The sequence below is a fragment of the Dasypus novemcinctus genome, chromosome 8 (assembly GCF_030445035.2).
Source record: "Dasypus novemcinctus isolate mDasNov1 chromosome 8, mDasNov1.1.hap2, whole genome shotgun sequence".
Lineage (NCBI taxonomy): Eukaryota > Metazoa > Chordata > Mammalia > Cingulata > Dasypodidae > Dasypus > Dasypus novemcinctus.
Window position 1 is genome coordinate 62,233,074 of NC_080680.1, and position 111,752 is coordinate 62,344,825.

At 38.6% G+C, this 111,752-nt stretch overlaps 2 protein-coding genes, 1 long non-coding RNA gene and 1 other non-coding gene across 6 annotated transcripts; 1 reads left to right on the top strand and 3 right to left on the bottom strand.

Annotated features, from left to right (window-relative positions):
* Window positions 1–1,436: 1,436 nt before the first annotated feature.
* HAUS6 (HAUS augmin like complex subunit 6) lies at window positions 1,437–43,314 on the bottom strand. Its single transcript, XM_004465464.5, has 17 exons — window positions 42,906–43,314; window positions 39,590–39,685; window positions 37,008–37,086; window positions 32,987–33,119; window positions 32,437–32,584; window positions 29,923–29,988; window positions 29,172–29,220; window positions 26,246–26,416; window positions 24,665–24,858; window positions 23,450–23,576; window positions 22,892–22,994; window positions 12,521–12,602; window positions 8,479–8,545; window positions 7,990–8,175; window positions 5,727–5,862; window positions 3,567–4,571; window positions 1,437–2,292 (listed from the first exon to the last, which is right to left on the bottom strand). The coding sequence occupies exons 1-17, from the start codon at window positions 43,031–43,033 to the stop codon at window positions 2,231–2,233; spliced, it is 2,832 nt and encodes a 943-aa protein (XP_004465521.2). The 5' UTR covers window positions 43,034–43,314; the 3' UTR covers window positions 1,437–2,230.
* On the bottom strand, window positions 8,615–8,745 carry LOC111765837 (small Cajal body-specific RNA 8). The gene has a single exon (XR_002798063.1). It is a non-coding gene; the product is annotated as a small Cajal body-specific RNA 8 (non-coding RNA).
* Window positions 43,287–48,551, top strand: LOC131279451 (uncharacterized). Its single transcript, XR_009186801.1, has 2 exons — window positions 43,287–43,613; window positions 44,544–48,551. It is a non-coding gene; the product is annotated as an uncharacterized lncRNA (long non-coding RNA).
* A 215-nt stretch (window positions 48,552–48,766) lies between these two features.
* On the bottom strand, window positions 48,767–65,202 carry PLIN2 (perilipin 2). Of its 3 annotated transcripts, none has more exons than XM_058301910.2 (9): window positions 65,102–65,202; window positions 63,994–64,048; window positions 63,707–63,902; window positions 61,063–61,145; window positions 58,829–59,114; window positions 57,901–58,082; window positions 56,601–56,735; window positions 56,199–56,489; window positions 48,767–49,156 (listed from the first exon to the last, which is right to left on the bottom strand). In XM_058301910.2, the coding sequence occupies exons 2-9, from the start codon at window positions 64,021–64,023 to the stop codon at window positions 49,022–49,024; spliced, it is 1,338 nt and encodes a 445-aa protein (XP_058157893.1). In that variant the 5' UTR covers window positions 64,024–64,048; window positions 65,102–65,202; the 3' UTR covers window positions 48,767–49,021. The 3 variants fall into 3 exon arrangements, with proteins under 3 accessions (XP_058157893.1, XP_058157895.1, XP_058157894.1); XM_058301912.1 differs by having other exon boundaries at window positions 65,106–65,167; XM_058301911.2 differs by lacking the exon at window positions 65,102–65,202 and adding an exon at window positions 64,500–64,977.
* Between the last annotated feature and the right edge of the window lie 46,550 nt (window positions 65,203–111,752).

The following is a 111,752-nucleotide window of genomic DNA, read 5'->3' on the forward strand; positions in this document are numbered from 1 at the left end:
CCACAGTGGTGTAAGGGAAGAAAGTTAAAGATTGGAGACATTTTTATTTATAGAACTGGCATATGAAAGACAAGGAGAAAATGTCAAAAATTCTCAGCCAATCACAGGTATAACTCAATGTGTTTTTTGTAAATTAAATAATATCCAAGGATATTGTAACCTTTTGTTTCTCTCAGTGAAGGTCACCCACACTATTTGGTGAACTCTACATTCATTAAAGTAGCTTCTTAAAGATACCCCAGGGCTAAAGGTGAATCTCTATCTCCTAGCAGTGATTATCAAAGCTTTATATGGTGCCTAAAAACCACCAGGGAAACCTACTTAAAATGCAGATTCCTAATCCCCAGTTTAGACCTACAGAATCTACATTTTTATGATGAATCTCAGATGATTCTAATAAGGATGACCCTTGAGTGCATCACAGATGAGTCATTTAAACTCCATGAGCTTCAGTTTCCTTATCTGTGAAATAGTTATAAAAATCACTATCTTTCAGAGCTGTAAGGATTAAATAAAATAATACGGTTTAGTGTCCTCCAAAGCCCCTGGCATTTTGTAGATGCTATTATGATAGCCCTACCTCCTCCCTAATTTTGGGACATACAGATAATAGGTTTTCTTAAAGCAAACTAGGGGATGTTTTCCTAGCAGACCTGCTGAGTTCCTACATTGGTTGTATTAATAAAAAACCTAGGACCTCGAATACTAACTTTTTTCTTATTTTTTTCACTGCAAGAATAGTTAACATGTGCTGTCTTCTGTCTTTTCTCACAAAAAGACTGACCTTCAAAGTGGAATAAATAGAACAAAGAAAAGTAGAAGGAAAGAAAATTAGTCCAAGAGGGGTAGAGATGAACTATTATTAAGCATCCACTTGTAGAACTCTCCCCTTCAATTTTTCTCCTTTCCTTGTCAATTTCTTGGGGGGCTAGTGGAGAAGCTTTTGATGATTAAAAGCTGGGGCTCTACAGAGGGTACTAGAGGTGTTAGCACCCTTCCAGTACCTGTTCCAGCTCTTCTAGCTCACAGAGGGTAATGACATGCATTCTAGCTGTGCTAGAGACAAGCCCTTTCCTGAGTAAGAGGGCCTGTTAGAGTGAGACAGGAGAATGTATAAGAGGCTTTGCCTTTGATTCCCAAATAGTACAGGTCAGAGGGTCATTAGAAGTTCTACTGCAGCCATATCCTAAGTCCAGCCCTTTTACTTCTAGGAGGTCTTGTGTTATATATTAAAGAAGGAAAATCACCACTGACTTAGCTGTGTGAGCCTGGACAAGTTATTTAACTCCACTGGGTTCAGTTTTCTCAAATTATTTTGGGAGCTATTCTGTAGGCAATAGGGAACTTTGATAGTCTTTGAGCAGGAAAGTAAAAAGTAAAACTAGTCTCCTTCTCCAAAACAGCAGCCCCCCCAAAAAAAATAAAAACAAACCACAGACTAATGAATTCTTTAATTTACATTTTTTCTGTTAAAATATAAAACTAGAATTCAATGAAATTATCAAAGTCTAAATTAGACCAAATATAAGTCTGATATACAACCCACCAAATGGATTTAGTTTGACAATGCTCCTTACGGGTCTAGCCATCTTCTTCCGTCTTTTTCCTTTTTTCTAAATTCATTCTGCACCAGTCTTCACTTACATGCAGTTTATTCCATCTAACAGCATTTTTCAGGATCATTCTACTTTAATAATCATTAAGCCTGTTTGAAACTTTCTCAATCTTAGCTCTGTCACCTTGATGACACATCCCAAGACACTAATTGTCTCATATTTTTTTGTTAGTACCAGAATGTTCCATAAAGAAACAATAAAAGATGTAGATAGCTCTAAAAGGAAATATCAGTATACCCAATGGCTATTATATTAACTAATTAATGAAAGGGCATCAACAACTACTCATCCTTATGTTAATGAACTGAGATAACATAAGTTAAACTTTTTACTATTGTCATTTAGTTAATGCTTTCAATATTATTCAAGAAAGCAAAATGTGTTCCCACAACTCCACTCTGCTTTCCAAATATTTCCTACAAATAGAGAAAATTCAAACATACTTTCCTTACCTAAAAACATTAGAGGAGGCTAAAAGGCATTTAAAATTTTTTAGATCTTGAAAAAGAAAGTGTTAACATTTCCAACATTATATATAACAATTATAAATCAGTTTTTATTCTGTGACATAGCTTCAATTTAAGTGCATCATAGTTAAATTCACTGTTACTGCTTCATCTTTTCAAGTCACGCAGAGATTCTTTTGGATCAAGGCTCTTGTTCAAGATTTCTTCTTCTGCAAAATGAATTTTTAAAAAAAGATAAGCAAATATTACAAAGAAATTAAACATGGCATTCTAAGTAGTAGCAAACTTAGTCTTTTAGGAAAAAATATCACTTATGCAAATACTTAAGATTATTCTCATTGAAGTACCTTTTCTCTAGAGATCATCTCTCTTAGAATACTTTTCAATACACCAGTGTTAAATTACCATGGACAAATCAGAGTGATATACAGTATATAAATATCACCAGATCCATATCCATCCTAACATGTTTTAAGAATTTAAGTGCCCTCTTAGTGCAGTAGGCACTACATCAGCCTCATAATTTGAAGAACAATTTAATTCTTTACGATGAAAATTTTCTAACATATACAAAAGAGTATGATTAACCCAATTATCCATCACCCAGCTTCAATATTTATTAATTACTGAATTAATAATTGTTACTTGTTGCTACCCCTCACCCCCACTAATTATTTCAAAGCAAATCACAGATTTTATCTTTATAAAAGTGATATTTAAAATAGTATTTCTCAACTTTTTAAAAACACTTTTCTACAAGTCATTATTTTGACAAGGTTTACTTTCAGTAGTTTATATTACAAAAGCAATAGTTTTCACGTTTTTGGTTTTGTTTCCACCACTGTCCCATCCCAATTGTAAACTACATACACATTTCTAAAGATTATGAAAGTACATATAAAATGATGAGTTCACTCCTCTCATATGAGATGAAAGAATAAGGAACATAGTTTGCCACATTAAGAAACAAGGATCATACAGAATTCACTTTGTACTATTTTTATGAAAATTGAGGGAAAACTTCAAGAGGTAATTATGGGGAAGCGGACTTGGCCCAGTGGTTAGGGCGTCCATCTACCACATGGGAGGTCCACGGTTCAAACTGCGGGCCTCCTTGACCCGTGTGGAGCTGGCCCACGCGCAGTGCTGATGCGCGCAAGGAGTGCCCTGCCACGCAGGGGTGTCCCCCACGTAGGGGAGCCCCACACACAAGGAGTGCGCCCCATAAGGAGAGCCACCCAGCGCAAAAGAAAGTGCAGCCTGCCCAGGAATGGCGCCACACACATGGAGAGCTGACACAACAAGATGACGCAACAAAAAGAGACACAGATTTCCGTACCGTTGACAACAGAAGCGGACAAAGAAGACACAGCAAATAGACACAGAGAACAGACAACCGGAGTGGGGGCGGGGTAAGGGGAGAGAAATAAATAAATCCTTAAAAAAAAAGAGGTAATTATGCACAGTTCTAATCAAATCTTACCTTTTAAATTAGGTAGATATTCTCCAAGACTACATGGTATTGAGGTCTTCAATCTTTGCTCCACTGGAGAAAATTTAATTAGTGGTGAAAGAGACTGTTTCCTTTCACCAAGGGACATGCGTAAAGATGGTTTTGTATAGTCAATGTGCAAATTATGACTCTCCAAAAAGCTAAACATGTCATCTGTTTTCATGTTACTGGAAGTAAGGCTCAATTCTGGTTTATGTCCTTCAAATGTTTCAATGTAAGAGAAAGAAGATTCTTCCCTTTCCTTGGAAAGAGATTTTTTCAGAGCCTCATATCTACTGCAAACAGCCTGCAAACTGAAGACTGAATCTGGAGTAGTCTGTCCTTCTTCCACATCTCCACTACACACAGGACTATGTGGTTCCAGTTCAAAATTGGCCTCTGTGTTATTGGAGCTATTAAGACTTAGGTGACCAACTTCTTCTGGAAGTGTTTCATGTAATATACCAAAATCAGTATCCTGAAAACTCTTAGAACTAATTCCACTAGATATATGAAAAGAGTTCCATAACACAGTTTTATGCAAAGAAGGTTCTTTATACGAAGCTTGCAAGTAGTCCAATATTTTAACATGCTCCTCTTCACTGCCATCCATCACATTGATCCTACTGTCTAGGGCAGGGGAGAAGGTCTCTATTTTGGTCTGTAAAGCTGTACATTTCAAATCTTGCTTACAAACTATTTTCTTATTTAACAAATCTGACTGATTCTGTGTTGGTGGTTCATCTACATGACTGGTCACCACAGATTTCTGATGCACACACTTGAGATCATCCGAAACAAATTTCTCTTTGGGCAAATGAGCTGATACAGGAGTTGTTGAAAGAAAACTGGCCATGCTAAATTCTGCTTGATTATGTAACTTAGGTAAAGATTCTGGCAAAACTTCTCTATGTTCAGTGTCCATTTGAATCAGTTCTGTACTTCTGTCATCTTCCATTTCAATAGCTTTTCTCCATGAGCTTCTAATTTCACTTACTAATAAAGGGAAAACACATACACAATTTACTAATATTCCCAATTATAGAACATGTAGTTAAGAACTTTATTTCTAGAGCTGAAAGTAAAACTACTATGTGTTCAATAAATTTATCAGCTGGATAATAAGGCTCCACAATATAATAAACCCCAACAACATCATAAAGCTTTATCTCCAACTGATCAAACAAATCACACATATAACAAAAGCTGTTCTTGAAATGTACATATATTTTCACATAGCGCATACAAATTACATGTATTAAAAGACATTGGCTACTCCACCGAGGACAGGGTTCAGCAAACTTTTTCTGTAAAGGGCCATTAGATAATATTATTTCAATATTTGCAGACTATCCATTCTGTTTCAACTATTCAACTCTGCCATTGTAGCATGAAAGCAGCCTTACACAATATGTCAATAAATGGGCAAGGTTATGTTCCCCAAAAAATTTATTTACAAAAACATGCAGGATTTGGTCCACAGGCTGAATTGAACCAATTTAACTTTGAATGCCACTTCCAGCAGCAAAATGGAAATTATACTTAATCACTCAATCAGGATCTGCCTATATTAGGACACTAATGAGAACTTTGCCTGCACAAATTATAGATTATAGGGGGAGAAAGTATTGGGCTAGGCTGGTAGGGGTGGAAAAGTTCTATGCACACACAGTTTTTGGCTGATATTGCTGGTTGTTGGCTGGGAGAAATAGCGTATATACTCCATAAATGTTAATCACAGGTCAGACCTGTTGGGAGGGGATATTTTTAAGTGATCAAATACTAAGTGTACTGAAGCCACAAAATAATACAGTTTTGGGGGTCCAGGCTATAGAATTGCCTTATAAGGTAAGAGTACTCAACATTTAAAATACTTCAATTAAAGTCCCTTACATCAGAACAAATAAAGCCACTGCCAAATTAAGTGAAAGATAAAGAGGTTTTTTCCTTTATTTTTCCCCTAAATATTTTAATTTTAAATAATTTCAAACCGCAGAATAGTTCCAAAAATAATACAAAACCCACAGAGAGAACTTCAACATGATAAGAAAAAGTTTTAAAATTGGTTTCTAAAAAATTTATCAGACCACGGTTCTAACAGTGGTAATGCCTAAGAAAGAAAATAAGGGATAGAGAGTATTATTAACTTACTCAAGTTTTCTGGAGTTCGGGGAATTTGGTTCCTTGCTAAGAATGGGTTAGAAACAAGAGAGTCAATCAATTCCTCTAATTTTACTTCTTTTCCTTCAGAAAGCTGAGGTGATTCAGATAAAACTGCCTTGGCAACCTATAACAAAATAAAAAAGTAAAACTAAAATTATCAAGCCAGCTGGTAGAATGAAACAAAAGCCTTGATAAGAATAAGCACTTCAGAACCAGCCCTTCCCACAGCAGATAGCACAAAAATAAGCTCAGCAATCTAGACTCTCCCTGATACTCAACGGACTAAGTACAACCCTGATTTTAAGAACAATACTCTATAAGGTAAAATGGAACACAAAACCATTTCCTCCTTTTTATATTTAATGGGGTTACCCATTATAAAGGAGAGAACAGATTAAGAATCTATAAGTAGGGAAGCGGATTTGGCTCAACTGATAGAGCATCCACCTACCATACAGGAGGTCCAGAGTTCAAACCAAGGGCCTCCTGACCCGTGTGGTGGGCTGGCCCATGTGCAGTGCTGAAGCGCGCAAGGAGTGCAGTGCCACTCAGGGGCGTCCCCCATGTAGGGGAGCCCCACGCAAGGAGTACACCCCTCAAGGAGAGCTGCCCCGCACGAAAAAAGCACAGCCTGCCCAGGAGTGGCACTGCACACACGGAGAGCTGATGCAACAAGATGACGAAATAAAAAGAGATACAGATTCCCAGTGCCGCTGGGAAGAATGCAAACAGACAGAAGAAAGCGCAGCGAATGGACATAGAGAGCAGACAATTGGGGGTGGGGGAAGAGAAATAAATAAATAAATAAAGCTTTTGGGGGAAAAAAAAAATCTAAAAGTAAACCTCTTATATTTTTTAATGTAACATTTTGTGGGATTTATGTATCTTTTTAAAAAAGATAATAAAAAGTATTTAATGGGAAAAAAAAGAAATATGGATATTTCTAATTCTAATTCTAACCTTGTAACTTTTGAGATAAATCTGACATTTTAAAAATTTGTGTTTAAAAAAAATAATAATAATATATAAGTAGGAAGATTTAGGGGTAGCTCTAACTACAAAATGACCTTAGCTGCTATCTGCCATATCTTTGAACTCGACAGCTCTGTATCCATGAAAACGACTACTTTTTAAAGAAAGCAGACTATTTTTAATAATCCATTTGTAAAATAACACCACTATTAACAAACAGAATTCATTCTGACAATATACTTCTTTGCAAGAAAGCTCATTATCAGATATAAACAAGGCATTCTAAAATACAGAAAAGTTTTTGTGTGATCTATGTATCTTTAAAAAAAAGATAAGAAAAAAAATAGAGAATAGAACATGTGCAATATGAAAATACCACTCTATGTTATATAAATGGAAATGTCATATAACTGGAAGACAAAACCATGCAAGTTTAAATCTCTGGCCCCTGAGATCACTAAAAAAAATAAACTTTCTGAAACCATAATCGATTAGCTCCCACATTACCCTCCCCCAAGAAAACAAGGGGTTACCTGGAATTCAAACACTGAATAACCCTTGTCACAAATAACATGAAAAGAAAATTAACTTCGCTTTTTTTTTCAGAGCTTTATGAGATTAGAGGACTATGCTTTTCTATCCCATCCCATTCCCCTGCTAATCTAAATTCTTTTAACAAAGAAATGTCTTTCCTTCCAAAATTAGAAGGAAAAAACGACCAACTGGCCATCTCTACTCTAGTGTAGAACTGGTGAACCAATAAAGAGAAACAACAAAACTATAGAGATTTAAAATTTTTAGAGACCATAGAAGTGGTCCAACCTCAACATGTTATGAAGAATAGAAAAGATTGACTGACATCCAGTTCTCTTATTTGGTCAATGTTTACTTAGTTTGACATAGACTGGGATAAAAGGAGAGAACTCCAATACCTGAATTAATACGCACTATAATAGAGTATAATCACTGAGTACATTTATCCAACAAGTTTTGTAAGGATTTAATTCCAAAAAGATTGTACAAGTATTATTTTTATATTTTGGGATATTTATAGAAAGGGAAATGGGTTCTAAATCATGGATACAATCTAAACTAAATAAGTTTATATTAAATCTATTTCTACTTTTTGGAAAGACCAATTTTATCATACCATGATTATTTTTATTATCCATTCTCACAAATTACCCCAATCAGTAATTAACTATATTTCATTTATGATCCCAACACCATTGAGAAAATAATGGATTTAATCTATTCCTTATACAGTCTTTGTCCTAACCTCTTCTACTAGATGATCTTGCTCTTTTTGGAATGGATCACTTTTTTTGACTGACAGAGACCCCTCAAATGTACTATTCTCTGTATTCTTTGCAATATCTGATAATGAAGAGTCTTCAACATCAAATTCTGGTGTTTTCTTAGAAACTGCTTCATTTTTCAATTTTGGAGTTTTCATCTTCAAGTCCTGAAGAAGACAAGACATATTATGCTAAAGCATTAATATTATGGCTGATTTTGAAGCTTCATTAGAGGTTCATGGATTATTATGAACATATAAAAGGTTGTTAACCTTATTGTGAAATTTTATGTTCACTGGCACAATTATCTATTTCTACTTAAAAACAATGAAGAATGTGTAAACAGAAATGTGTACATAATAGGCAAATACTGGGTAATGTGAAAACAAATTAAATTTAATTAAACTATATCCACAAAAAAATATGTAATATTTTATAATTTAATAGAGTCAGACTGTTTTAAAATGTACCTTTTCAAGAAGCGTAACATTGTTTCTATCTAATAATGAAGCTGACTGCAACAGGAAGAAAGCAGGGCTATAAGGGAAAAAAGATAACAAACCCAAGTTAAAGTAGGAAAGAATTCTATTCATTATATTTTAAAGAAACTGTCTGCCCCGTATCTGTCCGTTACGATTTCACTCAATTCGTCCCGGTCATCAAAAGGCAGTTTATTATAGGGAGATACGGTGACAATTAGAGCAGTATTCCAGCCCAATCTGTGTATCAGTCTCCCAAATTATGATCATTGCACTTACCCACTATATTTAAAAAAATTTTAAGTCAATTTGTAAAAAGTATTAAATAACTTGATGAACAGTCAAAATCTTGATTTTGTTGTGGGTTGTTCAGTATTCCCCAAAAGGTATGTTCAACAAACATATCCACAAACTGATGAACAGATAAATAAATTCTGGTGTATCCACAATGGAATATTATGCAGCAGTAAGAAGAAATAAAGTCATGAGGCATATGACAACATGGATCAACCTGGAGAACATTATATTGAGTAAAGCAAGGGAGACACAAAAGGACAAATACTGTGTGACTGAGCTATTGTTAACAAAATATATTAACTCATGGACTTAATAATTAGAATATAGGTTACCAGAAAAATAGAAGGAGGGCAGAGAATGGAAAGCTGAGGGTTAATCTGTGTAGAAGTAGTAAAACGGTCATTCGTAAATCTTTGGAAATGAATAGAAATGGTGAAAGCACATCATGCTGCTTGTGAGTAGCAGAGCTATTGTGTGACTGAAAAGGAAAAGTCTAAGGTCATGTATATTACTAGAAGGAAAGCTAAAAACTGTAACATGGGACTGTATTATAAAGTCCTCATTTGAGAAAACTCAAATATGGGTGATATTGCATATATGACTGTTTTTATAACATATAAATACAGAATTGCAGCTATGTATGGCAAGGTAAGCAGAGAGATTGAAGGTGAGGTTTTTTTTTGTTTATTATTATTATTGGAATAATCAAAGTATTCAAAGAATGATTGAAGTGATGAATACACAAATGTAATTACACTGAATACCAATGATTATACACTTTGGATGGATTTATGTTTTATTAACATGTATCAATAAAAGGGATTTGTTAAAAAAAAAAAAAGATATATTCAAATCCTAACCCTCAGTACCTATGAATGTGATCTTATTTTAAAATAAGAGTTTTTACAGATTTAATTAGTTAAGAAGAGGTCCTAATGATTTAGAGCAGGCCCTAATACAGTACGACATGACCTCTTAAAAAATAAAAATTTGGACACAAAGACAGACACAGAGGGAAGACAAACATGTGAAGATACAGGCAGTGATTGGACCTATGCTACCACAAGCCAAGGAACACAAAGGATTGCCAGTAGCTGCCAGAAGCTAGAAAAGGCAAAGGATCCTCAGACTTAGTTAGACTTAGTCTCCAAAACTAAGTCACATGGCCAATGCACAACATACTAATTGAAATTTGCATGTCAACAGTGTTACTAAGTCAAGATAAGTGCCTAGAAGTGACTGAAATATGCACTGCACTAAGTTTCTGAAACAAGGTCATGCAGCTGTATTTGACGTGCAATAAAGAATACGTAGAGGTTACAGGTCAAGGATAACTAATACATTACCACCACTGGAAATGCCAGAGAACCTTCCCAAAAACCACTGCAAAGAAGGATAGCGTCCACAGTGTACTGCAAAGTCATCACCTATCACTGAATTCTAGATATAATACGGTATAGCCTCCATTAGCTAAAATTCATGAAATTTATGAAGAAGACTCCATAAATATTTTGGTACCTATGAATGACAACTGCATGTGAAAGCTAAAAATACTCTAAAAACATATTTTTCATGTCTTTTAATTGAGGAACTGCATTCAGCATATCCCCATATGAATTATCTAATGAACTACATTGTTACTTATGTACGATAATGTCACTGCAAACAAAACAGTGTAACAACTGAACTTTGTGCAAAAAAAGGTATTACGTTCTTTAAGTGAAGCTATATTACATATTACTGATGAAACATTTTATTTATTATAACACCTTTTACAGGGAAGCGGATGTGGCTCAAGCAATTGGGCTCCCATTTACCATATAGGAGGTCCAGGGTTCAATATCCAGGGTCTCCTGGTGAGGGCAAGCTGGCCGCATGGCACGCTAGCCCACGCAGAGTGCCACCCCACACAGGAGTGCCACCCCATACAGAAGTGCCAGCCAACGTGGAGAGCTGATGTAGAAGGTGACGCAGCAAGGGAAGACACACAGGAGAGACAAAGGCAGACTTAGGAGACCAGGGAACTGAGGTGGTACAGGGGAATAACTGCCTCTCCCCCACTCCGGAAGGTCCCAGGATCAGTTCCCGGAGCCACCTAATAAGAATACAAGGAGATACAGAGAAACACACAGCGAGTGGACACAGAGAATAGACAATGGAGGGAGAGGGGAAAAAAAGAAAAAAAAAGACGCTTTACAGTGAAGAATTCTATTAACTTTCTAAGAATATATAGATCTTACTATCTATTACATGTTAGAAAGACGTTAATGGGGAAAAGTGTGGGAGAGGGAGGGGATGTGGTATATGGGAATCCCCCTATATTTTCAATGTATCATTTATGGTTATGAAACCTTCTTTAAAATTAAAAAAATATTTATTTAAGTATATGAGGGAAACAGATATGGCTCAAGCAACTGAGCTCCCACCTACCACATGGGAGGTCCCAGGTTCGGGCTCAGTGCCTCCTGGAGAAGATGAGCAAAAGAGCGAGCTGGCACAATGGGCAAGCATGGCAAGCTGAAGCAACAAGATGATGCAACAAGAAGACACAAGGAGAAAAGACAATGAGACACAACAAAGCAGGGAAATGAGGTAGCTTAAGCAATTGAGCACCTCTCTCCCACATGAGGTCCCAAGTTCAGTTCCTGGTACCTGCTAAAGAGAAGATGAGCAGACACAGAGAGCAGACAGTGAATGGACACAGAGAACAAAGAGCAAGTGCAAAACAACAAGGGGTGGGGAATAAATAAATAAAAATCTATTAAAAGAAAAGTATAAAGAAAGAATATTTCAATTCACTTAAAATTTAAACTTTTCTTTAACTAAGTATTTTATTTCCACATCTGTCCCCCATCTACTTGGGGAAGTCATGACTGAAATACACCTATTTAGGCCTAATGGCAATCAGAAAAAAATAATAATAAGGGAATCTATTCAATACATCTGCTGAATTGTTACTTAACAATGTTTAATCTCAATTTAAAAAGAAAAAAAAAAACCTTTTCCCCCAGTGGACTACATATGTTTAGAGATTTTTTTTTGGCATCAGTTTTAAATGTTAAAATGGGATAATAGAAAAAACAGTTAATAAACATAATTTTAAAAATTCTGGAAAGATGTTACAATAAATGAAGTATGTTCAGGTTTTTCACCTGTTAAATTCTGAGGTTAGGTTAAATCAGTAATCTAACTGTTATAAAAGCATGGAACTCTTCTTATCACATGGAATGAAAAAAAATGAGTATGTGGTACAGATAAAGAGCAAACTTCAGGTTAAAGTAGGAAGGGGCTGGAACTGCCACAGGCTCAGTCAAACTTATTCACAGCACTAGAGGGTGCTGCAGAATACAGTCTGCAAACTAGATGATCCCCAAGGTCCCTGAACTTTTGGATTTAATCAATAGTCAGAGAGTGGTTTCAAAAAAAGTTCACAAACACAAAAAGTAAATACTCCCAAACTTGCATTAGATACTTTCTATATATGCCTCTTCCTTCAAAAACTGCATAATCCCCCATGAAACCCAATATTTATATAAAAACAGAAAATATCTTTCTGCCCATACATCAGGAATGTTGACTCTTTTCTGAAAATGGAGGTCCATACTGGACAACACTATCTGGTTAAGAGGAGAAAATTATGGAATATCCCATAGTAAAGAAGTTTAGAAAATCTTAAGATGGGACTGAAATTAATAAAGAAAAAAAAAAACAAATATGAAAATGAAATTCGTTTTACCTGTTGGCTAAATCATCTACAGTTCCCGATTTATCATTCTCTCTTCTGTAATCATTTTCTTGGTTATGCTGCTTAGGTGTATCTAAAGGAGTAGAAACATTAATTCCTTATGTTTGTACATTCTAACATTGAAGCAGTTTCTTGAAAGTCTAGAAAAACTTCTAAACAGAATAATGATAAAAACTAGACTATGAAGGCTAATAGGCAAAGACAATTATTCAACTGCTAAGCATAAAGTGAAGGACAGGACATTAGTAGAGAATACCTAGTAGTAGGTTTTCATTGATTGACAGATCAAGTTTGAAAAAAAAAAAAAGACAGTCCATAATCCTCCAGCATTATATACCCATGTTTCATGTTTAAGTATACAGATCATTCAATTACCACATAAGCTAGCAACAAGGCCAAAAGGTTACAGGACTTAGTATATTTCAGCCTAGCATCAGTGATTATTAGTTTCACCTCCATAATTACTCATCAACATATCACTGAATCACTATGTGCCAGCCACTATACTAACGATGGGATAGAAATAAAAGTCAGAATCCCTGCCTTCAACAAGTCAGTCAGGGGATAGATAACTGATCAGTGACGAATTATGTTCACTATCGTAGTACTATAACAGAAAGAAGTATGCACAGAGTACAAAGAAGCAGAAGTGAGGCACCTAGCCCAGAAAGGGCAATTAGAAGGCATGAAGGCACTAAGAGAATAAGATATGGGTGAACTATAAGAGAGATCTAAGAAAAATATCCAACACGTAGCTCAGAGACACAAAGAGATGTTAATATGAATGAGAAGTTAAGCAATATGGAAGACTGAATTAGAGGTCTCAGTAGCAGGAGTTCCAGAATAGAAGAATGAAGAGAATGAGAAAGTGTCAATATTAGAAGATACATTAGTGAACCACTTTAGAGAACTGAAGAAAGACATGACCCTTCAGAATAAATAAGCACATACAAATCCTAAACAGGTTAAATAAAAACAAATCTATATTTAACACATCTCAATGGACCTACATAATAGGGGGAAAAATCTTAAAAGCAACCAGAAATCAAAAATTAATTACCTACATAGAATGACAATTAGACTGCCAACAAATGTCTCAGAAACAATACAAAGCAGAAAACAATAAAAGCATTATCTTCAAAATCCTAAGGAAAAAAAACTGTCAATCTAGAATTCTATACCCAGCTATACTGTCATTTAAGAGTGAGTGAAAATAAAGACATTTTCAGAGACAGACAAAGTTTTTACTAAGAGTCATCACTAGAAGAACTACAGGATATACTTGAGGGTATAGTTCTCATAAGGAAAGAAAAGAACAGAAGAAACAAGATTAACCAAAAGAAATCAGTACTGGGAAGATGGAGGACTAGAAAGACAAAGGACTCTTTCTCCTCTAGAAAAAACAGCTGGAAGACAGGCTGAAATAGCCTGGAAAAAGATCTTCTGGGGTTTAGGACACCAGGCAAAGGCTGGACACCACCCAGAGGAGAAAGTGGCAAAGGAGGGAATCATGACAAAAATATGAGTTGAAACCAGCAGCTACTGCTGCTAGCACCCACCCCCACACTAATGACACTTTAGAATTCTCTGGCCTCTGGACTTGCGGCTACAAAAAGGGAGAAACAGGGAACCACCACCCCAGGAAAGGGGTGAATAGAGGGACACAGCCTAAGGCTGACTCAGCTTTTGATTCACAAATTTGGTCTGCTGTGTCCCAAGAGCCCTTCCAGGCTGGGTGGGGCCACGCCATTGTTTGTCTTGGGAGCAGGCAAGGGGCTAAAGCTATACAATCCTCCCAATCTCCTCTACTAACCGGGACTAACTATTGAGGACTCAGGGAGTGGAAATATTTCCTACTCTGGAAAAGGGAGAGGACTGCCAGAGAATACTGGAGAACTGTCTCTGAGAAAGTTTGAATTACAAGGCTCATAGTCCCCAGGCAGAGACTCTATCACATTGATCCAGTCTGGGTTGCAACAAATACACTACAACTAGGTACTGTCCTGATAGCTGCCAAAGACGCCATCTGCTGTCAAAACAAAGAGTGCACATGAGAAAATTTAAAACAAGTAAGAGGCTTTTTCCAGCCTTTATAGCTTACCTCTCCAAGGTCCTAGGAAGTGGATATCATTACTAGGTCCAGAACCAATTTTGAGCAACTAGCAGGGACAATCCTAAAAATCCAGGTCAAGCCAAGAATCAAAGCCTCCCACCACTAAATCCCTAAAAGAGGTAGAAATTGAGCATCTGAGTAAACTACATCCTAATCAGATGCCTAAACATCAGCAAAAAAAATTACGAGTCATACTGAGAAAATGGAAGGCGTGGCACAAGAAAAGGAATATATCAAAGGCCCAGAAGGGACGCAGGATTTGAGAGAACTGATTAGCGAGATAAGCACAAATTTCGAAAATCAAATTAATGAGTTGAAAGACAATATGACTAAAGAGATAAATGACATCAAGAAGACACTGAGTGAGCACAGAGAAAAATATGAAATCCTGAACATAAAAGTAAGACATCTTATGGAATGAAAGACACAATAGGTGAGATCAAAAAAACATTAGAGGCATACAACAGCAGTCTTGAAATGATATAAGAAAGAATAAGTGATACAGAAGACAGAAGAGCTGAAATTGAAGAAAGGAAAAGCAGAGAAAAAAAGGGAAAAACTTGAGCAGGGGCTCAGAGAGTTGAGTGACAACACGAAACGCAACAACTTACATGTCATGGGAGTTCTACAAGGAGAAGAGAAAGGGAAAGAAGGAGTATTTGAAGTAATAATAGCTGAAAATTTCCCAACTCTTATGAAAGAAATGAATTTACATGTCCAAGAAGCACACCATACCCCAAGCAGAATAAATCCAAATAGATCTACTCCAAGACACATACTACTTATAATGTCAAATGTCAAAGATAAAGAGAAAATTCTCAGAGCAGCAAGGAAAAAATGAACAATCACATACAAGCGACACTCAGTGAGACTTAGTGCAGATTTCTCTACAGTAACCATGGAGGCAAGAAGAGAGTGGTATGATATGGTTAGGATACTGAGAGAACAACTGCTAGCCAAGAATTCTTTCCCCAGCAAAATTATCCTTCAACTATGTAGGTGAGTATAAAATATTCACAAACAAACGGACACTAAGAGTTTGCAAAAAAGAATCCATCTTTACAGGAAACATAAATGGAAGCCTTAGAACCTGAAATAAAAAGACAGGAGAGAGAGGCCTGGAGGAGAGTATGGAAGAAAGAATAGAGAAAGGATAACCAAAAGAGTAAAAAGACAAAAATATGACATATGAAAACCAAAGAAGAAAATGGTGGAAGTAAATAATGCATTTACAGTAATATCACTGAATGTGAATGGATTAAACTCCCCAATCAAAACATACTGGCTGACAGAATGGATAAAAAAATATGAGCCATCATATGCTGCTTACAAGAAACTCACTTAGACCAGGGATACAAACCAGCTGAGAGTGAAAGGTTGGTAAAAGATAATCCAAAAGTAAACAGTAACCAAAAAAGAGCAGGGGAGGCTATACTAGTATCAGACAAAACAGACTATAAATGCAAAAAAGTTATGATATAGACGCCATTACATAGCAATAAAAGGGACAATCCACCAGGAAGATATAATAGTCATAAACATCTTTGCACCTAACACAAAACACATAAGACAAACTGGCAAAGTGAAGGGACAAATAGACATCTCTCTACAATAATCATTGGGAGACTTCAAAACACCACTCACATCATTAGATAGAACAACTAGACAGAAGATCAACAAGGAAGCAGAGAACTTGAACAATATAATAAACAAGCTAGACCTAACAGACATATACAGAACAATGCATCCAAACTTTGTGGTCTATACATTCTTCTCAAGTGCCCATGGATCTTTCTCCAAGATAGACCACACATTAGGGCACAACGGAGCTCTCAATAAATATAAAAAGATTGAAATTATACAAAGCACCTTCTCAGATCATAATGGAATGAAACTGGAAATCAGTAATAGACAGGAAAAAAGTAAATTCACAAATGTGTGGCGGCTGACCAACACACTCCTAAATAATCGGTGGGTCAAAGAAGAAATTGCAAGTGAAATCAATAAATACATTGAGACAAATGAAAACAAGAACACAACTTATTAAAACTTATGGGATATAGCAAAGGCAGTCTTGAGAGGAAAACTTACAGTCCTAAATGTCTACTTAAAAAAGAAGAATGAAGCGGCTGTGGCTCAAGCAACTGAGCTCTCGTTTACCATACTGAGGACCCAGGTTCGAACTCTGGGAACTCCTAGTAAAAAAAAAAAAGGAAAAAAGTTGTCGCAACCCTACACGGCATGGAGAAGTACAGGCGTGTAGCCTAGAGAGGCACAGGCCCCCGTGAAATGTAGAGAGGCACATCAAAAAAGATGATGATGCAACCAGAGAGAAGGAAAAAAAAAAAGTTAAACTCAAAGATTTAACTGAACAACTAGAGAAACTGAAAAAGGAACAGCAAACCAATCCAAAAGCAAGCAGAAGGAAAGAAATAATAAAGATTAGGGCAGAAATAAATGAAATTGAGAACAACAACAACAACAAAAAAAGAGAGAATAAACAAAACCAAAAGCTGGTTCTTTGAGAAGATCAAAATTGACAAACCCCTAGCTAGACTAACAAAGAAAAAAAGAGAGAAGATGCAAATAAATACAATCAGAAATGAAAGGGGGGAAGTTATGACTGACCTCACAGAAATAAAAAACATAATAAGAGGATACTATGAGAAACTGTATGCCAACAAACTATACAACTTAGATAAACTGGACAAATTCCTAAAAATGCACAAACAACCTACACTGACACTACAAGAAATACAAGAACTTAACAAACCAATCACATTTTAAGAGAGTGAATCCATAATCAAAAATCTCCTAGCAAAGAAAAGTCCAGTACAAGATGGCTCCAAAGGTGAATTCTACCAAACATTTCAAAAAGAATTAACACCAATCCTGTTTAAAATCTTCCGAAAATTGAAGAGGAGGGAAAATTACCCAACACATTTTATGAAGCCAACATCACTCTAATACCAAAGCCAGATAAAGATACCACAAGAAAAGAAAATTACAGACCAATCACTTTAATGAGCATAGATGCAAAAATTCTCAACAAAATACTAGTAAATCGAATCCAACAGCATGACAAAAGACTATACTTCATGACCAAGTGGGATTTATTCCTAATATACAGGGCTGACTCAACACAAGAAAATCAATCAACGTAATACACCACATTAAGAAACTAAAGGGAAAAAAAACACATGATCATCTCAATCGATGCAGAAAAGGCATTCGACAAAATCCAGCATCCTTTCTTGATAAAAACACTTCAAAAGATAGGAATGGGGGGAAATTTTCTCAATATGATAAAAGGCATAAATGAAAAACCCACAGCCAAAATCATAATCAGCAGGGAAAGGCTGAAGCTTACTCTCTAAGATCCAGAACAAGTCACTGTCACCATGGTTATTCAATATTGTACTAGAAGTTCTAGCTAGGGCAATTAGACAAGAAAAAAAATTAAACGAATCCAAATATGAAAACAGAAGTAAAACTCTATTTGCAAATGACGTGATCCTGTATTTAGAAAATTCTGAAGTCCCCAGGACAAAGCTACTTGAGCTCATAAATCAGTTCAGCAAAGTGGCAAGATACAAAATCAACGGGCAAAACCCAGTAATGTTTTTGTACACTAGTACCGAATAATTTGAGGAGGAAATCAGGAGAAAAATTCTATTTACAATAGCAACAAAATGACTCAAATACCTAGGAGTTAATTTAACCAAAGAAGTATGGAACCTATATGCAGAAAAATATAAAACAATGCTGAAAGAGATCAAAAAAATCCAAAACAAATGGAAAGACAGTCCATGTTCATGGACTGGAAAACAAATTTCATGAAGATATCACTCTTACCCAAACTGATTTATAGATTCAATGCATTACCAATCAAAATTCCAACAGCCTGCTTTACAGAAATAGAAAAGGCAATTACCAAATTCATTTGGAAGGGAAAGTGTACCGGAAAAGCCAAAAGCATTCTGCAAAATAAGAGCTACATGGGAGGTAGCCTTATCTTGAAACATATTACAAAGCTACAGTGATCAAAACACATGGTACTGGCATAAAAATAGATGCATTAACAAGTGGGATAGAATTGAGAATCAAGAAATAAACCCTCACCTATAAGGTCAACTGCTTTTTGACAAACCTACCAATCCATGTTAATGGGACAAAACAGGTTCTTCAATGAATGGTGCTGGGACAATTGGATATCTATAACCAAAAGAATGAAAGAGTACCCCTATCTCACTCCCTAGACAAGAATCAACTCAAAATGGATCAAAGGCCTAAACATGAAAGCCAGGACCATAAAACTACTAGAAGAAAATGTAGGGAAATGTCTTTAAGATCTTGTAGTAGGTGGTGGTTTCTTGGACATTACACATAAATCATCCACCGAAAGAAAAAATAGGTAAATGGGACCTCCTCAAAATTAAACACTTTTGTACCTAACAGGACTTTGTGAAGGTGAAAAGGCAGCGAACTCAATGGGAGAAAATATTCAGAAATCACACATCAGATTAATATCCAGGATATGTAAAGAAATGTTACACCTCAACAATAAAAAGACAACCCAATTTAAAAATGAGCAAAAGACCTGAATAGACACTTGTCCAAAGAAATACAAATGGCAAAAAAAAAACACATGAAAAATGCTCAACATCACCAATGATTAGGGAAATGCAAATCAAAGTGAGATATAATTTCACACCTATCAGAACAGCCACTATAAAAAAGCCAGTGAACTACAAGTGTTGGAGAGGATGGAGAGTTAGGAACACTTATACACTGCTGGTGGCATGCAGTCCTGTGGAGGACTGTTTGACAATTCCTTAAGAAGCTGAATATAGACTTTCCACATGACCCTGCAATACCACTACTGAGTATACACCCAGAACTGAGAGCGGTGACACAAACAGACATTTGCACACCAATGTTCAGAGCAGGATTATTCATGATGGCCAAAGTTGGAAACAATCCAGGTGTCCATCAACAGATGAATGGATAAATAAACTGTGATGTATATACATGAAGGAACATTATGCAGCTGCAAGAAGAAATGAAGTCATGAAGCATATGACATGAATGAACCTAGAGGACATTATGTTGAGCAAAGCAAGCCAGACACAAAAGGACAAACACTGTATGATGCGTTACTATGAACCAAATACATTGTGTAACATATGTATGATTCAAAAAAAAGAAAATCTGTACGTATCCAGAACATTTAACTGGGAAATGTATGTTTTTATTCAACTGTTTTCTTTTTCTTTAATTGTTTATATTTTCCATATTAAATGTACAAAATAAAGTTAGAATATTAAAAAAAAGAAATCAGAAAACACATTGGTAAATCTAAGTATACAATGATTGTTAAAAACAAATTCCATCTGTTTCACTAAACAAAAAAAGATAGGGAAGTGGACTTGGCCCAATGGATAGGGCGTCCGCCTACCACATGGGAGGTCCATGGTTCAAACCCCTGCCCTCCTTAACCCATGTGGAGCTGGCCCATGCACAGTGCTGATGCACGCAAGGAGTGCCATGCCACGCAGGGGTGTCCCCCGCGTGGGGAAGCCCCACGCGCAAGGAGACCTCCCTGTAAGGAGAACTGCCTAGCATGAAACAAAGTGCAGCCTGCCCAAGAATGGCACCACACACTCAAAGAGCTGACAAACAAGATGACACAACAAAAAGAAACAGATTTCCAGGACTGCTGATAAGGATAGAAGCAGTCACAGAAGAACACACAGAGAATGGACACTGAGAGCAGACAACCAGGGGTGGAGAGGGGGTGGGAGAAAAATAAATAAAAAATAAATCTTAAAAATAAAAAAAAAGATAGGGGAATTATTCTAGAATAAAGGTCACTAAAAGGACAAAACAACCAAATGCAATATGTGAACCCTCCTTGGATACTGGTTTAAGTAATAAATATTACAAAGGACATTCTTGAGGATAACTAGAGAAATTTATATGCAAACTTTAAAAACAAGCAGAATAATACTATGTAGTGTTTATAGATTCAGACATAATTTTTATAAACATACATTAGAACAAACAAAATTCAGGACAGTGGTTGCTTCTGCAAAATCAGCAAGAGTGGTTAGTAATGTTTTATTACCGTAAAAAACCTAAAGCGAATATTGCAAAGCTTTGACAAAAAAAAAAAAAAAAAATTCAGTAAACCGGTATTTATATTTTTCTCTGTGCTTTTCTGTATGTTGAAAAATATATATTTTTTAATATTTTAAAAGTAAATTAAGTAAGATACCATGTGCAAGTTGTCAGAGGGAAAAAAAGTTGTTCTTCCACAAAGGCAGAAATGATGAGCTCCACCCCACCCCCAGCTCAGTCCAAGGTTCTACCTCAGAAGAAAAAGGAATCCCTGACAAACTATGCCCTGCCTGTATGATAAGATTACACTAAAGAACCTATGGTGGATAGAACTGTATACCCCAGTTTGGACACCTTCTTGGCCTTAGTTTGCATTCTCGTGTGTATGGACCACTGCAAAATAAGATCTCTTCAAGATGCTACTTAGGTTAATTTGTGGCCCGAATGAATCAGGTTGGGCTTTAATCTGGAAGACTGGAATCCTTTAAAAGCAGAATGAAAGTCAATTGGAGAGAAAAAGCCACTGGTAAATCAATAAGACGGATGTCAACAGAACCCAGATGAAAAAGGAGAAGACATCTCCACATGCATTGCCATGTGATGCAAAAGCCAAGGAACCCCAAAGACTGCCTGTCGGCCAGCAGATACCAACCCTGGGAGGAAGCAAGCCTTCTAGTTTCTAAAACTGTAGGGCAATAAATTCCTGTTGTTAAGCCAACACATTGTATGGTATTTGTTTTAGCAGCCGGGAAACTAAAACAGAATCTATCAAACATTTCTAAAATTTGGCATTCCCACTGGACTTCCTAAACAGACACAAATATGCTCACACTTTCAATGAAGATTTCACCAGACTAGGCAGCATTCTCTGGGCCTATTCTTTGGCTAGTGCCTATTCTAAGCCTTATCTCTGGCCTGTGATCTTTTCAAACCACTGACATCTCTGAATATACCCAATTCCCAAATCAATCACCTCTCCCAGCTGCATTCAGCCTTTCCTTTCTAAGTCCTGTGCTAAATGCTTCCATGATTTTGGCCTGCATGACCTAAACTGTGGCCTACACCTATTACCTGCTCCAGCTAAGCTATAGAATTCTTTCAGTTTTTATTCACTCATTCCTCCAACTATCTAATATTTACGAATCCAATAATAGTTTCTCATACATGAGTACTAGACAATTGGGGAAAATGAATATAAAATGGATACTAGATATTAGGGAGATAGCAAATTTTTAGATGTGATGATGGTATAGCAGTTGAGGAAACTGAACATGAATTGAACATTAAATAATATTACAAAATTGTTTATTTTTTACTTGTGATAACATGGTATTTATGAAGAATGCCCTTATTTTAGGGGAATACAAGCAGAAGTGTCACATCTAGAAAATTACCTGGTTTAGCAAACATATATACATATACATAAAGAGTAAATATGGAAAAAATGTTAGTCATTTAAGCCAGTGATGAGTATTCAGGTAATTACTGTACTATTCTTTTATTTTTTAAGATTTATTTATTTATTTCTCTGCTCTCCCCCATTGTTTTTGCTTGCTGTCTGCTCTCTGTTCATTGTGTGCTATCTGTGTGTGCTCATCTTCTTTTTAGGAGGAACCGGGAACCAAACACAGGACCTCCCATGTGTTAGGTGGGGATCCAACTGCTTGAGCCACATTTGCGTCCCTATACTATTCTTTCATGTTGAAAAACTGGGAACTAATACATGCTACAACATGGATGAACCCTAAAAACACTGTGCCAAGTGAAAAAAGCCAGATACAAAAGGTTGCATATATCCAGAATAGGCAAATCCATAGAGACAGAAAGCAGATTAGTGGTTTCCAAGGGCTGAAGAAAAGGAGTAATGGGGAATGGGGAATGACTGCTAACATGGTTTCTTATTGGGGTGATAAAATGTTTTGGAACTAGATAGCAGTGATGGTTACCCAGTTGTAAATTTACTAACTGCCACTGAATTGCTCACTTTGCAATGGCTGAATTGGTGATTTTAAGTTATGTGTGTTTTACTACAAAAAAATGGGGAGAAAAAACAAGAATGTAAAGGAATTATTATAGTAAGAAATACTGAGGGGAAGGAGTTTTAAAAGAGAAAAAAATAAATAACCAACCTGGAAGTGAAGCAGGATACTGAAAAAGAATACTCCTTGCATAGACCTCTTCTGATGCGGGGTCAAATGAAAGGGGAGACATAGGTGGTAAAAGATCCACAGCCTTAAAATACAGAATATGCAATTTTGAAGGATATGCATTTTAATCACTACCACAATAACACTAAGTTAATCTACAAGTGGATGATTTACCTACCTAATAAATCAGCAAGTGTATAAATTAGCATACAACTATTTTTTAAATAAGGAACCAGAGGACTACTCTGTCCTCTAACAATACCTCAAACGTAATAGTACCATACATCAAGAGGAGTGTCTCATTTTCTCGTTAAAATAATCCTCTGAATCTAAAAATATTAACTGTAAATCGCAGCTGCAAAGACAGTCTAATACGTATTTAGAAATATTACAAAAACCAAAGCATTTGAACCATTGTCCTCAGATGCAAGGAGGACAAACATACATACACATAGTACTTCTAGGTCCTTTATGACATGATAAATCAAGAGATTGCCTCACAATAAACTACTCTTCAAAAGTAAAGTCAACATTACTTACTGGAGTCCAACCTTTAATTAGACTAAAAGGAGACAGACCAAGATATTCTTTCCACTTCTTATTCCATTCTCCTTGTTTTTTAACAACAGAATGTCTTACAGTTATAAGATCTTCTTTTATTTTATTCCTGTGACAGCATAAAAAAAAATTTTTATTAAAAATATGAATACACAAAAAAGTACTGAACAATGTTTAAGAAAACAATAAGGGAAGCGGACTTGGACCAGTGGTTAGGATGTCCGTCTACCACATGGGAGGTCCACAGTTCAAACCCTGGGCCTCCTTGACCCATGTGGAGCTGGTCCACAAGCAGTGCTGACGTGTGCAAGGGGTGCCGTGCCACGCAGGGGTGTCCCCCGCGTAGGGAGCCCCACGCGCAAGGAATGCACCCCATAAGGAAAGCCGCCCAGCGCAAAAGAAAGTGCAGCCTGCACAGGAATTGTTCCGCCCACATGGAGAGCTGACACAACAAGATGATGCAACAAAAAGAAATACAGATGCTGGTGTCACTGACAGCAACAGAAGCAGACAAAGAAAAATATGCAGCAAGTAGACACAGAGAACAGACAACTAGGGCTGGAGGGATTGGGGGGAGTGGAGAGAAATAAATAAATAAAATCTTAAAAAAAAAAGATAGTTGTAGAGAAGGGAAAATAAATATAAATGAAAGTTAAAATACAGCACATATAAATGAATAAACTCTCATAAATGAATATTCAGAACCTGAGGTACCTTTTTTCCTTTTAAGACCTGAAAGCAATCATACATTTCTTACGCCATTTATCTTTATAAGACAATTGTTTTTTCTGGTTCTAGACTTCAGTCAGAATTCTATTCCCACCCTCTGTCCATTCCTGATGGCATCCCATCCCAGTCTTTCTGCTCAGATTAAAAAAATAAATAAAACACTTCTGAGGCTGTTTTATTAGTTGACCCCACAAAAGAAAAACTAGAGAAAGATTAAAATTATTTGATAAAATATTATCACTAAGGGCAAATAATTTATTCCAAAGAAAAAACTTCATTAATTTTCCTTTCTATTTATGTCTCTCCTGGGTTGATTAGAAAATAAGGTTTTTGAGTACTAGTAAAATTTTCATACTTGTCTGCCAAAGCCAAAGGGTTTTAACTATATAATAAGAGTGTTGCTGAGAAATTACCAAAATCACCTTAACTCCTCCCACAATAAAACAACAGAAGATATTTCTAGTGTACCTCATATGCTTCAGATCTGATAATCTTTCTCTCTGAAATTTGGTCTCTTTTTCAAGGTAGTGAAGGTCTATTGTTAGTCTTGCTTGGTCAGCCTGACAACGTTCATATTTCATTATTTTCAAGACTTCATTTAGTAACTGAATAACTGTTAAGAGGTTCAATTTTCCAGCCTCATAAACATTTCCTATATGCAACTAAGGATTCAGAGAAAAAAAAAGTGATGAAATACAGGTTCTTAACATAAAAGACTGCTACATAATATAGTTATGTGTTTTTACTATTACATAGAAAGTTAAACTTAAATGAAGAGTGGAAAAAAAAAAAAATCAAATGTCCTCCCCCAAAACAACTACAATAAGCAATTTTGGTACAATGAAAACAAACATTATAGAAGAATTAATATGCCAGGCCATATTTTTATATTATGCCAAAAGTTGAAAATTAGAATAAAAGAAATATAAATAGATTGAAAGCAGGAAGATATTGAGGAGAAAGAGGTTTGGGAAAGATTATAAACTGTTATTTTAACAAAGGCTACATTCAAACTTGGACCTTTTTTTTTTTTGCCTGCACAGTGTCATTATTTCAAAAACATGTGAATTAGTTGCCAACATTTTAAAAAAACTCATACATTTCACATAAAAATTACTCCTTAATTCTCCAAAGACCTCATCCCTTCCTATGTTCTCTCTATTGTTAAACCATAGTGTAATTCATTTATATATTACCTGTTGACCCCTGTAGGAATCCAAATTTGCAGACCCTGATTTTTAGGTACTCTGAATTTGATGTGTCTGTCATGCTACCTATTAAACTGAAAACTTTTCAGGGTCCAGAACAGTATTTATCTTTATATTCCTTATACTATAATCAATACCTGGCATATAGCCAATGTTTAACAAATTGTGAATTTATTAAGGGAAAAAAAGTACACTATCCAGCTCGAAATGTCCAATAATCAAATGGAAATACTTAGATGGAGTTTGGGTTGAAAGTGAGAGAAAAGAAATACCAATTTGGGAATATTATGGTATGGGAGGCCACTGAAGCCATGGAAATGGGCAAAAAATATAGGCGAATTTGTAATAAGGAAAAAAGGGCATCAAAGAAACCACTGAGAACACTTGCATCTAAAAGTTAAAGGAACCAGTGGGAAAAACTGAAAAAAAACACAGGAGAGCAGAGAATCTGAGGTCACAAAAGCTAAAGAAAAGACTTAAAAAGAAATAACTTACAGCATCAAAATAAAGAGAAACCAAGAGGATGAAGCCTCTAAAAAAAAGGCATTTGGCAATTAGGAAATCATTGGTGCTCTCTGAGAATTTATAAAGAACTATTATAGGATCATCTTCCTACTAAGTACTTTTCACATTATATGACATAGCCATTTACAGGGTATAATTGTTGGAAACAAATATATATATACCTTTAATAGTACCCCTCTTTGTGGTTTTACTAGATGTACTTAAAACAATTAATTCTGAAAGCAGTAGAAAAACATTACAATAAAAATAATATATAATATATAAAATAATTACATGAAGAGTTTTCTCAGAAGCTTTCTTAACATCAAATGCTTACCTGACACATTTGTTTTTCAATTCTGTCAAGTAAGAGTCTTGGAATATTAATGGCAACATTAGTTCCATCTAAAGTATATTGATTAACAAGACTAAGGACTGAACTAACAATGTCTATCTCTTTTTCCAAGAACATAAGTGTTTCATTCACTGAAGTCCACAATGACCGAACCTTGGAAAACAGAGACAAACAGAAAATATTAAAGTCTATACATAACTTGTAAGTACACTAAAGAAATGTATGCTCACTCTTAAGAACATAAGAAATATTCCTGGAATGATTTCTGGTAAGAAAATTAAACAACTATATTTTTATATTCTAAAGCATTGATACTATTTCCAAAGGGACTTTTAAAAATGAAGGATTTCTTAGGAGAATCTAGCTCATTATGATATTCAAAACAAATCTAAGGGGAAGCAGATGTGGCTCCGGAAGTTGGGCACCCACCTACCACATGGGAGGTTCTGGGTTCAGTTCTAGTGGCCTTCTAAAGATGAGCTGACACAACAAGATGATGCAACTCAGAGACACAATAAGGAAAAACAATGAGAGACACAACAAGCAGGGAGCAGCGGTGGCTCAAGCAATTAGGCACCTCCCTCCCACATAGGAAGTCCCAGATTCGGTTCCCTGGTGTTTCCTAAAAAGAGAAGGACACAAGGAATACACACAGAGAGGAGACAGCAAGTGCAAACAACGGGGTGGGGATGGGGGATAACGTAATAAGATAAATTTTTTTTTAAAAACCAGCAACTAAGGAATCTTATCCAACCAAGATGCAATTAGCATTCCTGTATTTTGACATGCCATCAATCCAATGGAGATTTTTCAGGGGGATGAAGAAAACATATACACCAATATTAAGAGTCATTCAAGGTTTTAAAAAAGTTAAAATGCAAAAAGGAATGCTTCTTAAAAACCAAAAAAATTTAGGCATATACTAACATGTTCACTAAAACTCATTTGCAAGACTGTTCATAGCACTTCTATTTCTAATAGTCAAAAATAGCAAACAACCCAAAGGCTCATCTGAATAAAAAGGGTAAATTGTGCTATGTTCCTACAATAGTGCACTATAAAGCACTGAAAATGAACATTACAACTACACACAATAGCATGGATAAGTATCACAAACATAATGTTGAGTGAAAGCATCTGGACACAAAAGAGTATATTCTATATACTTCAATTTATATAAAGTTCAAAAACAGGCGAAACTAGTCTTTGGTATAAGAAGTATGAAAGTGTTTACTCTTGGGGGGAAAAGAGCTTTGAATGGAAGGGAGCTCAAGGGGGTTTCTGAAGTGCTGGTAATATTCTGTTTCTTAAACTGGATGCTATTTTACATAGATATGTTCACTGTGAAAAATCATCACTCTATAAACTTATGACCTGTCAACTTTTTCTCTATATTGTGCTTCAACAGAACTTACAAAAGTGGAAGGGGAAAAGGGAAATGCAATAATTATATCCAAGTTAGGTTCTGTGGCTTTCAGTGGTACTCATAAGCAACTAAATTTCTCTAATTTAAGTGTTGCCTGGTAAGATGAAGTTGTCCCCAGAGAAAAGACTCCTCAGCTAGAAGTCTGAAGGTCTCACAGGATAGCACTTCCTTGGCAAACTTACAATGATCCAGGAGCAATGATTCTCAGATTTTTCAAGTCTAGAAATTTGATCTGGTCAACTCCTCAAAGCTGACTACTCTCAAGGAAAGTGAACATTAACCAAACTCAGAAGACTGATGAAGGTTTAATACCAACCTATTAAATTTAGTTAAGAGATATAAATTGAAAGCTCCATGAAAGAACTGACTGCCTGTTTTCTTCACTGCTGTAAGCCCAAATTTCTAAAAGAATGCCTAGCATGTGGCAAATGATAGTAAATATTAACTGAATGAGTGAATGAATGAATACTTCCTGAGGAGAGTGCCCACCTTTTCAAGGTTAAGTCATCTGTGAATCCTAAGTTAATACTCAAAGCAGTTTGGTGATCACAGAATTAGAACAAAGAGCTTCAAAGAGATTTCATCCAGGCCAAAGGAAGGCCTCCCAAAAACTCCTATCCCATATGAATCCCCACCACTGGAGGCCTCAGGCCATTTATATCCCTCAGATTCCTCTGTACTGCCAAGTCAGCCTCAGGAAATGACTCATTTTTCTTCCAGGCTTTACTCTCACTCTTCATTTACTACATATTATCTAGATACATCAATATTACTGATTAAGTTACAGTCAAGGTAAACTTTTCTTTGGTTTGAAGGACTACCATATTTAAAATACTTAAGAAACATTTAATTTTATAAATTTATTGTTTCCAGGGAAACGAATGTGGCTCAAGCAGGTGGGCTCCTGTCTACCATATGGAGGGTCCAGGATTCGATGCTCAGGGCCTCCTGGTGAAAACAAGCTGGCCCACACAGAGTCCCAGCCCATGTGGGAGTGCTGCCCCGCACAGGAGTGCCACCCCATGCAGGAGGGCTGGGTGACATGGAGAGCTGGCACAGCAAGATGACACAACAAGAGACAGAAGAGAGACAATGAGAGCACGTAGCAGAACAGGGAGCTGAGGTGGTGCAAAAAAAAGACTGCCTCTCTCCCACTCCAGAAGGCCCCAGGATTGGTTCCCAGAGCAGCCCAATGAGAATACAAGCAGACATAGAACACACAACAAATGCACAAAGAGAGCAGACAACAGGGGGCGGGCAGGGAGAAATAAATAAATAAATCTTTAAAGAAAAAAAAAGCTGTTTCCACTATGTAGGGTATAAATACAGGTAGAGTTTAATTAAAAAAAAAAAGGCAACTTTCCTACAAAAGAAACAGCAAATGAGAAATGGCAAAAAGAGAAAACATAGGAGTCCAAATGATTGAGCAAACACTGCAGATCACAAAAGGGACTCAATATCTCCCTTCAAAAATACTCTTACCTTTTGAATTTTTTCTTGTATGTTACTTTGGTCATCACAGGGTTCCATTCTAGTCAAAAATTAAATAACCTAATTAGCCATAAGAAAATCACATGATAATTTAACACCCAAAGAGCTCTTTGATCTCCAAGCCTACCCATGACAATCATTCCAATTAAAATCAGAAATTCTACCTTATAGCAAAAATAATGTATTAAAAAGAGAAATGTACTGTCAGAACTATGTTCTAGTCATATCATTATCTAGCTAAAATTTACATATTATTTTAATTAATGTTTCTAGGATTCTCAGTTTCCTCACCTATAAATTTTTTTTTTTTTTAAAGATTTATTTTTTTATTTATTTAATTCCCCTCCCCTCTCCCGGTTGTCTGTTTTCTGTGTCTTTGTGCTGCGTCTTGTTTCTTTGTCCGCTTCTGTTGTCATCAGCGGCACGGGAAGTGTGGGCGGCGCCATTCCTGGGCAGGCTGCACTTTCTTTCGCGCTGGGCGGCTCTCCTTACGGGTGCACTCCTTGCGCGTGGGGCTCCCATACGCGGGGGACACCCGTGTGGCACGGCACTCCTTGCGCGCATCAGCACTGCGCATGGGCCAGCTCCACACGGGTCAAGGAGGCCCGGGGTTTGAACCGCGGGCCTCCCATGTGGTAGACGGACGCCCTAACCACTGGGCCAAAGTCCGTTTTCCCTCACCTATAAATTTTAAGAACTGAACTAATACCTAAGGCAAGGTTCAGCTCTAAAAGTCACTTACTGTTTTATTTGGTTTTGCAGTCCTGCACATTCTAGTCTCAAATCTCGTACTTGCTTAACTGTCAATCTGAAAGATAACAATTAAAATGACAATTATAATTCCATTACGACTTAGTATGGCCCACTTTGATCTTTCCCCCTTTTCACAAAGCCTCTGGAAACTACTCAACCAAATACACCCAGCAGCCAACTATTAGACCCTCGCCTCCCTCCTAAACACACTGCTGTTAACAGAGCTGTGATCTAAAATACAGGCTGCTAATGAGATGGATCAAGTCTTCTAGGCTAGTATTTTTTTTTACTTCTTTAAATAAAAACGTTAGAGGTCAGTAATAATATCCTACTACTCTCTTATCCTTGTCTCAGATACCTAGGGGACAAATTTAAATGTTATCTAAGGCCACATTTCAGTTTTAAGGCCATTTCAAAGGCATCTGCCACAGAGTAGACACACACACACACAAAGCTTGTTGAAACAGAACAAAATGGTTAAATAAATTATAGAATATCTACTTGATAGAGTATCTATTTAATGGAATAGCTAATCAATAATTACTAAACAGACATTAAAAGTATTATACTGGGAGATGTGGCTCAAGCAATTGAGCACCTGCTTCCCACATGGGAGGTCCCAGGTTTGGTCCCCAGTACCTCCTAATAACAAACAAATAAGCAAAAAAAGCTGCTATTTCTGGTGGGGATTTTTTTCATTATTTCAATAATAATATTATTATTGAAATATTGGGGAAGAAAAACAAGGAAACATAAAAATCAACTCAGGGGAGCCAACGTGGCTCAATGGTTGAGTGTCGGCTTCCCACATATGAGGTCCCAAGTTCAATTCCCAGGCCCAACACCTAAAAAAAAAAAAAAAAAATACTATGTAGGGGCTGATAGCTAGAGGTTATGTGCTTTCTTTTTTAGATGATGAAAATGTTCTAAAACTGGTGATAGCTGCACATACTAAAAACCACTGAATTATACATTTTAAATGGGTAAATTGTATGGTATATGAACTGTATCTCAATAAAACTGTAAAAAAACCCCAAAAAAGTAATATACTATGGTAATATGGAAAAATGGACAGAATGAAATATCAAAAGAAAAAAGAATAATTACAGCTAAAAATATATTTATAATTATAAAAAGAAAAAGGACATATATTTTAACTAAAGCAATATTTTCCTTTTCTCTAAATTTTCATTTCAGTATTCCTAAAGTTTTTGTTTTTTTAGGTACCGTGGATTGAACACTGGACCGCGTACGTGGGAAGCCAGCACTCAATCACTGAGCCACAACAGCTTCCTGAGTTGGTTTTATCATGTTTTGCTTGTTGTTTATTTTTGTTTTTTTCAGGAGGCACAGGGAACCAAACCTGGGACCTCCCATGTGGGAGTCGGGTGTTCAACTGTTTGAGCCACATCTGCTCCCTAAAGTTTTAAAAGATATTATTCAGAAGTTATCTGGCTTTAGATCATGGATAAACAAAATGTGGTATATATATAAAATTGAATTTTATTCAGCCCTAAAAAGGAATGAATTCCTGATGAACTGTGAAGACAACATGCTGAGTTGAATTAAGTCAAACATAAAGTGACAAATATTATGATTCCACTTTGATCAAAGAGTTAGAATATGAAAGTTCATAAAGACAGAAAGTAGACTACAAGTTACAGGATGGGGATGGGATGGAGAATGGGGAGTTAATGCACAGTGGGTACAGGGTTTCTGTTTGGGGTGATGGGAAAGTTGTGGTTATAGATGGTGTTGAGGGTAGCACAATACTGTGAATGTGATTAATGTCAATGAGTTAAAATTGTATGTTTGTGAGTGGCTGAAATGACAAAGGTTATGTTGTATGTTTCTATAATTTTCAAAAGAGACAGAGTCTAAGAAACATTAACAACTAAATGTAATACATGATCCTAGACTGGATCTAAAAATGGAGAGAAAATGCCCAAAAGGACAATACTGGAACACATGCAAAAACTGGACTATGGACTGTAAGCTGCATATCAATGTTAAATTTCCTGAACTTGACAACTGTACTTAAGGTGGATAGGTAATTGAATTTCTTCGTTCTTAGGAAAGTATTTGGAAATATTGAGTGTTCAAGGGGTATTATTATGTATACAACCTACTCTCAAATGTTCAGAAAATATGTATATAGATGAACAGATGGAAAAGAAAGAAGGAAGGAAGGGAGGAAGGAAAGAAATGGCAAATGTGACAAAATGTTAAAAGTTGATGAGTCTAGCTAGATACTGGTTGGGGGATGTGCTGGAGATCTCTATATGGTTTTTCTATTATTTTCTGCAACTACCTTGAAAAAATAATTTGAAATTATTTCAAAATACAAATTTATTTTTAAAAAAGTAGTAGTAGTAGAAGTTATCTGGCTATAAAATGGAAAAATAATAGCCAATGGAGGCATGAATTATTTCCACTGAAGGTACACTAATGACATTTGTTTGAAGAGTAAGGAATTTTAATTGTCTATTAAAGTATTACTTACTGTGCATTTTCCTGATATTTTTTGATAACATAATCTTCTCTTTGCAAAATCTGTAAAAATCTGTTACGTGCCACATGGCATCTGGCAATACATTTATGCAAATCATGTGGCTTTACATTAGTTGTCTCTGTAAAACGTGTAGAAGAATCTACATGGAACACAAATAAGATTTGGAAAAAAAAAACTCAGACTTAAAATCTAATATCAAAAATGTTGAAATTTTGTTAATTTTAAGAAATTAAATAAACAACTTTATATAACCGACATCTCCCAAAAGCTGATAAGCTAACACACACAGATACAACTAATGTTAACAAAAGCAAAGGAAACTTTTTTTAAGTAGACAGCTTAAAAAAAGGAAATTGTTTTTACAAATTAAAAACTTTTGAATCTATTTGCCCTAAATAAGCAATGCATTCATAATTTGATGGAACCATGAACAAATAAACTGTTATATATGACCAATTATTCTTAACAAGATCTTTTTAACAACAAATTGTAAATAAAAATTTAAGAAGCAAAACAAAAAAGAATACCTACTATAACTTACTTTTAGAATTGGCCTTAATATATTTTATTGCAACATATTTTGCAAAATGATACATCAGATGAACAAACTTAGGACCACCAGGAGAAAGAAATAGTGAACCAACAACTTGAGGAAAGCTACTTCCACATTCAGCCTAGGAAAACAAGAAATAATTAAGACCTTTCGATACTATCCCTTACATTTACATCACACTGTTTTGAAGCAATTAAACAAATGTATATAAGGCTTAAACTGATTTAAAAAATTTAATAATGTTAAAATGATATACTGGATGAAAATTCTAAGACAACAGAAACTGTAGGTGCCCACCCTGATGCTCTTAGTCCTCACCATCCCTTGAACAGCAACCCAATAGCTTTCAACCATAAGCACTTGTCACTATGCCTGAAGGCCTTCTCTGGCCACTGGATTCCACTGGAATCCCTATCACAAGGCAGACATAAAGTGCCAAGGGGTTAGCAGCCCATGAACCAATGGCTGATGGGGTGGTAGGTAAATACCCTAGATCCCTCATCCCTAGGGTGAAATAATTAACTCTAAGGAGCGTTTTACTATTTCCCAGAGTTCTCCAGCAGGATTTTTTTTAAAGATTTATTTATTTATCCATCCCCTGCCCCGCCTCAGTTGTCTGTTCTCTGTGTCTATTTGCTGTATCTTCTTTGTCCACTTCTGTTGTCAGCAGCACAGGAATCTGTGTTTCTTTTTGTTGCGTCATCTTGTGGTGTCAGCTCTCCGTGTGTGCGGCACCATTCCAGGGCAGGCTGCACTTCCTTTCACGCTGGGCGGCTCTCCTTACGGGGCACACTCCTTGAGCATGGGGCTCCCCTATGCGGGGGACACCCCTGTGTGGCAGGGCACTCCTTGCGCGCATCAGCACTGCATGTGGGCCAGCTCCACATGGGTCAAGGAGGCCCGGGGTTTGAACCTCGGACCTCCCATGTGGTAGACAGATGCCCTAACCACTGGACCAAGTCCACTTCCTCCAGCAGGATTAATCCTCAGTTGCTCAGGACAGTATCTTGCTCAAAAACACAATGTATATTAGCTTCCTTCCTGTCTCATTTCCTCACTTCTCCACCAGTTTCCCAGGATCATCTCCCAAATAAACTAAAACTCACATCCTTGTCTCAGGGTCTGCACCAGGGAGAACCTAACCCAAGATAATCACCTATCCATGTTCTCTTTTCCTTCCAGAGCAGAAGACAAATCTAGCAAGATTACTGTATTACTTAGACCCCTCTAAGTTGATGGCGCTCTTAAAGGCAGGAGCATGCAGCAAAACTGCTATGATAAATCCCCTCTTCCTCAATTTTATAGAAATTATTAAGCCTGACCTCTATTTAAATTCTATTTTCCTCATACATAAACTGAGAATAACACTCTGTAATATAAAATTCTAGCCAAAAGTTGGAAACAACCCAGGTGTCCATCAACAGATGAATGGATAAACCAACTGTGGTTTATTCACACAATGGAATATTATGCAGCTGTAAGAAGAAATGAAGTCATGAAGCATATAACATGGATGAACATGGAGGTCATTATGTTGAACAAAGCAAGCCAGACACAAAAGGACAAACACTGTATGACTGCATTACTATGAACTAAATATATTGTGTAACGTATTACATGATTCCATTTATATGAAATGTAAAAATAAATCAATTTATAAATATGAAAAGTATATAATTATAAATATTTTAACATATAAAAAGATTTAACTCATTGCTTGGCACACAATATACAATCAATGTCAGTTGCCTTCTGTAGCAGTTTGATATGGTTATGAATTCCAATAGATAATGGATTATGTTTGTAATCTGGTTTATTACTGGGCATAACTGAGTTATGATTAGGGCTTTGATTGGGCCAACTCATTAGGGAATCGAGTCCCCAGCCCTTGGTGGGTGGGGACTCACAGATAAAAGGCATGGCAAAGGACAGAGTTGGAGCTTTTGATGCAAGGGTTTTTGATGTTGGAATTTGATGCTGAAGCCTTAAGATGGAGCCAAGAGAAGAACACAGAGAAAGAGAGACGGCTCCTTAGACAGGGCAAAAACCCCAGGGAGAGAGACAGAGCTGTTTGCCTGATAAGTCTATAGCTGACCTTGCGGAGAGAGGCAAAGCCAAGAAAGCCTCACAGTCTACAGCTGACCTTGTGGAGAAAACAGAGGACCTGAGCCCAGAGAGAAGCAAGACCCTGAAAGGGAAGAACCCAGGAAGCCTGAACCCTCGCAGATGGCAGCCCTCTTGCTCCAACATGTGAAAACAGACTTTGGTGACAGAAGTAACTTATACTTTATGACCTGGTATCTATAAGCTCCTACCTCTACTAAAAACCCTTTATAAAAACCACATAATTTCTGATATTTTGCATCCCCTTTGGCTGACTAATATACCTTCCTTCTGGAGATGAGTAAAAATCAAGAGCAAGAATCTGAGGCAAATGTCTAGACATAGGGCAGCAACTTGCGACCATGAGGGAACACAGCCTGAGGACAAGACCGATAAACTGAAGCTGGCAGAGAGGAAAGATGAAAAGAATCGGGATCCTCAGTGGCATGGTTATGCCCAGAGTTAACTAATCCTTTAGCCATCTTACCCTTGCATGTCTTATTGCGTACAATAATAAAGGTCTTTATTAAATAAAGAATCTGAGTCAATCATTTTTCTTATTTTTTTAGACACAGCTATGATGAAAAGACCCAGCATAGAAAATCACTGCAGCTTTAAGGACCTAGGATAACTTACATGCTCACCTGGGTCTAATTCATCTTGAGTCTAGATGTGCCCAGCATCTAGCACAATGCCCAAGCATTTTGTTTAACGTTGTTTATTCATTTCAATAACCTAGTAAAAATCAAAACTTTGCCTAGTGAAATTGTAATTCAATCTATTTTTAAACCTACCTTCAAGAAGTGTTCATGTGGTTCTATAGCATATATATATGGTACGGTATATCAAAAAAATTATTAAGAATTATACTCTTTCAAAATACTTATCAATTTCATGGAAATAAAGAAAAAAGTGGCAAGTTCAGGACCACTCAGTAAGTAAGCACAGAGTCCCAACGTATACTCTAGAGGAGCAATGATTAAAAAAGAATACTTAATGAAGAGTGCAAAGGCTTCTAAAAGTATATAAGTAATGGGAAACGGACTTTGGCCCAGTGGTTAGGGCGTCCGTCTACCATATGGGAGGTCCGCGGTTCAAACCCCGGGCCTCCTTGACCCGTGTGGAGCTGACCATGTGCAGTGCTGATGCGCGCAAGGAGTGCCGTGCCACGCAAGGGTGTCCCCGGCGTGGGGAAGCCCCACGCGCAAGGAGTGCGCCCGTGAGGAAAGTCGCCCAGCGTGAAAAGAAAGAGCAGCCTGCCCAGGAATGGCGCCGCCCACACTTCCCGTGCTGCTGACGACAACGGAAGCGGACAAAGAAACAAGACGCAGCAAATAGACACCAAGAACAGACAACCAGGGGAGGGGGGGAAATTAAATAAATAAATAAATCTTAAAAAAAAAAAAAAAAAAAAAGTATATAAGTAATAAAGTGGCTCATCCTAAAGCTCTACAACACAGGAGTCACAATTCAGTTTAACACTCCCAGGTATTCCATAACTTTAGCATAAAAGGACTGATCAGGATCATTCCATTTTGAAGCACAAGTTTGAACTTTTGAATTTTCCTAAACTCTAGGAGGACCTGGTCAAAAAAAATAATAATAAAGCCACAATTATTGATATTATTTGGGGAAAGCAAGCTAAAATAGTCTATGGTCAAAAAAGTTTTCTTTAAACAAACACTGTAATATAGACTCCCAGGATCTCCAAAACCTAATTGCAGTGCACCTCATCAGCAAAGCTTGTTTCTTAGATATGTAAATACCAACAAAAGCTATCCAAAAGTACTATTCCAATTACTATTACCTTGCCTATGCCATTAGCATTAAAAAGACTTCATCTCTAAATAATTAATGCAGTCTTTAGCTTCTTAAAGTTTGCATCTTTCAAAAAGAAAATACTTACAGAAATCTTTTTTAACCATTCATAGCAATGTTTTCGGAATTCAGTATCACTTTTTTGGTCAAATGGAGGCCAACAAAATCTTAAAAACAAAAATAAAAGCATCAGAATTATGAAAGAAATAAGCAAAATTAAAAACTTTATCTCCTAAACTAGCAGCATTAATTCTAAATGGATCAAGGCTAACATTCTTAAATTTCAACTAAAAGGAAACACCAATCTCTGAGAAACTGTTTTTTTTTCTTTATAAATATCTACAGGGTTGAGTTCAATTTAGTGCAAATAGTCAGTGATTATAAATATTAAATGAAGAAATGAATAGCTATAAAAATTACTGAAATAAAAAGGAAAACATTTGCAATGGATCCAAAGAACTAATGTGTAAAGATGGTATAAATAAATGAATATACTAAACCTAAAGAAAAAAAATTTTGCAGAAGAAAAACATAAATGGTTATATGTGAAGAGCAATGGGAAAGGAACAGCATGAGATGATTCCTAGAGATAACCTACACCACAGTCAGTGGGTGCTACTGTTTTGTGGCTAAACAACAAGATATAAAAACATGAAAAAAGGGAAGTAGATGTGGCTCAAGTGATAGGGCCTCCATCTATCATAAGGGATGACTGGGTTCGATCCCTGGGGCCTCCTGGTAAAAAAGAGAAAGCATGCCTGCGCAGCGAGCAGTGCCCTCATGGTGAGCCGAGTGCCCACGTGGTGAGCCAAGTGCTCACATGGGTGCCTGTGTGGCGAGTTGAGTGCCCAAGCATAAGCAGAGTGCCCACGCAAATGCCCGCATGGCTAAGTACCCACTCAGTGGTGAGCAAGTGCCTGCACAAGTGAGTCAAAGCAAGATGACACAATAAAAAAGAGAGACAAAGGGGAGAGTCAAGGTGAAGTGCAGCAGAGACCAGAAACTAAGGTGGCGCAATTGACAGGGAACCTCTTTCCACATCAGAGGTCCCTAGGACCAAATGCCAGTGAATCCTTAAGGAGAGAGACGTGAAGAGAAGACAAAAAGAGAAAGAACTACAGAAGATCATACAGTGAATAGACAGACAGCAAAAACAGCAGGGTGGGGGGAGGGAGCAGAGGAAGAGGAGGAAGGGAGGGAAAAGGGAAAGGGAGAGCATTTAAAAAATATATGAAAAGGGAAACTGCCGTGGCTCAATCAGCTGGGCTCCCATCTACCACTCCCATCTACCACATGGAAATCCCTGGGTTCATGTCCCAGGGCCTCCTTGCGAAGGTAAAGCTGGCCCATGCACTGCAAAGAGCTAACGGCCCGTGTGCCACGGAGAGCTGGCACAGCAAGATGATGCAACAAAAGGGAGAAAAGCAGATACAGAAAAAATGCACAGCAAATGGACACAGAAGAGAGACAGCAAAAAGAAAAGGAACAAGCTGCAAGGGGGGTAATAAACAAATCTTTAAAAAATATTTACATATGAAAAAAGAAATTTTGCTTCAGTTTTAGTCAAACTACTAGATATTATAATTTACCTATTACTTTTCCCTGATAATCAGAGTTTTGTCTAAATTTTTATTCTGAGACACAATCAAAGGTTCCATGCCTTTTAAAAATTATATAAAATACACTATATATGGATAGAATAAATTAAATATACCTTGGAAAAAGACTGAATGGCTAGAATATCAACAGTGATACTCCAATTGGTGGGTTTAGGAATGATTTTTACTTTTTTATATTTTTCTGTATTGTCTGAACTGCTTAAAATGAGCAATATTTTTTTCATAATCAGGAAAAAAAGCCAGAAAATCTACTTTAATATGGGTAAAGGACACCCTACACCTGGTTGATAGGAATTTCCAAAAAATGTTTCAAATATACCTCTTCTCCTAGGCACTCATAACTTTAAATGAAGGTAAAATATTTAGAATAAATGATAAAAAATGAAAATAATACCCTGAAGGATGGATTTGTTTGTTGCTTTTCCTATAAGAGGCTGATGACACAATATGAATATCAAAACAAACTTGAACACTTTTATAAAGAAGCCTAAATCACAAGCAAAATAACTTTCAACTAAGGTTAGTGGGTGTTCATATTTTTGTTTAGTTCTCAAACTATTTAATACTCAATAGTACATAACAAGTTAAGCTTAAGAGGAATGATTTTTGCCTACAGCAATTGATACCATATATATTACTGACAAAAATCATAAGGATTTATAGAGGATTGCAAAATGAAAAAACACAAAACAAAAAACTAGACTTACAAAAACAGAAGTAAGACATAGAGTACTTAGCAAAAAAAGTAGGTTAACATTTAGTGTACCAGTTATTTTGCCTAATAATTAAGACCAGGAAGAAAGCTAGAAATTAATTTGTAAAACAAAACCTTGCATATCTATGAAACACACAACGGTTTTTAAGATAAATGACAAAGAAAAATCAGATTTATAAAGGTTAAGCACCAAGTTTATCACACTCAAACCTAAGTTTTGTGATATCTACTCAAAAGAGTAATCAAAGGCAAAATTTGAAATTCTAGCTTATATCAAGCTAGAATTTAGATTTGAGAAGGACTACTTTAAAAAAAGAAAATGAAGTAACTTCTCACTTGAAAACTTCTTTGGTGAGAGACTGGTCCAGCGTTTGAAACAAAAAATAAGAGACTATTTGAAAAGCATCACGGTTCAGCTTATCAAACATGTTCCTAGTAGTTTAAAAGAAAAGGGAAGCAGAGAAAAAGAAAAGGAAAATGGTTAATAAAACCAAGCATCACCAGCAAACACTGTGCAAGACTTTGACACCAATTAATATTTTACATTCTCTTCAGATCAAGACAAATTTTTTATTCATGTATATCTTAGAATCAATTAAGAAAAACACACTTTAATTTTCTCATTCCTAGAGAATACAGATTAAATGGAAGAAAAATGAAAGAACTTGATTTGTTACAAAGAAAACATTCTACAGAAACAGAAGGAAAGCCTAATTAGGTGGAGAAAAAACCGTGGCCTATGATATGATGAAAATTATACCAATCAATATTTATTGAATAAAAACAATAAAAATAGCTAGCATTTATTGAGAGTTTACTATTTGTCAGTTATTATTTTAAGTTCTTACAGGTAGTACCTCATCTAATCTTTACAACAATCAAATGAGGTTAAGTGCTGTGTTAAATGCTGTAACGAAATTTATTTTAATCCTACACTAGAAAATAATTCTATGATCCTCATTTTATAGATGAGGAATCTGCAATTTAAAGAGGTTTGATAATTTGCCCAAAATCACATAACCAGAAAGTAGAAAAACAGTGACTTGAAAAAGATCATCTAACCCTAGTCCAGGGTATTTATCACTAAATTTTATTCCCAGATCATCCTTATATAATTCTAGAAAGTCCCTTGGAGTTTTTAATGTCCCAATTTCTATAACTAATCGAGATATAAAGCCCAAAACAATGTGAAAAACAAAACCTAAACTCTGTAAAAATAAATTAATTTTTAAAAAACTACACAGCTGTAAGGAACCAAAAGTTAATATAAAAGGGAATCAAATTTGATTCCAAGGAATCAGAATTAAATCAAGAAACAGTTTTTGTGACTTAGCATTATTGCTGTCTTGCTTTTATGTTCCCATGCTTGTCAAAATGTCAAATAACTCTGTTGTTTTTAGAATGTGTCTGTTCCTCAAATAAAAATGAAGTTCCAAACATTCTACCTCACCTCAAATCTGTTCTTTTCTCTTTGGCTTTTATTATAATTTGTAGAAAGATATTTACTGAAGGTTTCTTCAACCACTAGACTGAAATTCTCTAAGGGAAAAAGTTACATCTATTCTGTTCACCACTGTCCAGGTCCAATACTACTGTCTTTACTATTTGTTGGATGAACGAACTAATGAAATTACCTCTTCTTTCCATTCCCACTGCCACCTTAGTTCAGGCCTAGGTAACTGCAAAGCCCTTTGGAGCAGTTTGATATAACTGATGGATTCCAAAAAGAAATACTGGATTATGCTTGTAAATCTGTACCTTGGCATGACTGAGTTATAATTAGGGCATTGCATCCCCACTCCTTGGGGGGTGGGGACTCACAGATAAAAGGCATCACGAAGAACAGAGTTGGGGATTTCAGATGTTTGAGTTTAGGCTGAAGACCCAAGAAGTCAGCACTCAGGAAAGAGAAGCCAGCACCAGGAAGGAAGGAACCTTGAACCCAGAAAAAAGCAAGCCCCAAGAACGTAGGAACCCAGGAAGCCTGAACCCTCACACATGTCATCAGCCATCTTGCTCTAAATAGACTTTGTTGAGGGAAGTAATTTATGCTTTATGGCCTGGTACCTGTAAGCTCCTACCCCAAATAAATACCCTTTATAAAAACCAACCAATTTCTAGTATTTTGCATCAGCACCCTTTGGCTGACTAATACACCCTACTTCTCCCTCTAGTTCATTCCCTGTAATGCAACCAGAATGATTTTTTCCAAAATGCAAATCTTTTGGGTAAATACCTTGAAGTGGAGTTGCTGAGTCAAACGTTAAGTTTATGCTTAACTTTATAAGAAAAGTAGTTACCTGACTACATGCATTCATCTAAACTCATAGAACTATTCATCCAAAAAATTTAATTTTATCAATATAAATAAGAGTGAATAAAAAATAAAAATAAATTTTTAACAAAGTATATCTGATGCTACTTCCATGCTTAAAACACTTTAAAGAGGACATCTGTTTCAACATTGTAGATCCCTCACAATAGTCCACTGAAAAGTCTCTAAAGACAAAGAAGGATAAAATCTATGGCGGGTTGAAAAACTGTCATAGCTGACCCAGAACTTGACAAATTTTAACAAATTCTCAAAGGCAGAAAGCAGACTACAATTGTTTTGGCAGACTAACAGAGCAAAGAAAATTAAGATTCCCAAAACCCTGGAGAGGAGGAGGCAGTGGCAATGGGAGCCTTCCTTAGTGGAGCCTTGGAGAAGCTTCAAGCTTGAAAGCTGACAGCTCAGAGACAATGAGATTGTGCTGTGGAGTTTCAAATCATGTGAGATAAACAGAGTATTAATACATAATTAACCTTGTAAATGCCACCCACCGGTTGTTAAGTTTTAGACTTCTAGACAAAGCACTTCTGTATGTAAACTGTAATAACTTCTAAACAAATGTTACAAAACAAAACGTACAGTTCTAAACCTTGATATTAAAAAAGTTATAATACAGCTGCAAAATGTCAAGACAGGGAAGGCAGAGGAAAGGTTACAAATAACTATCTTCATTGTTAAATTACATAGTGGGGAATCAAGAGATACTTTTGAGATTGATCGAAAGAGAGATCTAAGAATATAATTAAAACACAATCACAAGAACCAAAAATAACATAGTTTACAAAAATAAAAAAGAATGAGAATAGGAGATGGCTCGGGTATCTCAATTTCCTCTTGGTCTATAATGGGTAAGATAACAGGTACTGTCTAAAATTAATAAATTATAACAGAAATACAAACAAAGCATCTAGATTCGTTAACTGTAATCTTAAGTTTGATTCAAAAAGTAAAAATGTTAAACTAAGGAAAAATCATCTTCAAAGGTTCCCTTGAGTCCTAAATGCGTTTGCACATATTGTTCCCTTGTCCTTCCACTACCAACTCGCCACCCATCGCTCTACTTCATAGACTACCCACACCTCTGCCACCAAGGCAGGGTTATCTACTCCTCCGCCGCAAACTCTTCTTTACAAAGCACTCTCGCTCTGTTCTGTAATCGGTACTTATGTGTGTGCCCCCAGGCTAGAAGCTCCCAGAAGCAGCGCCTAGCACACAGTAACCGCTCAACTACTTCTGATTAACCAACCAAAATTTCGCGCAAGGATCAACCCAGAGTCCGCCGGCACAGGTTCCCCCGCCCCGCGGCCCCGGGCTCCTTACACTCCAAGGTGCGTGTGCGACACGATTTTTCCGCAGGCAACGGTCGCCGGGCCTGGCTCAAAGCCAAGGGCCTGCAAATACATCCAGAGATGCTCCTTTTCGAAAGCGGGAACCCCGGCCGAGCTCATCCTCGCAGTCGGCAGTGACGGGAACGGAAGAAAGGACAGGCCCAGGCGACTCTTAAGGGCCCCCAGCTTCTTCCCTAGGGGCAGGGTGAGGCCGCGGCGGCCCCTGCATTGCCGTTGCCTCCTCCCCTCCCGCCCAGAGCCATCCTGCCTCAAATTAAGTGTCGGAAAAGTGGGGCCTACAATGCAGCGCGCCCACAGCTGCCTAAGGGAAGCCGCCAAAACCAAGACTCCCGCGCTTCCGGCAAAGCATTGTGCGCCCGCGCCACGGACTTCCCGGGGAGGAGGGACTTCTCCGCGGACTATATCTCCCGCCATGCAATGCGCCTTTCTCTCTATCCCTTGTCTTTCTCGCTGGTCGAAAACTACAAGACCCGCAGCGCTTTTCCCGGCCAGCGAGCTTCGGGGCATGTGCGTAACCGTGAGCCTATCTTTCCAGTGTCCTTCAATAAATAAAGTATAGTATATAAGTAAAATGCAGTTATTATCCGCCACAAAGAAGGAATGAAGTTCTGTTATATGCTTGAAACATGGATGAACATTGAAGACGTCATGTTGACAGAAATAAGCCAGACACAAAAAGGTAAATATTGTATGATTCCATTTACATGAAATACCAAAAATATGCAAGTTCATAGAAACAGCAACTAGATTAGAGGTTATCAGGAGCTAAGGGAGAGGGAATGAGGCGTTATTTCATGATGAATACAAAGTTTCTGTTTAGGGTGATGAAAAAGTTTTGGTAATGGATGGTGGTGATAGTAGCACAACATTGTAACTAATACCCCTGATTTGTACATCTAAAAATGGTTAAAAAGGAAAATTTGGGGCCAGCGGGTGGAGCTTAGTGGTGGAGCTTCTGCTTCCCATGTAGGAGGTCTCGAGTTTAATCCCCAGTACCTCCTAAAAAAAAAAAAAAAAAGAATTTTAATTGCGTTATACATATGTTACAACAGTAAAATTTTTAAAAACCTGAAAATTTTAAAAGTTAAATTCAATGTGCGATACCAGATTGGATCATGGAACAGGAAAAAAAAAAGCGGTTAGTGGGAAAACTGGTAAAATCCAAATATAGATTGTAGTTTGGGTTTGGGAAAAAAGAAAAGATGAGGTAGAAAATGAGTGGAAGGGGAAGGGGTGGTTACTTTAAATAGGACTGTCTGGGAAAGTATTGACAAGGTGACTTTTGAGTTGAGACCTCAGTGAAGAGGAGCCTGCTCTGAGAGGAAGCTCTGTTGGAAAAATGTTGCAGAAAATGATGAGAACAAGCTCAATTGAAGGAACAGGGAAAAGGCCATAAGGCTGGAGAATGTTGAACAAAGATGAACATAGTCTGTGCTAAGTATAAAAATATAAAATATATTTTATATATTTATTTATACTGATATATATATCAGTATAAAAGTATAAAATATATGCAAATTTTAAATTACTTATTAGATGACTAGATAAAGGTAGGACTTTGAGATGTCCATTTAATTTCTATTTCTACACTTTCTTACCATAATTAAAGGTATTGCAGCATGAAAAATACCTTGAAAGAACTTTATACAAAAATCAGGACTCCCTCAATGCTACACTATGCCAGGTGCTGCAGGACAAGAGAGACCCATCGGGAACCCCACCTGGAAGGGGAGGAAAGAACACACTTATGGATCCTGAGGAAATGATAAGGAGGAACAAGTCCAGAGTCTTCATGCACAGGAAATGGATGTCTAGTCTTATGAACCACTAGGGGGGCATGATTTCACTTGTTTACTGGATACTTCCTGAGGGAAGGAACTTCATTAGCCTCCTTGATGGTGTAACTCCAAAGCCCTGCCCTTTGAAAAATCCACCTCCCTATCCCCATCAAGAATACATAGTATCCTTTAAGATTAACTATGCTAGTCCAAAAAAGTACATAGTCTGCAACCCAATGTTTTCACTCCTACATTAGCAAATTACAAATAGTGACCCCAAATGTTACTTGGAATAAAGCTAAGTGGCAATTAATAGTTGGGTTTTTTTAATCCAAATTTTTAAATTTGTAATGGCTGATCATCAGTAAATTGTTAGTACGTGCTCTGTAACTCTTTATAATCTCAATTTCAACCACCGCACCCACCAACCTAAATTTCTAGCTCAATATCTCTAAATCTCCTTATTCCAACAGTCCTTGCACCAACAAAATTTCCAATCCTTTTGTCTTTCATTGTCTCTTGCTCCCTTCCTATCTTTTTTTTTAAAGATTTATATTTTGTTTATTTCTCTCCCCCCTCCCGCTCCCCCCCCCCAGTTGTCTGCTCTCTGTGTCCATTCACTGTGTTCTTCTGTGACCGCTTCTTTTTTTTTTTTTTTTTTTTAAAGATTTATTTATTTATTTATTTAATTCCTTCCCCCCCCCCCCCACCGGTTGTCTGTTCTTGGTGTCTGTTTGCTGCGTCTTGTTTCTTTGTCCGCTTCTGTTGTCGTCAGCGGCACGGGAAGTGTGGGCGGCGCCATTCCTGGGCAGGCTGCTCTTTCTTTTCACGCTGGGCGGCTTTCCTCACGGGCGCACTCCTTGCGCGTGGGGCTCCCCCTTATCAGCGGCACCGGGAATCTGTGTTTCTTTTTGTTGCGTCATCTTCTTGTGTCAGCTCTCCATGTGTATAGTGCCATTCATGGCCAGGCTGCACTTTCTTTGATGCTGGGCATCTCTCCTTACAAGGCGCACTCCTTGCGCATGGGGCTCCCCTACGCAGGGGACACCCCTGCGTGGCAGGGCACTCCTTGGTCACATCAGCAATGCACGTGGGCCAGCTCCACACGGGTCGAGGAGGCCCAGGGTTTGAACCGCGGACCTCCCATGTGGTAGGCAGACGCCCTATCCATTGAGCCAAGTCTGCTTCCCTCTTTTTTTTTTTCAGGTACTGGGGGCCAGGGAATGAACCTATGAACTGGTATTTGAGAAGCAGGTGCTCAACCACTAAGCCACATTGGCTTCTGAGTTGGTTTTTTCTGTTTGTTTTGCTTGTTGTTGAATCCATTTCTCTGCCTACTCTATACCTGCACTTTAGCAGATTAGCACAACTATGATGCCTTTTCTTGAAATTCATGACCACTCAAGTGAGATCTAGAGCCTGCCCCTTCCACCCTACTATTTTTCTAAAAGCTCACTCTCTCTACGATTATTCTTTTCTTCTCCCCCTTAGACCTCCAATATCTCCTTTCTCTTCCTCAGGCTCAGATCATGTCTTTGTTTCGCAATTAGATGCTTACAGAAAAGAGCTTCCATAGAAAGTTTACCAACTACCTATAACTTTGCTCATATATTTTTTCATGTCTCTTATTAATTTGGATTAACCACAGTATGTTTCCTAAGACCAGTCCTTCCACTGAAACCACTTTCCTTTTCTCCTATTCAAGGAATTTGCTTTGGTGTTTGCCCTCTACTCTCTTCTGCATCAGCAATTACTCTCTTCTGAATTATTTCCATCATCATACATATTGTGATTGCTACCATTAAAAAAAATAAAAAGTCCTTTGACCCCAATGCCCCTCCAGCTACCTCACATTTCACTTTTCAGCAAAACTTCTCCAAAATTTTTCTACACTCACTTTACCACTGATAGTTTAAAGGGCATTTGTTGTATCACTTTGTGTTCTTTGATTGTGTGCAGCAAAACTGACTCTGATGAACCCAAGCAAAAAAGGTGGTTTGTTGTGTGTAAGATTTTTTGTTTGTTTGCTTGCTTGCTTGTTTGTTTTTGGTGGATATTAAATAGCCACAGAAACGATGAGAAGGTCAGCGAATAAGGTTCAGGAAAGGACAGGCCCATGTGTCACGCCACTCAAGATTTATATCCCACGTGGTTTGAATTACTTTTTTAAATAGCTTAATGAATTGTTATAAAGTACACATCTTTTTAATCACTACATGGGACTAGAAATAAAACTTGGCCAGCTAGCTCAGATGCCCCTCCTTCCCCTAAAAGTAACCACTAGTCTCACTTTTTTTTCTAAGATTTATTTTTTATTTCTCTCCCCTTCCTCCTCCCCTCCTCCCCCCACCCCGTTGTCAGCTCTCTCTGTCCATTCGCTGTGTGTTGTTCTGTGTCCACTTGCATTCTTGTCAGCGGCACCGGGAATCTGTGCCTCTTTTTGTTGCATCATCTTGCTGTATCAACTGTCGGTGTGTGCAGTGCCACCCCTGGGCAGGCTGCACTTTTTTTTGCACAGGGCAGCTCTCCTTGTGGGGGTGCACTCCTTGCGTGTGGGGCCACCTTACACGGGGGACAACCCTGCGTGGCATGGCACTCCTTGCGCACATCAGCACAGCACATTGGCCAGGAGGCCCTGGGTTTAAACCCTGGACCTCCCATACAGTAGGAGGACACCCTGTCAGTTGAGCCAAATCCGCTTCCCTAGTCTCACTTTATAGTAATCACTTTTTTGCCTTTACTTATAGTTTGATCACCTGAGTGCCTCCCCAGATTCTGTAGTTTAGTCTTGCCTTTTTTTAAAATTTGTATTGCCTTTTTTAAGTCCTGCCCTGTTGTTATTTACATGCTATAATTTAATATGCAGGCTCTCCTCCATCCCACGTTTTTCCCCATTATGATTTATCTATTGAAGAACTAGGGTTACTTGACGTGAATGGTTCCTGCATAGTCTGGGTTTTACTGATTGCACTCTCATGGTGCAGTTTACAATGTTCCACTCTTCAAAGTGGCACCTGGATTAAGAGAACTGTTCAGATTCAGCCACGATTCCTTTGGCAAGACTAGAAATGGTGATATGAGTATGCAATGTGTCTACTTCTGCTGTTGGAAGGCACTGATGCCCAATATCAAGATTCATTAATTCATTGGGGATTGATATTCTAGTTCTTTTATCTCTTTTTCATTTATTAGTTGAAATATTTTTATTGAGTTTTCCCTTATTTACTATTTCTTACCCAGAAGTTTTCTATATGTAATTCAATATATATATCATTATGAACTCATATTTGATATGGTTCAATCAATTGCAATTATTATCCTTGCTGAAGCTCAGAATTTGTCCCATCTTTGACCAGTGAGAGCTTCTTCAAACTGGCTTTCTTGCTATCTGGATATCAAGAAATTCAAGGCACATTTTGTCCATTTCTTTCCTGAGACCTGAAACAAGCCATTTCTCCTAGATGCCCTGGTCTCTCTTAGTGGGAAATGGCACTTCAAGACCACAATCTGGGTTATTGTTTCTATGATTTATTTATTTAGCTAATACTTATGCAATGTTCCTTTGAGCTAGGTCCTGCTCTAAACAGTTTACAAATCTTAGTTGATAATCTTCATAATCTATTATTATCCCCATTTTATAGATGAGGAAACTGAGGCATAGGGAAATTAACTAACTTGCTCAAAGCCACACAGTTAGTAAGTGGCAGTAAATTGAACCTATTAGATTTGTGGTGATGAATGCACAAAATTGTGATTATGCTAAAAATCATTGATTATACACTTTGGATAGATTGTATGGTATGTGAATATATCTCAATAAAACTGCTTTTTAAAAAAAATGAATGAACCTAGAGTCTGAGTCCTTACCCACCATGCTATGCTTCTTCCTGGTAGACCTAATTGGGTAAGAAAAGACAAAAATTTTGAATGGCAGATCTACTGAGACCCTCCAAAAAACACAAGGGAGCTGTTAACCAAAAGAAACAGGAATGAATCCTGGGAGGTCACAAAACAACACATGCCCATTATTTCAGTAAGGAAAAAAAGACACTGATTCAAGGTTATACAGCCCAATCTTTATTATAGGTATTTCAGTGATTAAACTTTGAAGAAAGGAATAAAATGATGTATGATATAGAACTAGGATCTCTTATAAAAGTTTAGATCAGAGTTTCATTACAGTGAAGTCTGAATGGCCAAAAGATAGATTAACAAACACTCCCCAAAGCCACAAAATAAACACATTTGCAAACATGAAGTTTAATGTGATACAAACTGCATCTTCATACAAAGGGAGTATTTTTTTTTTTTATTCAGCATTTTGCTCTGACGGGACAGGGCCATTAGAATGTGAATGATCTGGTCCATCCTCTTCTTCCAAAGCTATAATATCTGGAATTTCATCAGTCTCAGAAGTCAAGTCTATGGTAGTGAAATCAAGAATCTGTAAAAGAAGAATCTTCAATATTAAAACAAACACTAATGGGATAAGCCATTGGGTCTACTTGAACTCATGGAAACATCAATTACATCATGTGGGTGAACCTTGCTTTATACATAGCTGTGCTTTCTATAAAGATTTTTGTAGTCTTATTCCCACACTCATGTTATAAAAGTACCACAAGAATTTCTTTTTAAATGATGCCTGTTAGCCATATGGGATCAAGTATTAGAGGTGGAGTGGCCATCACCATCCCAGAATCCTCAGGATTGGGGGATAAAGTGTGGACTAGAGTGGACCTACTGGTATTCTATTATAGACTTATTGTGATTCTGGCAACGGAAGAAATTGTATGGTTGATATGGAGACAGTGGCCACTGGAGGTGCTGAAGGCAAGGAGAGGTAAAAAATATGGGGGCATTTTCAGGACTTGGAATTGTCCTGAATGACATTGCAATGACAGATACAAGCCATAACCTACAGAATTGAGTGGGAGAGAGTGTAAACTACAATGTAAACTATAATCCATGCTTAGGGGCAATGCTTCAAATGGGTTCATCAATTGCAATGAATGTACCTCACTAATGAAAGTTGTTAATGTTGGGAAGGGTGGGAGGTAAGGGGAGTGGGGCATATGGGAATCCCTTATATTTCTGTGTATAACATTTTGTGTAATCTATTTTTTTAATTAAAAATATATTTTAAAAAATATAAAAATACAAGGTACCTGGTAGTAGAACCTATTAAATGAAGGCTTTTTTGGAATACAAGAAATAAAAAACATTTCTGGTTATTAATCTACTATCTCTTGCTCTTTTAAAAACAATACTCCATTTATCCATAAGCCTGACTTTCAATAGTATAAAAACTTTGAGAAATGTCCAGGAAGCAAAATGTCTTGACAGCTGAAATAGCTACCACAAAGCCCAAGCTTTCACTGCATGAAGAATTTTAGGATTAAAAAGTTCGATTGATTCTTACTTTACATAAAATTTTTATAAGCTAAGTGATATTTCTTAGCCAATAGCAGATTAAAAGGAAAAAAAGAAAAAAATACTTAAGTATAATATATTACCAAGGGCTGGAATCTAGACTGTAGAGAAAAAAGTAGCCAATTGCCTAATAGAGGCAAAAAACAAACAAACAAGAAAAGCAAAAAAGCAGACAAGAATAGAATCTTGCCTTGTTCATTCAGCCTCTTATCTGGCTGTTCTGTAGCCCTTATTGGATGATTTCCTTAAAACCCAGGCCCTCAGAGGACTGTGTGGTCTGAGGTAAAAACTTCTAGATTCTTAGCTCTTCATGAACATTCACTCTGTAAACATCATAGCCAACCTGACTTCCACACAAAAGCCAACAATGCTCATACAAATTGGTTCAGGGCACCAGGCAGACAAGCTAACTATTGCTATTTTTGCCTTTTTATGTTAAAAGATGTGCCCAGCTGCCTCTCTCCGAACTATTTCTACCCAATGTATACTTCAACATTTAATATCACCCTGTTTGTTTTTAACAAATGTAAAATAGAACAAGAGGCTACAATACAGAAAGATATAGGCAGAGAGACTTTACAGACCCAAACAAGGACGCAACAGATTTCTGAATGGGAAAACTGTCAGGTTTGACATCAGTAAGACAATGGGTTGAATCCCCACCCTGCCACTAATCCCTTTACAACATCAGCTTCCTCATCTCTCAAGTAAGGACAATATCTAATTAATCAGTTATAGGTAAGGAATAATGGCTGTATGAACCTAGCTTGTAAAAAGGTGCTCAACAAACAGTAGCTTTTATTCTCTTTAATTCCTTAAATACCACCCCCCCCCACACACACACACACATGCACACAAAACCTCCTAAGTCACCTATAGACCAGGTAGCTGTGGGCATAAAGTATAGTTCTTTGCAAGAAGTTGGAGGTCCTACAAGGCTTTGGAAAGAAAAAGTGTCCGCCCCCCCCCCCCCCGCCCAATGCTAGTCCCTAAAATGGTTTAAAAGAAGCATATGAATAATTCACCTTCCTTACATTCAGAATGAGCTCATTTCTTTCATTCCTGGCAATCACGAAAGCCTACTTGGAGGCTATGAAGAACATAGGGGACAGTGGGGCAACTAAGCGGTAGTCTATCAGGTCACCGTGGTGACTTTAAAATCTGGTAGTCTTGCCTGACGATCATCATGAAGTTTTTAAAAAGGGCATAAGATTCATTCCACAGATTTCTAAAATAAATCCCTTTTTTATCGACATGAACAAATATAGTTACGGACCATTGAAGCAGGAATGTAAGGAATTTCTTACTTAATGCCCATCAAGGATGGAGGCCTAACTAAAAATCAGATGCTTATTATGGAACTAATTAGGTAACCATAGTCCCTCTTTGCAAGTTCAGGAAACCAGCAATGCATTCTTTTCAAGAAAACAAAATGACCATGCTAGGACTCCCAGGACACTGCATACATTTTTCACAGGTTGTGCACCACACAACAAAGGGGGGCACCTTTCATAGCATAGACTTCATAAAACCACATATTTATTATGACAATTTTCTAGAGGGTGCCTTTTTCTAATTTGCATTGAGGTAAGCTAGTGGTGGCTCAGAGCAAAGGATGGGTGGGGCTACCGATCACAAAATAAGAACGACAAGTGTGGGGGTTTAACTTACTGGTATAGAGAAGTGTTATATGCCAGACTGATAAAAATTATGTGAGAGCAGGAAAATTTATTTATTTTGAAACAGAGTATAAAGTATTGAAGAAATAATGAAGTGAAAAGAGAAAAACTAAAATTTTGGTTTGTTTGCATAAAAATAATTCTAATGTATAGGGATATAGAAGGATCATGCATAAAGGTAATGGTTAGCTTTAAAAAGTGCCAAATATATAAGACTAACCCTGTTGGGGATTTGATTTTAACCCAAACCTCTCACCATCCATAGTGAGTTGCTTATGCAGCCTGATTGTGTGCTTGCAAATAAGAGCATCCTGGTTCTCTGATTTACTCTCTCTTGACCCTTTACTGGAACAATCTGGTACAGATGAGTGGGCCGGATGCCCATTTCCCTGCCTCATCGATGAGGTAGGAGCACCCTGTTTTACACCAATACTTTGTCCTTGGCTACTAAGACTAGGCTCCCTGTGAGAGTCAACATCCTTCATTATATTCTCTCATATCCCACTACTTCCTTTCTGCAGGCCCAGTTTAGCAAGTTAAACACTGGGAAAGATCCCAGGCAACTTTGCCGTTTCCCCAAATATTTTCCTTTCACACAGCTTTCCTATCTTTTCTGTCTTCCTGACAATATTTACAACTAAAGTAGGATATATTGTGTTAATCAGCAGTCTCACCTGCCTGCCTCTTGCCACCGTTTGAGGGAACGATCTTCCCAATCCAGCCTTCTCTTCCTTAGCACTCTGCCCTGGCAGGATGGTGGGCTGCTCACTCCTCACCAGCCCTGAGCACATGGCTGGGCCTATCCCCTGAGGGGCCTGTTGACACCATTTCTTCCAGGGGTCAGCAACTTCTCAAATTTAGGGGGGCAGGGCAGGGGTGGTAATAAAGGGACAGTGGCATCAGAATCTCAAAAGCAGGCAGGGGGAGCAGGAGAGGTACCATAAAGACACCCATCTTTGGCCTAGGCTAACCTCAAGCCCTGCAAAGATTCTTATCCTACTCCCTCCCTCTGAACACTTCAGTGCTATCACCTTTCCAGTTACATCTTGCAGTGGAAGCAGGCTGCTACAGGTTAGTCTGGGAACTTAAATATTCAACAGCAGAATTATTCGGCACTTTTCCTTATCAAATGGCCATTATAGAGATATTACAGGATATCATGTATTATAGGATATTTACTGGCAAGATGGACACCTAGAATATAAAGGTGTTGCCCTTTGAGATACAAGCACTATATAGCCTGGCTTAAGGGGCAGGGTTATGCAGACCCTCACCCCTGCAGGCCACAGCACGAGGTCACTACTGGAGCTGGGGCAGAACTGAGGCCCCAGGGCTGGGCCCAGGTCCACGAGAGCCCAGGGAGGGTGAGGCTGGTAAGAGGCCCTCCTTTCTGTTGCCTCCCTTCCTCCCCTCACATACCTATTCTCCTAGTCATCATTTATCCTCAATTTGTTAGATTTGTGCCCAATTATATATCCTGCTTCTCCCTCTACCCCACACAACCTTCCCTCCCATAAGCTAAATTATACTCTAAAATGGGCAGATAAACCAAATTTTAGTTTTTTCCTTTTTTGTGTCCTTAATTCTTCAATATCTATAATACCTTACCATAGTGGATATATGTTCCTAATCATGACCTAGTACTACACATTCACATTTGAACTGGCAATTAAAAATACTATATATCACTGTCCCACAGTGCTTCTAATAGCCCACTCCCCCTTTTAGCCCTTGAAGGGCACAGGCTGAATTCTACAGGACCACCACGGGTCCATACTGCCCTTTGTGCAAATTATAAAAAGGTACCCCATACTCAAAACTTCACTTTCATCTGAGGAATAATTAATTTATAGATGAGAAAACTAAAGCTCAATGTTTAAAGGCTACTACACTGTTACTTTGATTTTTCACCCAGAACTAACTACAAGGTCCATATTATTAGTACATGCAATGCAAAAGCATCCTTGAACACTCGGAAACACTGCCCCATGCTTCAGTCGACCAAATGCTTGACAATTTGCCATGGTTAGACCCAAATACTGGTCTCCTTGGGAGAAAGTCTGTTAAACTAAAACTGCCAATTTCTGTACCAATAAAGCTACAAGGCACAAGGACCCACAAATTTTGAGACATGTTGAATGCTGAATGAAATACATTTAGGCATAGTCAAACTTGAGACGTACAGACATGTGCACAGCTCATGGCAAAAAGCACAGTGATGGCAGTGCTCTTCTACAACTAAGCATAATCTACACTCTATCCTGTCCCCGTTCATGAAGACCTTTTCACAAACCATTTAGCTGGCACTAAAACTCTTAGAATGCGGAAACACAGAGTAATGTCTAGTATAAGCAAGCATGGGCATAGTAATAGCATATGATTTTTTCCAGCCAACTAGAAAAAAACACAAAGTATCAGTCTTAAGAGTTTGAGGCAAAGAGGGGCAGGAACATGTCAGATCTAGACTGAGAAGGAAACTTTTTTTTTTTTAGATTTATTTTTTCATTTATTTATTTCTCTCCCCCCCCCCCCACCCCAGTTGTCTGTTCTCTGTGTCTTTTGCTGCGTCGTCTTCTTTTTAATAAAAGAGGCAAAGGCAGGAGCCGATGTGGCTCAGTTGTTGAGCACTGGCTTCCCATTTATAAAGTCCCAGGTTCAATCACTGGCCCTGGTACCTCAGAAAAGAAAAAAAAAGAGGCAGAGACTCTTAAAAAAAAATACAGCCAGTCAGTGAGGGCAGGCAAGTGTGTGGTTTTACTATGCCAGTTAATGGGGTCAGGCAGGCAAGTGAGTGGTTTTACTCTGTTCCTCTTCACAGGAACAGGAAGCTGCAAAACACAGAGCAGTCTTCAAGTCTGTTTGTGATTCCCCTCCCTCCAACTCAACTCACCTGTTTACTGATTCCTGGAATTACCTTGAAGGGAAAACTTTTAGTTCTATAACTTGATAAAAGATTTGATAGAATCATTTGCACCAAAGGTGCATATAAAGTTATATATTATTTCCTTGTTTTCATGGGAGGAAAGAGGTGAGCCAGGGTGGAAAGAGAAGACAACTGTGACATAGACTTCAGATCAGTCCTGCTTACCTACTGGCAGGGAAAGGTAGGTACATGCAGCTGTATTTTACAAGTTCAAAGTTTTTTTTTAAAATAATTTTACATTCTGCAGCTTTGTTACAAGGAGATGGACCAGATTTCCTAAATAACTGACCAATACTGAGGGGACTAGAAGTCTGGACACATTAGGCAGGAGATAGGGACCCTTGTTTGCAGGTGCCCAAAGTCCTTAATTATTCTCACATGGTCTTCTAAAGGTGCCTCACCAAGTCAGAGAACACAGTAAAGTCCAAATGAGACTGGACACTGACTGATCTCCCTCCAGAGCTCAGACTTCACTTTCCCCTGGTGAGAAATGCCTACAGCCCTCATGTGAGCCTGATGTAAACAGTCACTCATGGGCTCCCTTTCACCTTTGATTCCTTTTCAGCAAGGCAGTAGATCTCTCCACTGGCTTAAAAACTCTCAGGGCTCCAAAAGATTGGCAAATGATGGAAATAATGTCACCTAGTAAAATTCTAATTGCACATTAGCTTTTAACTTGTTTAAAATTTGTTATCAAACATTCTATTTTTAACATTAGTCCTATTATTACCCTGCTAAAGTCACCCACTGACCAGTTAGAATTCATGTAAATATATTAATAACCCTGTCATTCAAGTCAAGCAGCTCTGAGAAAGCAACAAACAAAGCACATGGAACAAACAGCATAGAGCTGGTCCCTTCTGCAGTGAATTTTATTCAATTCAAAGGCAGTACTCTTTTAATGAGGAAAAAAAACTAAAATCAAGTAGTACGAGCATGCAACGAGACAAACCAGAGGTGAGGCCTGCTCAGACAAAACCAGAGTAGATACCAGTTCATGCTATAGCCCACATGAAGGTGTTTTTATTTAATACAAGCATACAGTAACAGTGGCAATACAATGGCCACAGGAGACTATAAGTGCTCTTGAACTTTTAGTGAGTGCTGGTAAGGTTCTGACAAGTCTATCATTCTTTTCTTATCAGCCCAGAAAACAAAAGGACTTATCTGCTAATGCCAAAAACTGTAAAGCACTTTATCCAGCTGGAAATGACTACAGTTGAGGATCCTTTTTCTAGTTACCTGCTTTCCCAATTCAGATTTGTCTAGCAGGCCATATTCAGCATAACAGGAGGCCATCATCTGGCTGGCTGCACCAAGCACTGGTGACAGGCACAAATTTAATGTGTTTTGTCCTTGGGTTATTGGGCCTCCTGGCTGGTCATATCCTTCCCTGCACCTTGGTCCTGAGCATTCAGGGACTCAGCCAGCTGAGGATAAAAGGGACCTACCAGCCAGTTGAGGGGTGTGTTGTTAACAAGATAATCCATCACATCATCTAAAGACTCCTTCATTTTCTGCAGCTGCCCCTTGCTAGAAGTGAGGAGGCCATTGGACACTTCCTTAAAGGAGGCAACATTGTGGAACACTGATGAGATGTCACCTGCCATGACTGCCAAGTGGTTGGCCTGATCTTGGATGTTCTGAGGTAATCCTTGGAGGTTAGACAGTAGGGTGTGGCAGGTGGTCTGGAGCTGCTGAGTCAGATTGCGGGCAATAGTAAGAGTACGTGACTCGATGTGCTAAAAATAAGACAAGGTAAAAAATTAGCAGTAGATCCAGCAGTGCTATATATAAATTAGTTCAACTGCAGTGATGGATTTTGTCCCAGTTTTGTTTTGTTTTGTTTTTACCTCAGCGCAATGGGATTCGTCTATATCATCATGGCCAATGCTTCTCTTCCACTCCACCCATGAGAGATAGAACTTGTCCTGGGCGTTCTGAATTTTCTGATTGGCATTATGTACATTCTTCCTGGCAAATTCAATCTAGAATACAATGAAATAAGGCAAAGGAAAAAAACTAGTTAGACACATGTTAGCCTATGCTCAGATCTATGATGATAATCAGACCACATAAAAACTGAGAATTTCCCTAAGAGTTTAAGGAGAGCTATCTCTGCTATTCTTGTTATTTATTACCTATATGGCTAAGTCAACCACATAACAGTAGCCCTTTCCTTTTAAATCATTGTCCCCAATTTACCTCCATTTTAGCACAGGTAAGGCAAGTGAAGTTTAACTTGTTTATTTACTATGTACAAGCTAGAAGTACTAAAGAGTAAGGAATTAGAGTTCAACCTTCCTCTTCCCTATTGCCTGTTGCCTATTTCCTCTTCCAAGAAGGAACCTTTTTCTTATGGCAGTACAGGACATACTGCTCTGTAACTTGGCAATCTTTGGTTACTAAACAATAGCAACACACAGTAGTCTATTGTGATGTATCTATTTAATTAGTCCCCTATAAACATGCATTGTTTATAGTCTTTTGCAACTCTAAGAAAATATGCATATCTGTAGGATAAATTTCTGAAAGCAAAATTGCTCAAAGTATAAGTACATGTATAACTCTCCTAGAATCTGCTAAACAGTCTCTTGAATCAGTTCCCCAAATCCTCCAAAAGTGCAAATGTGCCTCTTTCTCTATACCATCACCCACAGCATCAAACTTTGCAGTGACACAGAACAAGAGAGGTAGCTGTCCTTATCTTACTTTGGAGTAAGATTAGCACAGTTTCATCTGTTTGAGCTATTTGTACTTCCTTTTCTGTGAGTTGCCTGTATATCTTTTGCCCATTTTTCTATACATGGTACATGAGGTAAGATTCTAAAATTCCTGGATTTCATGATTACATTTACTCCCATTTCTTTTTTCTTTTTTTTTTTTTTGAGATACCAGGGCTGGGGATTGAACTGGACCTCTTATGTGGGAAGCCGGTGCTCAACCACTGAGCCACATCAGCTCCCCGAATTGTTTTGTCCACTTATTTGCTTGTTTTTTTGTTTGTTTTTAAGGAGGCACCGGAGACCAAACCCAGGTCCTCCTATGTGGGAAGCAGGCGCTCAACTGCTTGAGCCATATCCACTCCCTTACTCCCATTTCTTGAGATGAATGAACTCATTTCAGATTACTTTAAAATGAAACTTTACTCACCAGGTTAACAGTAGACTGCAGCTGAGAAAGAGTCTCCTGGCTTTTTTGCTTAGCTTCTTTAACCCTACCGAGAGCCTGCTGGTAGGCTCGTGAGCGAAACTTGGTAGATAGAGATCCCAGTCTAACATAATAACTTGGCTTCTGAACAACATCAAATCCTTCAACTTTTTTTGCTTCTTTTTCTGAAGAGAAAGGCGGGACCAAAAAAGGTAAGGGATCACAGTTACAAGTGACAAGGCCTGGACCCTAACTAATCTTTCAGCACTAACTTAGATCTTGACTTGTCTGTTCTACCTACCCATTTAGCAATTAAGCATCACTTTCCCAAGACTGCTCATGTCTCCTACTGCGGTTGACCACCCTGCACATCACTCACTATACATACATTTTGACCTACACATGATTTTCTCACTAGAGTGAGCTTCTTGGGCAACATAGTAACTGTACATAGTAGGCACTAAATGTTTAGTGATTCAGTAAAGCAATCCCTTAAAGACAATCCATTTATAGAAGATAGTTTTTATAGGCTAGCTTCTCCTAAAGTTTCTAAATTTATGATGTTCAATTCAATGTAAAATTTAAGATTGCTTTAAGAAGGCAAATCTACAGAGACAGAAAGTAGATTAGGGGTTGGCTGGTGGCAAAATGGAGATTAACTGCAAATGGGCATGAGGGATCTTTTGGAAAGATGGAAATATTCTAAAACTGGATTGTGGTATGGTTGCAAAACTTGGTAAATTTAGGCTGAAACAGATTCATTCATGGTATATAAAATACATCTCTATGAAGCTGTTTGTAAAATGATTGTTTCAAGATATAAAATATTTCAAGATTTAAAAAGATAATAAAAATAAATAAATAAATAAATAAATAAGTGAACTCCATAGGAGTAAGAAAAAAAAATATTTCAAAGGAAAAATCCAATTACCTAGCTCTTCCTCAGTCAGAGGGAGATACTGGTCTACCAGCAGCTCTGATTTGGTGAGTGCATTTTCTACTCCACTGCTCACCAGCTGCATCATCCGACTTTCCAAGACTGTGTTAATGCTGCCATTGACCACAGATTTGGTCTTCTCCACACTGCCAGTCACTGCTCCTTTGGTTTTGTCCACAACCCCAGTGATTGTGCTGGCCACAGAATCCTTGGCCCCAGTCACAGTAGTTGTCACAGCATCTCTCGCCCCAGTCATAGCACCTTTGGCATTGGCAACAACCTACAAATAGAGAAGCAGATCACTTGGCTGGTGAGAAACATGGGCATAAACACATATTTAGGGTCTTAATTAAGGCAGCATAGTTGAAGAGTTAAGGATACTCTTGAGAAGAAAGGCATCTTCCATGTTGACACGCTTATATTGAGAGCAGCTTATGTATGCCTGTGCATAAGGACATAGGTACCATGCACTCCAGCCCTTTGCACACAAACCTCAGAGGGCCTACATGTAAGTAGAGATGTTAGTTCTCCATTCTACTGAACGCTCATATAATCAACGTCAACATTTCCTTGTGAGCATATAGTTAAAAGAAAACAAGATCATAGAAGAAAGGTGGTAATGTAGCATCTGTTGGTGAGATTACACAGCTTTTTCATACTCATTCCAAAGCCACACAAATCCAGTGAGAAAACCAAGATCAAGCTAAGCTTGACCCTCCAGATATTGGCATGCAGTCTGGCTGTGGGGGTGGGAAGAGGAGTGGGGGAAGGGTCACAGGGAATACTAGCAAAAATCTTTCTCTAAATTACTTGTTAATACTCAAGGGAGGGTCTTTTCCAGACTAACATTGATATGTTATATACTTTAAAAAAAAAAATCTAGGCCATATCTATACCAAAGGATCACCAGGATAGATGGGCCTATCAATTTTTTTTTCACTTTGAAAACAATTTATTGAAATACATCATTCATACATGAATAGACATAAACAATTAGAATATAGCAAAAGCTGTGAACTTACAAAACAAAGATGCATAACATTCTACAAGGCTCCCATTCATCACCCCACCACAAACACTTTGCGGCCTATCACTTTTGTCAATATTGGCTAGCTGTCCCATACTGGATGGTAGTCCATATCAACACTGCACCAAGCCAAATGAGAAAAGGCTCTAGTATACCACCTCTGCATTTATCCAACACTGCATGGGTATCAGTTATTTGAGAGAGCAATTTCGTTTGCAGAGGTAAAGCCACAAATCAACAAAGATCAGGCTAAAAGTATTCTAGCCCAACGTGGCTAGTTGTTCTCTCCATCTTGGATACAACCGGACAACAGTTCAGGAAACAAGGAAGCAGCCATTATGCTTTCAAAAATACACCCAGTCAGGACTTGGAATTGTCCTAAATGACAATGCAATGACAGATACTGGTCATTGTATATCCTGCCATAACCTACAGAATTGAGTTGGAGAGACAGTAAACTACAATGTAACTATAATCCATGCTTAGTGGCAACACTCGAAAATGTGTTCATCAATTGCAATGAACTACCACACTAATGAAAGAAGTTGTTAATGTAGGGAAAAGAGGGAGATGTAGGGAGGGGGGCATATGGGAATCCCTTATATATATTTTTTTTCCTCTTCCCTTCCCCCCTCCCCCCAGTTGTCTACTTTCTGTGTCCATCTGTGTGTTCTTCTGTGTCTGCTTGTATTCTTGTCAGTGGCACCCAGAATCTGTGTCTCTTTTTGTTGCGTCATCTTGCTGCATCAGCTCTCCGTGTGTACAGCATCATTCCTGGGCAGGCTGCACTTTTTTCATGCTGGGCAGCTCTCCTTACAGGGTGCACTCCTTGCCTGTGGGGCTCCCCTACACAGAGGACACCCCTGCGTGGCATGGCACTCTTTGCACGCATCAGCACCACATGTGAGCCAGCTCATCACACGGGTCAGGAGGCCCTGGGTTTAGTAAACCTTGGACCTCCCATGTGGTAGGTGGACGCCCTAACCGTTGGGCCAAATCCACTTCCCCCTTATATTTTTTTATGTAACATTTTATGTAATCTAAGTATCTTTTAAAAATAAAGAAAACATATGTTTTAAAATATATACCCAAGTTGAGGGGATGAATAGTTGCCCATTTATGGCAAATACAGCCTGTGCTAAACAAGCAGAACATGAAAACATGAGCGTTCACAAGGCTGAGCACTTTGTCCCAAGCTCACCTGGTTTGTTGGCTGATTCAAAATAGGCAGCTTCTCTTCAATTCTGTCTAGCCCCTTACAGGCGTAGGTATTTGCAACTGCAACTACAATAGTCACAGATGGGGAAAATGTTAATATAACCATATAGGTATAAAATGAACACACACAACTAGACCCTAGCCCTTTAGCCCTAAAAAAAAAAAAACACACACACACACAAAAAAAAAACCAACAACAATATTGATCTTAGTTTACCATAAAATGTGTTTCCTGGTTTTTATAGTTCACACAGGAAGAGGAAGCTATGTGGCAACTTTCTTCTGCCAGGAGGATGAGGAGAGACAGGGAAGCAGGAAGCAGTGGCAGTGACAGGGCAGGCAGGAAGCTGAGGAACTTCTTCCTCATTAACTGGCCCCCAAGGTTAAAGCCAAGAGAAGCCAGGATTCACCTGAGCCCACATTCAGGGAAAGAGGCATCAGAAAACACCCTCAAAATTAACATGTCTATGCTAGCTTAATCTCTACATTTGATTCAGTATCCTGCAGTATATTTGGGGGTCAAGGAATTCCCCAGACATCACCAGGAAAGAATATGCTAACAGCACCCTTTTTCTCCCTAACAAGTCCCTTATTTTAGTTCAAGCATTCCCATATGACCAAGCCAAGTACTAGTCCTCTGTGCACCAAACTCATTTGGAAGGTAGCAGAGTTGAAATAACTGGTCTCTAGAGGTCCCTTATAAACCTAGAAGTCTATGACATAAGCATTTGGGGGAAATGCTTTAAATCTTTATTCAAAAGTAGTTCATGATGTGAAGACACCGGAACACTCACATGCTGCTGGTGGGAAAAAAGAATGGGACTGGGAGAGAGTGCAAACTACAACATAAACTATAGTCCATGCTGTGGCAGATCTCTAAAATGTGTTCATCAAATGCAATGAACGCACCACACTAATGAAAGAAGTTGTTGATGTGGGAGGAGTGAGGGGTTTGGGGAGTGGGGTATATGGGAACCTCTTATATTTTTTAATGTAACATTTTATGTTATTTATCTTTTAAAAAAAAGGAAGATCTGCTTTTAAAAGTTTCACAGTTCCTCAAAAGCTTAAACATAAAAGTTATATGATAAACTACAATGTAAACTATAATCCATGCGGTGCAGCAGGGCTCCAAAATGTATTCACCAGGGAAGCGGATTTGGCCCAAAGGATAGGGCATCCACCTACCATATGGGAGGTCAAAGGTTCAAACCCAGGGCCTCCTGACCCGTGTGATGAGCTGGCCCACCCGCAGCACGCAAGGAGTGCTGTGCCATGCAGGGGTGTCCCCCATGTAGGGGAGCCCCACATACAAGGAGTGCACCCCATAAGAAGAGCCACCCAGTGCGAAAAAAGTGCAGCCTGCCCAGGAATGGCGCTGCACACACGGAGAGCTGATGCAGCAAGATTACACAACTAAAAGAGACACAGATTCCGGGTGCCACTGACAAGAATACAAGCAGACACAGAAGAACACACAGCAATGGACACAGAGGGAAGACAACTGGCGGGGAGGGCGGGGAAGGGAGAGAAGTAAGTAAAAAACAAAATAAAACAAAATAAAATGTATTCACCAAATGCAATCAATGTGCCACAACGATGAAAGAGGTTGTTGATGTAGGAGGAGTGGAGTGGAGTGGGGTGTAAGCTATTTGGAAACCACTTATATTTTTTAATGTAACATTTTTTGTGATCTATGTATCTTTAAAAAAAAAAAAAAAGACAATTAAAAAAAAAAAAGTAAAGAGCTATATGGTCCAGCAGTTCCACTCCTAGGTATTCAAGAGAAATGGAAATTTGTTTACCCAAAAACTTGTACACAAATGTTTATATAGTAGCATTATTCATAGGAACCAAAAAGTAGAAACAACCCAAAAGGCTATCAACTAATAAATGAATAAATAGGATGTGGTCTACCCATACAAAGGAATATTACTCAACAATAAAAAGAATGAAGTATTAATATGATGCTCAACGTGGAAAACCTTGAAAACACTATGAACCTTGAAAACATTATGCTAAGTGAAAGAGGCCAGTCACACACAAAAAAACACGTATTGTATGATTCTGATTATATGATATGTCCAGAATGGGCAGATCTATAGAGACAGAAGGTAGATTAGTGATTGCCAGCAGCTAGGGAAGATGGAGTTTGGAGGGAAATGAGGAGTGACTGCTAAGAGGAATGAGGTTTCTCTTTGGGGTGATGAATATGTCCTAAAATTGATTGCGGTAATGGTTGCACAGCATTATGACTATACTGAAAACCACTTTAAATGACTGTCCACTTTAAATGGGTAAATGGTGTGATACATGAATCATACCAGGGAGGTCAATTATTTCAGTTTGCCTACTCTGCATACTTGCATTATGATCTAAGTTGCCACAACAGAAGCAACTCTAGGGAGTTTTTTTTTTAAGTATCATGAACATCTGCCATGGCTATGAGGCAGGCCTTCTATGACAAGGAGCCTTACCGAGCAGTCTGTAGGTAAAGGCAGCATGTGCCTTGGGAAAGGCTTAGCCTCCCCTGGGGTTGCTGCCCTGTGTGCAGGTCATTAGGCTGGCATTCACAGTATTCAAGTCAACTCCAGGCTCACCCCTAACCAGTCGGGAAATCAACTTACTTTGTGGTTCTAGCTTCTGGATGATGGGCAGAGCACTCGTCACGGCCACAGAGGTGATGGTCCTCACACCCTTCTCTGCAATATCACACACTGACTTCAAGTAGGGATACTGATCCTTTGTATTGATGTAAACCGAGGAGACGAGGTCATATGTGGAGCTCACCAAGGGTAGATTGACGACCCTGGTCACCACACTCTGCAGCCAAAGGGGGTGAGGGATGAGTATCAATGTATCAAAACACGTGGGGAAGGAAAGGAGTCAAGAAACAGCTATTTAAAACTCATACCGGTTGTGCACCAACTGCAACAGATCCCATTTTTCTTCCTGGAGAATGAAGGAATCTGCAGAAGAGAAATTATTTCAGCTCACTGAATAAGACCCTCCCAGATTCATTTTCCAACCCAAGCAAAGCCTAATTTCAAGTAAAGCAGAAGTAAAAATGAGATCCATGTTGTCTTCCGCATTTCTTCTTCTGACAACTCCGAGTTCTTCCCTGGGCAATACCTTCTGAAGCGAGTTACTACACTTTATAATTAAACTTTCAACAAAAAAGAGGCTCAGCCTGGAAAGGCAAAGTTGTTGATATATTTGCACTGTTTCTCTGCCAGAGTACTAGAAATGCCCTCTGAAGGGCAATATCAGTTCATAAAAAATGCCAACCAAGTTAAAGTTCATGTTAGACTAAAGAGAAATTTCAGGTAGAAGACATATTGGTTAGTCAGCATTCCTTTGCGATTGCAAGGTCACCACTATCAAGCTGGAGTGCTGTGGAGGGGATTTATTTTTACCTACCTTGTGAAAGTTCTGCAACTAGTTTAGGGGAGACTAAGCACGAAAAAACATCTCAGGTTGCTCTTAACTGTAAATTTACTATCGCCAAATACCCACACCGACAAAAAAACTGCTTCACTAAGCAGTAAGAATCCGTACAGGCGATTCCGTTCACCAGCCCACCACCAAGGGTCCCAGGTCTACGAGAAAATAGGTGCGTTTGCTCCTCAGAATGAGAACGCATTTTTTTGTCAGTATCGAATGCCCCATTGTCCCTATGTACGCCATAAAATTCTGCCTTAAGACGACTTTCTAACGTATTTCCCTTTAATAATGTCCTTTCGGGACAAGTGGAAACTGTTTAACAGCAAGCATCCAAGCCAAACAAGACACTGAACTCCCAGAGAAACGAAACAAGGAACAAAAGCGAAGGCCCAGGAGACCGCCTCTTCCTAGCCTGGCCCGCCCGCGCGGCCGCCACTGCCCCCGCCCCATGCGCAAAGGCCCCGCGGGGCGCGGAACAGTGTGCGCCCTTTCCCAGCGCAGGCGCAGCGTCCCCTCGTTTCGGCGCTGCGGGGACCCCGGGAGCAGTTCGCAGGCTCACGGAAGGGGCATGCACCCACCGACCCACAGCAGAGAGGAGGCGAGGGGCAGGCGAGTCCCGCGCAGCTGACTCTGCTCTCAAAGCAGTCGAACAGCTCTCCAAGGCAGGACCCGCGCGCCACCAGCCTATATACCCGGCCCTGCCCGGCCCGCCCCTCCGCAGCACGTGGCAGGCAGCCCGGGAACCTCGCCCCAACCCGCGAGGGTCGGAGCGGGCGGATGCTCTGGTGTCGCCATCAGCAGCGTCCGAGAGCCTTCCGCCAGTGTGCGGGCCTTGAAGGGTGGGGGTCCTTGGCCGGGTGGGAGTTCCCTGCCTAGACAAAGGAACCCTGCTTGGGGAGGGGCTCCTCCCTGGGCGGGCGCCGAGAGGCGGCTGGCAAGTGTGGTCGGCGCCATCCATGCTTCGGCTTTGGGGTTTTCGAAAGGGCGAGGGGGCGCGCGTACGGATTAGTACTAACTAACTTGTTGATAGCAGCGGTCCACAGACTAGAACTGCCATTCAAAAGGGGACGCAACGACTTCTAGGCTGTTATTTTTAGCTAATCGTTAGCTTTTTAATTCTAACCTTTATTTTGAAATGGCTGGGCTGTAGAGGTGTCTGTTTTGCTGTTCGGTTGACTTTAAAGTAAATTCCTTAAACATATTTCTCCTTTGAAACTTAATTAGAATTTCCGAATAGGGCCTTAGAATACTGTTAGTAGGTCTTATTTTTTTCTTCAACAAGTCTTCAAACCAAATCCCTCCGGGTTGATGGCTGCCTATGCTTATTATGCAAGAGGGCAAACCTTTTTTTTTTCTTTCGAGTTGAGTGGGTTGTGAATTATTTTAAAGGAAAGGTATCAGTCAACATCGGAGTTCCAGTTTTTTCTTGTGTAAAACGCAGGGGCTCGAACTAGATTGCCTAAGCAAGCAAGTCGCGCGTGGGCCCCGGGCCAGGTAAGGGTCTGGTGGGCTCATTTCCACGTGCTTGGGAGAGGATCTCTAGAAGGAGTGAAGGGCGCGCCACCCGGCCGCCACCGGAGCGCTCAGCTGGGCTGGGGCGTGGGGGGAGATGGGCGAGTAAACAAGAGAGTACAGTGGAGAGGGGACAAGGCGAGCTGGTGGCTGGGTCTTCCGCCCTCAGAACCGGGGGCAGGGGGTGCGGCTATGACCGTGACGACGGTGACAGGCTTTGGAAGCCCTCAAAGGCATTCATCTCAATTTCATAATAAATGTTGCATTTGCCTAGTGTTTAGCATACTTAAAGTTCCAAATTGACCCATTAAAATTGTATCCCATATGCAGGACTGAATTAATATATTTAGAAGCCCTTGATAAGAAGAAAAAAAATACACTTCTTTCACCCTTCACCACCATGTAATTCAAAAGAAAATACAATACTAAACCATAAAATAAGCATTCAGAAGCCCAATAAAATTCTTGGTTTGTCTTTTCCTGTTGACATCTTCAGTGCTTTAAACATCAAAGTATTACTTTTTTCGTTTTAGTATTCCAGCTTTGTTGGTGCTCCAGGCAAATATTTGTTCTGACTATAGGGAATCGTTGCTTCCCTGGTGTAGAAGAACAGGAGAGTACTGAAATCAGAGTCATGATGGTTGTTTTTTTAGCACTTAGCTGACCTCTTGTTTTGCATCAGGAGAATCTTGCCCTTTCACCTACAACGTGTCTACAGATTTCCTTTCATTTCTTAAACCCATGAGTCACTTTCCCTCTGAAGGCATGAGCAAGTTTCTCCCACAGTCAATGTGGCCTATGAAGTAGACAGCCCAGGGACTAATCTTGGGGTCCACAAAAGATTAGGCATACCAAATCTAGGTCCACAAAAGATCAAGCATACCAAGTGCTGCACTCCAACTCTCTTTAGTCTTCATTTGTCTGTGAGAATATGGAGCTGGTGGCAAGAATAACATCCCAGGTGAGAGGTGTGGGATGTCAGTGAGTGGAGGGTGTGCAGTGAAGCAGTCCTGGTGAGTGCCTGGTCATTGTCATGGATGTGGACCTGACCTGCAGATCATGGCCTCCTGGGCCCTTGAGAATATATGTCTCGCCACTCCTACCACGCTCCTCTCTGATGTCTATCTGCCTTAACCTTAAAGCTCCAGTCATACAGATCTACTTATAGCCGCCTGCACTCAGCCTAGGGAAGGATTTCTGTGTCATTCATTGCTGCTTACACTGCTCGCTGGGATTTCATCCTTCAAAACAGACATCACCACATCTAAGATGTCTTTCTAACTACCTCAGGTGGAATTCATCACTCAAGCCTCTCTTTTACCTTTATATTTTATACATACTTTTATTCTTTTATCATACATATTATTTGTTTTCTTTGATCTTGATCTTTGAGGTCGAGGAAGTTCTTTTTTCTTTTTGTAACTCCTAGCACACATAATAATGATGACACTTAACAGTTGCTCAATAAATAGTTGTTGAAGAGAATTTAATTTCAGTTTGTGGCTATTTTTTATAAATATCGTTCTATTATTTCTTAAAACTCACTCTTAATAAAAAAAAATTCTTCTGGGTCATCAAGATAGCCAGTAGACCTATACCTGACCTTTGTAAATGCTTTGCAACAGTATTTCTCAAACAGTAGCATCACGTGGGAATATGTTAGATTGTGCAAATTCTTAGGCTCTGTCCCAATCTAGTAAATCAGAAACTGTGGGTGTAGGCCCAGCAATCTGTGCCTCTAGGTGATTCTGGTAGTTCCTAAAATTTGAAAGTCACTGTTTTACAGAAGTGTTTTTCCATTGTGTCACTTGGACACTAGTGCATCGAAATCACCTGGGGTTCTTGTTAAACGTTCCTGCCCCCTGCCATAGACCTGCTGAATCAGGGACGACAGGGGCAGAGCCCAGGAACCTACATTTTTAACAATACTCTACTTGAGTATCACAACTTTGCTCTTTACAAGGTGCTTTCATATGTTGCTCATATTTGAGCCCAACAACAGCCTATATAGCTGAGGGAGCAGGGAGTATTATTCCCACTTTAAAGAGGAACAATCTTAGAGAAGTTCAGTTATTTTTCCACAGTTTTAATTATTGACTAAGCAGCAAGCTAGGCAGGACTAGACCCCAAGGCCATGACCTTGAGCAAGTTATCTATTCTCTTTGCCTTAATTTTTTCCACTGTAAAGGGGAGATAAGAAGAGTTCTTCATGTTCTAGGTGAAAGGTACATGGGTGTTAATTGTATTATTCTTTTAACTTTTCTGGGTGAGTTTAAAACATTTCAAAATAAAAACTTGAGAATAATCAATAGCAATGAGAATAAACAGACTTCTAACTATATGCAGTGTAATTTACATTATGTGCAATGTAAATGAAAGAAGCTAGGTTTAAGTACATACTGTACAACACCAAGCAAACTAAGCTCTGCTGTCAGAAGTCAGGATGACAGTTGCGTTTTGGGGGGATAATGACAGGAAGAGATCACAAGGTGCTTTTGGGGTGCTAGTAATTTTGTTTCTTGTTCTGGGTGCTAGTTTTATGTATTCTCTTTTTGTAAAAATTCATTAAGCTATATATTTATTATATATACAATTTTCTCTATACATGTAATACTTTTATACAAAGTTTTGAAAAGTTGAGGCAAAATAAAATAATGCTTACATCAGAAAGTTTTTGTGAGAATTAAATGAATCAATACATGCAACAGGTAGAATAGTACCAGGTACATGGTAATGGTGGCTATTCTTAACATTTTCCAACCACATTCCAGGGCCTTGTGTCCCAGGAAAGCTTTGTCAGGTATTGGGCTGAAGAGAGCACAGGTCTTAGGGTAACTGGAAGGGGCTCGAGGGGACCAGCAATGTCTGAAAACTTACCCAGTTTTCTTTCTAGGACTTTAAACTGTAAGAGACCATGTTGAAAAAGCCACATTTCCTAGGGTTCTTAGCAAGTTAACCTTCTTTAGATGTGACATTAATAATACTGAATACTTTAATACTAAAATAGCCAGAAAAAAGCTGGCAATACAGTTTTCTCATGCAGAGGAGGGCAACTGCCTCCCCACACCCCCTTCACTTTTCTTTCCTTCTCATAAGCACTGCGTGCTCCAGCCACATGGACCCACAATCCCTCTTCCATATAGCATTTTATCCTTCTCATGCCTCCTTCTTTGGGCACGCTCTTCCCTCTATCAAACACTGCCCATCTGGCAAACTCTGCTCATTCTTTCTGACTCAGCTCTTCACCTCTGTGAGGCCCCCCCAGACTAAAGTTCATAAACTGGTGAGTGGTAGAGCTGGGCTTCATAGTGGGTGGGTCTGACTCTAGAGTGTAGAATCTAAAGTGTTTACCACTACTTGGTATGTGCGCTTGTGCAAGACACTTGACACTGATAGGCTTCACACAGTGCCTGAAAAAAAAAGGAGTTGAACTAGATGATATTTAAGGTACCTTCCAACTTATGACCTTAATCCAAAAAATAACAATACTTTACACTGAATTTGGCTTTACAATGTCCTTTCCACATCCATTATCTCAAACCAAATAACTGCCTTTTGTTATTTCTTTGTCACAAGACCAGGCCATCCAAACAGCAGAAATGTGATTGCTATGTTAACTTCTTTATACCTGAGCTTGAAATTAAGTAGAACAACCTTTTTCATGGACCAGAGACCAAGATAATAGGTCACATGTAATGAGTCATGAAGCCAGATGATTTCTGTTTTGAACAATTCAAACATTCTAACTGGTCGCTCTAGGGGTAAATAAAAGTTGAAAAAGAAAAATAATTTTCCCTGGTGCATAAAGGAAAAGAGACACTCACCCCCTTTTGGGGAGCATTTTCTTTAGAAAACTATTAATTATAAATCCTCCCTCTGGCCCTTTGAGATGTATACAAAGCTTTCTAAAAGCTACATAAGCCTCTTGAATAACCCAGCAATGTCTTTCTCAAGGATCTGGGAGCCATTTCTTTGAAATATAATTATCAAAGAAGATTGCACCCCTACCTCCCAGCCTCCCAGTTTCTGTGGGAGAGTAGGTATCTAACTTCTGTGGGCACCTGGCTCCAAGTTGCAAAACTACCTCTTGTCGTAAAGATTTGAGAAATGTAGTTTTCCTTGGGTAAAGGCAATTAGTTAACACAAATCATCACTCCAAGTACCAGGTGAATTTAGCATGAACTATATATCACAGAGGGCGCTGTCCAGTTCTCTTACTTGAGGACTAGGTTTTGTTTATCTTATGACATGTATATAATATGTCGGATCTGGTTGGCTCAATAAAGAGTGAGATTTCTTTCTGTCTTTACAATCTCTTTCTAGCAATCTGTCTGTAATGTGCATCACATTCTGGCTTGATGCTTATTCGATAATAAAATTGTTCTCCTTCTCTTCTTATTTTGCAGAGAGATTTTCTCAGTTGGCAGGAGATTTTGTTTTTAATTTTATTTTCCATCACCAGCAGTAACAAATTTTCGGATGCCCCAACTACTCTGTTGACCCCCATCTCCCTCCTCTACCTCTTACTAGACTCCCCCTCCAAATGTGAGAGAGAGAAAAAGGCAATTCTTCTCTCACATGGACTTCATCTTGACCTGGTTTTCAAACAGACCAACCCCCTTTCCTTTCTCCCATCTATCTTTAGTAAAAGGAAAGATTTATTTGATCTGAAGAGAAACCAGAGTATCGACCTATCTTTTAGATGTCATTTCCCCTTCCTCTCTTTATCTGAATTAGATAACTCAAGTAAAAACATTTAAGAGATAGACCTCCTCAAACTTTAAATCTATTTCTCACCCTTATCTGTCTTACCTGCCATCCTGAAACTATAGCTAGGTATAGTTCTGAGCTCTCATAATCTGAAAATATCCTGGGCTATCACTATTTCAGGTAATTTTATTCTCTTTAAGTGAATACAATCATTAAATGAATACGTAATTGTAGCTTACTTTCTATAATTTATATATATCCAACTTATACCCTGCCACACACAAAGGATTTTAAATTGTTTTATAAAATTCAAAGGATATAGAAATAATAAATTTTAAATAGTTGAGAAAAATAAAGTAAAGAGAAAATACGAAACTTAGTTTTTTTATTATAATCATATCATGTAATTAATATTCACAATAGGAGTAGGAAGGGCATGCCGTTTACTCAGAGAGATTAGAGTCACTTGTCCAAAGTTACCTAGTCTATAAATGGTAGAGCTGGATCAAAGTTCTGTTTCAAATCTTTTATGTCAAAGTTCTTCCCCTGCATCATGCTATCTATGTGGGGTAAAGGAGTAAAGGTCCCTAGTGAGTGAGTATTGAATGATTGTTGAAATAAAGAGCAAGTGGGAGTGAGATAGTGTGAAAGTAGACAGAGTAGGGGTGGGTGAGGAGTATTTCCTTAGGGGATCAGAAAGAAATTGTTCTGTGTAATTGGAGAAGTGGGCAGGAAGTCTACTATGTGTCAGTTCCCAAAGATATCAGGCCTGGATAATTTGTTTATTCTTTGCTTTTTCCCAGGGATTAAGAATCACAGTCAGTTATTTGAATTTGGGCCTCAAAACCCTCCATGAGAACTCTAGAATTTAGAGTAGGCAGAGACCCTATTGTTTCTCTAACTCAGTGGGTCTCTGAGTGCCTCTGTGCGCACAGGAATGGCTTGGGGCCTGGATCTTTAGCCAAGAGATCAGCCTTCTCAGATGACTGCTTTAGCAAGGGCCCTGGCCACCTTGAAAAGCATTTCCTTGGAGCACTGCTGCACCACATGGATTATAGTTCACATTGTAGTTAACACTCTCCCCCAATACATTCAGTAGGTTATAGCAGGATATATAATGTCCAGCATCTGTCCCTGCAATATCATTTAGGACAACTTCAAGTCCCAAAAACGCCCCCACATCACCTCTCTTCTTCCCTCTCCCTGCCCTCAGCAGCTACCATGGCTACTTTCTCTGTATCAATGCTAGTTTCTTCCATTACTAGTCACAACAGTTCTATAGTAGAATACAAGTAAGTCCACTCTAATCCATATTTCAGCCTGCTTCATTTTGTGAAGACACCTGATCCTTCCATTTTGCTGAGCCTTCTTATTGGTTGAGAGTCAGGTAGGAAGTAGGGGTGGGAGAGGAGGTTTTTGTTTTTATGTTAAGTTTGGAAAGGTGACTAAGCCAAAAGTTTCAGGAGTGACTTAGCCATTACAGTCAATGTCTCCCTCAACTTTCCAGCTCTGGAACTGTATTTGGCAAAGATTCTTCTCCAAGGTTGTTTCTGACAAGGCTAGTAGTCGCAGTCCTCAATGACTGAAAAAACAAGCAAGGAAGGTAGGGGAAACATGACTTCAACCAGTACTAGTGCTATTTCCAGAATTATCTCACTCTCTGAGCTGGTGGAGTGAAACTTTCAAGGTCAGGATCAATTGTTGTCATTCCAGGATGAGTCATCCCTTTTATCTGAACCAATTAATAAAAGTACACTTGATTCAATATTTCATTAAAGAAAAATCCAAAAAGCATCACTGAGTACATAGGGATACTCATGATCTCCAAAGTTTAGCAGACATACAGAGCCATACTACTATAAATGTTATGAAATTCATCACAAATTTGAGTTAAGTTTTAAGGTCATACTGGTACTGAGTAAGCTTGATGCCATTTTAATAGATCTGTAAAAGAACCAAATCTATCTTTGATGATGTTTTAAATATTAAAACACTGAAATGAAAAAATTAAACAATGTTTATATCACAAAGTTATGCTTGTGAGAATGGCATCTACCTTAGCAACATCACTTTTACAAGCCTACAGAAATTTTCATGTTTGGACATTGGCAAGCTAATAACACTCTGGTCTCTGGTCAGAGAAGAAGAAACAAGAGTCTATTATTCTGAGATTGAAACATGGAACAGCCAGCTATCTGCTCCCCACTGAGAGATTCTGATTCTGATTCGATAAAATGAACAGGATATGGACTCAGAAACACTTTCCACCCAGCTCCACTCTCTATGTTAAGGAGACTCTGACTGACTTTACAGGTGGCAAAATGTAATCTTGAAAATGCAGCAAAAAGCGAAATCAGTAAGTACCTAGGTAATATAGCACTGAATTCAATTAAATTTCATACATATAATACATATTGATTTTTAACCCCTCTCCCCATTCTACAACCTCTTGCATAATTTTTGCTTACAGGTAATCCATAAGGATTCTTAAAAACCAGCTTCTCAGAAATGAGAGGAAACTACACAGTACTTTTTTGAAGAATGTTTTAGATAAGAAGGAGGGATATTGAGAGAGAGAGGATGTTGGAAACAAATCTAATGCCCCCCACACACACCAAAAAACAACAAAAACAAACAAACAGAAGAAAACAAATTCTTATTTCCCTTTATTGAAGTATCATTTTGTTTTTTATCAATGAAGGCTGTGACTTTACCATAGCATCTTTTTAATTTTAAAAGTAATACATGAAATATATATGTTATTGAAGAAAAAATTTTAAATATAGACATGGATAAAGAAAAAGTAATAATCACCCATAACTCTACCACCTAGAGATAACTATTTTGGATTATAGCATTCCCATGTTTTTCTATGAAAAAGGTATTTGTCTAATCTTCTCTTTTCATAAAAATGGATTCCATTATAGATGTTATTCTGTAGTTTGCCTTTTTTCACCAAATATGTCATGGACATTAAATACTCAGCAGTTGTATGACCAGGTCTGCTATTTAGCCAGACACCCACATGACTTCAGTTTTAGTGGCCTTACACTTAAATTGAATATATCCCTCTGAAGACAAAAGGCTTGCAAACTCTCAAGGAGGAGATGAAGAAACAATCCTGGGCTGAAATTTAGGGGATAGAATAGACCATTTAAGGATCAAATGAAATCAGTATTGATTAAGGTCCATGGATTTTGCTCAGTGGATAAATTGCTAGGTATTTTTAAAAACCCAACCTTACCCCAAAAGTTTTAAGTTTAATAAAAAAAAAATTTAAAGCCACTTGACAGAATGTGTTTTGTTTAAATAACCAGAGTAAGCTAGCTTTACTACCTGCTTTTCAGTTTGTAGTGACTAGAACTCGTTTTCATACTTTCATAAGGAAATGTAATAGTTATCTCTAAATTGAAATAGAAGGAGAAAGGAAAACTTTCTCATATATATAATATCTATTTATGGAAAATTTATTAAAGTATGGGATTTTGGAAGGAAATAGACAAAAAATTTAATTGTAGTTATTTGTTAGGAGGATTTCAGTTCATTTTTAATTGCTTATTTGTATTCTCTAAAATGTACACTGTATTATCTGTTATAAGAAAAACATGTTTTTTAAAGAAGTTTTTATTAGATCATACTTAATGCCAAAAACCCCCCACAAAAACCCAAACAATTAGAGGATTCAATAGTGATTGGTAAATCCTACCTAGCAACTTGATTACAGAAAGCCAATAGCTGAGTGTTGCTCACCTGTTCTAGAAATCCAACTGTGAACTTTTGCACATGTACCTCAATCAGGGACTCACACAGCTGCTTGGTGATTGTCAGAGAGTCTCAAAATCTGAAGTCTAATTCATGAACCCAAACATATTGTCTCTGTTCTAAGTGAGGATTGGGAACATACATTTATTAACCTAATAACATTTATTAGGGAAAATGCCTGTAAGAGAAAATAAGAGACAACAGTGTCACAGGACTTATTCCCAGTCACATTCTAGGTTTCTAAACCTGCCTTCTCCAAGCAATATGCATCCCCAATTAGCCAGTATCAATTTCTGGGACTGCTTGGTGGGTGGCACATCTCCCAAAGCAGCTGGTTTCACTTCCATGAGGGGGCTCCCAAATAATCATTTACAAACGGAATCCTCAAACCACCAGTCCATCATATTCTTTCTAGTCATCCAAAAAATGGCCCCGTGCCTTCACTTGCTTTCAACTTCAGGGATGCTTGGGCAGAAGCACACCTCACCCATCACGTTCTTGCCAACTCTCTGAAAGATGAGCATATGTAGCTTATAATGTATTTTTGGGGGGGAGGTAATTCTGATTATTGCATCCTGTGACTGGGCTACATTTTAACATATTCATGTTAAATAAATATTTGGCTAGCTAATTCATAACACATGTTCCTATGAAAGATAAAAATCAAGAACTGAAGAGCATTTCCCAGAAAAGGAGTAGAAGTGATTTCATCACATTTTCTCTGTTTCTGTATCTCTCTTATATACAACATACAACACACACACACACACACAACATGAGACATATACCCCAAGCTGCCAAGGAATCTCAGTTTATACTCCAGTTTTTTTTGGTCAGAGATATTATGTGTTAAGACACAATCTGCTTCAAGCTCATAAAGCATGTCACCTAGAGACACACCAAATAATTAGCAATGGCAACCTGGAGTGGGGATGTGTGAAGGGATTACAAAAAAACTTCCATTTTTCATATTATATATTTCTTATAATGTTCGAAAATGTTTAATAAGCCTGGATTTTTACTTTTGTAAGCAGAAAGCATAAGGGAATTTTTTAAAAGGAAAAAGCAACATGCCATATCCTTACCAGTGGGTCATATATACAATCGTCAGCATCATCTCAGACTTCTGCAAGGTCAATCCTGCCTGCCTCTGAGAATTCCTACCCCACTGTCTCCAAGCAGCTTGTTAGTAATCCTCTGAGCGGATAGGGAATCCTACAGATATAAATCTGGGAAGAAGTCAAAGCCCTCTCGGCATCCTTTTCTTTTCTTGTGACTTCTTCCCTTCCCTCTGCAAGCACCGTCTTCACCTTAAGAACAAGGAGTTTTCCTGAAGGCCCTAGCCCATCACATCATTCCCCTGCACCTTTTGTTTATTTTGATTCCCCAGGCTTCTCAGCAGTTGGCTAATGGCCATAGGGGTTTAATCTAGTATTGATTGATGGCAATAACAAACCTCCTGCTCAAAGACCTGTCTTTGAACTGAACTGTTAGGTAGAGTCATCAAAATGTGTGGAGGAGGAAGAATGCAGAAGGTGAGGTGGGAGGTGGTAGAAGCAGCTATTGTGTTCTAGAGAAACCAAATCTTTGAGCACAATGCATGCATTTCGAAAGACACAATGCACTGTAATTCCAGGAAGCTCTGCCATGCATGCAGCATTGTGCTGGGCACTCTCAGGTGGCAGCAGAAGTAAAACTCACTGCCCTTGCTTTTGAAGAAGGTACAACATAGTGTTTGAGGATTCCCTAAGGAGGTGAATGTGTGTGTGTGTGAGAGAGAGGGAAGCCTGATTTATTAATACACACACTGAATGATAATACAAGTTAATCACAAATCTGTTTACATATGCAGTTATTTCTTCACCAGGTCAAGTCCTGCTGCTCAAGTTTTCACTTTCCTCTAGCCTTCTGGCTCTGGCACTCTTCTATTCTCCAGCCACACTTTCTGGCTCTGTGGGAATCTATGAAAAAAAAGGTAAGCATGATAATGCTCTTGTACACTGCCTTTTAGGACAGTTTTCACGTAGCTTAGCTTTTCTGAATTGCCTCAAAATTCTCTTCACCATCCTTACTCTGTAGCCCTTTCATGCAGCACTTCGGGGTCAACCACTCCTAGACTACTAGCCCTTGAAGCATTCCTACTTTCTTTTCCCACCAAGCACACTGTAAGAAGGAAGCCCTAATCATCCTGACAAAACACTCTATTCAGTCAGAATAACTCCCAGGATGGAGCCCTGGGAACTTGTGCAAACAGCAAGCCAGATTGCCACCAGGGAATTCAAGGAAGACCCTAGAACTGAGAACCTGCTGGTTTTTCCATTTCCTCTCTACTCTACATTATCTGGCATCCTGTTCACAGCTTACAATTCCCCCATTCTTCAGGGGACACTATTTCTACTAAGAACAGCCTGCTCCTTAGACCAGCATTTGTATGTTTATGGTATTTCCTGCCAAACCGCATGGCCTACCTATAAGTGATAGTTCTCCTGGCTGCATAAATTCCCAGAACCCCCTTGTTGGCCAGTGCAATTACAAATGCCAGAAAGCTTGAGGACAGTGAAAATGGACATGATGAACAGGGGAGGACAGATGATTAAACAAAGAAACAACAACAAACTGAAAGTTTACAGATAAACTAAATAGCTTCAGTTAAGAAATGGAAACATAAATTTATACAATATAACATATAGAACAATTACATATTTTAACAAGATAAAATAATTTTCATTTCTATGCCTATAAAATACACTAGACAGAATCAAATATATAATCCCTTGATGAAATGATACCAGGAGCATTTGTAAATGGTATCGACTTGCCTCTTAAAGTCAAGATGACAACTAAAACTGTGGCCAGAAATACCCTTCCAGGTTGGTTTATTTGGAAACAGCTGCAAACAAGGAAACCAAGCATTTGCTAATGGCAACATGAAAATCTTCAAGCACAAAAACAGGAGGGACCCTTTGACTCAAGCAAAGGTTTCCAGACCATCAATCCAAAAAACGGTAAACAGGGACACTAATATCGTGAATGTGAGCAAAGTTGACTGCTCAGAAGACCTTCAGAGGGTCTAAATGGGAGACTACAAGGGAGGATCTGCAATAAAAATCATTAACATCTTAGGCCATGCAGAGCCACTTCTGTTAAGTTCTGATGGTTTCCTTCCAGAAACCCACAAATGGAATGTTACAGATGCTGGAAAGTTTTACTGGCGTCCTCAACCATCACTTGAGGATGAAAGCAGAAGACCTGTTTCAACTCAGTCAGAAATAATGTGAAGAGATCTACAGCCTGGGCGAGTGATTCATCCATCTTCCACTGGGGATCTCAACCCCCAGGCATCAGCTCCCAAACTAGTTAGTAATATGTATCCAACAGGAACCATGGCAAAAAAAAGGAAAACATCAAAAAGTCACCTCAACATGTCTCAGAAAGACATTCTTATTTTTGTTTATACCACCTTGTCCTCTTGCATCAACAGGCAGAGGTTCTGAGTAAAATGTCATCTTTGCTTTCCTTTGAAAAACAAATATTAAAAATGACAGCAAGCTGATAGAAAAAAAAGGATGTGCCCATATAGTGATTCAAGTTGATATGAATTTCATGAAAAGAAAGACTATATATAATAGTGCATTAATTAAAAGCACAGGCTGGAGTCACCCAGATCTATGTTTAATGCCAAGATGGGATTAAACTTGCAGGACATTTATTAGGGGAAATGCCTCTAAGAGAAAATGAGAGGGAACTAGAGGAAGCTGAAGGAGCCAACAGGCTGAGGTGCAGGCCTGACCCTGAGTCAAAGAGGAAAGGAAGGAAAGTTGTATAGCAGCATCTTAGATTACAGAGTACTTCTAAGGAAAGCTCATCAGGGCCACCCGGAGGCACTGAAGCCATTAGAGGAGCCCTGAATTTCCCAGGAATGGGCCTGTCTTGATGTCCCTGCTGTGCTCAGCCATTGGCTGGGAGCAGCCTGTGGGTAGTGTGCCTCTGCTCAATGCAGTATCCGGTTTTAGAACACAGCAGCAGCCCTCAGTGAATTGCTCCCTGCAGCTGGATGGATATCTGAGAGCCATAGCCTCACAGCGACCACAATTAGTTTCCTCTTCAGTAAAACAAGACAAAATCCTGGCCCTAATTACCTTCCCGGGCAGTTGTGTGTCTCAGAGGAGGCAATGTTTATGAATACTTTGTAAACTGTAGAGTATGGACCTTGTAAATTATTATATAGGACTGGGCCCCAGTGATGATGTGTAGCACTTTACTCCCTCCCTCTGCTTCAGCCTCCGTTCATGCAAACCAGCAGCAGTGGAGCCCACTCTGTCTCTGAACCCCTCTTTTTTCTGAGCTAACCAACCTAGTAACTCCTGAGACTAGCCCTGTCTGACAAGCAGGAATGGAAGATGGAGTGCCTTGGCCCAGAGCTGAAAGTGTCCTCAAATAGATGGAGCCAGCTGGGTGCTGACGAGTTGGTCTGGCCCCACAAAGCTAGACTATGACTTCTTTGGTACTTAAGAGCCATGAACCGGAAAGTTCTGCAACTGAACAAAAGTGATACTATTTGGAGAAACAGATGATTAGGCTTTGAGGGCCATATGTTTTGTTTTGTTAACATTTATTTTTGTATAAGAAATACACACACATGATCTGACATTCAAAAGTTACAGAAGGGAATACAGTGAAAAGTCTCCCTTCCATTCTTGTCCTCTACCCACGAAGACTTCCCTACTTGGAGGCACCAATGTCATTATTTTCTTATATATCCATCCACAGATATTTTATATGTATTTTTTTTTAGGAGGTACCAGGGGTTGATCAGGGAAGCAGGCACTCAAACCACTGAGCTATACCCATTCCCTGTATTTTTACTTACAAAATAATTTGTAAAATTTCTAAGAGAAAGTCAGAGAATAATCACTATTAAGACAAGGCAAATGTTATTTAAATACATCTACATGTTCTAATTTATCTCATTTCAACCTTATGGAAACCCTGAGAGGTAGAGAGCATTATTTTTTCAACATTTTACTCTGAAGTCCTCCAAACATAGAAGAACTTTTCAGTGAACATTCACATACCTGCCACCTAGATTCTACAGTTATAATTTGCTATATTTACTTTAGGTGTTGTCACTATTATTCCCATTTGATTGCTAATGGCTTGATGGTTTAGGTAGTTTAAACAAAGTTGCGCAGCTGACTCTGTGAGTTAGTGCTCTATCCAACTCATCACATTATCTCTGCTAGGGTATAAAGGTGTTAATGGTTTGCTGTAAAGCCTCGCGTGCTATCTTGCCTCTCTATTCCAGCATTTCAAGCAAGATTCACAGAGATTAAAGTTCCCGGAGAAGAATTTAAATCTAGTTTCTTGTACTTGCATATGGTCTGCAGATAAGTCTCAAAGAATACAAGTTCTCCTTTTCACACGTAATTTCGCTGCCCCGTGTCCTTGTTATCCACCTAGTTCTGCTCTCCCAGAAGGACTGTAATTTCCCTTTGCTGACGTCATTTTTCTTGAAATCTCGGTGGTCTGAGAAAAGCACACCAGGCAGCCCAGGAGACCCACCCACCTTTCTTTATCGCAACACCTAGATGGACCTTGCTACTCACAGAGCAGGTGACACCCCCCCGCGCCCCCCCCACCCCCACCACTGTGACCACCTCAAGGACCAACAGCCTTAAGTCCCTATAAATGCACACTCTCATGTCCCACCCAGACCCTCTCAACTAGAATCTGCATTTCAACAAGATCCCCAGGTGATTCCTACGCACGTTAAAGTTTGAGAAGTGCCTGAGTACCACACTCTCACCTCAGCCACAGTTAAAAAAGAGGCCAATGGGAAGCGAATTTGGCCCAATGGATAGGGCATCCACCTACCACAGGGGAGGTCCGAGGTTCAAACCCCGGGCCTCCTTGACCCATGTGGAGCTGGCCCATGCGCAGTGCTGATGCGCATAAGGAGTGCCTCGCCGCACCGTGCAGGGGAGCCCCATGCGCAAGGAGCGCGCCCCATAAGGAGAGCTGCCCAGCACAAAAAAAGTGCACTGCATTTCAAAAGGTATTTTTATGTTTATTCCTAATGTGCAGATGAGTTTTCAGAGGGTTAGAAATCTGCCTAAGGATAAACAGCTGTAAAATTTAAGCACAATGTCCCTTTCCAAGGCCTGCTGCTCTCTTTTTACTGTACCACACTGTCTCTCAAAACCCTGGAAATTGCCCTAGCCTAGACCTTGCCCTCCTGGGCCAAGCTTTATATATGCCTATTACCTGGAACTTCAGACAGAACCCTCCAACACCTTTCTCTCATCCTTTCACTGCTGGGTTACATGGATCTTGTTCCATTAGCTCTCAAGCATCAGCCAAGTACTCAAATAGTTTAAGAACAATGGGAAACACCTATGCATTGTAACTGTGGCCTTCTACAGACCAGGGACAGAGGGAAGAGAGAGAAGATGCCGGCAGGTGAAGACGTATTTGGGCAGATAGGTTGCACCCTGCTGGGACATGATATGTTTCAATTCAAATAAAAAGGCATTGCTCAAATGGCTGCTGTGGGTGAGGTACTGAGCTACTGCCTATGCTGGGTAGAGAGATCTCTAAGATAGAATTGCTGTACTCAAGGAGTATTAATCCATCAGGGGAGCTGAGAAATGGACACACACATATCCCATGAACAAAGGACCATAGCAACAAGGAGGAGGGAATGTTTTTGGAGTACGAAATCACAGATGATTTCCAAGAGCAGTTAGCACTTGAGGATATTTCCAAGTGGAAGGGAGAGGACATCCCAGAGAAGAGAGAAGAACATGAGAAAGACAAGGAAGGAAAAGCATCTTTGGGCCATGTCTACATACAGCTCTGTGTATCTGTTCTGTAAGGTATATTAGAGACCAGAAGGTACAGATTAAGGAGGAAGGTTGGGAATGACCCATAGGGAGTCACTGAAGGTTAAGTGACATGATCAGAAGTGGACAGTTAGGAGTCTACTTTGGCAGAAAAGATGGATCAAAGCAAACAGTGACAATGCTGAGGTAGATGGAAGATTCATATCAAGAAGGAAGCTCAGAGAACATTTGGACAAATAGCTTTCAAACTTTTTGGCCATGAAAACTTTTGTGAAAATAGAATTTTACTCAACTATGTAAACAAATGGATTAAAGCTGAATTCCTCTGCTTGGAGTAAGTAGGAAGATCCCATTGATTTCTTCCCTCTCCCTATTCCCTTCCTTCTAGTCTAGTGGATTTTGAAGTGGCTTCATGTTTGAAAATCAGTGATTTGAGCAGGGCAAATTTGAACACTATGGCCTATGGGCCAAATCCTGCCTGCTGCCTGCTTTGATAAATAAACACAGCCATATTCATTCAATTGCGTATTGTCTTTAGCTGCTTTCACTCCACAAGAACAGAGTTGAGTAGTAGGGACAGAGACTGGATGACTTGCAAAACCTAAAATACTATCTAGTCCTTCACAGAAAAGGTTTGCCAACCCTTGCCACTCAAAGTGGTCCTTAGTCCAGCAGCATTGGTACAACTGGGAATGAATTAGAAATGTGGACTCTCACGTCCCCATCTGTGGCTATTAAGTCAGTATCTTCAGTTTAACAAGATAACCCGGTGATTCTTATGCACAAATCTGGGACTCATTGGGATAGATTAACCCACACATTTAACAGGTGAAGAAAGTGAGACTTAGAGACATTAGGTAACTTGTTTAATGATCTTAGGCCCAGATCTGATCTGTTTCTACTACAAACATCCAGACTAAATGCAATGAAGACCTGAGCTAGAGCTGTGGCAGAGGGAATGAAAAGACAGGAGAGGATTGGAGTTAGCAGGCATTGGAGTGGAAAAAGGAACAGGACTCAGGGTTGGCAAGCTGTCAGAAATTACTAGGTTTCAAATCTATTAGCTGATGAACCAATGAGAGAGGTCAGAAAAGAGGTGGGGGAAAGGTTGGGAAATGATGGTTTAGACCTTGCCTGTGGAATCTCAGGCAAAAGCATTTACCTGGAGGCTCTGCAGACCAGGTGGTTACAATTCAGGCCTGTACACCCTGTCCCTGTATATATACAGCGCTCAGGGTGGGGAAGGTTGATGTTGGAGTCCTCACCTTGGAGCTGATAATTGGAGTTAGTTGTGTGCTATGTCTAAGGGACAGGGAAAGACCAGAAAGAAGGGCCCAAGAAAACCTTGAGGAATACCTAGATTTAGGAAGTAGGCCAAAAAAGAGTCACGAAGAAATCACTGGGAAAAGTGCTCACTCTCATGGGGGCCAGTAAATTATGATACAATGAAAGACATCCTAGAGTTGTTGTTTTTTTTTAACTTATTTTTAAATAATTTCAAACTTACAGGACAGTTGCAAAAATAATACAAAATCTATACAGAAAATTCCAACATAACCCCTCACCTAGATACCCAGATCCACCAACTTTTATCATTTTGTCACGTGTACCATTTCATTCCATCCATCCATCCGCCTATTTCCTAAACATTTGAGAGTAGGTTGTATATATCATGCACCTTGAACACTTAATATTTCTCTGGATATTTCCTGAGAACAAGGATATTCACTTATGTGAGTGCCTTAAGTACAATTATCAAGTTCATGAAATTAAAACTGATATAAAGCTTACAATCTTTTATTTTTTAATTCAAACTTTATTTCAAATTAAAAAATAAATTATAGACAAAAGGCAGCTTAACAAGTTATGGAAGCATTACTCCAAAAAATTTTGTCCAGGCACTTTTATCTCATCTAATCCCTAAAACAAACTCAATTGTTCCTCCAGTGTTCAGAAACTGGATCAATGCCAATTGTTTAAATGACATAATCAAGTTCCCCTTGTTAATAAAGAACATGAAGAACAGAACAAAATGCTTAATCATATCCATATCTCATAAAAGATACTAAAACGATTACTAATTTTAAAGGACAATATTTCTACTTCTCATAGTAAAAATCTGTTTTATTTTGACTGAGCTACTATCACAAATACCACAAACTGGCTTAGTTCAAAACAATGGGAATTTATTGTCTCATGGTTTCAGAGGCTAGAAGATTTGCTTCCTTCCAGGGTCAGAATATTCTAGTACTGACTGATGGCAACCCTTGGGTTCTTGGCCTGTATTTCTGCTTCCTGTGCTTACAGGAGCTCTGGTTTCTGCTCCTTCTTTCCTGTGTCTTCCTCTTTGTAAGCCTCCAGTAAACCATATTAAGACCAACCCCCATCTAGTTGGGCCACACCCTAATGAAAAACAACATCTTCAAAGATCCTATTTACAAGGGGTTTACAAGGGGTTCCGACTCACAGGGACGCGGGTTAAGTTTAAGAACATGTGTTTGTTGGGGAACATAATTCAACGTACCACACAGTCTATACTTCAGTTTTTTCATAAGTCCCAATAACATACTTTTGGGCACATTCTCCCCCATTATTAGATCCAGTTCAGGATCAGATATTGCATTTAATTGTCATTGTCTCTTTAGTTGGTCTTTTTTTTTTTTTATTGTGTAAACATATATACAACATAAACTTTCCCACTAAACCACTCCCAAGTATACAATTCAGTGAGATTAATCACATTCACAATGTTGTGCCATCCCCACCACCATTCAGTATGCCTTGAAAAGTTCACATCCAGTATAAATGATATACTCTTGCTTCCTACTGTATATGGGCCCCCATAAGCATCTTTATTTCCATTTTCAAAGCAGTGTTATTGAGGTCATTAATATTTATTATAAAAACAAGATGGGGAGCAGATGTAGCTCAGAGGTTGAGCACCTGCTTCCCATGCAGAAGGTCCAGGGTTCAATATCTAGTACCTCCTTAGAAAAGAAAAAGGAAAGAGAGAGAGAGAAAAAATGTAAGCTCTCTCTAAGGAGAAGCATGCATATAGTGATTATCAGATGTTTGGGAGCATATGCCAATTCTTCTCATTTAAAGGCACATCATATTTTTTCAGTTGACATTAATGACAGGAAAATAAATGAACACAGATGAATGACCACTCTTTTACATTTCTAGCTTTTATATGTGTGGGAAACAAAGGCATGCTGTTTCCATGGTAGCAAGTTACTTTCTGACCACTGGGTCATGCTGTCCCTGGAGATGTACATGCAGGTGGCTAATCTCTCTGGGAAACATAACATTCCAGCAGAACCCAGACTTGATATCTCAAGTAACCCGGGCAACAAGATTTATGAGTATACTTGTTTCAATAACATAATAGAACATCTTAGGCTTTAGTTACTATCTTATCCACTGTGCACTGTGTTTTCATTAACGAAGTTATGGGAATAGTTAGCTAGGATAGTTGCTGGTTCTCATGGTTGCTTGGGGTATATAAAGAAGCCCCTGGTGATATTAATAAACTTGTCTGATGAGCTTGAGAAATCAATGCTCTCAGATCCCCTGATCCCAATCTCTCTTTGTCTTTCATTCCCGATACCCTTTGGGTCCGTCAACTCCGACATCTGGTGCCCAACATGGGGCCCAAAGTAGTGACTGCAGCAGAGATTCTTCCATGACAGTATCGGGAACGCGTAACTGAAAACCTTCCTGAAAGGTTGAGGTGTCCATCAAAGGGTGACTTGAGTCTGACCACACAGTGGTAAGAATTTTAATTAATCCTGTTTTCCTCTAGCATCAGGGTATGGGTAATCAACCAGGACGGCTGGAAGAATATTCATAGGTACTAAAATCTCTTTTAAATACTGTCGGAGTCTCAGTAAAAACTGCTAATTTACTTCAACTTTTTGCTCTAGTACAAAAACACTGTTATTGGTTTCAGCCACAAGGAAAAAATCTTTTAAATCTTAAACAGTGGAAACAAGTAATGAAGGCACCACTTAGAGCATACCAAAAAAGAAAAACTATACCCCTGTTGGTGTGAACTTTAGGACAACAAATTGCAGCAGCCTTAGATCCTTTACAGTCTAAAGAAGGAGAGAAAGATGAAATAACTATATTTTCTAAGCCCATAAGTAAATATGAAATGAAAGAAAGTAAATTGGAACAAGAACAGGAACTTGAGGCGAATGGGGAACCATCAGGTTTTTTCCCTCATCCTGATATTAACCCTTTCATCAATAAAAGCTCAGCGAAGTGTCCTAATGAAATATCTTCTGTGTATCCAGTACAACTCTCTGCACCTACTGAATTGCCTTCTGTTACTAAGCCTAAATTAGAAATGTTTTCAGATGTTGCTGATGCTTTGCCTTATGTTAAACAATTATCATCTGCTTTCCCCGTAACATTACATGTGATACCACCAGATACAAAAAATTTGCAAGGGGATGTCGAGTTTCATCCTGAGCCAATACCTTTTAAACTATTGAAAGATTTAAAACGGGCAAAGATACTAAACAAAGTCCTTGTTAGTGAAATCAGTCTTGTAAGAAAACTCTCTGTTAAAGTGTTAACTAAGATAAGGAAACTGTTCTGGCAGCAATTCTGCAAATCCCCTGCTGTCTACATGACAATGCAGCTGTGGGCTAGTGGGGGTTAATAGAGTTAAGCCATGTTTCCATGCTAATTCTGATTTGGCTTATTTAACCGAGATAATAAAATTAGTACAAAATCTTTATCAAGGTTTAAAAAGGAATTTTCAGTTTTATTTTTTTTATTTTTATTTTTTAAAGATGTATTTATTTATTTAATCCCCCCCCCCCCCCCGGTTGTCTGTTCTCTGTGTCTATTTGCTGCGTCTTGTTTCTTTGTCTGCTTCTGTTGTCGTCAGTGGCAAAGGGAAGTGTGGGCGGCGCCATTCCTGGGCAGGCTGCACTTTCTTTCACGCTGGGCGGCTCTCCTTATGGGGTGTACTCCTTGCACGTGGGGCTCCCCTACACAGGGGACACCCCTGCGTGTCAGGGCACTCCTTGCGCTCATCAGCACTGCGCATGGGCCAGCTTCACACGGGTCAAGGAGGCCCGGGGTTTGAACCAAGGGCCTCCCATGTGGTAGATGGACGCCCTAACCACTGGGCCAAGTTCGTTTCCCAGAATTTTCAGTTTTAAATCAATAGTTTACTCCTGAACTTCAAGTCTCAGTATAGTCTTACAGAATAATAATCCAAAAATGTGTGTTAATGGTCTGTCTAAACTGCTAAATTAGAGCTTAACTACATTTATGCTGCTCAAGTTATCTTAACTGATTGCTGATAACCAATAAAAATGTTTCCAAGTACAAGCTTGCATGTTACAGGCAATATGGATTCCAGAAGAAATCTTAATAAGAACTTAAAAACAGTTATACCAAGAAAGTAAGAATTGTGAGTTAATTGCAAACTGTATGTTTCTGTTAATGTGTTGTAATTGTTTTGTGTCTGTCTGTTCGTTCAATGTCAGTATATATTTTGATACCTCTGGATGGTAATATAAATTAATAAAAAATTTTTAAAAAGAGCTCTATTCAAATGGCTAAAAATTAAATAAGCACTTATATTAATACTTAAGTTTAAATGTTGATAAGATCTCTACAATGATAAAAATTGTAAGTCTTGATTAACAAAATTACTGTAAGTCTTTTCATAAAAAGTTGTTCTTGCCTAGATTGAAATGAATAGCTTATTTTTCTTCACAGGATAAAATGAAGGATGTAAAACTTAAATGAATATTATAGATTAAAAGTTTGTGGAAATGCTGACTGAAATTTAATTAAGTTTTTTCTAAAAAGTGTGTTTTGTCCTAAAGTAGGATGGCTAATTTTCATGAACTCTTGGAACTTAAATGCATGTAGCAAGTTGTAAAAGGTATTGTGGTAATTAAGTAAGGAAATGTGTTCTGAGAAGGTAAAATTTGTCTTAAAATAATGTAATTATAGTCTATATGATTATAAATAATTATAAGAAGTTTAATAAAGCATTGTTTAAATTAAAGTGTTTAAATGGCTAATTCCAAAAAGTCATTATTAAACAAACCTGAATTAATAATAATAATAAAAGGTAATTTTATAATGGGAAAATTTGGCAGCAGCCAGCCTCCCCCAACAACTTGCTTCTAGGGGACTGTTTCTAATATTGCATGCTACTAATTCTTATAAAATGAAGAAAAGTTTATTATTTTAACAAGCTTGTTTAGTGTTGATGGTATTATATTTTGTAAGAAGTTTGCCTGATAACTTAGTATGTGGGCTATATGGAATGTGTTTTTATTATTAAGGAAATAGGAGATGATTTTGTCCTAAGATAAAATGATTAATTAACGGGAAAGAGTAGAGTGTGGACCAAAACCTAAATGAATACTAAAAATGTAGAAGGTTCGTAGAAAAGAAATTTTTATGATTAAAGTAAATAAAATTTGATGGGTCTATCTATAAAATTTTAAAAGGTTTAGTATCAAGTAGTATACTAATGCAAAGTTAAAATTTTGTTCTTTCTCAGAGCCCCTCAAATCATTAATCTGTTTTGGTAAAAGTTTCCTGAGTAATCAGTATACAAAGAAAGTCTGTTTTATCAAAATAGCTTCTTGTGCTTTAACCTCATCATTTCCACGGTGTTCCAAGAAGGAAAAGTTTTCTCTCTTTTAAAACAACATAACGTTCAAACCTGCTTTCTTAAAATCAAACCCTGAAAAGTAGCCTTTTATTCCAAACTAATTATAAGAGATTTGTTCTTTTACCTTGAAAGAAAAATTAAATAGTTAAGGTCATTTAATATGTTGTAAGTCGAATAGAAGGTGTTTAAAAGTGTTATAAAATGAGCAAGTTTTTTCTTTCCTTTAACCCTGTTAATTAAAGTTGTATGAGTAAAAGTTTCCTATGAATGCTTAAGAGTGTATAAAGTTACCAATATTTCAGAATAATATTAAAGATAAGTACAATGTGGTTAATTATGGTTTTAATTATTACAAAAGAGTATGTGTCATAGAAACAACCTCTTATCATAGATTAAAATAACAACACTGTAGTATGCAGCAATCCCAAACACTGCTAGTTTGTTGCAAGAAGTTAATGTCCAGCTGTGTTGTTATCACTTTGTTTTAAATCTTGCTAAAACTTTCTTTAGTGTCTTCTTAAACAAGTCAAGCCAGCTGCATTCCTCTATCTGTGAAAAACCCAACAATAGACTTTTGCAGTGCTTTTCAGGGCTATGTGCATAGCCCAACCATCTTGTACAGTATTTACTGATAATAGTAGTAATGGAAAAGCAGCATACGTTACTTCTCAAAAAGAACAGGTTTGGCAAACTCCTTATACGTCTGCTCAACGCACAGAGCTTTCAGCCATCATTAAGGTTTTACAAACATTTCAAGAGTCCTTGAATATTGTCTCTGATTCTGAATATGTGTGTTTAACTGTAGCTCATATTGAAACAGCTCATATTTTTATTATTAATGAATTATCTCAACTTTTTGCCGACCTTCAAGCTCTCATTCAGCAAAGAAGTCAGCCCATATATATTACTCATATCCGGTCTCATTCTTCCCTTCCTGGTCCTCTAGCTACCCAAAATGCAAGAGCTGATTTATTAGTAGAATGTTTGCAAGATGCCAATAAATACATGCATTGACTCATATTAATACCAAGGGACTTAAAAATAAATTCCCTCAATTAACAAAACATCAAGCTCAAGAAATTATTCGTACCTGTCCCACCTGTGGACCCTTAACTACAGTGCCTTTTCAGGCTGAGACTAATCCCAGAAGCCTGGCTCCTAATCAACTGTGGCAGATGGATGTTACTCACATACCATCATTTGGTAAATTACGATATGTTCATGTTTGCATTGATACTTACTCTCATTTTTTGTGGGCTACTGCACAAAGTGGGGAACGTTTTCATCATGTTTGTTTCCATTTGTGGTCTGCCTTTGCTGTGATGGGACGCCCTTGAAAATTAAAACTGATAATGGCCCTTCTTACACTAGTAAGTCTTTTACTTCTTTTTGTTCTACGTATGCTGTTGAGCATATTACTGGTATTCCTTATAATCCTACAGGTCAAGCCATAGTTGAACGCAGCCATCATACCCTAAAAACTATGCTTTTAAAACAAAAAGGGGGAGATGATGGTATTATAACACCAAAAGATCAATTGGCAAAAGCCTTATTTACTTTAAATTTTCTTAATGTTTATAATTCATTGACACCTGTGGAATGTCACTTTGGAAAATGTCAGACATCTACAGTGGACATTAGAAAAAAAACAAACCAATATTCTGGAAAGAATATTTTAAGTAATGAATGGAAAAAAGGCAGAATCAAAGTGTGGGGGCGAGGCTATGCTCTTGTCATTTCAGAAAATGGAGAACAAATTTGATTACCTGCGAAGAGGATTAAACCTCAGAATGAAGAGATGGGGTCTCCTGCAACTTCTGATGATGGTTATCTTAAGTAATGAGGACTGCCGGTAATTACACTTATTGGGCCTATATACCTAACCACCCATTACTTAAAGTGTTAACCTGGAAAGATCCATTCTTTCATATATATCTGAATAAGACCCATACATTCCCTGGATCAATTAATGATCGATTGCCAATTAAACCCTATGAGGAAGGACAAAGAATCTATAATCTCATATTACCATTTGATTATCAACCTTTATGCATTGGTAACCATCCTTTCTGTATGTATGTTAAAAATCGGGCCATAATTATCTTCAAAAATAATAACACTCAGTTTATTGTGACTTTATTTCCCTCTTACAATTTAATCATGACCAAAAAATCTTACTTATGATTGTCTGCAAAAACAAAAACAAAAACAAAACAAAACAAAAAAACCAGTAGGGATATAGAAGGATGGCAAGAGTGCCATATAAGAAGAAGATCTGTCATTTTTAATGATTCCTATAGAATAGTATGGGAGAGTGCCCCAATGGGGAGTCCCTCTCCATATTATGGCAGATTTATTTGGTATGATCTAAATAGTAAAGGACAACAAAAAATAATTTTTACTAAAAATAATAGTGTTTGGAAATATAAAGGGAAATGGATCCCTTCTCCATGGTGTAATATTATATCTATACACAAGCAGAAGAATCTGTGGAAAGTTTTTCTAGGAATAGCTCCTACTATAGAATGGGTTGGGAATAATAGTAAGAAAAGGGAAACGGACTTTGGCCCAGTGGTTAGGGCGTCCATCTACCATATGGGAGGTCCGCGGTTCAAACCCCGGGCCTCCTTGACCTGTGTGGAGCTGGCCATGCGCAGTGCTGATGCGCGCAAGGAGTGCCGTGCCACGCAAGGGTGTCCCCCGCGTGGGGGAGCCCCACGCGCAAGGAGTGCACCCGTGAGGAAAGCCGCCCAGCGTGAAAAGAAAGAGCAGCCTGCCCAGGAATGGCGCCGCCCACACTTCCCGTGCCGCTGACGACAACAGAAGCGGGTGCCGCTGACGACAACAGAAGCGGACAAAGAAACAAGACGCAGCAAACAGACACCAAGAACAGACAACCAGGGGAGGGGGGGAAATTAAATAAAATAAATAAATCTTTAAAAAAAAAAATAGTAAGAAAAGTCAATGTCTGCATTTAAATCAAATTCATCATCTTCAGGCATGTGTAAGAGATCCTTATGTGTTTGTGGTTGGAAAATTAACTATAACCAAGAATGCTCTATTTTATAAAAGTGGGGCTTTGCATACCTGTTTGTCTGAGAATGGAGATCTTACAGAATGGAGATTTCATTACAATGGCTCGAAGGTGGCGGGGAGTGTGGATTCCAGTGTGACTGAACCGAATTTGGCAATCGTCACCTGAAAGTCAACTGCTGTTCCATATGGCTCAAGAAATCCTGAAGCGCTCAAAGTGATTTGTGGGACTGATAATAGCTGGCATATTAGGACTGATTGGTGTCATTGCAGCTACCGCTACAGCTACAGTGGTCTTGCATGAGATGGTGCAGACTCAACAATACGTGCATGATTGGCATAAGAATGCTAGTGACTTATGGCATAGTCAAGAATATATTGATGGAGAATTAAACAGTAGAGTTAATGATTTAGATTCAGCAGTTTTACATCTAGAGATCAAGAATATAACTTAAATCTACTTAGGGGATTGAAATGTGATTGGAATGAAAGTAACTTTTGTATTACTCCACTTGCTTATAATAAGTCTATGTTTGATTGGAAAAGATTAAAAATCATTTAATAGGTCATAAAGGTAATATGTCATTAGAAATAGAAGAATTACAGAAAAAGATATTAGAAATGTCTCATAATCAGATTTATGTAGCTGAAGATAAGGATATCTTTAATGATTTAATTTCTCATTTTAATAAGTTTAATCCAGTAGATTGGTGAAAGTCTCAACATTTTTTATCAGCATTAGGAATAGGATTTGTGTATTAATTTTGTTGCTCATTGTTGTTGCTTGCCTGGGACAAGAGAAGTCTGTCGAAGACTGCACCATGTTGACGTGATGGGACAAGCTAATAATTTGGTACTTGCTAAAACCCTGATATAGTTCCCCATGGTTAGAGTGCTTGACTGGTAGTCAATGACGGGTAAGACTCTCAGAGGAGGGCAACCTAAGATAGGCACAGCCACCTTGACTAAAACAAAAAGGGGGAAATGTGGGAAACAAAGGCATGCTATTTCCATGGTAGCAAGTTACTTTCTGACCACTGGGTCATGCTGTCCCTGGAGATGTACATGCAGGTGGCTAATCTCTCTGGGAAACATAACATTCCAGCAGAACCCAGACTTGATATCTCAAGTAACCCGGGCAACAAGATTTATGAGTATACTTGTTTCAATAACATAATAGAACATCTTAGGATTTAGTTACTATCTTATCCACTGTGCACTGTGTTTTCATTAATGAAGTTATGGGAATAGTTAGCTAGGATAGTTGCTGGTTCTCATGGTTGCTTGGAGTATATAAAGAAGCCCCTGATATTAATAAACTTGTCTGATGAGCTTGAGAAATCAATGCTCTCAGATCCCCTGATCCCAATCTCTCTTTGTCTTTCATTTCTGATACCCTTCGGGTCCGTCGACTCCAACAATATGCCTGTTTTTTACTGTGTAGGTCTTTCAAAAGGTCTATTGAGATTTGCTGTTGGCAATTGATACTTTTAAAATATAGCGTTCTGATTGCTAAGGATTTTCTTCAAAGTACATTTCTAATATTTTTCTTTTAATAACAGCTTCTCTTTGTTGTGGGAAAATAGTAGGAAGATGGTTTGAAGTTGAAACATTTCCATAACACAGACAAAAAGTGTGGGCTTAGTAACACCAGGCCTTGATTAGATGGAACACCATCTGGTCAGCAGGAAAAAAATGTTTGTGCATGATGAAGCATTTGAACTTTGTATGACCTGTTCCTTATTATTGTAAATTTTGCAACTGCTCCTTATTATTGTAAAAAACAAACAGCTGTTTGTTAGTTCCTAAATAAATGTGATGTGGAAACTAGGGTTGAGGCTCTCAGTTTCAGAAGCTGTGAGTCCCCTGGTCCCATCTTTATTCCCTCTCTCATGTCTTTCTCTCTGTCCTTTTATTTCTTAAGTTCTGCGTCACCTTCCCTTCAAGCCAACCTATTGCTGAGCTGGTTCACAGCATCTCTTTTTTTATTATTTTTTTCCCCTTTCTTTACTGGAAGGCTGGGTCACTTATGAGGTGTTTAATATTGCAAAGATAAATCATTAACAGCTATTCTGCAAGATGTCATCAATACTACCCTCGTGCTCATAATAGTTCCTTTTTATTATTATTTTTTAATTAGAGAAGTTGTAGTTTTACAGAAAAATCATGTAAGAAATGCAGCATTCCTATACCCCCCTTATTATTAACACTTTGCGTTAGTGTGCTACCTTTGTTACAATTGATGAAAGAGTGTAAGTTTACATTAAGGTATATTTTTCACATTTGTTATATTTAATGAAAGAACATTTTTAGAATTGTACTATTAACTATAGTCTACTGTTTAAAATAAGTCCTATGTTTTCAAATTTTATTCTAGTAACATATATACACTCAAATTTCCCCTTTTAACCACATTCACATATATATTTCAGTGCTGTTAATTACATCACAATGTTGTGTTATCACCATTATCCATTTCTAAAACTTTACAATCAGTCTAAATAGAAATTCCGTACAAATTAAGCATTAACTCCCCATTCCCTTCCCCCAACCCAGTCCCTGGTAACCTATATTCTAGATTCTTATCTAAGAGTTTGTTTATTCTAATTATTTCAGATCAGTGGAATCATACAGTAATTGTCCTTTTTTTGTCTGGTTTATTTCACTTAATATCTTTAGGGTTCATCCATGTTGTCACATGAGCCAGAATTTCATTCCTTCTTAATGCTTAATAATATTCCATTGCATGTATATACCACATTTTGTTTATCCATTCATGGGTTGATGAACACTTTCTTTGCTTCCATCTTTTGGTAAGTGTGAAAAATGTCACTATGAACATTGGTATGCAAATGTCTGTTCTAGTGTCTACTTTCAATTCTTTTGGTATATACCTAGCAGAGAGATTACTAGGTCATATGGTAATTCTATACTTATCTTTCTGAGGAACACCAAACTGTCTTTCACAGCAGCTGCACCACTTTACATTCCCACCAGCAATGAATGAGTGTTCCTATTTTTCCACATCCTCTACAACACTTGTAATTTTTTGTTTTTCTTAATTTTAGCCATTCTAGTGAGTGTGAAATGGTATCTCATTGTGGTTTTAGTTTGCATTTCTCTAACAGCTAATGATGTAGAGCATCTTTTCATATACTTTTTAGCCATTTGTATATCCTCTTTGGGGAAATGTCTATTCAAGTCATTTACCCATTTTTTTAAATGGGGTTGTTTGTCTTTTTGTTGTTGAATGGTGTGATTTCTTTATATATTCTAGATATTAAACTCTTATTGGATATGTGTTTACAAATATTTTCTCTCATTGGGGTTGTCTTTTCAGTTCTGTGATGAAGTCCTTTGATGAATAACAGTTTTTAATTTTGATGAAGTCCCATTTATCTATTTTGTTGTTGTTGTTGCTTGTGCTTTGGCTGTAAAGTCTAAGAAACCAATGCCTATAACAAGATCCTGAAGATGCTTCCCTACATTCTCTTCTAGGAGTTTTATAGTCCTGGTCCTTATATTTAGGCCTTAGATCTGCTTTGAATTAATTTTTGTACATGGTGTGAGATAGAGGTCTTCTTTCATTCTTTTGCATATTGATATTCACTTCTCCCAGCACCATTTGTTGAATAGACTTTTCTTTCTCAAATGAATGGATTTGGCAGCCTTATCAAAAATCAAATGCCAGAGTGGATGTAGCTGAAGTGCTTGAGCACCTTCTTCCCATGTATGGGGTCCTGGATTCAATCCCCAATACCTCCTAAAAAAATAATCAAATGGCCATAGATGTGAGGGTCTATTTCTGAACCCTCAATTCAATTCCATTGGTCTATATATCTATCCTTGTGCCAGTACCAGGCTATTTTGACAACTTTAGCTCTGTAATAAGCTTTAATGTCAGGAAGTGTGAATCTTCAAATTTCATTATTTTTTCAAGGTGGTTTTGTCTATTTTGGGCCCCTTACCCTTCCAAATAAAATTGGTAATTGGTTTCCCATTTCTGCAAAATAGGCTGGAATGTCTTTCCATTTACCTAGGTCTTCTTTACTTTCTTTTAAGCAAAGTAATTTTATGTGTATAAATCCTTTACATCCTTGGTTAAATTTATTCCTAGGTATTTGATTATTTTAGTTACTGTTGTAAATGGAATTTTTTTTTCATTTCCTTTTCAGATCGCTGATTACTATTATATAGAATATTGTGTGATCTTGTACCCCACTAATTTGCTGAATTCATTTATTAGCTCCAGTGATTTTCTTGTTGATTTTTTGGGACTTACTTATATAGGATCACATCATCAGCAAATAGGGAAAGTTTTGCTTCTTCCTTTCCGATTTGGATGCCTTTTCTTTCTTTTACTTGCCTAACTGCTCTGGCTAGAACTTCTAGTACAATGTTGGGTAACAGTGGTGACAGTAGGCATCCTTGTCTTGTTCCAGATCTTAGAGGGAAAATTTCCAGTCTTTCACCATTGAGTATGATGTTAGCAGTGGGTTTTTCATATGTGTCCTTTATCATGTTGAGAAATTTCCTTTTTTTATTTTTTTATTTTTTTATAATCAGGGGGGTTCATCCCAGAGAGTTATGTCTCATAGTCGGGGATGGTAGTGAGTGTATTTGCTGCATTTGGCTTAGAGAGAGGCCACATTTCAGTAACAAAATGTTTTCAGTATGTAACTTTTAGGCAATGGATATTATTAAGCTAAATTTCAATTTTACAAGAATAAGGTTCATAAGTACAAGCATTAATTTCAAGGGCTTGGTGTATTTTTGTGTTTTCTTTTATTAGGCACTGCCTATGTATTACAGAGATTCTTACCACTCTATTAGAGAATGTAGAAATACTTCCCAGGTTGGAAATTTAATATTTTGTTGGTTATTGTGTGGGTCTCCACCCACTGAGATAACTCCTATGACCACATGAATACATTCATATTCCATAGAGGCATGCCCCAGTGACATTCTCCCACTGCCAATACCCTGTGCCAGTGACCCTCCCCTGCTATAGATAGCAAAGTAACACTCCCACCATTGTATTCTCAACCATAGTCTTCTACCTCCCCAAAGTTCACCTGTTCCTTTCTCCAGCCCTCCCCCCAACCCACCTCCCTACCCCTGTTCATATTCACATGCCAGCATTTCAATCCCAATCATATTGCTGCACCCCCATCACCCCTGTCCACTGCCAAACCTCCCCCATCACCTTATAGATTCTACCCAAATTGAACATCAGCCGACCTCTTTTGACTCACTTTTTATCCCTTGGTAACCTATCTTCCAGACTTTACCTCTGTGAAGTTGCTCAATATTCTTCGTTCATATCAGTGCGATCATGTACTATTTGTCCTTTAATGTTATGTTAGCTCACTTCACTGAACATAAGGTCTTCAAGATTCATCCATGTTGTCACATGTATCAATACTTCATTCCTTCTTATGGCTGAGTAATATTCCATTGTATGTAAATACAATTTTATCTATCCATTCATCCATTGATGGACTCTTTGGTTGCTTCCAACTTTTGGCAATTGTAAATAATGCTGTGATGAACATTGGTGTGCATATATCTGTTCACATCCCTGCTTTCAATTCTTCTAGTAGTGGGATTGCTGGATCATTTGGCAATTCTTTACCTAGCTTCCTGAGTAACTTCCAAACTGTCCTCCACAGTGGCTGCACCATTCCGCATTCCTACCAGGAGTGAATAAGTGTTCCTATTCCTCCACATCCTCCCCAACACTTGTAGTTTTCTGTTGTTTTTTTTAAAAATAGCTACCAGTCTAATAGGAGTAAGATGATATCTCATTATAGTTTTGATTTGCATTTCCCTAATAGCTAATGCTGTTGAACATCTTTACAGAAAGCTTCCTTCTATTCCTGTTTTTTTTTTCAGTGTTTTTATCGAGAGGACACAGGATTTTGTCAAATACTTTATCTGTGTCAATTGAAATGATCATGCGGCTTTTTTCCTTCATTTTATTAATGAGGTATATTATATTCATTTTCTTATATTGAACCACCCTTGCATATCTGGAATAAACCCCTCTTGATCATGGTGTATAATTCTTTTAACATATTGTTGGATCAGATTTGCAAGTATTTTGTTGAGGATTTTGGCATCTATATTCATAGGAGAAATTGGTCTGTAATTTTCTTTTCTTCTAGTATCTCTATCTGGGTTTGATATTATGGCAATATTAGCCCCATAGAATGAGTTGGGTAGTGTTCCTAAGAATAGTTTCTTAATGGTAAGTTTACTTTAACTCCATTGATCTGTGCCAGTGATCTTTCTAGATCAGTGCTATCTGAAGTGATGAAAATGTTCTATTTCTGTGCTGCTCAATATAGTAGCCATAAACTACAGCTGGCTATTGAGCACTCAGAATGTGGATAATGTGACTAAGGAACTGAATTTTTAAATTTATTTGAAACTAATTTAAATAGCCACATGTGTCTCTGGGCAGGGACATTCTAGATTCTTTCTGCTATACCTTTCAGTTTCACTTCATTTATTATAAGAGAGTGACATCACCTGTTTCTTTTTTTTAAAGATATTTTTATTATAAAAGTTGTGAACTTACAAAACCATCACCTGTTTCTTTGACTTACCTTATAAAAAATGATTAGCAAGTGTTGCCTGATGTTTCTTTTATTCATAAAAATAGACTACATGTATTAGGCATTTCCAATGAACACTATGTGTTGGAACCCTAGTAGAATCTGCAGAGGAATACAGAAGTGAATTAGATACAGTATAAGTCCCCAGTCTCAAGGAATTCATAATCTATTGAGGGAGTAAAGATTTTAATCTATAAATGTATTACATTGAAGAATACTATGTGGTCTAAACAGAGAATCAGATATATCATCCTTTGAGGGCATTAAAGAACAACTCATCCAAATGCAGCAGGAAACAAGGAAATCTTTACAAAGGAGGTAACTTTGAAGCAGGGTCTTTAGGAATAAGTAGAGAGTAAGGAAGGAAACCACATGAGCAAAGTACGTGGTATACTTGGGGAAAATGAAATAGTCTAATGAGGTTGGGACTGAAGATACAATGTTGGGATATGAGGCTAGAAAGGCAGATGTGGCAGGACCTTGAAAAGCATGCTAAGGGGCAGAACAAGGTGAGCCACTGTAGGTGTAGAAGGGAGTGGACTGAAGGGTTGTGTGGGAGTGGCAGACAAAGGGGCAGAGACCATATCATAAAGGACTTGATGTGATGAGCTCAGGAGTTTAAATTTTATTCTGAAAGTGATGTTGGCAAGCCACTGTAGGAGTTTAATCTAGAATTATGTGGAGGATGGATTGGAGAGGGTCCATGTGCAGGATTCAAGAAATATTCAAGAAGGAGAGCTGTTTTGAAAATAAGGAAGAGTTAGTTTTGCCTGGCTCCCATGGAAACACTGAAGAAATCTGAAATCTGTAGGAATCTAGGGATGAGTATACAAATGGTCTTCAGTCTAAAGTTGGTCTAAGGGAGGAGGTATAGCTCAGTGGTTTGAGTGCCCGCTTCCCATGTACGAGGGTTTCAATCCTCAGTGCCTCCTAAAATAAATAAATAAATAAACAAACATAAAGGTGGTCTAAACCTACCTTACACTGAGACCATGAGTGATTCCCAGACCCACCCTAGAGCCAAGCCTATCCCATGGCATGAGCCTGCTTCGCTTAACCAACGTTTTGGTCTTTATGCAAGGACATCACACTCATTGAAGTGTTTTCAACTGTTATAAAGCCATTGCTAATATCACCATTTCCCATTCAGGGAATCCTGACATTCAGGTATACCAGGAAATTGGGTTAGTTCTGATAGCTGGTTTCCCAACTCACCTTTGCCAGTTTGGGGCCAAGATGGTAGAGGGTAGAGGTGGAGATGGATAGACAGAAAGGCAAAAGTTAAGGCTGTTTGGGACAGGTGGAAAATGACAGTAGCAGTAAAATAAATGGAGGACTTTGTGTCCAGAAAGTTCGTAGTATAATGATTAAAAGCATGGGTTCCAGAACCATACTGTGAGGGGTTCAAATCCAAGTTTCCCTATCTAGAAGTGCTACCTTAAGCAAGTTACTTAACCAGTCTGAACTTCAGTTTTGTGAGTGTTACCTAAACAGCTTAGAAAAAACCTAGCACATAGTAAGGACTCAATAAGTGTTATTTATTACCATTACCACAGGATGGAAAATATAGATTAAGGCTGTTTTCTATGGCTGGCATGTTATTAAACGTGCTAATAATGTTGATGAAATATTTAGACATCTAATATATCAACAAATTAAAAAGGATCATTAAGCCCACCTGCAGTACCATAAATCATTTCATGGAATCAGATATCTAGGTGAAAGTTCACAGAGGAGTATATGTCATTGCAACACTAACTGGACCAAAGTTCAGAGCTAGATGGAGTTGCTGAGTTATCCATCTGTCTTAAAAGCTCAGTAAACCTTTTAGCACCATGAAGCGGATGTAAAATTTTACAGGAAATGACTCAACTAGAACAAAGTTAGTCCCATTCACAATGAAAGGGTGTGCAAAGCAAAAATGATGTGTCATGCACAATAGGGTGATGTATTACACAAGGCACTGGTGTGCAATCAGTCTTTGCAGAATGGAGACAACCTTATGCTTGTAGAAATGGTTTTCCATTTGCCCTAGGCAGAAACTTTTAGCCACTTATAGATTCACATTGACCTTAGGAAACCTTTACTAAGGGCTCTGAGTTAATTTTTTCCCTTTTCTAGTGTGGACTTGTTTCAAAGAGAAGATCCCTGAAGATATTGTTTATGAACTGAAGAGGTGTTCAGGAGGAGCTACCCCTCTGGCTTGGAGCAGAGGGCCACAGTGGGTAAGGCATAAAGTATCTTCATAAAATTAAGAAGTCAGCAACAAATGGGAGGAAGTGTGCTGTGGAAGTAAGGGGCTGTAGAGTCTGACAGATCTGAGATATACCATCTTTCACCCTCACAAAATGCAACATGTACAAGGTAATTCATTGCAGAATAGTTTATAATAACAAATGACTGGAGATACATTAATTGTCCATCAATAATAGACTACTTAAATAAATTATGGTACAACTATGTGGTAAGTTTAGCAAGTGGAAAAGCAAGGTACAGAGCAGTGTGTAAGATATGTTACCTTTTGTGAAAAAACAAAAAGGGAAATATATTTCATATTTACTTGTTTAAGGAGTAAAATATTTCTGTAAAAATACTCTAAAAACTAATAACAGTGATTGCCTGTGGGAGGGGAATTGGATGGTTGAGAAAAATAAGGTGAAAAAAAAAACTTCATGGTTTTCCACTTTAAACTATATGACTCTGTCACCTACTCAAAAAGAAAAACAGCAATTTTAAAAAGCAAGGAGATACATCTGGAGAACACCTGAAGAAAAGAGAAATCCCCACTTTTCTTTTTACTTGCTATTTCACATTGAATAAGTTATTGAACCTCTCTGGGGCAAAATATCCCATGTATAAATGGAAATAACAATAGGACTTATTGCCTAGGTTTGTTTAAGGATTAAGTGATTAAGTGTAAATATACATAAAGGATTAAATATTTAAAAATTAGTTGTACCTTGCCTGGCACATAAATACTATATAAACTAGCTATTAATATTATTATATTTATTGAGATACTAATAATGAAGTCACTCTTGACAGGATGCAAAGAAATATAAGAATCTGGCTATGTCTATAAGGAGCTCACAAGATAATATACATACATTCTCACTTCGGTAAGCAGTAACTCCATTCTTTCAATAGTTTTGGCCAAAAATCTTGGAGTCATCCTTGAATTGTCTCTCTTACATTCCACATTCAAACTATTAACAAACTCAGTTGGCTTTATCTTCAAAATATTTCCAGAACCCAAATCCTTTTCAATACTTGCTCCTATACCACCATCGTCCAAAACTTCACTTTCTCTTGCCTGGCCTTCTAAAATGGCCCCTTGACTGCTCTCTTACAAACCCCACCCATCTCCCAACCCACTGCCCACCCACATATAGCTAATATCAGCACAGCATTACTGTAATCACTTCAAAGATGTCTCAACTCATAAAATCCAAAGCCTTTAAGACATGATCTGCCCCACTGCCTCTTTGATCTTAATTCCTATTCCTCTCCCCTTCATTTACTCCATTAGAACCACATACTGGCTTCTTTGCCATTCTGCAAGCATACCAAGCATGGTCCTGCCTCAAGGCCTTTGTACCTGCTGTGACTTCTGACTGGGATACATAGATATTCACATGACTCGGTTTCTCCTTTCCTCCAGTCTTCTACTCAAATGATACTTTCCTGGGAGGGCTTTCCCTCACCACTTTATATAAAATTGTCATCTTTCCATCTCCCTAAATGAGTTATTTTCTCTGCTGCACTCATCACCACCTGATATTATTGATTGATTTGTTTATTGTCTATCTGTTCCTAGTACAATTAAGTTCCACGAGGGCAGGACTTGGTCTGCTTTGTTCACTGATGTATCTATCCCTAGTGCCTAGAACAGTGCCCAGACACATAATAGCCATGCAAATATTTTCTGAGTGGATGAATAAATACATATTTAATAAATAAGCCTAATGAGAGACGTGAATAGTAAATGCACAGGTGTGGTGAGGAGGGAGAGGGTACCATGTGCTTGGGAAGCTAAAGAAAGTCTTCTGAGGACAATATGGGCCTCCAGCTGAGCTTAGGAATGGATGAGTCCGGTGAGGAGAGAAGAGGGTTTTCTCAGAGTGAACACCAGCATAGCAAAATGTGTCTGGGAAAGTGTGCATAAAACAGATTGGCTCGAGTGAAGGTCTAAACTTACTGGGAGGTAGGAGATGGGGCTGTAAACAGAAACTGTAGAATGCCAGGCTAAGGAGCTCTCACTCCTTAGGAAAGAATTGGACAAGCTTGAGCAAACAAAACTGGTGTTTTAGAATTATCTCTAGAAGGATACACAAGAGTCTGAATTCCTGTGAATTTCCTCCAGTGAGGGGAATGGAGTGATTGGGAGACAGTGAAGGGATAGAGGCTTATGCTTCTATATATTTTGTACTTTTAAAATGTAAGTTATGTGCATTAACTACCCATTTATAAAGCATAAATTTTTAAAAATCAACCTGACAGCCAACAATGGGTTGAATTAAATATAAAGTCTTCAATATTGAGCAATTTTTTTCAACCTTTTTTATTATTGTACCTCTAAGGAACATTTCTAGACATCTTTCTAATCGCCCGTGTCCCTCTCCCCTCCATGAATCTTAGTATCACAGATCTACTGTAAATCTTTTATACCCTTTGGCCCTGAAGGGCCACAGAACATTGGAACATCTAAGAGTTTTTACCCTCTAAGAACCAATTTTTACCCCTTTGGGGTCAATATCAACCCCCATACAAAATGCAAGATCAAGAGGAAAATCAAGCCACATGCTTTTCCGAACATTGGAGGGAGACAATTTTCTGATGATTATTGCAGTAGAAGAGAGTATCAATGACAAAATAAAAAAATTTGATTGCAGAAAAATATTAAATGCACACACATATATGAACATTTACAGTAAAAAGCAATAGAGCTAAATAAGAGGAAAACAAAACTATGGAAAACATATATGTGAAAAGCATAATACATAAGGCTAATATCTAAAAAGAAAAGAGAACTAATACATAACTTTATAAGGAATATTCAAAGTTCACATTAGACAAATAGCTGGGCACACAGACAGTTTACACAAGAGAAAATAAAAATAGTGACTCATTGTTTGAAAAAATGACCATCAGAGAAACAGAAACACAGATTAAAAATATTCTGGGATTCTAGCACTTCCATTATATTGACAAAGAAGAGCAAAACTAATACCAATTTTTGGTGAGACTAAGAGTAAGTAAGTCCAATAACCAAAAAGCAGAAACTACCCAAATTTCCATCAAGAGATGAATGGATAAATAAAATGGAATGTTATTTGGCAATAAGACAAATGAAGTACTGATATATAGAATAAAATAGATGAACCTTGAAAATATTACAGTAAGTGAAAAAAGCCAGTCACAAATGTCCAAAAGTTGCATGATTCCATTTATATGACATATCCAGGATAGGCAAATCCATCGAGACAGAGAGTAGGTTAGAGGGGAGGATTAGGGGAAATCGATTGTGATAAAGGTTGCACAACTCTGTAAATGTACTGAAAACCATTTAATTATACATTTTAAATGGGTGAGTTGTATGTTATGTGAATTATATTCCAACAAAGCTATTTAAAATTTTTTTATATACCAGGGCTGGGTACTGAACCCCAGACCTCGTATGTGGGAAGCTGGCACTCAACCATTAAGCCACATCATCTCCCCTGAGTTTGTTTTTTTTTTCACTTGTTTGCTTGCTGTTTTTTGTTTTGTTTGGTTTGGTTTTTAAGAGGCACCAGGGACCAAATCCAGGACCTCCCATGTAGGAAGCAGGCACTCAACTGCTTGAGCCACATCCATTTTCTATTATTAAAAATAAAAAGAATAAGTCCTGTTGTATGTTCCTGATATGTAATGCAGGGGTCCACTGGACCTTTATGATCTGATTAATGTGAGCATGAAACTCAAAATTCCAAAGCTCTCCCCTCAGATTTCCAGAAACCACTAGGGCCTATGGTCTCAGAACCACCTCAGTCTCCAGGGTCCAGTCCTTCCTCTTCCGTTTGTTCTGATTGCCCTCTCTTTTTTTTTTTTTAAAGTTTTGTTTATTTCTTTCTCCCGTCCCTACCACCGCCACTCCCATCCCCGCCGTTGTCTACTCTCTGTGTCCATTTGCTGTGTGTTCTTCTGTATCTGCTTGTCTCCTCTTCAGGCAGCACCGGGATTTGAGAGTGTGAGAGAGGTGCTCAATCTCTAGTGCCACTTCAGCTCCCTGGTCTGCTGCATCTCTTATTGACTCTCCTCTGTGTTCCTTGTTGCATCATTTGCTGTGCCAGCTCTCCAATCAGGCCAGCTTTCCATGTGGGCCAGCTTGCCTTTACCAGGAGGCCCTGGCAATCAAATCCTGTACCTCCCATATGGTAGACGGGAGCCCAATCACTTGAGCCACATCTGCTTCCTGATCTCTCTTATGCCATGGGAAACATAGGCCTTTCTTTGCTGTTGAGCAGGTTATTTAGTAGTTCCTACCTCATAGGATAGGTGTGAGGGTTAAGTGATTTAAGACGTCAATACATGCAAAGGGCCTTAAGCAGTACATACATATAGCAAGTAATCAAAATATTATTTTCACACAAAAAAATAACTATTCAAAAAACTTGTGAGCATAAAAAAATTTACTGAGATACAGGGATGATGCTAGGTTTTACAACGCAGAAATGCCAATTAGGTAGAAGAGTGAGCATCACTACTTAAAGTGCTCTTTGGACACTCACACTCATGACATTTTATTGGCTTCCCCTGGGCTCAGCCTCTCTCCTGCTCTTCCCCTTCTTCCTCTTATATTCTTCTCTTCCCCTCTTTTTCTGGGAAAAACATTATATTCTTTTCCTTGCTTCATGCAGTGCAACTATGCACCATCTGGTTCCTGGGACCTGGGGGGACAAACCTTCTGACCCAAGCCCTTATCAGGTTATAAAATATATATATATTCTATTTGAAGGGATAACGAAAGTCATTACCTTTTTTTAAAGGAGGTACTAGGGATTGAACCCAGGACTTCATAAATGGGAAGCAGGTCAACCACTGAGCAATACCCACTCTCCAGGTCATTACTTTTAAAGATGGAAGGAGAAATTCTCCCAGAAAACTATAGCAATCCTGAACATAAATTCACTTAATATTGTGACCTCAAAATACAAAGAACACAAATTGAAAGAATACATGGAGAACTGACAAATATAAAATTCTGCTAGGATATTGTAACATCTCTCTCAAAACAAGAGAATTCAAACCAAAAACCAAATTTCAAAAGTATTATTTGTACTATACAATTAAAGAACCTCAAATAGAACTATATTCTATATAGAGCCATACAGAATGCTGCCACCAACAATTACAGAAAAAACATACTTTTCTAGTTCACATGGCTAGATGGTCTTCACAGGTTTTAAAATATCAATATTATATAAAAATATGAAAAAGTTAGAAATCAATAACAAAAAGATCAAAAACTTTAAACCAGTCACACTTATATGGACTTTTATTTATTTTTTTATTTTTAAGAACACATCAAAGCAATCCAATAAGTAAAGGAATTTCATTTCAATAAATTATGCTGAAATAACTGGATATCCATATAAAAGAAATGAATCTCAGGTCCTAACTCATAGTTAATTATAGGTGTTAGTTAATTATAGGTGACTTATAAGCCTAAATGTAAAAGCTAAAACCATAAAGATTTTAGAGGAAAATACATGAAATATCCTCATGATTTAGGAAGACAAATATTTCTTAGGACACAGAAAGACTTAACCATAAAAGAGAAAATATTGATAGGCTTTATCAAAATTTAAAACTTCTGCTTATCAAAAGACACCATTAAGGAAATGATGAGGCAAGTCACATTGGGGGAAAATATGAACAAAATATATATCCGATAAAAGATTGGTTTATCTTTATATATCTTATATCCTAGGTTATATAAGAAATTCCTACAACTCAGTAATAAAAAAGACAAACAACTCATAAAAAATGGGCAAAAGATTTTAGTAGACACTTTGACAAAGAATATATATAATTGATTAATAAGCACATGAAAACATGTTCAATATTATTAGTCATCAGGGAAATCTAAAATTGCAATGAGATACCACAGTTCACCTACCAGAATAGCTAAACTTTTAAAAACAGTAAGGTGCAGGGCATTGAAAACTCATACATTGTTGGTGGTAATTAGACTTTAAACATAGTTTAAGAAAGCCTGTTTCTGAATTTTCTTCACATTGCTCAACATAGGAGACAGTGAGGCAAAAATTATAAAGATGTGGAAGCAGATATGGCTCAAGCGATCGAACTCCCACCTACCACATGGGAGGGCCCTGGTTCAGTCCCCATGCCTCCTAAAGAAGACAGTGAGCTGATGCAATAGGCAGGCATGGCAAACTGATGCAACAAGATGACTCAACAAGAGACATGGGGAGGAAAATATAATGAGAGACACAACAAAGGAGGGAGCAGAGGTGTCTCAAGCAATTAGGTGCCTCTTTCCCACATCAGAGGTCCCAGGTTTGGCTCCCAGTGCCTCCTAAAGAAACAAGGAAGACAATCAGACACAGCAAGTACAAACAATGAGGGGGTGGGGAGAAATAAATAAATAAATCCTTTTAAAAAATTATAAAGGGAAGCGGAGGTGGCTCAAGTGTTAGGGCCTCCACCTACCACATGGGAGGGACAGGATTTGATCCCTGGGGCCTTCTGGTGAAAAAAAGAAGAGAAAGCATGCCTGTGTGGCAAGCCAAGTGTCTGCATGATGAGCTGAGTGCCTGTGTGAGTGCCCACATGGTGAGCCAAGTGCCTGCTCAGCGAGCTGAGTGCCTGCATGAGTGCCTGCATGGTGAGACAAGTGCCCATGCCATGAGCTGAGAGCCCACGTGGCAAACCAGTGCCCATCCAGCGAGCTGGTGGCCATGCAAGTGAGTCATGCAGCAAGATGATGGCACAACAAAAGAGATGAAGGGGAGAGTCAAGATAAAGTGCAGCAAAGACTAGGAACTGAGGTGGCACAATTGACAGGAAAACTCCACATTAGAGGTCCCCAGGATTGAATCCCAGTGAATCCTAGAGGAGAAGATTAAAAAAAGAGAAGTAGATACAGAAGATTGCATGGTGAATGGACACAGACAGCAAAAACAGCAGTGCAGGGGAGGAGGAGGGGAAGAAAATTATAAAGAGAAAAAAGATGAGGTGTTGCAGGAAGGTAGACAAAGTTTTCCAAGGACAGAGTGGTGAAACATAGAGAAAAAAGTGGGGGGAGAAGTAAATAATAGAGTTAAGAGGAAAGAAGTAAGAGTCAGAGGGAAAATGTGACCTACAAAGAATAAAAGAGAGGGAAGAGGATGTGGCTCAAGTGATAGAGCCTCCACCTACCATATGGGAAGACCTGTGTTCGATCCCTCGGGTCTCCTGCTGAAAAAGAAGAGAAAGCATGCCCATGCGGCAAGCCAGTGCCCACATGGTGAGCTGAGTGCCCGTGTGGCGGGCCAAGTGCCCAAGCAAATGCCCACATGGCAAGCCAGTGCCCGTGTGGTGAGTCAGTGCCTGTGTGGTGAGCTGAGTGTCCACACAGCAAGCCAAGTGCCTGCAGTGAGCCAGTACCTGTACAAGTGAGTCATTCAGCAAGGTGATGATGCAACAAAAGAGAGATGAAGGGGAGAGTCAAGGTGAAGCACACCAGAGACCAGGAACTGAGGTGGCACAATTGATAGAGGTCCCCAGGATTGAATCTTGGTGAATCCTAGAGGAGAAAGATGAGAAGAGAAAACAAAAAAGAGAAATAGATACAGAAGATCACACAGCAAATGGACACAGACAGCAAAAACAGCAGGACAGGGGAGGGAGAGGAGAAGGAAAAAAAAGAGGTGGTTAAGAGGAGCAGAGGAAGAGAAAAATGATGTGAAGCTAGGGGAAAACTTAAAATGAGATGATGTATTAGGTCTCTAATAGACTGTCTGGCTCATAGAAAGTATCCAAATGTATGTACATATAAACTAGGAGGAAAATATTAAGTGTCAGGTGTTCTATGCTAAAGAATTTTTTCATATTTCTATTTTTTTAACCTGCTATTGTTTTAGGTCTATTTTAAGGCAGGTAGGAATATTGAGGATCTAATTAGGTTTCTCATTTCCTGGCAACAACTATGTGAAGGGCAAGGGACAGAATTTTGTTGAAGGTTTTTTTAATCTGTAAAGATGAGAGAATATATTAAGTAGTAAACCATTTGCAAATAAAAATTAGCTGTTGGGGTAGATGTGGCTCAGGCAGCTGAGTGCCCACTTCCCACAGTTCAGTTCCTAGTACCTCCTGAAAACAACAACAACAACAACAACAAGAAGCAAAACAAGTGAAAAAACCAACTCAGTACCTCCTGATAGCCTCCATGTTGCTCGAATGTGGCCATTCTCTAAGCCAAATTCAGCATATAAATGTATTATCTTCCCCGCCATGTGGGGCATGACTCCCAGGGATGAGTCTCCCTGGAACTGAGGCATTACTACCAAGCACCAGCTGGTGATGCAACTGGAAAAAGACCTTGAATAAAAGGGGGAAATGGTAAAGATAAATGAATTTGTATAGTGTAGCAGTTTGATATTGTTATGAATTCCAAAAATAGATATTGGATTATATCTGTAAACTAGTCTGTACCTGGGCATGATTAAACTATGGTTAGGGCTTTGATTGGGCCATGTCAGTGGGGTGTTGAGTCCCTGCTCCTTGGTGGGTGGGGACTCACATATAAAAGACATGGCAAAGGGCAGAGTTGGAGGGTTTTTGATGTTGGAGTTTAATGCTGAAGTCTTAAGCTGGAGCCCTGGGAAGTAAGCACACAGAGGAAAGAGAAGCAAGCCCTGGGAAGAGAGGAACCCTGAGCCTAGAGAAAAGCAAGACCCAAGAAGAGAGGAACCCTGAGCCTAGAGATAAGCAAGACTTGGTAAGAGAGGAACCGAGGAACCTGACATCACAGATGTCAGCAGCCGTCTTGCTCCAACACATAAAAATAGACTTTGGTGAGTGAAGTAACTTATGCTTTATAGCCTAATATCTGTAAGTTCCTACCCAAAATAAATACCCTTCATAAAAGCCAGCAGATTTCTGGTATTTTGCATTAGCACCCTGTTGGCTGACTAATACATATGGCTAAGAGACTTCAAAATGAGTCAGTTGGTCATGACAGACTTCACACTTATGCATGTCTCAGCAGGATCTCATAGACAGTCAAAGTAGATACTATCCCCAAATAGTGGGGCTCCTGAGGGCTATGGAGACACCAAGGGCCTACAGTCATGTCAGATAGCTCTAGAGTTTGGTGCCCTGCCAGTAGGCCCTAATTTGGAGCTTGTGCTCCTGAGTGACAGAGTTAGACTCAGATGTGACTTCTCTACACATGCCTCTTCTGCCCCTTTTATTGAACCTATAGTTGGTGCTGGAGTTGGTAGGTGTATGTCCAAGAGACTTGAATCTCTGGCTGTTCATGTGCCAGTTGGGTCCTGAGCCTCAGAAGAGTTGCAACATCCACTCTCCAGTTCATCAGACTCACCCAGGACAACCAACAAGGAGATGAGGAGACACAACGACCACTCCAAGGAACTGAGAGTCTACAACTGCAAGTAAGAGAGTCCCATCCATCAGTCATATGGGATCGAAGCCCCCTCTCAATTAGAGGTGGAGTGGGAGGCAGAGCAAGATGGCATCTGAGTGAGTGCACCTCATAATCTCTCCTGCAAAGAAGTGGCTGAGTAGGGTTGAAGTCCTGCTGGACCGGGCTGTTTTGGGTGTTTGCAGGGCAGGAGGTGTCGGGACGTTGATTTGGTGGGACGGTGACCGAGGAGATTCTTGTAAGAGGTAGAATTTTGGGTCTCTTGCACAGAGGTCAGAGGTTGTGGGCAGGACCCTTCCCCCTGGGGCTGGAGGCCCAGTTGCTGTGATTCCTGCAGGCTTTGTTGAGCTGGGATTTTCCCAAGCCCTGAGTGGGCTGTTTCGGGGGCTTGCAGGGCAGGAGGCGTTGGGATATCGATTTGGTGAGACAGTGATGGAGGAGATTCTTGCGAGAGATGGAATTTTGGGTTTCTGACATGGAGGTCAGAGATTCTGGGTGGAGCCCCTCCCCCAAGGGCTGGCAGCCCGGCCATGGTGATCCCTGGGATCTTTGCTGTGCTGGGGTGTTCCCAAATCCTGAGTGGGCTGTTTCGGGGGCTTGCAGGGCAGGAAGTGTCTGGATGTCGGTTTGGTGAGACAGTGACAGAAGAGATTCTTGCGAGAGGTGGAATTTTGGGTCTCTGACACGGAGGTGAGAAGTTGTGGGCGGGACCCCTCCTCCTAGGGCTGGTGGCCCAGCCGCTGCAATCCCTGAAGGCTTTGTTGTGCTGTGGTGTTCCCAGGCCCCATGTTAACTGGATGCGTGGTTCCCAGGTCTGTGCCCCCTAAACCCTGGAGGCCCACGCTCCAGAGACTCACACACCCTGAGTCTGCAATATCACAGACTTCCCATTCCTGAATCCACTGTGCCCTGAGGTCCGTCTGAGGTCCTTGATTAACCTAGCCCTCGGCGTTTTGTGTTGTTGTTGTTTTTTTCTCTCTCTCTCTCCTTGAACTTGGAGGAGTGTACCAGCTGACTTGGGGAGAGTCTGGGAAGAAAGGAGAGGCGAATCTGCTGAGAAAGCCCAATTTACCTAAATGTCCTGGGATAGGCAACTTGGTCTGGGAGAAGGTGGAGTCAGAAAATCAATTAGACCTCTCCTAGCACACCTAAGGGGGAGGGACTGTAGGAGGTGCTATCCAAGCTTCCAGTAACATACTTGGGGTTTCTGGTGAGTTGTAGGTGCTCTCATACTGGAAATAAAGAGTCACAGTCTTCTGTGTTGAGTTGGTTCAACAAGGACCTACTTGAATCTCATACAGGACCTCTCAGGCAGCTTTCCTGCTGCCCTGGGAGAGAGAGAAGTGGGGAAAGGAAAAAGGGTGGAGGTCAGATCCCTAAGTGTATTATTTAACTGCAAAGAGGATTCCTAGCTTGAAAAGTTGTTTTTTTTTTGTCATGGCTGCTAATATTGCATTGTCTCCTGTTTTATCCCCCAGGGTCGTTTTTCATTTATTTATTTATTTTTCTCTTTTTCTTGCTTGTTCTCCCCACCCCTTTTCTTTGCCCCCACTTTTTCTCTTCTCTTTTTTAAAATTTTCTCTCTTCTTCTTCTTTTATTATTTTATTTTCTTTATATAATAGGTTTGGCAGGGAGCACTTCACACTTGCTGTGTTTCCTCATCCTCCATTTCCACTTTTCTCTGTGTATTGATTTTGGCCACCTACACTATCCCCTTTCCCCCACATCTGTCTACTCTCCATCATTTGCTGTTTCTCTTACATTCTACCTCCCTTTCTTTGGCCCCCAAATTGTCTGACTTTTTATTTCTAATACCTTTGTTCTGTTTTCTGTCTCTTATCCACTCTTGATATTATTGTCATTCTTTTCTCTTTCCCTCTCTCATGAAAACACTGGCATTTTAATTCATACTATATTCTTCCCCATATTCAGTTGGCTATCTCATTATAGGTACTCTACTTACTGCTATAACTCTACACAACTTACATGAGTCTAATATCCATTCTCTTAGATCTCACATTGTTGCTCTGCTAACATTTATTACTAATACTACGTTATACATTTTCTTTTCTTACTCATTTTGCTTTCCCTGGCCCTAATATTTTCCTTCAAAGTGAATTTAACCAGCAACAAGAAAATAGAGTAAGAAGAACAAAGTGACAAAGAGAAGACATAACACTTATGCAAGAACAACAACTAATTAATCCCCAAGACTAGACAAAGAAGCTAAAGGAACTGATTAAACTCATCAAGATAAAATGATGACCAGACAGCAACAAAAAACTACAAACCAAACCAATAATCAGGAAAACATGGCCAAATCCAATGAATAAACTAAAAACCAGGAAGAGGAGCAGAACGTTGCACAAGTAATTAAAGATCTCAGAACATATATTAGAGACCAACTTAATGAAGTAAAGGAAGAGATTAGCAATATGAAGAAA

Excerpts from the sequence above, each read along its gene's own strand:
- HAUS6 (XM_004465464.5), bottom strand. The coding sequence starts at position 43,033 with ATGAGCTCGGCCGGGGTTCCCGCTTTCGAAAAGGAGCATCTCTGGATG. Across the intron at positions 37,087-39,589 it reads CTCACCAAAGAAGTTTTCAA|ATTTTGTTGGCCTCCATTTG; the intron begins GTGAGAAGTTAC and ends TTTGTTTTTAAG. Across the intron at positions 8,176-8,478 it reads ATGTTACGCTTCTTGAAAAG|GACTTGAAGATGAAAACTCC; the intron begins GTACATTTTAAA and ends TGTCTTCTTCAG.
- PLIN2 (XM_058301910.2), bottom strand. The coding sequence starts at position 64,023 with ATGGGATCTGTTGCAGTTGGTGCACAACCG. Across the intron at positions 63,903-63,993 it reads TTGCAGTTGGTGCACAACCG|AGTGTGGTGACCAGGGTCGT; the intron begins GTATGAGTTTTA and ends CTTTGGCTGCAG. Across the intron at positions 61,146-63,706 it reads CCAGAAGCTAGAACCACAAA|TTGCAGTTGCAAATACCTAC; the intron begins GTAAGTTGATTT and ends TGACTATTGTAG.